At 37.9% G+C, this 144,179-nt stretch overlaps 1 protein-coding gene and 2 long non-coding RNA genes across 8 annotated transcripts; 1 reads left to right on the forward strand and 2 right to left on the reverse strand.

Moving 5' to 3' along the window:
* The first annotated feature begins 16,763 nt into the window (after positions 1-16,763).
* On the forward strand, positions 16,764-65,018 carry ppargc1a (peroxisome proliferator-activated receptor gamma, coactivator 1 alpha). 6 transcript variants are annotated; one of them, XM_051900017.1, is made up of 13 exons: positions 16,764-16,960; positions 19,938-20,117; positions 39,483-39,677; positions 40,700-40,822; positions 41,549-42,725; positions 43,539-43,584; positions 43,770-43,843; positions 46,800-47,832; positions 48,955-49,047; positions 50,105-50,225; positions 55,336-55,457; positions 55,814-55,965; positions 61,408-65,018. In XM_051900017.1, exons 1-13 carry the CDS (start codon positions 16,913-16,915, stop codon positions 61,509-61,511), a joined length of 3,468 nt encoding a protein of 1,155 aa, XP_051755977.1. In that variant the 5' UTR covers positions 16,764-16,912; the 3' UTR covers positions 61,512-65,018. The 6 variants fall into 6 exon arrangements, with proteins under 6 accessions (XP_051755977.1, XP_051755980.1, XP_051755979.1 ...); XM_051900020.1 differs by having other exon boundaries at positions 16,767-16,960; positions 39,486-39,677; positions 40,700-40,858; positions 41,549-41,894; XM_051900019.1 differs by having other exon boundaries at positions 16,768-16,960; positions 40,700-40,858; positions 41,549-41,894.
* Positions 65,019-110,902: 45,884 nt separating this feature from the next.
* LOC127516113 (uncharacterized) lies at positions 110,903-113,045 on the reverse strand. The gene is made up of 4 exons (XR_007930935.1): positions 112,679-113,045; positions 112,443-112,542; positions 111,440-111,510; positions 110,903-111,351 (listed from the first exon to the last, which is right to left on the reverse strand). It is a non-coding gene; the product is annotated as an uncharacterized LOC127516113 (long non-coding RNA).
* A 22,888-nt stretch (positions 113,046-135,933) lies between these two features.
* LOC127516426 (uncharacterized) lies at positions 135,934-138,118 on the reverse strand. Its single transcript, XR_007930985.1, has 3 exons — positions 138,083-138,118; positions 137,012-137,127; positions 135,934-136,919 (listed from the first exon to the last, which is right to left on the reverse strand). It is a non-coding gene; the product is annotated as an uncharacterized LOC127516426 (long non-coding RNA).
* Between the last annotated feature and the right edge of the window lie 6,061 nt (positions 138,119-144,179).

Consider the following 144,179-nt stretch of genomic DNA (forward strand, 5'->3'; position numbering starts at 1 on the left):
CAATCTGAAATGTGAAATATAACCTCAGTTTCACACATTTAAATCCATTCTGTAGAATACCATGTATTTGGCATTCCTCATTCCGGAACAAATCTGCAGATTCCGTCTGGACTTGCTTATGACATATTATTGACAGCCTTTTCCTCCAGAAGTTCTAACAAACACCTCCATCACTATCATACATGAAGCTGGAAAATGTGATTTTCCACTTTCTTTGCCTGGAAATGTTAGTAGCTGGTTTTTTGATGAACAGAAAACAACTGTGAACTGTGAAAACAAATTTCCTGAGAGTATTTTTGAAGAATTTTTCAAAAGCAGCTTTTCCAATACAGATAGAAAATACAGACATCCCCTGTGAAAAAATAACTGCACTTAATTGTATTAAATGTGCATTTGCAGTGTACTTTAAATCTTGAAAGTATATCTTAAAAAAAAAAAAAAAAAAAAAAACTTATGGATAATATTAATAAAATAGTCACTTCATTGTACTTAAAAAGCGTACAGTTTTATGACTGTTTATTAATTTTTACTTTAAATTGCATTTTAAATCATTATATTTTAATAAGAAGTTGATCCTCAGTTTAAATTGTTTAAAGTTCAAACGTGATTTTAATCAGTTTGCAATCTTAAAAGTTCCATTATTAATAAAGTTGTCTACACTGTAAAATGAATCTCTTTTTTACATTGTGTCTACACTTTGTTAAATGAGAGAATTCACAAACTTGTAGAACTCAGCGCTGAACAAAAACTCCAGCGTGTTGATCAGTGAGTGGATTCTGACTAACTTAAACACCCCTGATTGGCCACTGCGTTCAAGAGATCAAGAGGCTACATTGCTCACCACTGAAAAAAACATGTAAAATAGAAACATTTGACATTCTCGAGAGCTCAAACACCAATACGCACTGGAGCGTTTACCAAATCTGTTTAATTCAAGGGGGAAGCGGCAATCGATTTCAACCAAGGGGTAAATCCCCCAAATACGGTGGCATTTTAACCAAGGGGGCACTTTAACCATATTTGAAAGACAAAAGAATTATGAAATTACATATAAAGATGTACTTAAGTCCTACAAGGGTTAGTTCACCCAAAAAAAAAATGAAATTATCTCATGATTTACTCACCCTCAAGCCATCCTAGGTGTATATGACTATCTTCTTTCAGACGAACATGTATTTAAAAATATCCTGGCTCTTTCAAGCTTTATAATTGTAGTGAATGGGGGGTCCCGATTTTGAAGCCAAAAAAAAAAAAGTGCATCCATCCATCGTAAAAGTACTCCACGCGGCTTCGGGGGGTTAATAAAGGCCTTCTGAAGTGAAGTGTTGGGTTTTTGTAAAAAAAAATAAATAAATAAATAATAAAAAAAAAATAAATAAAATCTATATTTAAAACTTTATTATGCATTGATATGCGGCGGAAGAGTAACCCCTGACATAATGATGAACGCGGAAACGCAGAAGATAGAGCAAAACAAAACACTGTTCACAAATTATAAGTCTAAAATGAGAAATTTTAAAGAGAAATGTCTGAGGATTTCAATATAGTAGAAGAGGAGCTTGAGTTTGTTGCACAGCTCTATTTAAATCACGACAAGCTTACGATAACTTCTACATCCTGCGTCATACATCACGTCAAGGGTTACTCTTGTGGGGCAAGTCGACTTACACAGTATGCGTACGGTCGTCTGCTGGAAGCTAGTTATTTTAGATTATAAAGTTTACAATATGGATATATTTTTCTTACAAAAACCTATCTCTTCGCTCCAGAAGGTCTTTATTAACCCCCCCGAGCCGTGTGAAATACTTTTACGATGGATGGATGCAGTTTTTTTTGGCTTCAAAATCAGGTCCCCCATTCACTGCCATTATAAGAAAAAAAAAAAGCTTGAAAGAGCCAGGATATTTTTAAATATATCTCCGATTGTATTCGTCTGAAAGAAGAAAGTCATATACAGTATACCTTGGATGGCTTGAGGGTAAATCATGGCGTAATTTTCATTTTTGGGTGAACTATCCTTTTAAATGGTTCAAAAAACTTAAGCTAGTCTCATTTAATATAAATTTAAATACTAATACATTTTCATTTAATCACAATTAACATGCAATTAAGTGTCCAAAAACATTATACAGGTATACAGTGTACATTATTTATTAAGTAATAAGTACTTACTTTAAAAAAAAAAAAAAAAAAAAAAAAAAAAACCCAACATGTTAACGTCTACTTCTTTTTCATAAGGGATCCATTTAACATGTAAGAACTTTTACAGACCCAGTGGTTGCAAATGATTCACAGATAGCGAAAGGGAAAACTTTGGACATAGGCAGGGGTGATCACGAGAGTCTGTGATGCCATTGAAGAGGAACATGGCATGACAGATTCTCCCAAAGATATCAAGCGTCTGACCGCTAAAAATAGCAAGGAAAAATGCCCTCGTGTAAGGTATTTATTTTTCCACACTGTCAAGGAATGACGACACTGTTTCCATATGCACAGACAAAGAGATATAATGTCCCTTCCGGAGGATTTATGCGGTCCTTTTCACTTCACCTTTAAATTAGAGATCCTTGCCTGGAATCGGTAAGGTGGAATTCATTTATCGTGCCAGTTTAACATACTAATGCAAAATAAATTCGGAGAAATATAAAAGACAAGTGAAATGGGATGTTTTGCATGGCAATGCTTCCAGTAAATATCAAGAAGCCCTGACCTAGTTTGTCCCTCACCAGCACATATGCATACACACTTTTTTTTTCTAGGTTTCTCTCGCACTGACTCACGCACTCTCTATCTCTTTCCCCCTCACGCGCATAAACTGAACCACTGATGGGCTCTGACTAAAGAATTATTCCTTCTTTTCCCTTCCCCCCTCGCCTCCATCATCTTCTGCCTTCTCAGTTTCCCACCCAACTGTGCCGTACACACACTGCGAGGTTAAGAAAGCGGTCCTGAAACTAAGTATTCTTTTTCTCTTAATCCCCAAACCCCCTGGTCCCCATCTATCTCTCGACGGCCATGAAACTGACGTGATGAAAAAAACATCTGGCCTATCTCTGTGAGCCATTTTCCGCACCATCACGGCTACGTGGCCTGCGCCTCAGCACGTCCCCGGACCTCCGCTGTGATGGGGAACCCGGTGCAAATTACCCTGCCGCTATCATAGGTTATCAGCACCTCACAACGATGACCCCCTCCTCGAAGAATCAGCCCTCAGACCCCTAAGTTCTGTTGTCCAGGCTTTGCTGCTTTGACTTCAGTGAAGTAGGAACACTTTTTACCTTTTTTTCCTTAGACTCTCTGAGTATTTCTACATTTTGTCTCCCTGGAGAGAATAGGACAGGGCCTGGTAGTTTAGACCTAAAACAAAGTCATCCTAGTGATGTTATATTTCTATAAGGTGGCATTTGATTTTCTTTTTTCTATTTATCTACACTGTAAAAAAGAATTGTTGGTTTAACTTAAAAAAAGTAAGTTGGTTGCCTTAAAAATTTGAGTTCATTGAAATTAAAAATTTGATTGGTTTAATCAACAGAAACTGTTATCTCAACCACATTGATTATTGAAGTTGATTAGACAAAAGAAAAAATGTTGTTAACAAATCATGAAAATATTTTTTTACAGTGTATAAACTAAGTCAAAAACATGTTAAAGAAAGCAATTCATGAATACAATGACTTGAATGCACCTTGACATTTTGACTTCACAGTCTTCACTGCATAAATTATAAATTAAATATAGATTAATCCTTATTAAAGCTACAAAAGTTATTCAGTCAAGAGCAGTGAGTGTCTTTTGTTCCCTGATTAACATTAATGATCGACAGCTGGAGATTTATTAGGCTGCTGTCACTTTAAGATCTGACTAACACACATCTGATGTCCTCACAACTCTTTACAGTCATTTAAGACTTTAACTCATTTAAGACTGTGCTTACGAGGATACTCGACAAAGGGGGCATTTTGGCACAATTGTAAGTTTTTGTCCATTTAAGCGTGGAAGAGAACTCAATGAAAATGCAATCTGAAGCGGCTTTCTGTGTGCATGAATGAGTTGTGTGTGTCTGTCACACAGACAGGAGATTCACAGACAGTGCGCCAGTACAGATTTAAGTTCCTTTTTTTTTTTTTTTTGTATTTTATCGTGCTTGAATGGTTTAATAGCACTTGAAGGAATGAAAGTGTGATTATATAATGTAACGCTAGCTAAAGGATGATGTAAAAAAAAAAATGGTTAATTGCGTTAAATATTTTTCATGCGTTAAACTGAACAAAAAAATGAATAATTTTGACAGCCCTAATTTTTTTTTTTAAGATTATATATGTCTTTACTGTCACTTTTGAAATGAATGCATCCTTGCTGAATAAAAGTATGAATTTCTTTTTTTAACTTACCCCCAACTTTTGAATGGTAGTGTATCACGATTTTCACAAAAATTTTGCAGCACAACTGTCTTCAACATTGATAATAAGAAATATTTCTTGAGCAGCAACACAAGGGATTCTGTGCCCAAAAACTTGATATTTATGAATAATTCATAATAAATATATATATATATATACAGTCAAACCAAAAATTATTCATATATTTTTGATATATTTTTACTAGTGGGTGCAGGACACTATAGTTCATTTATGTAAGTGAGGTTAGCAAAATAAAGTAAACTGTGACATATTATACCCAAAAATTCTTCATACAGTGGACTACCAGTAAAATTGATAAAAATTTGGAACCAAAAATTATTCAGACACTTTAACCCTGACCAGTGTTATCTGACATGAAAAAAAAATAACACAGTTTAACTCTGAGATCTTTTTTTTTTTTACCATATTATTACCATTATTTTACCTGAGAAATTTTATTACCATTTCTTTAAACTATAGTGAATAAACTGTATTAATGAATGAAATGTTCAAGGTGTCAGAATACATTTCGGTTTGACTGTATATATATATATATATATATATATATATATATACTAAATCGGCCATATACGTCATTAAGGCTACTTCATTTCAGTAAATTCACCACTATATTCCAAAAAATCTTTGCTTCACTAGGAATAACAGTCAATTTTATGATGGTTACTTTTCTGATATATAATACATCCTTTATGACGTATATGCGGCTGACAAATGCAACCACCAAAGGACACAGCCTTCGAAACGAGACAGCTAATGTGTACACTCATGTAAGAAAATATATTTCTTTTTACACTCACATGTCATTGTCCCAGATGCTTTTAAATAAAATAAACAAGAAACACAACACTGTCACCTATTTCTTATAAAATCAAATATGACTATAATTGTCCAAAGCTGTATAACTGGTGCCCTACAGTCAGTTTTCCCTGATTAACACCATGCTCACAGACTGATTGAACCGCTTGTGGCTCTACTCTTATATGCAAATTCACTGTCGCACCCCTTGCCCTCAACTGGAGGCCATCCGAGGTTTGGTCTAATGAACTATTGTTTTAAGAGTTGTATAAGCCATGAGGCACGAGGGGATGAGGCTAACTAAGTGGGTAAATAACTAAGCTGCAATTAAGAATACCCAATGAGTTACTGCAAGGAAAAGTGTCATTTAGTACGCAAATTAGAACACAAGTAAGTGACCAGGAGCATAAGTGAATTAGAATGGAAATAGATGAAGAGATAAATGAATAAAACTGTTTTGTAAGTGAGTTTGTATGTAAATGGGTGCACAAGTGTGGAGGGGAAAGTAAATAAATAGCTTAGTATGTAAATAAATGAATAAATGTAAGACTTAAAGGAATGGGACAGAGCCGGGGAGCAAGCAAGTGAATGAGTAATAAGCAAGTGAATGAGTTATAAGATGAACTACTTATTGCATTTCAAAGGAGTGAGGGCTTACCGATTAGTTCTACCACCAGAGAACACCCATCAGCTTTGAACTGCATCAAGCAAACCGAACTAGATTTCACATTTTCGGAACAAAAATGTGCTCAGCCATGCAAAACTCACTGCTACGATGCTATGTGGTTGGCAGAGTGTTTTGAAAGGTTTTTAGGATGTTGCTGTGCAGTTGCTAAGTGGTTGCTGTGGTGTTGCTAGCTGAATCCTTCCAAGGTAGTTATTGTAAATGTCTTGAAAACATCTCCATCTGGAGCATTTCTGACCTCCACTTAAAAAAAAAAAAAAAAAAGTTTTGTTTGTTAACATGAGTTAGCTACATTAGTTAACATACTAACAATGAACAATACTTCTATAGCACCTTAAGGTGCAGTTACATTATTCAGGAGGATTTTTGCAGGCAGTTCATGCGATGAGGATGCAAATTTTTACATGCATATTTCACATCAGGTTCAGTTAGTAATGTGGTAATATGCTTCATACATATAGCTAAACTACTAACAATATACAATTGAGCTTTTTTTTGCCTGAAAGATTTCGGTAATGTGTCCTCACCTTTAGTGCTGTCAAATCGATTAATCATGATTAATTGCATCTAACATAAAAGTTTGTGTTTACATAATGTATGTGTTTGTATATATATTATTAAATGTATTTATACTACAAGGCTGTTGAATGCTCGAATCTGATTGGTTGACCAACGTGTGCAATTATTTTCAGGGAGACGCATGGCTAAAGTAGTTCTAGGCAGGTCTTGACCACATTACAGTTCCATATCACTTCGCCAAATGATTTCAATTGATCTCAATAGGTCCTACAGCCTACAACCGCAAAAGAAATAAAACCCACAGCGACACTGGCCAATCAAATAAATATAGTAAATAATAGGATGAAAACGACAAATTATTGTCATGGTTTTTGCCACAAAATACTTTTTATTGTGTCCTGAAAGCGCTTATTCTCTCGCGCTCTCTCTCTCTTTCAAACGTACACACATACTGTATAGTACGGACACACACTCGCACAGAAACATTTTGTCAGCGCTGCTCTGACGAATTAATCAGTAAAATAGTTTAGCAACTTAAAAGCTACATGACATTTATCATCAACGAGGTAATAACTGTGCGGTTCTTGAGGTAGATACACTTACAGTTTCGCTGTTAATAGAGACGCTGCTGCCATGAGAGACGCACAGACTCAGGTAGGCTAATTCACATATGCTTATTCTCTCTCTGTCTCTCTCTCTCTCTCACTGCGTTATAACTGTATCGACTGTATTAGTCTGCTATCAAGGCTCAAGCCTCCGTTACTAGTTCTGAAATTATGTTTTGGAATTAGCAATGGAGGCTTGGGATGAGATGCGTAAGAAATTAGTCCCACACACAAGAGTGTTTTAAGGACAAAAACCTGACAAATGTCTTATAATACAACATCAGAACAGTGTCTTGAGGTGTGGTAACCGTAGTATAAGCGGAATAATTGACTCCGGGCCATTGAATTCTTAGAAAATAATGCACACCCGAGGTGGTAATGTGGCCACGACGCGAAGCGGGTGTCCATTATTTTCTATGAATTCAACGACCCGGAGTCAATTATTCCTTACATATATTATGCTGTATATATGTCTATATTACTGTATGTAAACAAACTTTTATGTTAGATTCGATTAATCGCGATTAGACAGCACTACATAATATGTTTTAAGATCAAAAGTTGTTCTCTTGGTTAATGTAAACTAACATAAACATGAACATTTTTATTAACCAATGTTAACAACAGTTAATAAATGCTGTAAAAATATGTTGCTTATTGTTAGTTCATGTTAGTTAACATTAACTAAGGCTAAAAAAAGAGATCTTTTTGTAAAGTGTTACCATTGTCTCTGTGTTCGTTGGTCATTGTAACCGTTTTTGCATATCTCTGCTGAACGTATATCATCTTTCCTCGTGTCCAGATGATGTGCCAATTACTCTCTAATTACATGCGTCATCTGGCTGATAAATCCTGTTTACCGTACTGACAAGCCTCCCGGTGGTCACAGCCAGTCTCTGGAGAGACGGATGAAGGGATGGACCTCCACAAAGAGGACGGCGGGAACGATAGATCAGGCAGGCTGTTTCTGAATATAGCCCTTACAATGCCAATGACTGCATCTGAATGATTACTAACAAAGTTTGATATTGCGTTAAGGGCTGGGTAAACAATATTCACATGAACACATCTGTTCATTGGCACAAAGCTTTATCTGAAAAAGCGAAATGGCCTAAATAAGGATCATAGGCATTACTAGACTCTCTTTCATCAAAATCAGCCTTTAACTGAAATACACCATTTGAAATACAACATAACTTAGCTCATTTCACTCTGAATCCTCCCATACCAGTTGTTTAAAAAAAAAAGTCTGATACATTTCAGTATTAAGGCCACATTATTTTTCAAGCGAAATCGAAGACTGAATTGATGTGACAGCAAAATCAGGCCAAAATGAAGTTAATTTGAAGTTCGTTCGAAGTTCCTTCTGGAAGTATGAAACTTTCAGGTATGCTGGATTAGAAATATTCAAGGGAAACAGCTTCTCGAACAACAAAAAAATGTAGGACGGGACTTGATTGGATCGTTGGATTATTGTGGTTTGCTATTGCTGTGATCTCTTGTGAGTGACAGGTTGCCCCGCCCTCGCTCCTGTAAACGCATCATCAGAGAAGATTATGAGGGCACATATTATTAATAATAATAATAGGCAATAATAGACTAAACTCCTTGAATCGCATCTAATGGACACTTTTAAAATAAAGCCTTGCTGCTCAAAGCATTGTTCCATACTGTTTGACTTGTGATATAAATCTGCATTTCAGAGCCATGATCATTTTGTGACCAGAATTAGTGTACAGCCAATCTGATTGCTTTGCTACTTTCAGACACTTTGAGGTAGATTACACATTTGGGTATCAAATGTCACTGTTATTGGATCACAGAAGTGCTGTATTAAGAACATTTCCTGGGTTTATCCATTCATTTAAGCTCCCTTCGTTTTGTCAGCTCAAAAAATTCACTGAAAACCACTACCATTGAATCACTCAACCATCTCTACCTTAATTACACAGGAATTGTGGAGCTGGCACTTTACTGCATGACTGCTTTTGAGGCCAACTGGACCTCCACTCTTTCCTCTACTGCTTTAATGTACCAAACTATCCTCCATAGACTTCATGTGTCACAACATTAGTGGCTTGCCAGAGAGATATTCGTTAACCAAGGCTTGGGAACTGCTGTGTAGAATGAAACTTAAGTCAAAGAAACCCCATCTCACCATGAAAATGGTTCTTGCGGTTAACCACTCGAGGAAAGATTTAACATTAACCACAGGCTAATGTAGTAATTCATACATGCAGTCTTCTAGAAAGTTTTTTTTGCCGTTACTTAAAAGCTCATCATTGATCTGTTTAAAATCACTAGCCATATATCTTCACAGGAAAATTAGTTATATGAATATGTGCAAGATGTGCATCAACAAGAATATTCTTACAGTATTACATTTTTCTCGATCTCAGTAAATGATTGTATCACTGAAAATGTGTGGAGTACAGAAAAAGTGACTACATTTTCTTCATGACCAGGACATTCTGGCCTTCATGTATTGTTTGGGTGAGTTTGAGTTGGGAGATGGAGGTAGCCATTTGTAATGCCCGATCATCCCCCACAAAACAACATATGTATAAGGCTAATGCAAATGAAGCTAGCATGCTAACTGGCTAACAGTATGCTATGCGGTGGTTAGCTTGCAAAAGGTACACTAACTAAAAACCAACACAAGAATAGTTTAATCTCACAATTGATTTCTTCAGTTATAATTATTAAATGTAAACATTTAAGAGACATTAATAACAAGGTTCAGGTGAAATGCCTCATCACCCCTGTGAAAAAGTGTGCTTAAATAGTATTGAATATGTATTTGTAGAGTACCTCAAATCTTTAGTTTACCTTTAAGTGTCAATTTAAAGGTTTTACTTTAAAGTACATTTTGTTGTGATAATATTTTGTTGTGCTTTAATTGCAGTTATGTAATTAAGAGTCCGATTTCTTTTGCGCATAAAGTATATTTTTAAAGTATATTATTTCCGTAATAAGCTACTCTTATGTATGCTTTGTTCATGACGTTGGCGCAGAACTAGTTTTTCCAGCCCAAAACTGTCTTTTCTGTGGTGAACACACATGGAACGGTTTGAGAATTGGCATCTTTTGAATCCTCCTAAACTCTATAATAGACTTTAACAGTTAATGGTTGGTTAACATCTTCCCATCAATCTCTCTCTTGTGTTATATGACCGTCTATGAATTCATGACATTTTCTGTCTTCATGATCTATCTATGTATATTAAGAAGCACTAAATCTGCATGTCTTCACTCTTAGCCCAGGTATGGCTATGGCAATTTGGGGGGTGGGGTGGCATATAGGAGAAATTCCCTCTGTAAGGGGAAAAATAAGATGATGATACACTACTTTTTTTTTTTTTCTTTTTTTTTTTTGATGCCGTAAGGGCTTTCGCCTGTATGCAAGCCAACATCTCACATGTTTTTCCCTCTCTCCTCACGTGTTCTAAGAGTAATTAGGCTGGTCATGAGCAGCGCACCACAACATTTCTAAAATTCTCTACCTGTGCACCTTCCCTCCCCCATCTTTCACCATTTCATGATACGGTTTTAACATGGAGTTTTCTTGCAGGCACACCACTCAAATAGTGACCTAATTCTTCCCAACCATGCCGACACTGCTGAGAGAGCAAGAGAGGCAAACTCATCTTCTCACACAAAGGGAGTTTGAGTTCTAATCATACCAGGACTACATAAGAACGCCCGCTAATGCGTTTCAATTCCTCCGTTTTAATGGCGTTAACAAGTATGACCGTTCTGATGTTGTGTCTTCAATCCATTTAATTCCACTCATTCTGGAACCGCCCTTCGCATTCTGTCGAATCACGAGAAAGTCATAAAAAATCTCGACTTGCATGCGAATGCATGTCACTCGGAGCTTGTAAACACGTCCCTGCTAGTGCTCGTCTTCTTGCCAGACTCATGTTTTTCTCCATGCATCTTTCATGACTGCATAGTGATTCTAACTTGCCGTAATAACAGCTTCAGATGGGGGAGCTTCTTCCATGTATGCTACTCTGAGAAAGAAACTGGAGCCAGTTTTTTCTCTCTCTCTCTGTTTGACCGTGGTATTTTTGTCCACGGGAGGCTTGAAGCTTTCTCTCCAAAAAATATCACAGGGCTTTCCCACTGAGCCCATACTTCTCTCTTGAGTTATGTCCTTGGTGTGGATATGCTGTTGTGTCCCACCATTGTTATTTCCAATTTCATAGCTGAGTCCTGGCTAGCACGCCCCAGCCTCGCTATGCCATTTACTGCAATAATACACACCGGGCCCTCCAAGGTAGCAATCGGCCACACTCCAAACCTCCTGTGAAATGGTTGAATTCGTCAATAGAAAGCCTTTTGTTCTGATAGACTAGGCTGAATAGCTTTCTTTGATTCCTCTCTCAAGATGACTTCCTTTCAGAGGAACTGTCTTCCATTTGCTGCTATTATTTTGGGTTTTATTGTGTCCGTGGTACGTTGTGCGGTGAGGTGATGCATCTTAAGTTAAGTGTATTTCAGAGGCCCTCATATTATGTCTCAGGTTGCTTTCATCTGGTTGTCTTATTCTGTAGAGGTGATCTAATGATAATACGTACAACTATAAAAAGCTGGAGTGAAAAAACTAATGTCACATGGTCATTTGTTGCTGATAGATATGCTTTCTTACCATATATGGAAATTACTGCAATGCATTGTGTTTCTATCATATGTCTGTGTCTACCTGCAGATATGAATACAACAGTATAATTTAAAAGAATCACAGTAAAACAAAAATAATATTATATATGAAGAAAACAGTAACATGCACACATTTGTTTTGTTTCTCCGATTTTAAATTAAATTTGAAACACTGGGGGAGTATATCCCACAAAATAGCTTTGCAAATATAAGCACAGATGCCTTCAAACTGCAAGGTAAGCTCCCAGGGCTTTGCCCCAAATCTGCCTCCAAGTCCATGTTAATAAATGTTTTACAGTGCTGGTGTGTCTTAGCTGTATCCAACATAGCTGCAATGTACATTCCAATACAAGATTGTATATATATCACAAGATTATTAAAACAGCGATTTCGAAGTAAAACTATTAATTTGACATTATAACAAAGTTCACTTTTTAAAAGTCTACTTAAAGATTTAGTTCACCCAAAAATGAAAATGATGTCATTAATTACTCACCCTCATGTTGTTCTACACCTGTAAGACCTTTATTCATCTTCGGAACACAAATTAAGATATTTTTTATGAAATCCGAGAGCTCTATGACTCCTTAATACACAGCAATTTTACCACCACTGTCAAGGTCCAGAAAGGTACTAAAGACATTGTTAAAATAGTCATTGTGACTGCAGTGGTTCAACCTTAATTTTATGAAGCGACGAGAATACTGTTTGTGCGCAAAAACGAAACAAAAATTAATGACTTCATTCAACAATATCTTGTCTTCTGTGACATTCTCTTTCGCTGTTTACATCCAGCGCTTCCAGGTTCTACATTATAACGCCGACTCTGTATTGGCCGGCTTGTGCGTCAGCATGACATGCATGAGTTGTGCTGCTCATGTGAACAGCGTCTACCAATAATGAGTCGGCGTGGAACCTGGACGCGCTGGACGCAAACAGCGTAAGAGAATGACACAGAAGAAAAGATATTGTTGAATAAAGTTATTTTTGTTTCGTTTTTGCACATAAAATGTATTCTGGTCACTTCATAAAATTAAGGTTGAACCACTGCAGTCATGTAGACTATTTTAACGATGTCTTTAGTACTTTTCTGGACCTTGACAGTAGTGGTTAAATTGCAGTCTATTGAGTTTATTTGGATTTCATCAAAAATATCTTAAATTGTGTTCTGAAGATGAATGAAGATGAATGGGTGTGGAACGACAAGGTGAGTAATTAATGACAGAATTTTCATTTTTGGGTGAACTAACCCTTTAAGTGTGTTAAGAAACATGAAAGTGTACTCTTTTTAAGTAAGTGACTTTTATTTCATTAAAGGGTTAGTTCACCCAAAAATTAAATTTCTGTCATTAATTACTCACCCTCATGTCGTTCTACACTCGTAAGACCTTCGTTCATCTTCGGAACACAAATTAAGATATTTTTGATGAAAACCGAGAGGTTTTTTTTATCCTCTATACACTGTAAACCCGAATAAGTTGGGCTAACTCAAAAAAATTGAGGTAATCAGTTACATCAATTTTTTTGAGTTATGATGTTCCCAATTTTAAGTAAGCAAAACTATTAAGTTTTGAGTTTGTAGTACTCATGCATGTTAATTGCTCCTAACTTGAAGTACTGCGTTAGCTAACTCATACATTTTGATAGAAATTAAAATAAAATTTTTAGTTAATTAACTTTTTATTTTGAGTTCTTGCCAATCAAATTAGTTATTTACTTCACTGTAAACTCAAAAAAAGTTGAATGTGATTTTTTTTTTTTTTTTTTTTTTTTTTTAAGTTAAGAAATTCAAAGTTTAAGTAACGTTTTTTGTTTTGTACTCATACATTTTTATTGTTCCTAACTTGACATATTTGAGTACACTAATTTATACATTCATTTATACATAACTTAAAAATTATCAGGTTATCTCAATGTAAATATTTTGCTAGCTATAACAAATTATCAGAAAATGCCAACTTGCTAATTTGCTAACATGTTAATAATATGATGGTAACTCTCCAAAACCCACATTAACAGAAACTCTTCTAAATTAGCACAAAAGATTAATCACTAGTAAATCTCCCTAACCATTAATCTTGCACAAACAAACAAACAAACAAAAAAACATTATATAACACTTAATTTTAGCATTTACTCCTCCTTTCGAGTGCCATGGGCAAAGCATGCTGGGAAATAGAAATCCCAGCCTAGTTTCAGTTAAACTTAAGTTTGTCTAAATGAAAAGAAATGAGTTCATACAACTCAAAACAATAAAACAGTGAAGTTTACTTGAAATATGTCAGTTCTGTGAACTCAAAAAGAAAGTTCTAAATACTAATAACAGTTAATTTAACTGAACTAATTTGTTTAATTTAAGTTTGTCCTACTCAAACCAATTAAGTATTTTGATTCCTGGGGTTTACAGTGTAGAAAGCAACGAAATTACCACATTCATTTACATTGCATATACATTTACGTTGCAGCGCTTCCAGGTTCTACATCAGAACACCGGCTCAGTATTGGCCGGCTCCTGCATCAGCATCACGCGCATGCATCGTGCTGCTCACGTGAATAGCATCGGCCAATACTGAGCCGTCATTCTGGCATAAAACCTGGAATCGCTGCAACGTAAATAGCGTAGGAGAATGACAGGGGGGAGACGAATTTGTTGAATAAAGTCGTTAGTTTTGTTTTTGCACACAAAAAACATTCTTGTCACTTCATAACATTAAGGTTGAACCACTGTAGTAATTTTGTTCTATGGAGGATAAAAAAAAAACCTCTTGGATTTCTTAAAAAATATCCTAATTTGTGTTCCAAAGAATGAAGGTCTTACGAGTTTGGAACGACATGAGGGTGAGTAATTCATGACAGAAATTTAATTTTTGGGTGAACTAATCCTTTATTATTATTTGCAAGTACACTTTTTAAAAATATACTTTCAAGACTCTAATTCATGTAATACAATTAACCACACTTCTTTTTCACAGGGGTATATTGGTTCCAGAATACATGTTTTAGATACTATTTATTTGAATGTGGTTGTTTGGCATTTGTTCATTGACAATTTGACAATTCATTTACATTCGAAACCTGCTGTTCATTTAGGCATTTCATGCCACCAAGAACTACAGACTCGTGACAGGTTGTACACTAGTTCTTTCTGGAAAAGAATATCTCCTCTTGGAAACGTTCAGCTGCCAGCACGAGGAAGAAAAAGAAAACAAATCAAAATCCATTTAAAAGGAAATCACAACAGAGTCATATTTTTAGCTCGCTATTTCTTAATTGCCATAAAGAGAACAATCAGATAAGGCTTGCAGCGTGTCTGTGTGAGTAGAGAGAGAGCAAAAAGCAAAGAAACAGAGAGGGAGTCACGTGCCTTTACTACCATACAATGAGCAACCAACTATTTTCATCCCTCTAGCTCCAGCCTTGATTACAATATGGCATCAGTGTGTCATCTCTGTGTTGCATTAGTATTGTGTTTACGCTACCATGTAAGAACCATCTGAGATAAGAGTGGTCGCCTGTGGATATATAGCACATGCCTTCATTACACTGACATGGGATCAGCTTCCTCAAATATATAGGATACACATAAAACAAACATATAGCCCTATATTTGCACTAGGGGTTCTGTTATTATATTAAAATAGGCTATACAAACTCTTGCAACCACTATTTGTTCATACCTCACCAACACTACATAATATAAATTATATTTCTCTGTGTTTTGGTCATGAAAACCGATGATGCAGCTGAAAAATAGTGGGCTTCCAGCTCTCAAAAGTGGGCGGTCATCAGTGGTCGAACTGCGTTTTGTTTTGACTGTCTACAAACCTCATGTTTTGGTTTTCTCTATCTGTGTTGCATATACATGAACTGTTGACACTGTATACCTCGTCACCTGCTTCTTCCTGGCGTTTGAGTGAGGAAGAAAATCCGTTGTGAGCGCATTACATTATCTTTCTCAGCCGTTATGACTCTCCAGAGCAGCCAAGCCGATGCTTAGTTTGCGACGCCGGATGGAAAGTATATCGCGTGAAGGGAGAGAGGTGGGGGTGCTAAATGTGACGCGACATCCATGAGCTCAAAATATAGTCAGTCCATATATATATATAGCATGAAACAATATTTGAGCACACAGCAACCCCCTCACACACTCCTGACTGTGAGTGTTCGAGTAAAGAAAATGCCCCGGGCTATATAGATTCAAAGTATTCTGTGAACCACCATAGTCCTCTTCACAACTTATCGAGCGTGTTCTCAAATAACAAACCCATTTATCCTGTCTTTATTTACACTATTTTCCGTTCGCATTGCTCGGAGATGAACGATACCGCCGCAGATTTGCTTAATAAAGAGGCCTAGAGCAAGTGTTTACTTCGGTGAACGAATGTAATTAGGATTAAAAGCTTTTCTTAAGCGGACCAATATAATTATGATATGGCGAATGAGGAAGCTGTTCACAAGAGAAAATAATAATAGCATATCTGATGGATGCACTGATGGGTAAAAAGTCCCGCCAGACTCGTAAATTATCCCTCTGACTGCACGGACCGATGTTAGCTTCTAAACAGACAGCATTTATGTATTTTTTTTATGTTCATGTTCAACGTCGAGCATAATCAGTAGCCGCTCCAAAAGGATTTTGATCCACTAAAAACAACCGGTGTCATTCATTCGGTGCTGGTCGCGCTGTAGGCTATTTGAATCACTGAAAAGAACCGGCTCATAAGAGTCATTCGTTCGGGAATCGAACTACATTGGTTCCGCGCTGTACATTCAGTAGCGGTGCTGTGGCGCTGAATAATCAGAGTATTTTAATACATATCGTGTCAGCCTCGGAGGAAGAACGCACGTTTGAAAGACGTTAATGCAATCGAAAGTCAAGAAAATCATTCAGTTTCAGTCATATTTATTAAACAGGACCGGTTCTTGGTTCCTAACCCTAGCTGTTACTAGAGGCATGTTGAGAGGGGCGAGTGGTTTTATAGTTGGGAAGATTTACTATGCGCGTGCCAGGCTCCGCCCTCCTTACAGTACGTCATTGGCGAGTAACAGCGAAGGGGAGTCACTCCCCTGCCTACTTTTAATAGCTTTGTCATGTGATGGAAAGCAGTTGTAAGACAGGTGCCCTCGGTTCATTGTCAGTGAGGGGCGCGAGGGAACGAGTGGATTTTCTCTTTTGTCCGTGATTTATTTTTTATTTTTTCGTACCGTCATTCAGGGGCTGGATGGCGTGGGACAGGTGTAATCAGGACTCGGTGTGGAGAGAACTAGAGGTGAGAACTGATGTGCAACTTATTTTTCCAGGGCTGGAACACTTTTTTTCTTTTTCTTTTGAGGAGACGGAAACGGAGCGCAGTAAACGTCCAAGACTGGCTTCGGTCGTAGTTCCCCGTTATATGAAGTCGACCGCTCTTGTAAGATGCACGGAAGACACGGACGCTCTGAATGCACGGGAATACACCGGGTTGTGAGAAAGTCTAATATGTTGGCAGAAATTGTGTGTGCTTTGATTTATCTGGTGGTAGCGTGTGGCTTTTCTCAAGCCGTGTCGGAGTTGAACAGTGACAGTCTATTTAGGATGTCTTGTCGTGGGAAATTGTTGACATGCCCGTGGATGGAGTGCGCTCGCTCGCTGTAACGCAGGTGATGATGAGACAGGTATCTGCTTCAGTGAGAGCCTAGTGCCACTGCCGATGTGCTGGAATTACTAAAATGTACTCGCGTCAGGTATTGTACATTGAAACTTTCTTATCAGAAAACAGATACAGTCTCGAAGAAGGCTATTTGCATGCATGCGGACGGAGCGCGTGCTGGATTTATTACTGGAGAATGTGCAGGAAATCGGCAAAAAAAGCTGCTGAACCTCGTTTACTTTGTATTTAGCAAGACCTCATCGCAAGGTTAAGTGTTGCTCCAGTGCAATACATTAATAACGATTGCATAGCTGTGTAACGAATCATTAAAACATGCTGTTCGGGACATTTTAGGTTTGTTTAAACATGTTTTATATGTTTCGCTCAGCGAAATGTAAGATAACGATAATAACGACGCACTTTCATGTAGGCTACGTTGGCTACGTATCAGTGCAGTCTATCTATCGCGTATTGGTTTATTCATAAAGCAGTGCTTTCAGCATGCTTAGCTGAAACTTTTTACTCACTATATAGAAATATATCGCTGCGCATAGGCACCTGTCTACGTTGCAGTGTATATGCACGTGCGCTATTATTATATTCGTTTTAAAAGGTTAGTTAAGTGTCTCAGTCGGAGCATAAATCCATCTAAACACAATCAGCAAATTGCTTCTCGTTTCCAATTGTAATCATATCAGTTCCAACGCAAGTAGATTCTCTCTCTCTCTCTCTCTCTCTCTCTCTCTCTCTCTCTCTCTCTCTCTCTCTGCGTGTGCTCGTGATTAAGCGTGTCCGTATTTTTGAGAGGAACGAGGGGATGTCGAGGCAGGAGCATTTGATGCATGCGATTTTATCTCATTTTTATCTCATTAACCGGTTTGCCTGGCGTCTATAAATCTGTGACAGCGGAAGGACATGATTTGTGTCATAAATAGATCTAAACTAAATCAGATACAGTGTGAGAATCATCTTTGATTTCTTTTGCTGCTTGGCACACAAACTATCGTGATGCTTTTGAGCAAAGTTTCGCTTTTCGTTTAGGCAGATTAGCTACATATTGTTATGTTACATTGTGTCAGTATTACCGAGAAAAGAGCAGAGTAATATGATTTGGGACGCAGTATCAGTAGTTAATGCGCGGTGATAGAATCATTTCGACAATTGTTCAAAATAAACATTTCGCTGTTCACTAAAAGCATCACTCTACAGCACCCTCCGCCGTCTGTCAAAACTCTACACACCTGTGCGCACAGGCTCTCCGCTGCTGCTGGTTTAGCTGTTACCTCGCCTCTATTTTACTCACAACGTACTCATTGATATGAAGTACAGTATTCTGACCAATCAGAGGGCGTGGCTGTGGCGCTCTTCCCTACGACGGTCCGCCCCTCCCCTCTCTCAACCAATCACAGAATTATTTGTTTTCTGGTTGGTTATGTTGTTGTTGTGGTTTCCTAAATGCAGCAAACGCGTCTGAATATGCTATTTGGTTAGATTTATGTTTGTATCATTCGTTTCTTTGTATATCTAACACCTCTAGTTCGTGATAATGAAACCCAAATGAGTACTGGTTATTCAATTGAGCAGTGAATAGAGGTTTTTTTTTTTTTTTTTTTTTTTTTTTTTTTTTTTTCATGCTAGTCACACAGGTCGCAATTACGTAGGCAAGTTACACTCCCTGTGAATCAAATAAAGGATGAGCTATTGGTGGTTACATCAGTCACACACTGTGCAAATAGACAGGTGCAGAGTTTTGAGATATTGTGGTGCATGCTGTGGCGCAAGTTTTGCCTATAAAGACTTCTAAATTGATAGAATTAAGTCAGTGTGTACAGTGATTCATTTTTTATGGCTGCTCAAATAGTTGTTTTATGGAAATGTAATGTTTTACTTTCAGTGTTTCACATAGTTCATTTTTTGCATTTAAATAATTCTGTTCAAGGAAAAAGATGGGTGCATTTTAAAACATTGTCTCATCTTGAATACTAAACTGGTTCAAATGCCATATTGCAAGAACATTTCTTTTTTATATTGTCAGATTTAGAGATACTGTAGAAATGCAAAAAAAAACAAAGATGCCTTATTCTGAAGAATCTAAGCATTATTATGCATGACGTCATGACAAAGCATCATTGCAAAAGTTTTACTTATTGGATTAAAAAATCAAAAGCAATACAAATATAGGTTTTAGTTTAAAAATAAATAAATAAATAAATGAAAACAATGAAAAAGAAATAGGTTTACAAGCTTAATCTAGGAATATATGCTGTCCATATACACTGTTTTGCAAAGCCTGACCAGTACTGAATGATTTAATATCTGTTAATCCCACCATCAGCAATTTGATGCTGTTTATAGTTTGTGATTTGAGCTCACACAGCTGCTGCAAAGTTAGAGAGTAAACACTAAATGTTAACCAATGGTAAAATTCCATTTGAACAATTATACTATCTTTATAACTAGTCCTGCAATTAGATTACATCATGACTGAATTGAATAGTGGTGTATGTCAAGCCAAGCCTTTTTTGGAAACTAAGCGCTCATTTCTACATAAGCGCTGAATGAAAATGTTTAACACATCTTGGCAAATATGTGCTCAACAATCTCTTCTCTTTTCCAGTGTGCTGCCTTGGTTGGTGAAGACCAGCCCCTTTGCCCTGACCTGCCTGAGCTTGACCTCTCTGAGCTGGATGTCAGTGACCTCGATGCAGATAGCTTTCTGGGAGGACTCAAGTGGTACAGCGACCAATCAGAAATCATTTCCAGTCAGTATGGCAATGAGGCATCAAACCTGTTTGAGGTAAAGAGGGTCATTGTGCTGTGATCTTTACTTATCTGATCATGCATGCTTGTCTTTTATAAAATTAGATATGATTCTAGCCTCATGCAGTTTATTGTGCGAGATTGTAACTGTGAGTGTGGAATTCTTCAAAGATGGCCTTTCCAATCAGTGCTGTTTATTAGTTAATAACAGAGCTTTACTCATTGGGAATGTGCATTCACCCATGCTGTCTGATAATTGGGGTGAGGTATCATGATAAGCACCCAACCTTTGCCCAGTACTTAAGGTCAGTGTTTGTACCTTTTACTACAATCTTGGGCCCAATGCACTGAAATTTATGGCTGTTTAAATGCGCATTCCTCTTGATGTTCCAGAGTAATGGTCAGTAATAATAGAGTGTGACAGTGTTTGCCCACTTTTTGAGCAACCTTGGTTCTGGAAGTATTTTTTCCATAGGGATGTTAAAAAAAAAGTTTGTTTAGGAGTTATAAACCATGAACCAAACCAACCAGCTACGATCATCACAAACTTTGATCAAAAGCAAAAAATATTTAAAAATCAGACAAAAACACAAGAACTTCATATGACGCATTGGGAATGACATAAATTAAAACGATAGTGAAATTTGAGAAATTGCAAATTGATGGAGAAATTGCAAATTATGCATAGTAATATTTAAGCAGTTTGAGAGTATGACTCATTTGCAGTGCTTCATGGGATTGGGTGGGCGCTAAAGTATTCTTATGGTGTGATTTGCTTGTTGCAATTCTCTGATTGGTGGAGATTTCTCTACAGAATCATGGGTAATGTAAAATTCCACTGTTAAACAAGATCATAAAAAAAAAAAAAAAAAAGGTTGACAGCTTTAACAAAAGCATATATGTTTTACCTTGTAGCTCACAGGTCTGTCTTTAAAGGTTTATAAGTTCAAAATCAATCCCCTTATCCCTATGGAGAAAATGAATGTTTTTTTTTGTTTTTTTTTGTGCAAATTGATGGAGAAAATGCAAATTATGCATATTATGCATACTAATATTTAAGCAGTTTGAGAGCTTAGGGAGTATTGAAAGCAGCGCTTCATTGGAGTGTGTGGGTGCTAAAGTATTCTTTTGGTGTGATTTGCTTGTTGCAATTTTCTGATGGAGATTTCTTTGCAGAATCATGGGTAATGTAGTTTTTCACCAGGAATTCCACTGTTGAACACAATCGTTTTAAAAAGAAGTTGACAGCTTCAACAAGCATATACCTTGTAAAAAATGTTGTTTCAACGTAAAAAAGTAAGTGTTCGTGCTGCCACAAAATTTTAAGTTTAGTCAACTTGAAATGTGAAGTTGTACTAAGTGACAACTTGGTTATTTGAGTTGACTAAACTTAAATTTTTAAGGCAGCACAAACACTTACTTTTTTAAGTTTAAAACAGCATTTATTTTTACAGTGTTGCTCATAAGTCTGTCTTTAAAGGTTTATAAGTTGCAGAACTTATAAATAAATGCAGAAAATGAATGGCATTTTTACTTATGGAACCTGACTGTTGCACTCTGGCGGTGATGGTGCCATCTCCCAGTGAACAAATCAGGCAAAATCTGACCCATTCAACTTAGTCACCATCACTATTGTGGTTCATTTTAATTATACAACTGATCTCATATCTGAATCATTACCTTAATCTAGATGGTCCACTTTTAACCGGCTTGTTCCTGCCCAAGGTTGTCATGTTGAAAAATGGAAGAGGTAAAACTTTAAACCTGTTACACTTGCGCTTCTTCGTCACTGACAAAGGAAGCAAAGTCCATAGGAAAAGAAATGAGGCGGCTAAAACAAAGCAGCACTGGCCCTGGCTAGTTCATTGTCTTATCTGGAAAGATAGAGAAGAGAAATGATAATGCCACATTGCTCTGAGTGCTGGCAAATATAGTGCAGGGTCTGTTGTGCGTTTTGAGGTTTTATGTCATTGTGTGATAGGGAATTCTTCCACATTCCTATCCTGGACCATGTGGTGAGAGAATGATTTTATGGGGCCCACATACAAGTGCCAGTGAACCAGATAAAAATAATACTGTGTGTAGGTGTATGTTAATTAAACATGTTAATAATTTACATGCATTACTGCTCCTGTTATAGAAGCATATTTAAAATTTGTGTAGATATAGAATATTTTTGAGTGTTTGCTCTTTTTTTTTGTAGATCCTCATTGTCTAATTTAAAATTTTAGTGGTGACAGAATAAGCACAAGGTGCTAAAGCAGCTGATCCTAGTTCAGTGAGATGGGACATGAGGTGTCAATAGTGATGAATGTGTGTATTGTATATGCATTTCCAATACTGGCCTATGTGGGTCAGTACAGTGCCCAAGAGCAGAGTGAAGACAGGTTAATGAATGGCCAGCTCTTGTGTAAAGCTAGTTGGCAGAACTTTTCCTCTTCCTCCCCCTGCACTCATTCAAAATCCCTGGCAATGTTTTCTTAACCTGTCTGACTGCAGTATAGTTAATGGGTGGCCTGGTGAGTCCTCTGATGTCACACAACAAGCAGGCCACACACGGATATAGAGGCTCAGTGCGCATGTGCTGTTTAGGGTCTGAGAGAACACAAGGCCGTTTTAATAATCTAAAAAAATTTATTTGCGCATTAAAGTTACATTAAAGGCCCACTGAAGTGCCTTGGGATGCGCAGCATTATTCAATGTGTTGATGTAATTTCCTATGAAACAAGAAGACAGTTAAGGCGGGACAGATCGAACAGCTCCTCCCCTTTTTTAAAATAGCCAATTGCTTTTTGTTTATATCACAGCTCGGTCAGAGCCGTTGAGCTCAGTAAAGCCGCATTTTCCTCCTAATCTTTAACCGTTTCTCCTTCTAATCTCCTCCATATCGTTTTAAAGTAATGCATTCTGTGCAGAATACAAATGGGTCCGATAGTTTTTCTGGGATGACTCGCGCATATGATCTGCTCTGTGCTATCGTGTCTCTAGACTGGAGCAGACTGCGTGTGCTGCAGTGGTTCGCATGACACTAACGCGAAACCAGACTTAATTCGCCCCGATGGAAAGCATATTTACACTGTCTGAATAGTTCCCTGTCCCATTCGCCATTTAGAAAATAGTAAATGTGTGAACAAGAGACCGATTTTAGCCGCAGATTCAGCATCTATTTATAATGTTGGGGGTGGGATTTTAGATTCTAGAGAGCATTTGATTGAACAGAAGATCTGATGAGAAGTTGATGTGCAGAGTGATGTCATCAAAATCATTGATTCTTATTGGCGGAAGTGAGTGTTGCAAGTTTTGAATGCTTATACCTTCTAAATGCGAATTTAGACATTGTTTTGGAGCACACTAGCTTATACATAACAGTAAGGCTAACATGTTCATACTAGAAGCCAAACAACTTTAATTTTGATTTCATGGGAAGTCTTCCACCCTGCTCCTGAAGAGCTACTTTCCTGCAGACTTCAGTTCCAGCCCTGCTCCAACACACCTGCCTGTAATTTTCAAGTAACCCTGAACACCTTGATCAGCTGGTTCATGTGTATTTGATTGGGGCTGGAGCTGAACTCTGCAGAATGGTAACTCCCCAGGAGCAGACCCCTGCATTAAAGCATATGGCTGTGTCCGAAAGCTTAAAAATGCTGCCTTCGGAGGATGCATTCCAAGGTAGGAAGGCATCAAGGCATGCCTGAATCTAATGTTAGCTTCACTTCCTGTCTCCTGAGATACCTTCATCTGATCGATTTTTGATGTATCTTTCACTGCCTTTGATATCCCACAATCCCGTTCTTTCCATTCTGTGGCAGTTGAGCTAAAAATAAAGATGGCGTCTGAATGTTGCGGTTGGTGGTCAGTTTGTGTGTAAATGTACATTTTTGACCAACGTTTTCCACTTCTGATGTCATTTCAAGTGAAAAATTACTACTGTAGTAATTAAATATTTGCTTAGTTCTCACCAAAGCTTGCGCTATTTTGCTGTAGATCATTGAACCGTTACACTGCCTCAGAAGTCTGTCCGAAATCAGTTTCGAGAGGTACCTTCATGCGCAAAGTCATTGCCTGATAACGGCAGCGAGGCAACAAGTTAGCTGCCTGTGTTTTTGAACTCAGCCTATGTGTCTTTTGTTGAATATCATATTTGTTATGTCAGGCATATGACTCCTAAAGTATGATATAGGACATGGAGCTCATACTCGAAGAGGAAAAAATCTCACTTTTAGACCCAAACTGAGCAAAATATGCAGTTTTAATATTTTTATTTATATGGCTGAAAAGTAAGATGAAATTCAGACTACTTACATAAAATGCGTATAAATATCAGTCTCAGTAAGATGATAATAAAAAAATGCTTAGTTTTATGATCAAAGCTCTCTAGTTTTTATTGTGGGGGGGGCGGCAAGTGCAATACATTGATGATTGAGAGATAAACAAATAAATGTTTCTCAGAGTTGCTTCAATCCAGTCAGTGTTCATCTTGGAATATTACTAAGAATATAAAAGTTATTTTTGCATTTGCTTAAAAATTTCACAGCAAAAAGACACATGTACCATGACCTGAAGAGGGATGTTTTTACAATTATACTAAAAGGCCTTTTAGTTGCTAAAAATGCATAAACTATTGTAAGGGAAATATGATTACACACTATCAATCAGACAATAGAAGGCCTGTAGTAGATTGTGTAAACAGGTTTTTCTTATGTTTTGATTATGGTGATAATTTAGAGGATTTAGAAATTTGCATATCAGTAGGCTTTATAGGGTTGATGCAAAAACAGACAATTACAGCTGCATATACATAAAAGCACGACAAATATGCTTATGTATATTCGGATATGCACAACAGACACATGGCATGTACATTTAAACACGCTCGCATTCGACACAAAGCTTTTCTCACTATTATTATTCATTATTTCATGTCTTACGCTTTCCTGACATTTTGTACATGATGTTCCATTATTGCAGGGCCGTGTGGGGCAAGCCGGCAGGCAGATGAGAGTGAGCGATAGCAGCGGGCAGGGAAACGCAGCCTAGAGATTTTGTGTGACGTGACGGCTTATGCCTTTCAGTGGCAGTTCAGCCCTAGTTATCAAGCGCATCTCGGGGGCTAAAATGGATCTCTGGAGGTGGGGGCCGACAGGCAGCTCGCTTTGCCCCAGGGAGAGGGCCTGACAGCACGGTCAGCCTGTCACCGGCAGCCCCTCTCTTGGGAACAGGGCCGTAGGGAGGTTAGAAGTACTCAGACATGTAAAACCATGTTTTGAGTCCAATAGATTTGCTCTTTTAGGCATTGGTTAAAAGTGTATGGCTGCTACATTTGTATTAAGCCACTAAATGTAACATTTAGTTCTCATGCATAGTGATAAATGTGAAGCTGTGCACAAGTTTATCATACAGGATGTTATCTTACCCTTTTTTCAGGAATTTCAAAAGCAAAACCACTTTAGATAGCACTTTTTAGGATATTTACAGACTATTAAATGCATTCCATGGCAAATTCTTTAGTATCAGGCTGCTGTGACATATATTGTAGCTTTTGTGCTTACAAAAAAGGTAACATCATTATACGCAAACACCATGGTACTGATTACCATGTTTACATACTGTACAATGTAATTTATTTTTATTCAACTTAGGCTCATTTGAAAAAACATGTCTGTGGTGATTTTTTTTTTACAAAATAAGATATGATGTTGCTGCTTGCATGTTTCGTGGAACTTTCAAAGTGAAATATCCAAGTGAGTGGCACTAAAAGCACATTCAGTTCTATCCGAAATAGATCAACATGAATCTGACAACATATTTATTATGCTGGTTGTTGTACGTATCACACCAGTTCAGAAAAGAAATGTCAGGTGAGTGACGCTAAAAGGTTATAATCAGTGTTGGGGGTAACACATTACAACTTGAGTTACATAATCAGATTACTTTTTTCAAGTAACTAGTAAGGTAACGCATTATTTTTTTTAAATTTACCACTAAATATCTAAGTTAATTTTTCAAATAAGTAACACAAGTTAATTTGTTTTCCCATGTATTGACTGACAGCGCTCCCATTTTGAGAGAAATCGAGAGTAAGTGCAGAGGTGTTGTGTGTAAACATGACAGTTATTGTAGTTCTAGACTAAATGTGAGCATTTACTCATCTCACTTGCAAAAAAAGAGTGTCAGTATTCCTCAAAATGAAACAGTGAAATGCAATCTCAGAATATTGCACAAACCTGCAATAATTAAATGTATTAAATGAAACAAATATACTTTATGTATTTAATCTTACTTTATTAACCATTGTCTTTGCTTATGGCCTTCGATGATCCAGTTCAACCATACTAAGAAGCAAAAATGACTTTAGATAAACATCACATTTCTGATCAGCCTGAAGCTTATTTCACTTTTGGTGTGAAAGGGCCTTTACATTTGCCAAAAATAGAACTTTTTTGTTGTTATTAAAAAAACAAAAAACAAGCAAGCTCAGCCCAGGTGAGAAAAAATGTACCGCAAAAGTAATGTAATGCATTACTTTCCATAAAAAGTAACGCAAGTAGTTACTTTTTTAGGGAGTAACGCAATATTGTAATGCATTACTTTTAAAAGTAACTTTCCCAAACACTGATTATAATGCTTTATTGCATTTGAAAATAATGTACCACCTAAACCTAACCGATAGTGTTAACGAAAGCAAAAAAAAAAAAGCCATTTCAGCTTGCTTCTACAAGTCTTTGTTGTCTTAGATCATAACTCGTGTTTCACGGGACTGCAAGGAAGCAGTCAAGTGCAATGCTGTACCAGGTGAGCAACAGAGCAAGTTTACTACGTCAGAAAAAAAAAATGTACATATGTATTAGTTTACATTAGTTTAATCATGCACAATGATAAGTGTTTTGAGGTGCAATGTACCACTCAAAAAAAAAAAAAAAAAAAAAAAAAAGAAAAATTCTTTATTAATCGATAATCTGCCCCGTAATCATAATTTGTGTAAAAAGTTAAAAAGTTGTTGCTGTTTTACTACCGCTAGTGTTCATTTCAGCTGGAAACTGCAGTGAATTGTATGTATAGCTACATTTTTGGAGTTTTGCAAAAATGTAGATATGAGCCTGTGTTATTTTTATTACTTGTAATCCATATGAAAAATAAATAAATATTATTTATATTAATTTATACAAGACACATCAAAGTACACCATGGTCAATATGTCCAAACATGATATTCCTTGTACTATATCCAAACCACTGGTAAATAATCAAACAAAATATAAGAATTTGCATTAAGTTGTCTTGATGAGTAAGTAAAAATATGTAAAATATGAGTAAAATATGTTGGTATATAAAGAGTGCATTTTTTTTTAAAGCCTTTGTCAATAAAACGTGTAGTCAAGTTTCAGAATAACTGATCAATTTTCAGCCATTAGTTCAATGTAATTCTGCCCTCAACTCCAGCAGTCCTGTGACTAAAACACGTTATAGGTTTGATAGTGTCGCCTTGATCCCTCTCTGATTTGATGAACAGGTGACTGGAGTGTAACATGCTGTCTTTTTGGATGGCCTTTAGCTCTATATCCTGGTAAGAGTTCTCACTGTTCTCTCCACTGCATGGACAATGTGTGGAATGGAACACTCCCTGACTCCAAGTGATTGCCGCAGACTTTTATTTTAAGGACACTTGACACCTAGTCAAAATAACTCCCTATTTAAGACTGTACTGTATTAGGTCATCCAAAAAGGGCTGTGCGGTCGGGTCGTGTGATGTTTATATCCAAACACGAAACTATGCTGCCAGCGAGTGTTTGGAATTACAACTTGGTTGTGGGGTGAAAGCACTGGCTGTGCTTTGTAAGGTGAGTGCAGTTACTGATGACCGGACAAAATTTTGACCAGACTTTGACCTAGCTACAAGTGGTGAGCCAAAGTATGTGGGGGGGGTTCGGATGTCCAAGTGTGAAAGCGACTCCGCAGATTAATTGCTGAAATAAATCACACTCACACTCAAGTACACACATTCACTTACACATAAACACATCCATGTAAACAAGTCCTATTTGCTTCTTGCTTGTCTAGCAATTTGTAAATCTATCAAACAGAAAACTAGAGCAACAGCAAGGAACCGTGATTGATAAAATCGGCCAAATGTACAGTAGGCCTACATCTCTCAGAAGACAGAAAAATGCTCACAAGACACACACGCCCATGGTGTTAACGGTGACTGCTGATGGCTTCGCATTTTTAATTTGCAAATTTATGCTGACATTTGAAAACACACCATCAGTTTAGCTGCACAAGTTCAGCTGGGCCAAGCATATTATCATTTTGTGCTGTATAATGTGATTTCCTCAAGTGAACACTTACATGCATACGCATTCACTCACACGCACTACACTTTAACTTATCTCCCTATCGAAACCAAGACAGTTTGCATGTTGTTTGGTGTCGGCCTCCTCAAAAGCACCACCAAAGCTTCTTTCATCATGTTTGGTCCAGTGCTATTTTAGAATTATTTATATACTATTATAGTATTTATGAATATTTTTAATTAGCTTTTATTTTTCATTTTTTTTAGTTGAAGTCTTAGTTATTTTGTAATGTGCTTTTGTCTTTTTTTTTATTTTTTTTTTTTATCATTCATATTGCTTTAATTTATTTATATTTTATTTTAGTACTTCAACTTATTTATATCAATTAGTTGCCAACATGGTAACATTTCAAATTTTTGTTTAAGTTGTTTTTTGTTACCGTTTTCACAGATCCACGTTTTTGTTGTTTACAACAAAATGGTACTCATTTTCAAAAACTTGCACTTTGAAACCCGATTTCAAAAGTTTGCGTTTTCAGGCCCCCAAAACGGCGTTGTCATGTAAATGAACGGCCAAAACACATAAAACGTTTTTCCGTTTTTAGTTGAAAACGTCATGTAAAAAGTCCCTAAGGCCACATCCACACGAAGCCAGAGCTTCGTTCTAAAAAAAAAAAAAAAAAAATTCCGTAAACACGGCATCGTCTCAAGAAATATTTGCGTACACTTGAAACCACTGAAACTGACTCAAAACGATGTAGTATACATGCCAGACCAGTAGCGCTGTTATTCTGCCATAGAGATACACTAAAAACGGAGTAGAAGACTTGGAGAATGCGAGTCGAGGGGTCGAGACGTGGGGTGATGACATCGTTTCACAAAATATACAGATTGTACACGAAAACGCAAGGGTGTCATTTTCAGATTTATTTTATTTAAAAAAATAGCGGTTTCAGGCTCCTAAAACGCCGGATCCGTCTGGACGAATAGCCAATACGATACAATTTTTTTACGTATACAGCTAAACGCGTCTCTGTGTGGACGGGCTCTAAGATGTCTCCCTAATCAAACATACCTGATTCAACTCAGCAGCTCATTAATAGTGACTCCCAAGGCCCCAAATATGTGTGTTAGATAAGCGAGACAGCAAAAATATGCACTGTTGGGAGTACTCCAGGACCAGAATTTAGAACCACTGGTTTAATGAATTTCAATGGTAATATCTCTCATTTTGCATGAGCTGCAGTTATATTTAGGTATATGTCATGGCTCCATCTTGCTCCCAGAGGGCCACCTTCCTCCAACACACCTGCCTAGAGGTTTATAGTAATCCTGAAGACCTTGATTAGCTGGTTAAGGTGTGTTTAATTAGGGTTGGAGTTGAGCTCCGCAGGATGCCAGATTGGACATCCCTAGTATATGTAATATTTTCCTGGAATGATAATGTCTGTGAGAGCAGTGGCACTAGTGCCATGCACCATTGGGCAGATAATTGGTTAGGGCTGTTTCGTCACACTTTTGGAGTGTTTGACTTTTGGTGTTTCTCATATGCAGTGAATCAAAAAAAAAGAGTCGTACCAGGGTGACCACTTAGTTGCAATGGTTGCGAAATGCAACAGAGCCCTGTCATCAGTAAGAAACCTCTGAAGTTTTGGCAGAAGCTTGTCAAACAACCGTAGAGAGAGTCTGAATTCCAGTGGGCATAAGCAAATTTATTCACTTTGCAGTGAAGGGAGGGGAAAAAGCAAGGGAGTGCAAGGCAAGGAGGAGGGAAAGAAGAGGGAGGGTAACATCACTTGCAGCTGGAAAATAGTCCCCGCAGGGCATGTTTGGAGTAGCACAAGTTAACATAAAGCTTGTTGCTCGGCTTGCTTGCGTACTTCTGCTTCTTTCTCAGGATCTGGTTTCCTGTCCTGTATTCATTTCCATGCTTCTGTCATCTTTCTCTGTCCATACACCCATCTTTTATTCTTTCATTCTTGCTTTTCCATCCACTGCTCTATAAAGTGGTGGTTGTATGTGAGAGCTTTCTTCAGAGGCCAGTAGCATCAGCTGATCTTCATTCTTAGCCACCTGATGCTCATCACAGAGCCAATTTAACACCCCACACACACCTGTGAAGGAGAGAGAATGGGGGGAATTTGTTACCAAGGGAAATTGAAGTATGTGTGTGCATTATTAACACATTTTCATATATAATATATAAAAAAATAAAATAAATAAATATATATATATATAATTTATTTATTTATTTTTTCTAAATTAAAACATTAATTTCAGTTTAGGATAAAAAACAAATAGCTGCTGAAATTTTGGTGCATCACTAGCTGAAATGTGTTTCCTGTTTGAGGGGAGGAAAGTCTTAATTATTAATTCCAAACATCACTTACTGCATCTGTATATTGCTGCACATTGATAAAGTGCAAAAAGGCACAGAAAGCTCAGCACATACTTTGTCCCTAAATATATCTTGACACAGACTTGCAGAGTTATTTTAGTCGAGTATGAAATGAACCTTGTTTTAGCGCAATGCTTGATTGGCAGGTGAGTAGGCGGTCTTTTCTGGAGCATATGAGGATGGATTTCCATTTACACTACTATTGCAATGTGGCTGCAAGTGTTTCAGACTACCTCTGAGCGGACCGATTCCATGATATTCTTTGAAGTACTTTGGAGTACCATGTAAATACCTTGGTAAATGAAGTACCATGGCATGTGCTGCATCAAAGTATTACCGTGCTACAGCCACAATACTTCTGGCTGTCATCTTTACGTTGTAGACACATCTGGTTACAAATATAGGTAACACTTTATTTTACAGTGCATTTGTTACACATATTACATGTAGTTACTATAGTAATTACTATAGATTGCAACTAACCTAAACCACATCCTAATCCTAACCCTAAGTACATGTAGTTAATTATTGTTACTCAGTACTTAAATGTATAATTACACTGTAACACTAAAGTGTAACCCAAATTAATCTAATTCCTTTAAACCACCGATATGAATTTAAGCTTTGATCTTAACACATATCTCCTGTGTTTGTTTGTGTACAGCATTTCAAATTACTGTTACAAGGTTTGGCTTCCTTTGCTCTGGGACACATTATGTCCTGCCAGTTAAGTGTCAGCTGATGACCGCTGCCCAGAACTGAAGCACCACAGGTGGTGTCACACATGAGACCGTTTTTCCATGTCTGGGGACAAGTTATACATGGGGTTTTCCTTGGACATGGTGTTCAGCCCCTTAACTCCGTTTTATGAGTCTGGCTTAGACAGCTTGTGGTGGAAGTTGCACTGATCTGGTGCCAAAATTCATCATGGAAGTGATAAATATCCTACATTGACAGTACAACCAGTACTATCTGAGGATTTAATGGTGGCTTATATTATGCTGATTAATGTAACAGTATTTCATGTCACAATATATCACAATACAAATATTCAACAGTATTGATTATAGTTCACCAAAATAAATGTTCAGACAGATTTAACTTTGCATCGAATATGGTAATGGAACGTCAAATATGGCAAGAGTCAATGAATTAAAAATAAAATACATTGTTGAATAACATGCAATATTTAAAATGTTTTAAATGTATCTGCATGTGTCTAATGTAATTCTGTATTTTTAGCTAAGCAGAATCATGAATATTTCTATTGTGGTAATACCATTTCCTTGTACATGGAGAAGAAGGACCAAGTCCAAACCTATTCAAGTCTATTCCTGATTTAATCATTTTAAATAATACTTTTGTTAACTGTTTATCATATGTTTTAGAATTAATCATAAAAAAAAATAAAGAAAGAAAATAACTTTGTTTAAAGGTTAGTGAGAGCATCATATCACGTTTCGTCTATCAAAGCGACATGAGTGTATTGTTACACCCATACTGATACTTTTTAATGGCTTGGTATGTACGTGCTACGAACATAATCCTCACAGTGTTGTGTGCATTGATGTGCACAAACGTCCAAACACACACAGGCAGTTGCCCTGTACAGTAATATTCACATTTTGTAACGTGTCACCAATCATAAGTGCGGGATAGCCATTGTGGGCTATTTTTAGTCTGGGACGGTAATCTCTTCTAAGAGCCTTTCAGGGCATGTCTCTTTCTAACCTGGCCGGAAATGCTAAGCCAATAAGCCCCAGGCGTCTGGCTCAACTCTAGGCCGGGAGAGAAAGTGAGTCCCGGTACAGGCGTTTCCTGGATTATTTAATACTTCAGCATTGCAGGGAGGGGGAGTTTGAATCTCTGAATTCCAGGAATGCTGGTTCTTTTAGGGCTTATGCACTGCAGGGTACAGAGTGTTTTGGACATAGCTTAGTGGTGTCACACTGCACAATTTTATGGAGTGGGTAAATTAACAAACAAATGCTAAATTTCTGCAATGAGGAATGAGCTGATTGAGTGCATTGCAGTAGATAAATTTGATACATGCTCAGACTTGCATGGGCACATTTTTAATAGCTCTGTTTGCAAAGTAAAATGAACCACTGTAACATATATTCACAAAGTTTTCATTGAGGATTCATTTTCCAGTTGCCACGAGACTCTAATTTCCAGTCTCACTCCTCCGTCCATCTGTATTTCATCCTTTCATTCCCATGATATTCATCAACGATATAAAGTGTGAACATACATTTTGAGCAGCTGTAACTGTGAGTGATGCATCCTTGTCACTTTTTGATAGTTAGAAGATGTATTTTGGTGCTGTACAAAAATATCATTCTTTTAAAGAAGTACAAACAAGAGCAAATTTCATTTTGGTTGGTTTTAATTTGTGGCCCAGGTGAAGCCAGACCTTTAAAATGTTTACATGTATGCTTACACATTGCCTCCAAAAGTGTAGAAATGCTCTAGGCAATGTGAGCGTTAGTCCTTATCTCTTGGCGTAGATATATTTTGAAGTAATTTGTAATTATCATTGAAGACCACCAGATGATTACATAATAATGGCAATATAGACACGTCACAGTCAGACGTGCCCCTTTGGCAGCTGTGATGCCTGATTATTGGATTAAACTTGCCAGATTTCTTTTTTAAAGAGAATCGGGTCAAGCACACCTTTTAGCTTTACTGATTGATTGCCATTTAAGCTTAGCATCCAATAGACTAATCAGAACACAGTGTAGAGATTTACATTTATTAATTTAGCAGACACTTTTATCCAAAGTGTCTTACAAATTAGGAATACAAGAAGCAATTCATCTTAAAGGGATAGTTCATCCAAAAATGAAAATGTTGTCATCATTTACTCACCCTTATTTTGTTCCATGAGTTTCTTCCTCTGTTGAACACAAAAGAAGATATTTTAAAGCTGCAGTCCGTAACTTTTTTTGGTTAAAAATTACCCGAAATCAGTTTTTGAGCATGTACATAACCAGCCAGTGTTCAAAACTATCTCCTTACCTTAGCCCGATTCACAACGGTATGCTTGTAATAATGTTTTCTAATTTGAGTGGTACTGGTTGGTTTCTGCGGGAAATTCAAGTATGTCGCCGTTTGTCTTTGCGTCATTACAGACATGTTACTTGTTCAGTTGACATTTTCCGGTGAAAATTCTTATTTCGGTCATACTTCCAAGACTACAATCTGTGATTCCGAAGTACAGTATCCACAGGTGTGGTGACTGACAGCCAAAGCATCCTCAAAGCACCGAGGAGCCGTGCCGATGCACAACCCACATAAAAATGATAATTCTGCAAATAACTACAATTGCAGGTTTCGAACAGAGATGGTGACAAAGAGGCAAAACTTACAGACTGCAGTTTAAAGAATGTTAGTAACCAGACAGTTGACGGTATCCATTGAATTTTATAGTATAGATTTTTTCCATATTGTGGAAGTCAATGGGGCCAACTGTTTGGTTTATCCATATTCTTCAAAATGTCCTATTTTGTGTTCAGGAGAAGAAAGAAATTTGTACAGGTTTGGAACAACTTGAGTGTAGGTAAATGATATATATATAAATAGCTCTAGTATATATGTATATAAATAGCTCTAATGTGTGTGTGTGTGTGTGTGTGTGTGTGTGTATATATATATATATATATATATATATATGTGTATGTGTGTGTATATATGTGATCAGGATTTATGCTGATATTGTCCAAAATTTGCATGGTACATACATACAAACAGAGAGAGAGGGGAAAAGGGGGAAGCATGTTTGATGTGTAATGGGAATAAAAGTCAAGGTCTGGTAGATCTTCCCTCACCTACAGGAGATGGAAGTCAAGGTAAAAGATAATGCATTTATTTAGTAATCAGCAAATAGCTTTTATCCAGTGGGGTGAGAGTGATGTGGTGGGTTCTGATAAGATCATTTGCTTTCAGGTGTTTTGCTGGCTACTGTACTCAGCATTGAGTGTAAATTGAATAGCATGACCTTTTGCAGCCGAATCAAATTGACTGCATTTCCACACACATTTGGTGGTTTCAATTACCATACATTTTTTGATATTGGAGTCTGTAACCCCACTCGTTTCTCATGGATACTCGAATGAGAGCAGGTGTTCATGATAAAACACGCACACATGGAGGCATGCAATCTCTGCTTTCATACAGATATATTCAGGCAATTGACTCTTGTGCAGTTAACACATATGCTTTATTATAGAAAGAGAACTATAGTCCCGTCTTTCTCCTTTGTTGTCGCTCCTCCGCGCGCTTGGTGCAGTGCCGGTGATGATGTGCCCTGCTGCTGATATCAGGGTGACAAATGACGGGCCGCCCTGCGATTTGCTGCTCATAAGCCTGCCAACAGCCGAAAGGTCAGAGGGGGATTCGGAGGGTAACAAAGCACTTTTAACAAGAGGAAGAGGGTGACTTTACATGCTTAAATACCAGCTTTATATGTCCACATTTCCACATGCATGGCTGTTCCTCTGCCCTGCTGCATTGGAATAAAACAGGACTCTGTTTCCTTTTATCCTCCCCTTTCCTCCTTGCTTGCATTTTCTTCGACTGTCTAGCACATCATAGCATGATCACCATCCTGTATATGTTTATTCTCACAAAAAGATTGCCTACCTCTGCAGATTTGCCACGTCAGACTTAAGCAAAGTTCTGTTCACATGTACGTTTCAAAAAGGAATAACGATGTGTGTTTTTTTTCTTTTCTTCACTGCATTAAAATATTTAGACTCCAGCCCTTTAGGAATCCAAGCACCCTAGTGTCAGCATTATTGGGCAAGCTTCTAAAATAAGTAGTGCATCAATATGTCTGAGCACCGAAAACTAAGTTTATTCTAATTGCATTAGAAACAGAGCTGTGGACCATCTGTTGCACCACAGCTAAGAAACAGCATGCAAACTACTCTTTCTCTCTTCATGCTCAGTGCATCCATTTAGATTATGTCAGTTTGTTGTAGTCCCTTTCATCTCTTTCACTTTGTGTCTTTCTATTTTAGAGCGATTATCTCTCAGTAGAAATCGTTTGTTTGTGGTTCTGAATATCAGGTCATGGGCACTTGCAACCACATATAAATTGGCAATATTATATTTTAATGTCCCTCTTCCCTAGTATGCATTATTCTGATTGTTTACATGCTAAAATAAGCAATGGTTCTTGTTGCTGATGAGTTTGATTGGTACCAAACTTCTCGTGGTGTTCAGACAGAGTAGTCAGGGGGGTGGTAATGTTGGTGAGGGTTATGAAAAGTTAATCTTTGCCATACTCCGTCTCTCTGTGATCATTGCCTCTGGAGCAGGCATGCCTCGGTGCCCAGCTTGCAGGATCATTTGCGGGGGAAATGAGGTTTGAAATAGTTCTAGTGATTCCACTGGCAGAATCCTATTTTTGAGTATGACATATGACTGCTGTGCCATTTACGTATACTGTGACACAATCTGGTTAGGCTTATTGAAGGAGGCTTACATTGGAATGTTTTTGATAATGTCAATATGATGTGTGACTTATAAAAGGTATGGTGGTCTTTTTTTTTTTATTGCAGTTGTAGATTTTTGTCAAAAAATGCCTTTGCAGACCATGAATTAAATTAGTGTCATATTCAGTGCTCTGTACAATAATTCTCTCTCTTTTCCTACACACAATGATATGACCAGGCCCATCTCATAGTGCAGGATGTTACTTGGATTTATTGGATTTATTTACCTCTGATATTTATTATCAGAGGTAAACTAATACCATTGTCTATACTCTAGACAATGAGAAGCCCTTATACACCATCTAATAATCCTTCTCTCTTTCCATAAGGCTTATAATCCTTCAAAGTTTCTAAATCTTTTTCAAAACTTTCAGATGAGGCTTTGTTTAACCAGCATTCAAAGTTATAATGTACAGTTATAAGAATTACCAATTCTGCAGTCTCCATCCTTGTTACCACCTCTATTCAAACAGTTATAAGAATTTCTTATTACCAATTCTGCAATTCTCCATCCTGCTTACCCACCTCTATTCTAATTCAGAATTTGAACTGAAATTTACAAGGCATTCTTAATCCAGTTCTGAATGGCATACAAGCTTGTTTGTGTCACAAAAAGTAATTATAGACACATATTGAATGGCGCAAAAAATTTTCAGAGATGTGAAAAATTATTTTTTTCAAACTGTTTTGGTTTCAGAGAGAATACAAAGAGAAAGAAAATGCCATCAATCTTCACTTTAAACTTTTCCCACATATTCTAGGTCATTTAATGTCTTCCTTGTAATGGTGCAAGGCTTTGGTTGTAAAACCCACTCTGAGTAATTGACTTTCTAGGTTTTATTACCTGCAGAGTTTTCCTTCTCTGTCATGGCGGAGATGCAAGGCCGCAGACATACGGGAAAATACGAACCTCATATTTTACTATCTTTGTTATTCTTTCGTTACCTGTGGGGTATTCGCTTAGATCCGCGAATCATATTGGATGGATTTTTTTCAGTTTGCAGTGAAGTTGAAATTAAGGGGTAAAAGAAAACCTACTTGTTATCAGTGGCATAAGTTATATCTTAGGAATACAATGGTTTAGGTGGAACTCGATAAAAGAGTTAAAGCAAGGACAATTTCAAAGACAGCCTGTCTGATAACAAAAGAGCGCACCTGATAATGAATGAATGGTGAATGCTGGCATGCCTCTGAAGTACTGGGAAAAGGAGGGGAGCTAGATGGAGTGTGACTACCGAGCGCTTGCCAGTGTGTTTTATGGCTAATTGAAGCATTTGTGGTAAAACAGCAATGAATGGCACCCTTTAGAATTAGAGCAGGTTAATATATTGTGATCCCACAATTAGCCCACGATTGTTAAGATCTGTTTAATTCGGTGGGGTCCATTAAGCGGAATGGGAAAGGTCCTTTCTATTTTTCTTCCCTTCTTACTCAAGGCCATTTCTCTTTGGAGCTGCCAGAGGCAATCGATGGCTGCGGACACAACTCCAGAGGTTGCTAGGCAAATCCGACCACTCTGGCACTGGGCTGGATGTACTTTGCAAGTGTTGGTTACACTTTGAATTATGTGTCTGAATGGAGGACAAAGGTTATTGAGCCTGTTTTATAGAATACTGAGAGATAACCAATGTTGTAAGAGGGGTGCAGGTTTTGGCAGGACTTTTGATTGCTGTATAAACCCTGGAGCACCCTCTGTCATTCTAGATAAAGTCCGACCTAGAGTTCACACTTAACAAGAAGTTTTACTAACCACTAGTCCGTATTTGCATGCATGCTGCTATTGAGAAATCTTTTTCCGAAAAGAAAATGCTCAATTGAATAAAACCTTTTCTCTGTAAATCAAATGAGCATCTAGGGGAAGTCATCCTGAATAACCAGGATTATAATTAGCTGGAAGGAAATATTTATTGTTATTGCCCTCTGTTTTAGTGGCTGCCTGGGTTTTTATGAAGTTGCAGAAGACAAATTGCGGGAGACAGCAAAAGCGTAACTCAAAGAAAGGACATTATTAGCCAACCATTAAACAGCAGCAGGCTAAGTCACAGTCTGTGAATTTCTTTTTAGCTGTTTTACGTCAGAACTCAGGTGTCCCCGTGAATGTTTTGTTATCTCTAGAAAATATGCGCTGATATCAAATCCAATACAGAATTAGGAAACATGTCCCAAGGAGGGCATTATGAACTCTTTTCCTCCCTGTCAGTGCACTAATCAAACGTTAGCTCTATCAGTACTGAAATCTCTTAAATAGAGTGAGATAAGTAAAACTGCCTTGTTTTGATGTCTCAAAAGCTGCTCCCATGTGCATAGGGACATGCTGGTGTGTAATCGTGGGAAACTATTAATAGAAAAAGGATCAAACGGGGAGATCGTTGCACATGGGACTGGAGGCTAAGCAATGCAATACTTCTATCTAAAGAGGACAGTCCCCCTGCAGCCACCACGATTGTGCCCGAATGCTATCAGCAAGCGATGCTAATCCGGTGGTGTGCATAAAAGGATTTGTTCTTGTTGGCCTGCATACGCCACGTCCCCCAGCAATTTTGGTGTTTATCTTTTGCAATTGCTAAGTCTCGTGGGTTTTGGTGCTGGAACTTCCAGTGCCTGTGACTTTTCCACAGCCACCGCTCTGCAGATACTGCCCCTTCTGCGTTACCATCTGCAGAAGAGACAGAGACGGGAACATCAAAGACTGGAAGCAGCGTTTAGCGTTTAGCATTTGATTCTGTAATCACACTTCATATGCTCAAAAAATATTGCATCTATTTCAGTTCACAATAAGGCTCCTTATCTATGGATTGCCAGCTTGAATTTTGTTGATGAGCTGTTTGAGACATCTGAGTTAGGGATTGGAGGAACTTAACTTCCCTCTTATTGTTTCATACCTCTTTCTCGCTACTTCCCTGGGTAGTTGCTGTGTGTCAGCTCAGTTAATGGGTTTCTTAGGGGAGATATTATTTTGGTCCAGTAAGCTGCATGTTTAATGTATGATTGACAGTGCTGACTCATGTGGCTTAGGCAATTTGTAGTTGAAAGAGATTTTGTAGTAAAAAAAAAAAAGTGTATGCAGCAAGAAAAAAATCTCCATCCTCTATTAGTGATTATAGAGCACTGCTCCACCCAGTCTGAAAACAAAATCCACTTCTCCAGACTAAAATGTCCTATTTTCTTTCACTGTTCTTTCTCTTTCCCCTTTTCTTTTCGCCCCCTTAAGAAGATAGATGAGGAAAATGAGGCCAACTTGCTGGCAGTGCTCACAGAAACCCTGGACAGTATCCCAGTGGACGAAGACGGTTTGCCTTCGTTCGAGGCCCTGGCAGATGGGGACGTGACCAATGCCAGTGATCAGAGCTGTCCTTCCACCCCCGATGGCTCGCCACGGACCCCAGAGCCAGAGGAGCCTTCCCTGGTAAGAGACGCTCCTCCCGTGCTTCCCGTGTGCCCAATCCTATTTCGCCATGAAGCATGGCCCTCTCATTCTGTTTCCTTCCCTAGCTCTTTCTTGGTCCCACAGTGTTTCACTTTCCCTGACTCCCTCTGTCTGGTCTTCACTAGACCCAGATAAGGAGATGCTGCAGGCCTGTCACCAAAAATGGGTACAGACTCGCCAGACAGCAACACTGGCAGCCTCCTATTGATGTCTGTGCACAGAACATAACCACAGCCTGTTGAAAAAGCAGATCAAAGTAGATCAGTGTTTCTGAGGTGTTAATTGCATTGTTCATTACTCCAAAAAGGAACATGCACAACACTGTCAAGCTGAAACAATGGAAAATGTGCTGAAAGAATCGAATTTAATCAAGTAGACTATTTTAATCTGCATTTTCTCTAATGAACCAGCAGTAAACAGCAAAAGTTGAAATCCACATAGCTTTTGTTTTGTTGTGTATTAGCACATTAATGCTCATAACATCAGAATCCATAGTTACATTCTGAGTATCACAGAAAAAGCATCGCACCTGCTGTACCTGACATACTGCCACAATATTAGTGTGATATATCTGACTCATATCCTACAAAATTAAATCCTTAAAGTTTAAGTTTGCAGCACACATATAAAGTAATGCATAAATGATTTTTTCCCCCCAAAATATGAACATGATACTGCTGTCATCAAATGAATTATTTTGTCAACTTACAAGATGCTTACAGAGAGAATCTTATGAAAATATGCATGTAAATGGCTTGCAAGAGACAATATTCTCAAACGTCAGAGCATGGTGCATGGTAACAACGCCACGGTCATGGGTTTGATTCTCAGGAAATGCATGAACCGATAAACTGTATAGCTTGGATGCAATGTAGATCGCTTTGGATGAAAGCGTCTGCAAAATTCATAAATGTAATGTAAATATTGTTTGGAGTTCTTTGCATTTTGTATTAAATTCATAGCTGTAATCCTTATGATCTGTTTCTCTGCTCTGTTTGTAGCTGAAGAAGCTCCTCCTGGCGCCTGCTAACTCCCAGCTCAGCTATAATCAATACCCAGGTGGCAAGGCACAGAACCATGCAGCCAGCAACCAACGGATCAGACCAACACCTGCTGTTGCCAAGGTAGCTGCTCGCTGCACTTCTTGCATCAAAGGCCTGGTGTGTGAGCTCATCTGCTAGTTTCATGTAATTTTTCCTTTCTGATAAATTATACAAATAGTCTGCTCCCTCCAGGGAGCTAAAGCTTGATTAAGTTGTGTCTGTGACGGAGGTGTTATGGCTGTCTCATCTAAAATTTCGTTACCCTTAATGACGTTCAGGACTTCTGAATGGCACCATCTCATTTCCATGAAAAAAGAAAATGTTGAGTTGTCTTGATAGAATTAGCATTGTTGGTCTCATTGTCACAAAAACAATGATTTATTACCACAGGCCTAGTCATGTTGTAAACTAGAAAAATTAGTATTTATTTGAGGTCAACGTCATGCATAATTCTCTCCCCTTCACACAAACATGCTCACACACATGCGCAACTCTCTTTGAGGAGTTAATTTTCCATAATGACTTTGACTCCTCTGTTTCTGGAGCTCTGCACATGGCAGTATCCCAGAGGACACCGCTGTCTCCTCCTGCTGCCTGTGTGTAGATCTTCCTGGAGCCATCCCAAGACCTCGTAATTAAGATGATGGGCAAAGCACACTCACGTTGCCTTTTGGGAGACTAAACAACCTCTGTGCTAACCCCCTGTTCTAATCTCCCTATGTTACCAGTGTCCCCTGTTACATGCCATACTCATTCTGCCCCCCTTCTCTCTCTCTGTCTCTGTCTCTCTGATTCCTGTTTTTTTAGACAGAAAACCCTTGGAACAGCAAACCACGAGGGGCCTGTCCCAACCGGTCCATGAGACGCCCTTGCACTGAGCTGCTCAAGTACCTCACCTCTAGTGACGAGGCCTTCCAGACCAAAGCCAGGGAAGCCAAGAGCACCTGGACAGGTTGCGGCAAGGACAGGGGAGGGGCTTGCACCTCTTCCTGCTCATCTTCTTCCTCTCCATCCTCCTCGTCCACCTCCTCTTTCTCATCCCTGTCGTCCTGCTCCTCTTCCACCGCCTCCAAAAAGAAGACATCCTCTGCCTCCCCATCATCACAACAGCAGCAGCAGCAGCAGCAGCAGCTGGCATTGCAGGCCCAGCGAGGTGAGAGCCAGGCAGCCAGCACGTGTAGTGTGGCTGGTGAGGGGGCGGGAAAGTGGCGGCGGTGTACTCAAGGGGAGCAATCCGCCCCCGTTGTGCTGTCCCGTGGAGGCGGCTGTGGCCATGCTTGCTCCGGCGAAGAGGGGAGGCTGCCAGGCCTGCAGCCAGCTGTTGACCCAGGCAGCCTGGCCGCTGCCCGCTTTATTAGGTACATGCACTCTTACTCTCTCCCGCCTAGAGAGACGGGTCATGCAGGCAGCTGTGGTCATTGCCTTGAGGCAGGCGGCTTGGCTGAGGCTGGCCGTGCTAATAGGCACATCACGGTGACCATTAGGAAAAGGAGGCAAGAGCTAGAGCACCCCATGCTCAGTCAGCTGCTCACCTCCAGGCCCAGACCGGCCCGTTACCGGGCTCACCTGCAATTGCCCAGTGTCCCCCAGAATAAAAGGCGAGACCTACCTTACTTGGCTCCTAAAGACCAAGAGAGCCACGGACACTTAGAGCAAGCTAGTCGTGAGCACCCTAGAAAAACACCTAGCTTACACAAACAAACAATTAGTGTTGCCGACACTATTGAGTGTTCAACAGATCTTAAATTAGACCTAGAGAGCTGGTTAAGCATGCCAGAACAGGTGACAGGAGACAGCTTGCATGATCTGGTGGGCCAAGCCGGGGAGGATGTTTTTGAATATGTCATAGGCAGCCCCATGTCATTCTCACAGGGCCTGCCAAGCCCATTGTTCCCAGACTCTTTAGTTCCAGAGCACACGCCCTCCGACTCACAAAAACAGGCACTCTGCAGGCACCTTGATGACCAAGTCCCACCAATGTTAGGTAATCATTGCTGCATCCCTGCCCTCTCTCCTTTGCCTCTCCTCCTTTAACTGCTTCCCAGTTTGACCACACACTAACCCCAGCGCTAACACAAACCTAACATTTACTTGAGAGCAAAAACAGAAGCAGCCAGCCACACCATTCACTCCAAAGGGTAAACCTCTGAATTGGCACAAACCTTTGTCTGTAGATTAATTATAAATGAAAGACGAGGTACGCCTGTAACTATCACGTGCCCAATTTCAAACTCAGATCTGTGCTGAAAAGCTTCTTTGTCAGGCTGCCGTAATATAGCTGTCTAACTGAGAGATACTCCCTAGCTGCAGTTGGAGACGGTCGCCGCCTCAGGCAACTGCACACGCTTCCTTGACTCTTCTTTCTTCTTCTGCTTTGGTTTCAATTGCATGCAAAATATCTTCTTGTTAGACATAATTTTAGCAGTATGAAACATTTGTGCCATTCTTTTTCATGTCATAGTCTGTTTTACGTTTTCTACTCATTCTGACTGTTGGAATGTGGTGGACCTTGTATGATGGGCTGGGAAACTGAACACATGCCATCACTCCATCCTGCCTCACAAAGTATGCAGTCAGATAAAGACAAAAACTATGGGGTCAAGTTAATCCAACTATTGGTTTTTCTCAAAATTTCTGGCTGGAGAGTCATCTAGCCTTTCAGTGCAGGGTTGGATTTGCAACATCATTGCTGTCACTGATTGAGTCTAAGATATTTAGTTGTAGATGTGGACCTGAAATATCTTGGGCACAGTGTGAACTAGTAAATTAATTACCCATGCTCCTTTGTGTTCTGCAGCCAAACCAACCATCTTGCCACTTCCTTTGACCCCAGAGTCTCCAAAGTAAGTGAGAGAGTTTTTACACAACTTTTGTAGAGCAGACAAAATCTGAAACTAAAAAAAAGAAAAGAAAAGAAAAAAAAAAAATGAGGCATTTTTGTTAACTTCATTTCCATTTGTAAGCTCACACAAACATTTTCAGCACTCCATTCCTGTTCTCATATATATTTTTCCCCTTTGTGTTGCAGTGACCACAAGGGATCTCCGTTTGAGAACAAAACCATTGAACGCACATTGAGTGTGGAGATCTGTGGAACCCCAGGTAAACAAACACAGGGTCTTTGCTCATAACCAAGAAAAGAAAATGAAAATTGTACCAAAGACAAAAATCATATCTTTTCAAAACAGACAAATAAATGGAAAAAAAGCTCCCTCTTTCCTACATTTGTCTGATTGTTAACCTGAAATATCTTGCTGGTTTTTTTATCATTCAGTAGTAAAGATAAGACTTCTTTGGCAAAGGGCAAACTCTCCAACAAACCTACTTTGATAGTTTAATTAAACCAAAGGGTTCAAGGTGAAATGATGGAACATGGTCAGAATTTTACACAGTCCTCCATTGATTACTTTTTCCATTCTTTGTGTGATTTATTGGAAAGTTTCACTCTTCCCTTTTGAAGAGTTAATATTCTCTCTTTTTCATTTAGACTCTAATGCTTTTTGACTGGGCAGCTCACTGCTTCAATACATCAGAGATAAACTGTTGTGGCATTATTATTGTTTTAATTGGTTTTGCCATGCAATTTGGTTTTGCCGATATTATCAGCATCATTTTTTTTTTTTTTCAGAGAGTCTAGCAATTTGATTAGGGACATTAAAGTAATTTCCTCTGTTAATTCTGTTATTTATGAAAAGGGCCCATTTGTGAAATTGAGCCAAAGCATTTTTTTTTTTTTTATGTAATGTAAAGAATACATTTCCTCTATATTTCCTCTTTGTCTTTTCATATATTTATTTTAAAATTTTAAAGTAAATTATACCCACTAAGTTTATGTCAGCTAGGGCTGAAACACAACTCTTCAGCAGTTCTCCCCTTTCTCACTTTCTTTCTCTCAGCATAAATCATGCAGGTAATTATTTCTGTATCCCCCATACAGAGATTAATCATTCCAGGTCAATAAAAACAAAATGGCTGCCCTTTCCCTCTCACAATGTGCCATGGTGAATGGGCAATTTGGTATTTACTTACTACAAGGTAATGGCCCTCAGTGTGCAGATTTGACCTAGCTGGGGGGTAAAATGTAGCTCTATGTTTGGTGTATTTGCTCAAACGTGGATTATGTCATAAATGTTTAGAGAAACTACACATTTTAAGGAATTTTGTCACTTCTGCAAGCCATTCGTGTTCTTGATTCCCTGTATTAAATATGTGTGTTAGCTTTAAGACTGAAAAGTCATGTGAGGTCACCTTTACAGCATTTTTTGCAAGGCTAAAGGGTTAATTTATCTCTGTATTTAATGCACAGGCTTGTGCCTACTAACCTGAGGCCAATTACAGCACTGTTTAATAAAAAAAATAAAATAAAAAAAAATTTTTTAGCCGAGACACTCTTAAACAATTCAGATTTAGTATTCGGAACTATTTTGAAACAGCTATGTTGAGGGAAAGTGATTTGAAGTTGAAGTTCTCTGATGAGGATATGTTTACATTTTCCTATAGACTACCCTAAGCCCTTCATACTCATATGTGTTTACTGATGATAATACCAGATTAACTGATTACAAGTCAGCGTAAAGCCAGATGAGACTCTGAAGCCATAAAATAAATTTCCGTTTGTATGATCATGACAGCAGTGTGAGAAGCCATATTTATGGAGCTGTTGAATTAGAAACTGGCCAGGTGTTTCACTGCAGAGCGAAACACCTTGACACCTGCGGAATAGCCAGCGCTATGAAAGTGCCAGATTTAATACCATTCCCTAATCCCCATCCCTCTAATAGATTAACTTGAGCGGGGGTTCCTTTAATTATGGTATCATATGACACCTAGGTCAGTCTGTGTTACACTCCTTGTGTGGCATTTTAAGATTACCACGGGGATCAGTTCTGTAAGCTTTAAGTAATAATTCGTTCAGAGGTCCCTGCGTAATTCACACCCTGCCAGAAACAGACGAGAGAACCCAGCAGTATATGATTAGTGTTTGTATCTGTGTGCATTCATCATGGCTGCCTTGAACTGAACGGCACATATTTATGTAATGCTATGTAATGTAATTTATGTAATGTAATGTAAAGGCGATAATGGTCCTTGGTTTATGACCCTGCGTGCATTGTTTTGCCCAGATGGTGTTTGATTGGTGCAGCAGAAGTTCCTTTGGCAGTGCATGCTTTCTTTTCATAGCTCATTGCATTGGCATAATGATAAATTTAGTCAAGGCCACTGTTGTTTTGTATGCCGAATCAGGCTCGTGACGGCTGCAGTACTGTATCCATTTAGTTTAGTGACTGACATAGACAGATGAAGAAAGAAAAGAAGAAGTGAGGGTTTTTTTTTTTTTTTGAAATACCTGTTTCAGGAAATGGTCGTAAAAGGATGTGATCCTGAAAATATTCTGAAAATGGCTGCAGTTTGATGCGCTGAAAGCTGTTTTTAATCAAAAGAAATAATTTATAGTAAGGTCATAATATGTGTATGAATCAGGATAACAGAAATCAAGAGAGATCTTGAAATAGAAAGAGAGAGGGAGAAGTAGAGAAAAATAAAGAGGAACTTCCTCCGGTTGTTTGTGCAAGTGCATTATCCATGCCATAAAGCAGCACATCTCAAGACTTCCCATATAAATGCCATCTGTTGGCACATAAATCTGTCAAGATGGCTGGGGTTCATGAGGAGAAAAGGTGGCAAAGATGAAGAGAATGATAACTGCTCCTGCATCACTGTGCTTTCATCAGAGTCCCAGGAGTGAGGCATTCATGCATCTGTCGAAAGCACCAGTATTATTATAAGATCTGACTGTTTACTTTCTAATGAATTGGGATTGTTTACGGTCTGGAGGAAGTTTAATTGAGTAACTCTGTCTGTATCACAGTGCAATCTGAGGTCACATTAATCTGTCAGGGTTGCAATAAAATGCGGATAAGGATTAGGTCTAAATGAAAGGGAATATTTTAATCAGGCTCAAGAGTGTGCACGTTCAATCACTTAGAGACAGACCAAGCACTGTTAAGGAACTTGAGGGATCTCATTTGATAAATCTTCTGTCTCTTCTTCCCTCCAGGTCTGACACCACCTACCACGCCTCCTCACAAAGCCAGTCAAGAGAACCCTTTCAAAGTATCACTCAAAAACAAGCTTTCTTCATGCTCTCCCTCTGCCCTGACAAGCAAAAGGCCCAGGCTGAGCAATGGGGGCTCTTGCCCTCAGCCAAACAGCGGTTCTATTCGGAAGGGCCCAGAGCAGACTGAGCTCTATGCCCAGCTGAGCAAGGCATCCTCCACAATGCCCCTAGGGGGCTTGGAGGAGCGTCGGGGCAAGCGGCCCATGCCCCGCGTCTTTGGCGATCACGACTATTGTCAGTATACAAGCACAAAACGAGACAGCACCACCACAGCTACAGCGGTAACTGGGCCAACGGAGGGCCGGCATGTGGAATGTAAAGACTCGAACATGCTGACCTCCTCTACTTCTACATCATCATTGTCTTCCGCCTCCCCTTTGTCTTCCTCTCTGGCCAGGCAGCTTCAGGGCCTTTCCCCCACAGCTCAGGAGGCTTGTCCGGACATGGATGCTCACGGACAGGACCATATGTCGACTTCGGACTCCAAAACGTCAGTGGATTGCAGTTCTGCTGGCAGGAAACTACTAAGGGACCAGGAGATCCGGGAAGAGCTCAACAAGCACTTTGGAAAGCCTCAGCAAGCCTTCTATAGCGGGGTAGTGGGAGAGCAGAGGGGCAACCAGCCACTAGAGGACAGTGACTCTGGGGATGAGTACCCCGGTCTTTTCGGTGACTACATGCACCCGGGTCTGCCTGACTTTGAGGACCTGGAGGTAGGCCGGGAGCGCCTGCTCTACTTGGGGGAAGGTTCTCCACTCGAGCTGCTCCTCGAAGGGTCGCCCTCCAGCTCCCCTTCTAGCAGTTCATTCTCATGGAGCTCTGTCTCACCTCCTTCCACTCAGCTCTCCCCACAGCACCTCCGCTGGCCACGCTCCATCACCCGCTTCCGTTCCTCATCTCACTACAGATGCAGATCCCTCTCCAGGTCTCCATACTCCCGCTCCGAGTCTCCCGACAGCCGTTCTCCCTCTCGGTAAGTTCTTTTGTGAGCCTACACCGCCTGTCTCAGAAACACGTTTACCTAGCAATCTTTTTGGACACAAATCCACATGTCTCAGCAGGAGGGGCTGTAAAGAAGGTAAACATCTTTCTGTGGCTGTCATTGCGATAAAGCACCAGTCTGGGTCTCACAGCATGGACACTAAAGTCATTACGGCTGATTTTGCACAACCAGAGAAAAATTACGTACAGTAGACAATAAGCGTTGGCTTTGAGAGACACAAGATAAAATGAGCTTGGAAGATAAACAGTGTCTTAGATGGTAAATTGCTCATCTACACACTTGCAACATTCTTGCTGTTACACGACATGAGCCATTCCAATCCTGAGTTCAGACATTCACTCACCATTATAGCGATACACTGACTTTTCATCAATTGCACAAAAAACTTTCAGAGGAGTTTTAAATTTTCATTTAGAACTTTTTTATCACTCATCATTCGCAAGCGGTGCGGATGACAAATAGAGTCCAGCAGAGTAATTTCTTGGGCAAACAAGCGTGTGTCACTTGAGGAACTTATGGAAGTCTCACATTGTTTCCTCAATGGGCCTTCATCCCTTTAGCTTGAATTTTAGATTAATTTCTCTTCAGCACTCTTTGATGAGGCTCTGTTGTTTTTAGTAGCAGCTGTTGTTTTGCTCGACAGCGTTGCCCGCTCCATCCCCGTGAGATGAAAGAAACACCCAGTAAGTGAAGTCCTGGACACTTTAAAGTGGGTTACATCCAGATAGCATGCAAGCAAGACAATATTTACAGTGCATATATATATATATATATATATATATAGTAACACATGATAAAGTGATTGTACTGATAAAGGAGAATCCAAAACCTCTATCCAGAAGACTTCTCAGATTATTTTTTACCCCCTTTTTAATATAGTGACATTGCCATTGTTCGTGTTTACATGCTCCCGGAACTTCTAATGGGCTACATATCTAAACTTTGTCCCATCAGCATCGTTTTCCCCTTTTTTATTCTTTTTGTCTGTTATTAAAAGTTATATATAGATTTCAGTTGCTGATCATCCTTTATAAGTCTTAAAGTGGTGTTACAATCTTATTATTATATTTTTTTTTTTCTGCTTAAACACAGGTCTCCTCACAATATGGACGATAGCACTTTTATTCCCAGGATTTATAGAAGCCCTCGGCCCCAGTCTCATTCTATTTTTGGTCGGAGACCCAGGTAAGTGCTTGTGCATAGCAAATGCTTTTCTATTTTTTACTCTTTAATATACTGTGTATAAATGTATGATGAGACACTTATAAAAATGCATATATGCTGATATTATAGACCTGTACATGAGACGGACTTAAATAAGTGCTGCAAGATAATGTACTGTGTCTGCAATACTTTCAGAGTCTGTCCTTATGCAAAGGAAGCAAGTCACTTGCTGACTCTGTCTAATTGATATGATGAGTTATGATGATACATCATTTCAAGGGCCTTAACTTTTAAAACTTTTACAATAAAGCTTTCGTTGGCAAGAGCAGCTTGCATTAGGGACCCACTACCTCCCAACTACACCTTTTCCCTGATGGTGCTTTAGTCCGCTCATATTGTGCTTTTACACCATGTTGCCTCTGTTGCAAATGGCTGTAGAAAAAAGTTGCACTTTTTGGACGTAAAGTTCAAACTAAGCAAAAAGTAATGGCATGTGAAGTTGTGCTGACAGACACAGCTGCCAAATTTCTGCCATATTCCCTTAAGAGTCCCGCCATTGGGAGCTGTAACCTTTTGCGATGTAATGAGACATCTTATTAATGTGTTTGTTTGTCTTCCACGCTAAGAAGAATGGAAAGCAGTCTGCTCTGAGCTAGCTGATTCCCAAGGCCACTTGAGCAAAACAGCAAACAATACATCTATGTACTCAGAGAAAAATTTTATTGCTCAGGGGTTGCTCTTTCACAGATCAGAAGGCTTAATTGAGTTCTCAGTTATATTTCATTTAAGTTTCTTCAACAGTTCCTTTAAAAAAATTAAAACAGAAGACCTAAAAATACTTTTTGGATCACTTAGCCAAGATAATTTGGTCCTTAAAAGAGTACTTTTGTATTCTCTTTTATTTGCAGAATTGGTGTTTGTGACATTTTTGAGATCTTTTCTGAACTCTAGAGAAGACACTTGATATCACTGGGGACTTTTTGTCAAACAATTCAGATACTTAAGATTTTTTATAGTTGCGTGTTTAGAGAGTGTGTTTATTTTTTATGGAATGTTTTGTCCTTCTTTTTAACTTCAGGTATGACAGCTACGAGGAATACCAGCATGAGCGTCTGAAGCAGGAAGAGTTCCGACGCGACTATGAGAAACGGGAATGTGAGAGGGCCGAGCAGAGGGAGAGACAACGGCAAAAAGCAATAGTAAGTACACCTACTTCAGTATTTTATTAAATTATTGTTTTGTTTTGTTTTTCAACTATGGACACATTTATATCCCTGGGGTTGTTTTTTATTAAAACCTACAGATTTAAAATACTTTCTTTTTGTTATATAAAGGGCATATAAAACATTCTTGGAAACATTTACTCTGCCTTTTATAACTTTTCAAATGCCTTTTATGCATAGATTTTATGACCCATACTTTCAATCAAAATTCATCATACAAATATTAATTTAAAAACATTGATAAGACTGTTTAGATTGAAACGTGATCATCTACACAGCCTGGCAAAAAAAAAAAAAGTTGCTATTTGGATTTAAAAGGCAAATACTTAAAAGTCTATGACTGACTTGGATCATTATTGCTGCAATAATTATGATGATTATGGCATGCTATATGTTTGGAAACAGTTATTTTAACCGTAAATGATGGAGTGTGTAGCTTTTCATTTCTTAAACAACCATGTAGGAAGACACATCATGGCCATATTCCATGATGACCAAGCCAATATTCATTAGGCTCAAATTGAGAAAGAACAGTTGGGAAGGAGCATAAAGAATCATTTTCACACATGAATTGGCACCTCAGAGTCCAGACCTTAAATTCATTGAAAGTCTTTGGGATGTGCTGGAGGAGACTTTACAGAGTGCTCACCTCTTGCATTGTCAATACAAGATCTTGACCAAAAACTGATGCACCTCTTGATGGGAATAGCATCACAACGTTTATTTCCATCAAGAGGTACATCAATTTTTGATATGAAATAGGGCTGGGCGATAAAACGATAACGATATGTATCGCGATAGACACGTGATCGATATCAATAAAAAATGTGTTCGATAAAACGTTCGATATTTTTTATTCTTCGTCGGAAGAAAACAGAGGTTGCGAAGCAAGTTTAGTTGCATTAACAAAGGCACTCGCTCTCTGGTAACCTAGCAACAGCCAATAACAGCCAATCATGTAACAGTAGCAAGTTTGGTTGCGCCATATCGTTGTCTCGTGCTGGTCTGCTGGATTCCTCTTCAGTAACCGGCGACAGATAAGCAGAAAATGAGTGCCGCAGCGAGCGAGGAAATTGTAAATAAAAGAGGAAAAGTCGGCTCGCCAGTATGGCAGTTTTTTGGATATTATAAGTCTGACCGTAGTCAGACCAATGTCGTCTGCAAATTATGCAAGACCGTCGTCCCCGCCAAGACTGGTAATACCACAAACTTGATGTACCACCTTAGCCGCACTCACCCTTTGGAGCACAGCCGTATTCAACCAACAACATCTGTAGCTGTAGTTTTCCATGGATGTTGACATTTCTGTCTTAATAACTGAGGGGATTATGATCAGAGGAAGGTTAAGTTTAAAATAAAAATATTTAAATGTAATATATTTTTCTCCTGGTCCTTATTTTAAATGGGTCATAAAAAAATATCAATAATTATCGATATCATCCGATATGAAACACTGATATCGTGATACAGTTTTCAGCCATATCGCCCAGCCCTAATATGAAATAATAATAAATAACAATGAAAATAATTTTAAATGTGATGGTAATGGCTCTGGGATTAAAATGTTTCAGAAAACATGCCAAAATTATTTTGTTTTAAATGTCTGTCCACTGTTGTACATTATTAGTGGACAATTTAAACGAAATACTGAGTGTGTGTGTTAAGAGTGTTGATTTTCTAAAAGTCCACAGGGCCAAACATGCCCATAGTTGACGAAAACCCTATTATGCTTGGAGGTGTTTTTAAGTTGTGGTCTCTGTCCTGCTGGCAGGAATCATACATTACCACAGACGTTATCCTTCTCTCAGGCTTTCTCTGCCTCCATCACTGTGTATGCCTACAGAAAGCTCGAAGCACACAGCCATCCCAACGCACTCTCTCTCTCTCTCTCTCTCACTCAAAAAGTGAACTCATGCAAAGACGGCACTCTGAATCATTCAGGCTACACGCGTTTCCTCTTTATCTCCCAGTTGTGTATTTTTAACATCTCCGAGGCGTTTCCAAATGGTGCCAGATTCTATTAATCACACCATAGACTAAATGCTTTCGACCAGACAATCGAAGGAAAAGTTGAAATAAGATCGCCCAAAATCAAAGGTATGTTAATATGTGGGCTCAAAATGAGCAGTTTAATTTCGAACACTTACATATTTGAAATTCAGTTCTCTGAGATGAAATATCAGTTTTGTTCTCTCTCGCTGTGCCTGACCAGACTGTGAAATGAGACGGCTTTCCAACTCAGTTCACTGATAAATGCACACGTCAAATAATGCACGCATGACTCGGCCCTGGCGTATTTTTTTTTTCTTTTTCTCTTTTTCCTTCGTGTTCCGCGGCAGCGAGACAATTACTAGCTGCGGCGGCTGAGCTGTCAGAAGAGGTTTTGGGGGGGCAAAGGATGTGAGAGCTTCATATGAAGCGCTAGTCTCAGGGTGTCATCTTTAAAACCTCACCGCATTTATCAGCTGTCAGCAACAAAACCACCAATTCAGCAAACACTTTTGTCTCCTATTGTACATGATGGAAGCGTGAGGGGAGGAAATGCAAAAAAGAAACACCCCTCCCAGGTGTTCTAGCTAATTTGTAGGTTTTTGTTGTAGCTGTCGTTGTTGTTGTGACACGGTGACATCATGTACACAGGTGAATTATGACTCTGTTGTGGGGCAATAGATATGAATCATAATTTTATGTATGACTTACAAGAGACCTCTGGTTATTGTTGAGGATCATAAGTATATTTTGTCACACATAATGGCAGGTACATGAACATATGAATAAGTAATGCCACGAAATAAGGCCTGAGGCTTGTGCTTTGTCTCAAGATTAGCAAGCTAAATTAAATACCACCATTTTATATATTCAGCCTGGTGGGGTCTTTACGTTTTCTCAATCTATGTGTTCTTTTGCTTCAATGAATAATGGAACAAAGTGATATTAGCCTGTAGCTAAAATTGATGATAAACTTGACTGTACGTCACTTGCTTTCTAATTTAATGCGACGAGTTGCTTGGCAACTGTAAACACCCTACATTTAGGCATCTTATTTGGATAAAAGAACTGATTATTATTAAATGTTTGGTTCATCACAATGCTGTAGCTTAGTGACAATCTTAGTATTATCACATAATTCATCTGTGAGTAGGGCTGGGCAATATATCAAATATTCACAATGTATTTATGATAATTTTGTTGGTGGTGTAAATAAAGTAACATCATAATCCAGACAAAAGAACATTGTGCCACATTAAATTCCGCAAATCAGTCAAATCATGTAACGTGACTTTTGTAAAATGCAGTGTGTGTGTATATATATATATATATATATATATATATATATATATATATATATATATATATATATGTATATGTATATATATATGACTCGGCCCTCGGTGGTAATGCTTCGCTTCGTGGCCGTTACACCTCGGGTGTGCATTATTTTCTAAGAATTCAATGGCCTGGAGTCAATTATTTCATTTATACTATTTATAATGGTGGCACACAAAATATTGACACTTTGGGCCCAATTTGGACATTTTCACTTAGGGGTGTACTCACTTTTGTGGCCAGCGGTTTAGACATTAATGGCTGTGTGTTGAGTTATTTTGAGGGGACAGCAAATTTACACTGTTATACAAGCTGTACACTCACTACTTTACGTTGTAGCAAAGTGTCATTTCTTCAGTGTTGTCACATGATATTTACAAAAATGTGAGGGGTGTACTCACTTCTGTGAGATACTGTAAATGTATAAGGGCTCCTCCTGGTACCCTTTAAACCATTTCACAGCAAAAACATAAATATATATATATATATATATATATATATATATATATATATATATATATATAGAATATATATCAAAAAAGACTGAAAGATATTGAGAGAGATTTTTTTTAGCTGTATCACCCAGCTCTAGCCGTAAACACAGTAGAAGGTAAAAGATTGATGAAAGTCATCAACCTGCAAGTATTACAAATTCTGCACATACTGTATAAGAGATTTGGACTCCACTTCTCAGTCCAAAACACATTTGCAACATTTATAAAGCTCGAAACAACCAAGTAATTTTTTTTAGTTGATAAAAATGTACTATAAAATCAACAGAGATTAAAGTTGTATGTATTGCAGCTCTAATAATATGATGCCCTAATCTTGTTTGGATAGTCCACAGTGATTTGCTAGACCGTTCTGTATATGAGCCGCTCAAAGTTGATCTGCACATTAAAGGGTTAGTTCACCCAAAAATGAAAATTCTGTGACCATTTACTCACCCTCATGTCGTTCCAAACCCGTAAGTCGATTGTTCAATTTCGAAACACAAATGAAGGTATATTTTTAATATAATCTGAGAGATTTCTGTATTGTATGATGAACCGATTTAATTTAAGCTTTTATTCACATTTAAACATTCAACAATGCACAAATCAGTTATGGTAAATGAGGTTCATTCTCGTGTTACGCAGCACGTTTGAGCTTCCAAAAGGTTTGTTTTTGCATGTTAAAGCAAGAGCTTCTGTTTATGTTCACTGATCAATGTTTATATGTGAATAAAAGCCTAAATTCAATCTGTTCATCATATAAAGTGATTGAGTCTCTTCAGAAAACTTGGACTAAACTGCTCAATTCATATGGATTAGTTTTACGATTTCTTTATGAACTTTTTGAAGCGTCATAGTGATAGTTATATGGACTGTCAATGGGGGGACCGAAATCTCTCCGATTTCATTAAAAATATCTTCATTTGTGTTGATTAACGAGGGTCTTGCGGGTTTGGAATGGCATGAGGGTTAGTAAATAATGACATGATTTTCATTTTTGGGTGAACTAACCCTTTAAGGGAAAGACCAGCTCTTTCAGTTTAAATTGTTCACACACACACACACACACAAATCAGAGTGAAAAAGATAAAGGAGAGTCCTCCAGCTATTTTCTCCAGACGGTTCTTGGCTTTCCCACAGTGGTGGATGTTAATTACAGTCATGGGGTGAGGTTGAGAAAAGTCAAGGAGAGGGGGAAGAGGAAAAAAGAAAGCAGAAGCACCATGTTAGACTAATCTCTTCTCTCTCGTTCCCTTTATGACCAGGAGGAGAGGCGAGTGGTGTATGTGGGACGTCTCCGTGCCGACAGCACACGCACGGAGCTCAAACGCCGCTTTGAAGTCTTCGGCGAGATTGAGGAGTGCACAGTCAACTTGAGACATGACGGGTAAGACCGTGGGCCTGCGTCTGTGTGTTTTTCTGGATTGTGTGTGTGTCAAATGGTTAAAAGGAGTCAATATTTTCCTTCAGCATAAAAGGAATCTTCTAAATCTAGTTAATGATGTACTCGTGGCCATTGGACGGTGATTAGCAGAGCAGACTTAACTGCTTCTCATTGCACGCGCAACATCTGTCACAGACAGCGCAGGCGTGTTTGAATACAAATAGGATTATACTGCAACAAAGAGCGAGAAGTCACATATTTACTGATTCCAATTTTGCATTTTGAATGGGGAATGAAAGACGCATCGTATTTGCTGTGCTCTCATCGACTGATGCTTCACTTTCTATTTTTCAACCCAGAGACAACTTTGGCTTCATCAACTACCGCTACACTTGTGATGCGCTCGCTGCCCTTGAGAATGGACACACCTTGCGCAGGTCGAACGAGCCTCACTTTGAGCTCTGCCTTGGTGGACAAAAGCAGTACAGTAAATCAAATTACACAGACTTAGGTAAGTACACAGCCTGGCTGCATTTGTGTACAGCTGACTAGAGATGCAACTAATAAAAACTGCTGCATTAATACATAAAGAAAAGAAAGAATCAACAACAGTAATTATATTATATTATATTATATTATATTATATTATATTATATTATATATGTTATGACTGCGGTTATGCCCACTGAGTGGCAGCATTGGTTTTCAGCATGAATGCCGCGAAAAAAACACAAAACACATCCAAAACGGGAAAGAGCTTTGCGACTGACTGTACAAATAGCTTTGACACAAAATCTGAGGTATATTTTTAATACTGCCGAAAGCTACAGAAAAAGAAGCAAATGGATCACTGCAATTCGCAGAAACAACTGGACTCCAGGCAGAGAAATGTGGATTTGCAGTTATCATTTTATGTCAAAATGTTGGATTTTGGGGTAAAATTATACCCTGTATTTTGTATTGTTATTTATTGTGTTGACAACTCATCAGTTAAATATTTACCATCTTATATTCTGCATAATTGGGTGTTTTTAAATAAACACTGAGAAAAACTATACAAGTTTTAGGGCTGCACGATATGACAATATTTATAACATTGATATGAAGTGATCACTCCGATTTAGACCTTTTGTAGTTATATAAAGCGTTCACAGGCACATTTGCTTTATGTATTTCCCTGGCGTCGAAATCAGGCACATATAAATGTCAGGAAACACAGTTCTTGGCTGCATGTCAATATCCATGGATTAGGATTCTTTGACTTGTTATAAGGAACACTTTTGAGCCCAACCTTTAGTGTAATCATTTGTTTTACTCACAGTTTCCCCTATTAAATCCAGTAATGCAGCAGGCTCTTTTGCCACTCAGTCCAGCTGAGGGAGCGTGTTCTGGTGGGAAAGTGACGTCAATGCATACCCTCTATTGTACTCTTGCATACTTATTGTTATTCCACACAAAACTTTGGCACGCTACTCCTCCCGCAGCGTTTGTCATAGACCCGTGAATGAGGCTGGCTCAATAAGGAGAGGTGTGCTATGACTTTTCTAAGCGATCAGACCTACAAAGTTTGCACAGCGGACAAAAAAGCGGACAAAAAAATCCCATAGACTTAACATTGATGTTAACATGAATTTGAATCCCAACTGCCATTTTCATTCTTACACACATGCAGGACCTTAGAACCTCTCTCTCTCTCTCTCTCTCTCTCTCTCTCTTCTCTCTCTCTCTCTCTCTCTCTCTCTCATTTGAGTTATCTTATCAAGCAGAAAATAAGTAATGACCCTAGCAACCACCCCATAGACTTCTATTGAAAAATAGATGAGAGGGATATAAATGAATCAGAACATCATAGAGACACATGAGTTTGGCTCTTTTGATTTGGGCAGACATGCAGTTTGTTAGTTTAACCTGCTAACTGTCTAGCCACGCCCTAGCAACCATATTTCAGAACCAGAACATAATACAAACTTATTGATTTGCCTCTCTTGCAGTTATATGCATATCTGTAACATCTGCCCAGTGACGAGTTTTGCCACTGCAAGCACCATTCACATTTTCTTCAGGAAATGTACATTCTAGTTGCATCTTTAATTAGACTGTTGAAACTTCGTTTATATCTTAACCCACCCTTAAACCTACCCATACCACCAAACCTGTAACCTTAACCCTATCCCACCTCAATACAGCAAGTGTTTTGCAATACAACATTAACACAATAAGTACATTGGACCTAACAGGTTTTTTATTTTTTTATTTTTATGTAAGTAGACAGTAGTTTAAGACACCTAATATAAAGTGTGACTTTATATTATATATCATGCTGGTTGACTGGCATTTTTTGCTAGATGCACCGGTTAGACCCACTTAAACCAACAATGGGAATTTATGCAATTTTGTTGTACACTATTTTTATCATGTCTTTTTCTGTTGTCTCCAGTGTTGTTATTGTTAACTAAAACTAAATCTATTTCCATTAATTGAAATAAATCTGAAATAAAGTATAAATACTGTTTTTGTTAACTGAAATACAATTAAATATATTAGATTAGATGAAAAACTTTAAATGAAAATTAGAAATGTTTCCTTCGCTACTAACTTTTTAGTTTGAGCTGAAGTACAAAATGACCAAAACTAAAACTGAAATAAAAAAAAATAATGCTAAATAGAAATATTTAAGCTAATAAAAGCAACTGACCAGGACTTTCTAGGAGAAAATATTGTATTATCACAAGCTTCTGTGACTAAATAAAGGATGAGGGCAAAATTAAGGAAAATTTAAATAAAAATGAAAAAAGCTAATTCAAAATATTAATAAAATATTATAATAGTCTGTAAATAATACTAAAATAACACTGGTCATCTCTGTCCGATCCCAATGCATTTCTTTCTTTCACTCTCATCCTATCACTCTTGTCCTCACAAAATACCCAGCATGCCTTCTTTTCATATGCACCATGCCCTCTGTCCAGCATTACCAAGGTGACAATCTAGATCAGATTGATGGATCTGTGAGTGACAAATTCCTTTGTAAAATGTTATGGGGCTTTTTTTCTACCCATGATGCCTAAGATATGATTGTGGCTATAATAGGCAATCATCTCCACCCAAAGGGGAAAGTGTCTTTTGGGGGAAGGGACAAGATACAGTGGGAGGCAAAGGAATTGAATCTTAAGGGCAGCGCCTTTACATGTTGGTGAAGGGGGAATTCTGCTCTGTGCAGCCATGCAACATGAGATCATTACTTCCTGTTATAACAGGAAAAATGGGAGGCTGGAGAACCGCATGCACTTCAATATTTAGTCAATGCTCCACTCTACATTTATTTTCTGCAAAATGTGAGGTCAGGGACGTGTAATGGTCGGGACGTTGGGATGATCCGTCTCAGTGGCGTTGATGGTGCTGCAGGTCAATGGAAAGGAACAAGAACACTTTCCCTCAAATAATGAGGACATTACCTTGTATTTCAAAGGCTCAGGGTAAGGCCAAAGGTATTCAGATTGTGGACATAATACACTCTCCAAAGGTGAGCGTGGAAGCTTTGGATAAGGGCCATATAGCAGAGTCATTGTATTTGGGAATCTACCCCCGCCTCAGGGCAGATGGATGAGTTGACCTTCATTTTCTTGAGGCCTTTCGCTAGACACAGGGTTTTACGGTGAGTGCAGGCTGAAGCGCAGCGACAGGTTCAGATGAAGAGGGAATGGGGGAAAAAGAGGCAAGTAAATAGAATAATGCCATGCCACAATTGCCTGAGAACCTTCCTCTCAATCTTCTGCCTTTCTCTTCCTCTTTCCTCCTTGTTTTCCGAGACACCGTCCATTAGTTCAAAGTAGAGCGCAGAGGCATTTTTCATCTTTCAAGGTGCGCGGCGTGACACCATTCTCCCCTTAGCCATAGTATTAGATCACGACTGGCATCTCTTGCATGCCACGGTCATTCCCATTTCTCACGTGCTTCGACTTTGCCGCTGTGCATGTGAGGGCACCATTTGTGAAGCTGTCTGCCACTAAAGATAAGACAGCCGTATTTGTTATCCTGGCTGCAAATCAAACTGTATGTCTGATGGCCGTTCGGCTCTTGTCTTCGGGAAGTTGCTCCTGACTGTTTAATAATTAAACTAGGCTGTTCAAGACAACGGACAAGTATATTACAGGAGAGGTTGAGACGGAGGCTTAGAAGACTGATTTGCTGTGTTTTAAATAGACGACCCCTGCATTTTAGCGCAAAATATATAATATTGAATAATATTGACCCACAGTCACACATAAGTGTCCACGATAAAGAAAAGGACAAACTATTTTAAAGTTTAAAACAAATGTGCCAAGTACTCAGAGATGTATTCTTTGTGTTCATGTTTCAAATGGTTTTGAACTTTTATACTATTTTCTAGAAAAGAAACCTTTTTATCATAGAACAGGAAACAGGAACATTCAGAAATTTTAATTAAAAAAAAAAAAAAAAATCATGATTTGGTCAGTAATAATTATGACATAGTCATAATTATGATATAAGTTGAAACAGTGAGATAAAAATTCATAATTTACACTCAAGATTGACAGTTATAATTTTTTACATTAAAAAATTGTCAAAAATTGTCAAAAATCATGTTAATTGTGTCAAAAATTAGGTCAAAAATCATGTCAAAAATCACCCTGACTCCAAATATCAAAATTATTTTTAATTCAGAAATTAAAAACCTTTTTATCATAGAACAGGAAACAGGAACATTAAGAAATTATTTGTCTGACTTTGTATTTTTGGTATGACCAAATAATTGTGAAGCACTATTAAAGCCCATTTCTGCCACATAATAATGCAAAAAAAAAAAAAAAAACATGATTTGGTCAGTAATAATTATGACATACTTAGTCATAATTATGAGAAAAGTTGAAATTATGGCATGCTAATCAATTATGAGAGAAAATGTTGAAATTCTGACGAGATGGGAATGCACAATTGTGACAAAGTCAAAATTATGACAAATGTTCTCTGAGATAAAAGCCAAAAATATGACAAAAAAAAAATCAAAATTATGTGACATTTCATAATTGACATAAAAAGTAAAAAATTATGACAGTCAACATTGAGATAAAAATTCATAATTATGACACTCGAGATTGACAGTCATAATTTTTGACATTAAAAAATGTCCAAAAATTATGTCAAAAATCACCCTGACTCCAAATATCAAAATGAATTTTAATTCAGAAATAAAAATCTTTTTATCATAGAGCAGGAAACAGGAACATTATTTGTCTTGCTTTGTATGGGATGACCAAACAATCGCAAAGCGCTATGGAAGCCTATTTTTGCCACATAATAATGCAAAAAAATCATGAGTTGGTCAGTAATAATTATGACATGCTAAAAGATAAGTAAAAGAAAATGACATGCTAATTAATTATGAGATAAAATGTTGAAATTCTGACATTTGATGAGATGGAAATGCACAATTGTGAAATAAAAAGTTAAAATTATTAAAGAAAGGCATAATTATGAGATAAAAAGCCGAAAATATGACAAAAAGTCAAAATTATGTGAAAACATTTCATAATTGACATAAAAAGTAAAAAAAATATGACAGTCAACATTGAGATTAAAAATTTATAATTATGACAGCCTGAATAATTTTTGACATAAAAAGTCTAAATTGACATAAAATGTCATAATTATGAAATAAAAAGTCCAGATTATGCCATAGTTATAATTAGAAGATAAAAAGTCAAAATTATGACCTTCGGATAAAATTCATAATTGACGTTAAAATTCATAATTATGACAAAAAGACAAAATTATCACACAAGTCATATTTATGTCATAATTATGATTTACCAAAGCACTTTATGTACATGGCGGAATCCGGCTCCTATACAAAGGAGCTCTTGCAAAACGAGCAACACAAAGTAGCATCCTGATTTCCACAGATGTTCAATGTGCCATTTTCTCCTTTCAGATTCCCATTCTGACGACTTTGATCCAGCCTCCACTAAAAGCAAGTACGACTCCATGGATTTTGACAGCTTGTTGCGAGAGGCCCAGTATAGCCTGAGAAGGTAATGAGCACCACTGCACCGGCTGGCTGCAAAGAGAGGGATTTGCAATACCTCACTGTTGTTTCTGTTCTTTGAATACAAGACTACAGACGTTTTACACTTTATGTAAGTGGAAAGAGTATATGTGGATGATAAAGTTCTACGTATATGAAGGGATATATATGTGTATATCTGCAAGCAAAGTTTACATGAACCTAGCTGCTGCAAAGCCGAGGAGAGACATTACCTGTGGGGATAACCAGTGAAGTAGCGCACACTACTTTAGTGGACAACACAGATCCGTGCGCTGCGTGAGGCTCTGTAAGAGACACGAATCTTCATCAGAGTTCGCTCCACACACCGCATCACCCTCGGCACTTTGAGAGGGGAAAAGTGCAGCTCGTTCAGTCTGTTTTTATTGTTTGGAGTTTATTTTTGTGGGCTTTTTCTGTTCCTTTTTTAATCTGGTGTTTGGATGTGGTGTTACATTATCGAGAAGGGTTTGGGGGAAATCTCTTGGATGTTCAAGGTAACATTGTCTACATTTAAAAATGTAGTCGCCTATTTACAAAAGGAATATTTTTATTTGATGTGCATATCAGCGTTCTTTGTTTGTTACAGCTATGCACTGTAAAATGCAGCCTTTTTAAGATGAAATTTTCTTAATCGAGAATGTTGATCTGTAGTCATTACGATGATGTATAACCTACATGGCGTTTAGATGACGTGTTTTGATTGTAAAAATATGTATGGAGATTTATTGCTCTTTTTGGGGGAGCATGCAACAAATTTTTGTCTCTGTTTTTCTTTCTGGTTTTTCTTGTTTTGTTTTGCTTTTTTTTATTATTATTATTTCATTGAAAAACTCCATGTGCAGTTTTATCCGATTTTGAAGTTAATAACTCAGTGTTTTCCGTATATACATGCAGTGTAAGATAGATTTTCAAGAGTTTATGTTCACTACTGTGTAAAAAAAAAAAAAAAAAAAAAAAAAAAAGATAAACCCCAAGATATTTTTTTATCCTTTAATGTCTGAAGGAATCAAGAGCTTTTATTTAATTTCTCTGTGCACACTAATCATTGTTATTGTTCCTGTTTGATAACACACTTTCACAGAGATGATTACTCTTCTAACACAGAATTACTCATGCTTATTTATGTATTTATCTCAGTATTCTAATCAAAATATTTATGGCAGCCATCTCACGTGATGCGCCTTACAAATTTTGCTATTTATATTATTTGTTATTCAACAATCACTGGAAAGGATGTAAATTTACAAGTTCTAAAGAAATATCGTTTTTATATGCCTTCAGAGATGGAACAAAAAATATATTGTATGATCATATTCTAGGCTCATGATGAACTTTGCTGCTCCAAACTCAAGTGATTTATTTGTTTTTCTAGCTCTAAAACACTTTCATCCACCTTTTTCATCTCTTTTTTTATTACATGAAGCAATAAAATAATTTTGCAGGTATTTTGTTGTACCACAGAAAATCTGTCTTTGCTCCACACTTTTGATTATGTGAATGCCAAACTAAAGTTTACAATTTTCTTTCCTGAATTTTTTAAAAAGAAGAAAAAAAAAAGATGTATTTGATGTAAAAAAAAAATAATAATAATAATATATATGATGATACTAATCTTGTCATTACTCACAATAACTCAAAATAATGAAAAGTAATAATGGAATATGAAAATGTGAATAAAAAAATAAATAAAAAAGCAATAAATTATTTTTCAAAGCTGTATTTTAGCTCATGTTGTTGTATGGTTTTAGACGTGACAATTACCCAGACTCTGTTCAAAAACGGGGGATCCGTTCCAGTGCCTCAACACAGATCGCAAGACCACCGTTGGAAAGAAAAATTGGTTGTGAATGCAGCTTGTGTGTGTGTGTGTGTGTGTGTGAGTGAGAGCGAATTTAAGAATTCAGTACAAGCAATGACTTACAGGATTGAAAAGCCAAAAATTGCATCTATGAGATCGAGTCTCTTTCCAAAGCAAGAGCTATTTTTGTCTTTGCTGTGGTTTGAAGGCACCTGAGAGGAACTGCTAATATTTTGAATCGCCCAAACACTACAGGCACTTGTCATGGACACTTAAAGGGATAGTTCACCCAAAAATGAAAATTATACCATGATTTACTCACCTTCAAACCAACCTAGGTGTATATGGCTATCTTCTTTCAGATGAACACAATCGGAGATATATTTAAAAATATCCTGGCTCTTCCAAGCTTTATAATGGTAGTGAATGGGGGGCGTGTTTTGAAGCCAAAATAAATGCATCCATCCATCATAAATATAATCCATACAGCTCCAGGGAGTTAATAAAGGCCTTCTGAAGCGAAGCAATGGGTTTTTGTAAGAAAAATATCCGTATTTAAAACGTTATGAAATAAACTAACTAGCATCCGCCAGACGACCGTACGCATACTGCGCAAATGAGTAACCCCTGACGCGATGTATGATGTAGAATGTAGGAGTATCGTAAGCTTAGATGACTCTCGCGGTTCAAACAAATATGGCTAGGCAACAAACTCAAGCTCCTCTTGTCTTATATTAAAATCCTCCAACGTTTCTCTTTAAAAATTTTCGTCATTACGTCATGCAACGGGTCAGTGTTTACTCTTCCGCCGCAAATCGGTGCGTATTTTTCTTACAAAAACCCATCACTTTGTTTCAGAAGGCCTTTATTAACCCCCTGGAGCCGTATGGATTACTTTTATTATGGATGAATGCATTTTTTGAGGGGGCTTTAAAACACGCCCCCCGTTCACTACCATTATAAAGCTTGGAAGAGCTAGGATATTTTTAAATATATCTCCGATTGTGTTTGTCTAAAAGTAGATAGTCATATACACCTAGGATGGCTTGAGGGTGAGTAAATCATAGGATAATTTACCCCATTCATTTTTGGGTGAACTATCCCTTTAAGGTAACCTTTTTATGTCAGTTAATAGCAGGTTTTGTTGTAGCCCATTTTAAAAGATTCCCAACCCATTACTGTCAATGTAAATGTCTGGTTTCAGAAATGTTTTGTACATTATTTTCTGCACAGAGCTTGGGTATGGAGTCATGTCACGTTCGATATGTGTGGCTTTAATAATGCAACATGTATGTTGCAAATCTGCTTTGTAAATTGCTGTAGCAATATGTTACAACACCTGATGGGGTGTATCTTTTGGAGTGGCAGACTTTTTACCATAGTAAAAACTACTACTGAAGGATTTGCCACTGCTCTGGACGATTTTTTTTGTGTTTCCATAAAGAAGCAGATATATCTAAATGAGGCTGTGTGTGATTTTGTGTGTGGATTTGATAGAGTGTGTGTGTATTTCGGGTCAAGGGGACTGTGTTTGGCTGTGTTATCTTCTATTTGTCTCCTATCCATGTTGCCTTCTGCTGAGTCCTAACCAATGCCTTTGTAGTTGTACGTATTGTACAATCTTTGTTGTGAATTTTCTTTTTTATGTGTAGTTCTCATCAGCCTCACCATGCCAATAAAGGGAATTGTGTCTAATTTATTCCTTTCCTCCTTTTTCTTGTACATTCAAACTGAATACATTTAGAAGCAAATGATTTCAAGATTGTTGTGACGTTCGTATTGACTAAAGCGTGCATATTAGCATCATACGAACCCTGCCGGGTGATGCTGTTTTCTGCGTATCCTCACTGTAAGCTGTAGAGCACATTGTTTTGGATGACTCACTTGCAGAGTCAGTTATTTTTGGCGGATGCTCGTGTTTTCGCCAACTCTGCACGACCCTGGAAAATGACTGATGATAATCCCGGGGAGCTTGTTTCTTAATTCTCATAAACTCTTTTTGACAGCTTTTGCATGTACATGCGAGCGAAAGTGTTCCTATAAAGGGGCCAACAGAATTTGATGGCACATCTGTCCAGCTGAAACGTAATACTGTATCATTATTATTCAGCCTGTGAGTATAGGGAAGGTGAATAACCTCTTCTCTTCTTTGAGAGATGTGGCAGGAGTGGACATTAAATTTTAAAAGAAGAGGATCCAATTGTGGATTTATTTATTTTATTTTTATTTTTCATTAATGCTTCAGTTTAGCCTCGGAGAAAAGAGAGACTTCTTTCATTTTGCTGTCACAATCATGCAGGCAGGAGGTCTTTTGCAGTTTGCCCTTTTCCACACAATGAAGCTGGAAGCTCGAGAGCTTCACTTCACCTCTGTCTTTTTGTGCGATACAGGTACTTACTCTGGCAATCCATATATTTCATTTCACACAGCCATTGGTGAAAATGGCCATGTCTGCAGATTTTGAGGGTCTTCTACCTGCCATCCTAAAATATATGACTGTACTTGATATATAGTGTATTCATACACTACCAGTCAAACGTCTGGAGCACAGTCATTGAAATGGAATCAAACGACATAAACTGCATTGTGAAAAATATGTTTTGTGTGTGTGTATATATATATATATATATATATATAATATACATTTTTTTTAGCACACCAGGGTGATCATGAACATGAAATTGTCCAGCCATGACTTCCTGTTTCACAGGAATATAAACATAAGGAAACACAAAGGCCAAATTCCCTTAATCATTCATCACAATGAGTAAAACCAAAGAATATAGTTCTGATGTGCAGCAAAAGATTGTTGAGCTTCACAAAATAGAAAATGGCTGTAAGAAAATAGCTAAAGCATTGAAAATCCCCGTTTCCACTATCAGGGCAATAATTAAGAAGTTCCAATCAACTAAAGATGTTACAAATCTGCCTGGAAGAGGACGTGTGTCTAAATCGTCCTAATGCGCAGTGAGGAGGAGAATTTGAGTGGCCAAAGACTCTCCAAGGATCACAGCTGGAGAATTGCAGAGATTATTTGAGTCTTGAGTCTCAGAAAGCTTAAAAAAAATTATCAAACAGCACCTACATCCCCACAAGTTGTTCGGGAGGGTTTCAAGAAAAATCCTCTGCTCTCATCCAGAAACAATCTCCAGCATATTCAGTTTCTATCGTCGGATGAAATTAAAAAAAGAGCTTTTTGGCAGCAAACCCACCAGATGGGTTTGGTGCACACATGGATAAAAAGTACCCCATGCCCACGGTTAAATATACTGCTGGATCTTTAATGTTGTGGGTCTATTTTTCTGCTGGAGGTCCTGGACATCTTGTTCAGACACATGATATCACGGATTCTATCAAACACCAACAGATAAAAATCAAAACCTGACCGCTTCTGCTAGAAATCCAATAATGGGTCTTCCATCAGGACAATGATCCAAAACAAACATCAAAACCAACACAAAAATGTGTCACTGAGCACAAAATGAAGCTTCTGCCATAGCCATCCCAGTCCCCTGACCTGAACCCTAAAGAAAATGAACTGAAGAGAAGAAGCATCAACATGGAGCTGGGAATCTGAAGGATCTGTAGAGATTCTGCATGAAGGAATGGTCTCTGATCTCTTGTCAGGTGTTCTCCAAACTCATCAGGCATTATAGGTGAAGACTCAGAGCTGTTATCTTGGCAAAAGGAGGTTGCAAAAAGTATTGAATAAAAGGGTGCCAATAATTGTGGTCAACATGGTTTGGAGAAAAACATTTATTTCATAATGTGATTTCCCCCCCCACTTTCAATTATTTTCCTTCATTGAAAGGTTAGATTTTTGCTAATTTTATGAATTAAAGATCAAAAGGATAAACAATGCAGATTTATTTTTACAGTCATCTTTGATCATATTTATCAAGGGTACCAACAATTTTGTCCACGTCTGTAGGGTTAGAAGAACTGTTGCCAAACATATAACGTGTTAGAAACATGATAATCACTGCGATAATGATCCAGACATAGACTCTTGAGCATTTGCCTATTTAAATCCAAACAGCGACTTTTTTTTTTTTCTCTTTTTTTGGTCGGGCAATGTATATACAGTATATATTTAAAAATGCAAAAGTCTGTTCTGACACTTTTAATGCATCCTTGATGAATAAAAGTATTAATTTATATGAAACAAAAATAACATTACTGTCCCCAAACTTTCTGAACGCTATGTTGTTTGAAAATACATGTTCTCCTTTCAGCTGCATTAAAAGCAAATAATGGCAGCAGAAATAAGGCAACAGGAACTGAATTCACCATGAGATTTATTAGGATGGAGTTCAGAAGCTGTTATGATGATGATGATGAAACTACATCAAAGGAGCAGTGGCGAGCTGATACTCCAGGATTCCAGTGAGCTCGCCAGTGTGTTATTTTGAGGCGTCATCGACACTGATCCCCAGCCTCATGCTCCATCTCTTTCTGTTTATTTTTAGAGTGCTTTATGAGAGCCACGCAATTCCATTGTCTCGAGGTCTATCAGATTTACTTTCTCATGTAGGACAACAGCTGCAAGTCCCCAGAAATTCAGACAATCACCACCTTTAGAAATGAGTATATGAGAAACATGTAGGGTGTTTACTCAATATTAACTTTGAAAACTTTTAAATATCACTGTGGGTAGCAAATATTATGTTATGCGGTCTAATGCATCAGATATAAACAGCAGTAAGGTGGGCAAGGGACCAGATTAATGTCAATGTTTTTATAAGGGTTTGATATGGAGTGGAAAAACATAAAACTTGTTTAATACGTTTGAAGTTAACACTGTCAGAAGTTATAAAGTAATAAAAAGTGGTTGTGTCTAGATGGTAAACCTGTGAGATTCACATTTGCTGCTACCAAGGTTAAAGGTGCCATTAGCAGTCCTCATTTGCATATTTCCTTTAGTTAACTGAAGGCTCAATGCAGAAAGCGCAATTCATTTTTTTTGACAGTGTTGTTATTGTTAACTATTACAAATCATTTTTGTGAATTTAAATGGAGTTAAAATAATATATAAAAATTTTATTAAAAACTTAAGCTTAATTTTTTGTTCATGAAAAAATAGAAATTAAATAAGTAAAAAAAAAAAAATAATAGTATACTTCAACTTATTAATTTACTAAAATACTAAAAATAAAACTGAATTGAAAATAAATTAAAGCTAAATAAAGCTAAGTGTGTTGTGGTGCTGACACGGAGCAATCCGCGGCAACAGTGTAAAAGTAGTTTAATTCTGTGTGGAAACCGCAGACTTGGCAACACGTAATCATGTAATAAACTCGTAAATACGAGTTTCCTAGGTAAATACTGCACTTGAATGCCCTCCCATTTCGAAACGTGAATGCGATTAGCTCGTAATCATGACTTCAGAAGTGGGAACTATAAAATTTCCGATAGCACGTGAAGGCAGCATTAATACAGAGGAGCACATGACTATCACAACCAATGAAAAAAACAGAATTAATGAAACAAGAACCAATGAGAACTTGACACATAAAACAAAAGAACAAATGAAAACATAGGTGTGTTCACACCATGTTGTAATTACCGTAATGCTTCTGAACTGTAAAAAGCCGCTGTACCACCTGACCACTGCAGATTTAGGGTGTGTTCGACTTGAAGTGGCGCTGTGTAGACCAATCGATGTACTGAGGAAGCACTTGACAGGAACACATGAGGGGAACAAGAAACATGACTATGATAAATTTCAACAGCAGCAACAACAAAAAAAATACATATAACCAAACCAAAAACAGATGTGACAAAGTGAAGCTGAAAGAAAAAAAAAAAAAAAAAACGTTAGATAACTTTATTTTTATGAAAACTAAAAATGAAAGAAGTAAGTAATAAGTAATGCTGAATTACTAAAATTACTAAAACTGAAATAAATATAAATAGAAATAATAAAAAACTAATAAAACTAACAAAATGTAAAAAATAATAATAATAATAATAAAAGCTAATTACAAATAATAAAACAATAGTATAAATAATAGATATCACTTTACAATATGGTCTCATTTGTTAACATTAGTTATTATGAACATTTATTAAAGTCTCCCTGTGGTGAAAATCAAGTTTTTAATGTTGTTTATATGTCAATATGGTGTTTTTAATATGCTTTAAGACATGTGCAAATTCATAAGTCAACACCATTGCTGAGTATTTTCTCTTAAAAATCCCATTGATCTAAAGACAGTTTCAAAAACGCGGTTTGAAATCACTGGTATTTCTGACATCACAAACTTGTAACCAATCACGTCAACATGCTGGCGGGCTTTAGCATGCCGTTTCTATGCCGTGAAGCAAGGGAGTCTCAAGACAAGGTTATCCCAGTATGTGTTTCTGTTGATATGAAAAATTGGGTAGATTTAGCAATATAGTGGGAGTATGATGTATATTACGATGTTATGATGAATATGCCTTTTCCCACTGACAATTTAATGTGTTCAAAGAGTTTTGGATAATGATTTTTAGAAGACAGCTGACTCGAGAACGGGAACATGGTTTGTGTAACATTGGCGACACATTATTAGCTGTTTGATAATGTAGCAAAAGCAAAAGGCTAATCATATTAATTACCGCTATGTGTCTGACATTGTAAAAAGCGATACCAGTGTGCAGAGTTTACCTCAGGAAGTTGACCGAGTGGATCAGGGTGACCAGGTTTTCACAACAAAACCCATCCAGTTGCTACTCAAAACTAGCCTAAAACTAGCCCAATCACATTTCAGTGGAGTCCCTTGGTAAAATCTGCATTCCGCATTTTGGATGGGGTTCCCCTGGTAAAATTCACATTACAGGGGCTAAATATCATGTTATTTGGCGTCGCTTCAACCTGCAGACATGAAAAACAACTCGTGACAACAGTGTTAAAGTAGCCCAATTCTGTGGTAAAACCGCGGATTTGGCAACACTAGAGTGGATCTCTGTGCTCGAGTGAGTGGAGGCGGAGCTAATTAGCATATTCATAGGTCCGTGTATACTAAATGAAGCAATGGTGTAGAGTTACATTCAAGCTATTTTATGGCATAAATAAAAAAATTTTCACAGGAAAAAAAAAACTTTTAAATATGTCATTTTGGTGATCAAAGTTGAGTTTTAAGGGATAAAATTACTGGGGGACTTTAACATTTGTTAATGTTAGTTAATAAAATTAAACTGTTCATTGTGCAAGCTGGTTCACAGTGCATCAACTAATATTAACATTTGATTTTAAAATGTATTATTAAATGTGGAAATTAACATTAACTAAGATGAATAAATGCTATAGAATTATTGTTCATTTTTAGTTCATGTTAACTAATGTAAGTAATGATAACAAATGGAACCTTATTGTAAAGTGTTACAGTACCAAATAATACTAAATTAACACCGCTTTGACAAAACTTGCTGTGTTTATTTTAAGTCTACATCAAATATTTTACAGAGTGTGTTAAATAAGCTAATAAAGCAATATGTAAAACCAAACAATTAGTCAAGTAATGAGCAAAAAGCTGAGTGTGGGATTTCTGGTGCTTTCTGCCAGCTGCTCAACAATAGCCCTCCCTCCATCTCCATCCTCACGCTGCCATTTTAAGCTTTAAAGAGTAATGAGCGACAGAAGGGATGGTATTCTTCTTCTCCCAAAGTATCAACTTTGGGGACCAAACGTAAACTTCGCTTGATAATTAATGACACCAGACAAATGGCGGCTGATTGAGCAACTTGCCTTTATTGTCAATCACCATCTGGTCCACAGCGCCGACGCAACACAACGCTAATTGCCTCGAGTGCGCTTAAGATGCCTTTATTAATTAAAAGTGAAAATAAAAACAATTTTGGGGACGGTTCCGAAGCACGAGCATCAAACCCTTTGATGTGTGGGTTGGAGTGAAATGCTGTGGAATGGATTTGGTGGGTCGTCTGAGGGGAGGTACCCATCATGCCCCGAGGCCAGCGCAGGCCTTTCAGAATGCTGCGGCTGGCAAGTCTCACCGCGCGCTGGGGACATCAGCAGAAAGTCGCGTGACCGAGGGGACCACTGCTGACAGAGCCGGTTAGGACAGCGACAGGTAGATGGGATGTTCTTTTTGTCAGTGCTTTACCTTGGAGGCCGGTCGGGAATGGATGGATGGATGGGTCGAGAGAGAAAGATTGGAACAATGGGATGGGAAATGAGAGATTGACACAAAGGTAGGGGAGTGAGAGAAGGGATTTAACGTAGCTGACATAGCTATCTAGTGTTTTACGAAGGACTGAATAGGGCTGCACGATTAGGGGAAAAATCGAATCCGCTTGTTAAGTCTTGACGTAAGGAATAGCTATTGTTTCCAGGTTTCACTTGAGAATTTTATCTCAACAGCTATTTATTCACAATACACATTTAAGCTATGCTTTTAAAAACTTACAGACACCAATATTTTAACAATTTATCAAAGATTAATCACTTTTATTTGGAGATAAAGGTTAGGATCATGATTTTTTTTTTTTTTTTGGTAGTATTACATCACATTGTGACGGTTTTATATGGATAATGTTTCTGGATACTTCGCATACTCTCTTGAGTAGGTAGGTACTTACTTTGAATAAGTAATTACTTTACAACTGCTAAATAAGTATGTTCTATATAGAATGAATATGTGTAGTATGAATGGAATCTGGACATTCTCCTTGCTACATTTGCCTTGCTGTCATTATCATGTGACCTACCAGCGTCAGTTGTGTCACGTCAGAGCCATTCACAAGTCCTCTCCCATGGCCTCATGGGATAGTAAAGTGTCCATCGTATGCACACTTCAGAATCTCGCCGGAAGAAGTAGGTCATTCGGGTATACTAGAAAAAAAAAACTTGTAGGATTTACATGATAAAATCCTCGTAACACTTTGCAACAACACACTTTGCAACAACAACAACACATATTACTGCTACTGCTCTGTACAACTTACCTGTTATTATCAAGTAAAAATATTTCTTAATTATATTTAATTTATGCAATTTCACATGAAGTTTTATTTAACAAAATTCGGGAGGCGCACGTTCAGGTAATCAACCAATCAGTGCAAGAGGAAGCCGGTATATAAAGCCGTCTCTCACCTCTATCCCGCGACAAGTTTCACAGCATTTGGACCCGCCCACTTGCTGTCATGTCTGAGTTAGAGCTCTTCCCTTCGGATGATGATTCATTGGTCACCGCTGAGTCTCCATCTCAACCCGCCGTTCCAAGAAATGATCCCTCTCCAACCGTCAACATCATCGAGCCCCCGTTCTCAAATAGGGGACGCCGGCTAACACGATCAACTCCACGCACACCAAGACGCCGAGGACTCCCCTCGCCCCCGCCGGTGAGACCACAACCATCTTTATCTGCGTCTACCTCCACTCCGGTCCATCCAAACTTCCCTGCCATAAGGAAATGGACTGTTAAAGGGCTGAGACAAGCCTTGATGAATTTGGATGTAAACTTCTCACAAAGATTAAATAAAGCAGAACTATACAATTTGCAAAATAGTCTCTCTGCAATCTACTCACCCTTCTCTTACAGCTTCCACTTCATCTGTTCGAGCGTGCAAGGCCCGCCGGGCCCCGACCTCGCGTCCAGCAGCTTCTCCACCTTCCTCCCACGCAGTGCCGGGTCTTCCCGCTGTGTCACGCCGTCGCAGGCCTTCAGCGGGCCTGAGCCGTGCCCCAGAGCCCGTCGCGGACGAGCTCCAAACTCTCCCTGCTCAACTCTTCCCCACAGCTCCTCCCACCACCGCACGCTTCAACCACCTACAATGCAAGTTACACAACTTCTCAAACCTATCCTTTTCCTCCTACCCTTTTCCCTATCAGTATTTTTCAGCGCCAAGCGCTCACCCTAGTGTGAAGATGCCTCCGCTAGTGGCACAAGCCCTGACGTTATTTCTTCCCCTTCCCGTCCCCACCTCTTCACCTTTTCTTGCTCCTCCACCTGTCCCGGGAGCTGATTTTTGCGTGAGGATGCCTCCGTAAATGGCCGCAGCCCCGGCCCCCCTCCCTAATACCTTCTCTCCCTTCTCAGCAACACCACAACCAGCTCCTCCGAACGCTGTCGCCTCAGAGCCTCCTCCAGTGGCGAACAATATCAGAGCACAAATCCTCGCAGGTGCGGACATGGATTTAAGCTCTTTATTGTCCTTATTTCCTCCAACAGAGTCCAATCGCCAGATGGACTGCGGCGATATTTCCGTAACTTTAAAAAACAATACACAGACTTCCTCACGCATACTGTCTTTGGCGGAATTTTGTATTGCTTTCAGCCGCTATACCGAAATAATATGCTCTGCTTTTCCCCATAGATGGCACAAGCTGAATGATTATCTCTCCATCACAGCTCGTGCTGTCCTATGGGGGTAGCCATTTCTATACATATCATAAACTCTTTTCTGCTAAATGCTTTGTTCATGTTTCACAATAGAATCAGTGTGCTTATTGGGGAGCATTGGACACTGATCTCCATGACAGAGTTTTCCTCAGATGCCGAAACAATTCATGCCCTCCCGTTCGAATAGCAGTGAGAGCCTGCCTGATTTAGATGTTGTCGAACGCTCACGTTTGTGTCGCAGTGTGGGTTCCCCGTTCATGGGCGGCAAAGGGTCTATTCCCATGTCCCAGCCCCTTCGAAGTGCTGGTTGAACCCTCCCGACTGAATGCTGTGGCCGTCCGATGCTGCGAGCAATTTCATCCAAAGCTCCCGTTGGACGCTTGTACTATCTCGCGCCGTACGCAAGAGCTTACCATTCAACTGCTGGCGGGGCTTACCCGTCCGATGCCGTGAGCATTAAACCCACGAACTCTCCCGAACGGTCAAGCTTGATTTTGCAAATACCTTCTCGTGGCCTTTACTTTTTTGGGGGGTTAATTTCACTTCGTTTAATCATTACTATCCTGTGCTTACTTGGCTTTTTTGGGGGAGTACTCTAGGTTTGGGCCAAATTCTGAGCTCGGAGCCTTCCCCCAGCACGCCATTCGGGAGGCACACGTTCAGGTAATCAACCAATCGGTATATAAAGCCGTCTCTCACCTCTATCCCACGACAAGTTTCACAGCACCCCTCCACCACCCCATCACTTTTGAAATCACGCTGAGTGCTTGTTGCCGCTGTCAGTGGCGCAAGTGTTCTCTTGGTGCTTGTGCACAGGCTTCACACAGACGAGTGCTTAAATCTCTGCAGATGCGGAGACAATCTATTTGTTCCGGTGAAATCACAAAACAAAATGCACACAAACGTGTCCATGCTCTTGATATACAATCAATGATGAACACCTTTGTTTAAAAAAAAAAAAAAAAAAAAAAAAAAAAAAAAACTATAATAGGGCGGATTAGAACCCAAACCTCTCAGACTAGCTTAATAAAAATTCTACCACGAGACCACTAAGGCACACAAGCATCCATGCGAATCTAAGTATTAAGAATCTCAGGACTAAATATATTACATTATAGTAGATGTAAGGATGAACTCTCACGTTAAACATGACTTGTGTCGATTAAATAAACTCAATGTACCATTTAAATTGATTTCTGGACATTGTAATGTTATTTTTTTCTGTTATTGTAATACTGGCTGGTTTCTCCCAAGGTATTTTTACCTCTATTTTTGTCACCTGATGGAGTTACGGTTCCTTGCCACTGTTGCCTCTGGCTTGCTTAGTTGGAGACACTTGATATTCAACAATGTTTTTGATCTGCCTGCATTGACACCATTGTATTCAAACTGAACTGAGCTGGACAATGATATCACTTTTTCATGATATCGTTTTCTCCAGAGCTGATGTATAGATAAATGAACTAAATTAATAACTAATGATTTTTACAACAGAATGAATCCATACTGAACTTACTTAAGCTGGACAATGACACTGTTTTCTTCTAGAGCTGCTGAGCAGCCAAAATTATTTTCCAGTTATCACTGTAAAGCTGCTTTGACACAATCTGCATTGTAAAAGGTGCTATATAAATAAAGGTGACTTGACTTGACTGAACAGTCAGTTGAGCAACAAGATCACACAGCACATCTTAATTCTCACAAAGATGCGTTCTTTGCATTATTAGAGTTGAGAAACAGTCACAACCATGCAGTGCCAGTAGCCAATCATAACAGTGGCTGTTTACTGACAAGCCTTAAAGGAGCCGCCCCTTAAAAACGGATCATTTCAGACAGAGGGTTAGAATGAGGGTTAAAATAATTGTTTTTCCATATATATATGGAAAAGCTATTATTTTCAACCCTCATTCTGACCCTCTGTCTGAAATGATCTGTTTTTATATTGATTGATTGATTGATTGATCTTGTGCAAAAAACTTTATTAACAAGTGAACTTCAAAAAACATTCATGTCATGACACCTTTAACACCGTGGACACTTTAACAAGTGGATTATTATTATAATATATATATATATATATATATATATGAATTATGATTTTGATTTAAAATGCTATTTAAAAACAGTACAGGTTTGCTGTGCTTGTTTGTGGGGCTTCACAATTTGGCCACAATTTTGTGATTATCAATAATAATAATAATTAATGTTGTTGTCATTGTTGTTATTAATAATTATTATCATAATTAATAATAAATATTCAAATTAGTAAATTAAAAGAACAACAACAACAACAATAATAATAAAAATAATAATATATTGTTATTATAATTATAAAAAAAAATACTAAATAGAAACAAAATAAATATTACTATTTTAATATTTCACTGTAAAACAAACACGTATTTGAGAAAAAAAAAATGTTATACCCATTTTAGTTTACATTACAATTATAAAATTACAATACTAAGAATTTTGGCTGTCTACTGCAATTTTTCACTGTAAAATAAAAAAATATATATTTTACAATAAAACTAAAATTACAATACTAATAATTTTGTCTGTACTGATTTCTCCATTTTCAAGCATTAAACCATCAAACTTTTATTTTGGCGGATCATGATCTACTGCCGTGTAAATGAACACAGTGTTGCCATTCACTCTGAATCACATGGAGCATATATATTTATTTATATTTATATATTTAATTAAATCGCAGCCTTTGCAATTTGAGAATCTCACTAAGCCAAATTGTTTTTTTGATTTTGGTTTTATTTTGATTAATTGTGCAGCCCTAGGACAACGTAACATTTTATGTTGGTGCCAGATCCACTCGTGTTGAATAAAACATGCAAATCTAATGATGTGCAATTATTTTCCATATCATCAGTAATTTGGTTTAATTTGGTAATTATCAACTGTCATCAGTTCTCATTAATGTAATAGCCAAGAGTCACATTGCTTGAAATGACAAGCAGCGACAGGCTAAATGTCTTCACTTCCACTGTGGGATGAAAGTTTGCTTCAAACCGAAACGATCCCTCCATCCAGCTACACAACAAAATGCTGCCGATCTTAGAAAAAAGTGAATATTTCCAGGCTGTCATAACTTGAACATTTTGACATGAATAATTCTTTGACATGGTTATGTCCTTAGCTTTCTGTCAATATGATTTGACATGCAAGGACGAGAGAAAATATCACACTGACTGCCTGTGCACGCGGTGTCAGCCACTTCTGTGGACACTTTTTAAATGCATCTCGTCAACGAGGTGTTATTTCATTGTAATTTTAGGAAGATATCAGAAACATCCAAAAGTTAAAAAAAGCATTACATTCCAGATTATGCTAGCTAAGCCCAATGTTTAGCATGACAAAACAGCAGACAGAAAAGCATATGTATATAAACAGCTGTGAGTGCATAGACAGTGAGACCATAATTGCTTGTTAAAAATATTGGTGACCTTAATCCACATGCTAATAGCATAATTAAAGTGGTGTTTCATGGACTTCGTAATCTTCAGTGACAAGGCTTAAAATTCAATTAACCCCATTTTAACACTTTTGTTTCAACTGTGTTTAGAAGGCTAATTTGCTTCAGATTTAACTCCACTAAATGTAATTAAGATTTGAAAATAATTTGGTCTCTAAGTATACAATCATAGGATGTTTATGTCTTAAGCGCACTGATTCGCTTTGCTTTCTAATATAGAGGATGGCAAAATATGTATATTGTAGAATAAATTATTGGAATTAAATTCAAATTAAACCCCCTTACACTATGTAATAATAATAATAATAATAATAATAATAAAGTAAGTGCTTAATTAGATGCAGGTCACTATAAAATATCTTATTAAATTTACAGTAAAATAGGCAGCTATGGTTGTCAGAAATTTAACACAAAATAAATAAAGAAAGAAATACAGTAAATAAATAATTAAGCAATATGATGATGTAATCTACTACCAAAGTCTGCATTTTACCTTTAAAATTACAAAAAATAATTCAAATGAAATATAATCTTATATGTGATGTGTCACGCAGGGCTTCTGGGAATGTCCTTTTACTGTTTTTCACTGTAGATTATAATTTTTTCTTAGATTTTACTTGCAGAAAACATTGATTTGACAGTATTTTACAGTAAAAAACTACAGTGACAATATTTCAGGGATAACCGTATATTAAGTGATATAATAATAATAATATACCAATCTACTTAAACTACCAAAATCTGCTTTTATCTTTAAAGCTGCAGTCCGTAAGTTTTGCCTCTTTGTCGCCATCTCTTTATGAAACCTGCAATTGCAGTTTTTTGCGCAATTATCATCTTTACATGGGTTGTGCCTGGCGCGGATGAATCTAATGTTTACTGTCAGTCACTACATCGGTGTGGATACTGTACTTCGTAATCACAGATTCTACGTCTTGGAAGTATAACCAAAATAAGAATTTTTACAAGAAAATGTCATCTGAACAAGTAACACGTCTGCCACTTTTGTTCTGACCAACTGAGAAAAAAAGCATTACAATAAATTATATATGATAAATTATCCACTACCAGCAGCATCCTCACATGCCATATATATGCCATATAGCCTACTAGCTGGGCTATATGCTTCTTTATGTAAACAGACGTGATGTAATGATGCAAAGACGAATGTCTGCATGCTCGAATTTCCTGCGGAAACCCACCAGTTCTGATTTTATTATAAAACATTATTACAAGCTTACCGTTGTGAATCGGGCTAAGGTAAGGAGATAGTTTTGAACAATGTTCCTCAGAGTCAGATTGCAAATCTCATCATCTACAGTGCAAAACATCATCAAAAGATTCAGAGAAACTGGAGGAATCTCTGTGCGTAAGGGACAAGGCCGAAGACCTTTATTGGATGCCCGTGGTCTTCGGGCTCTCAGACGACACTGCATCACTCTTTGGCATTATTGTGTCAACAACATTACTAAATCGGCCCAGGAATACTTCCAGAAACCACTGTTGGTAAACACAATCCGCCGTGCCATCTGCAGATGCCAACTAAAGCTCTATCATGCAAAAAGGAAGCCATATGTGAACATGGTCCAGAAGCGCCATCGTGTCCTGTGGGCCAAGGCTCGTTTAAAATGGACTGTTTCAAAGTGGAAGTATTCTATGGTCAGACGAGTCCAAATTTAGCATTCTTGTTGGAAATCACGGACGCCATGTTCCCCGGGCTAAAGAGGAGGGAGACCTTCCAGCGTGTTATCAGCGTTCAGTTCAAAAGCCAGCATCTCTAATGGTATGAGGGTGCATAATCTCCTTTATGTACTTGCTCAAAAATTGATTTTGGATCGTTTTTAATCCAAAAAAGTTACGGACTACAGCTTTAAAATAACCAAAAAGGAGAAGAAACAAAGGTCAAAAGTATAGTTTAATAAAAGATAATAATATTTGATGTGTCACACAGGCCCTTTTACTGTTTTTCGCTGTACTTTTTTTTTAGATTTTACTTGCAAAAAAACATTAATTTGACAGTATTTTACAGTAAAATTACATATAATGAGATGTTATCCCATTTGCAGTTTTTCACTCTGTTACTTAATTACAGTTAACCATTAACATGTTTTTACTGCTGCATTTTTACAGTTACAAACATTTTTCTACAGTGTTCTAGATAATTATTTGAGGATATACTTTTATATCTCATTTTACATCTGTCAAGCGAATGCTGTATCATCTCACATTTTCTTTAGTTTTGCCCAACTGTCCTGCTGCAGTTTTAAAATGATCCTGGCATCGTTCTTGTCTTCCTCTATTACAGCCGCTGTGACATATTGAGCAAAGACGTTTTCCATGTTCTTGTGGAGAAGGTCGTCGGGCCAGCCCAAATCTAGTCCCTTGAAAGTGAGCCAAGATTTCCATCGGTGTCATTCAAATTAGCATTAGACTTGAATGCGGTTTGCGAGCAGATCAGACAGTGTGAAGGACAGAGCCGTCTCCCGTTCGCTCGCTCCACTCCCCCACTGTCACAGCACGAGGCGCAGGCCTTGCCGTTTCTACGCTATCAGGGAAATTAATTGTCCTCAAACCACTTTTATCACACCCTCAGGTCCGTGGCTCGATTGAATAAAGAGTTTTATTAATGCTACCGCTTGGGACTTGCTATTGACATGTTGGATCGATACTGTGGACTGCGAAAGTGAGTGTGTTACTAATCAGTATTGATAGACAAGAATACAGGAGTGTCTTTTTTGAAGCTTTCTTGAGCAGTTCGTCTGTAGATGTGATTATATTACAGCATATTATATTAATTTAATTCACATATTGTTTCAAAGCAGCTTTACAGAAAATGCATGTCAACATTACAATTTAGATTAATCTGTTATCAAATTATGTAATTTCAGAAATGTACATATATCATATATTAAATCATCGTATTTTAAAAGAGATTCTGTGTACAGGTTTTTTAGTCCAATAAGTAATACCTCAGTTTTATCTGAATTTAATAGAAGATAATTAGGCCTACTGGTCATCCAATATTTCACATCTTTAACACACTCTGTCAACTTGGATAATTTAGAGATTTCACCTGGTCATGATGAAATATATAACTGAGTATCATCTGCATAGCAGTGGAAACTAATTCCATGTTTTCTTATAATATTAACAAGTGGCAGCATACAGTATATATTGAAAATAGCAGACGGCCTAACACAGGTCCTTGCGGCACTCCATAATTTACTGATGTTATCTTAGATTTATTACCATTACACTACGCATCAAGTAAAACCAAAAACAGCAAAATCTTTAATGTACGTAAATGATCAGGCATTTATGACTTATATATGATAAACGATATTGTAAGAATATAGAGCTCATACTCGAGGAGGAAAAATAACACCTTAATTTTATTCAGAGGCCCAAACTGAGCAAAAATATGCAATTTGGTGCAGATGCTATTTACAACCCGAATTCAGGAAAAGTTGGGATGTTTTTTAAATTTGAATAAAATGAAAACCAAAAGACTTTCAAATCACATGAGCCAATATTTTATTCACAATAGAACATAGATAACATAACAAATGTTTAAACTGAGAAATTTTACACTTTCATCCACTAAATGAGCTCATTTCAAATTTGATGCCTGCTGCAGGTCTCAAAAAGTTGGCACAGGGGCAACAAATGGCTGAAAAAGAAATTTTGAAAAGATTCAGCTGGGAGAACATCTAGCAACTAATTAAGTTAACTGATATCAGGTCTGTAACATGATTAGCTATAAAAGGGATGTCTTAGAGAGGCAGAGTCTCTCAGAAGTAAATATGAGCAGAGGCTCTCCAATCTGTGAAAGAGTGCGTAAAAAAATTGTGGAATACTTTAAAAACAATGTCCTGTGGGCCAAGGCTCATTTCAAAGTGGAAGTGTTCTATGGTCAGACGAGTCCAAATTTAACATTCTTGTTGGAAATCACGGATGCCGTGTCCTCCGGGCTAAAGAGGAGGGAGACCTTCCAGCGTGTTATCAGCGTTCAGTTCAAAAGCCAGCATCTCTGATGGTATGAGGGTGCATAAGTGCATACGGTATGGGCAGCTTACAAGCTTTGGAAGGCACTATGAATGCTGAAAGGTATATAAAGTTTTCCAGACGACGTCTATTTCAGGGAAGGCCTTGTGCATTTCAGCAGGACAATGCAAATCCACATACTGCAGCTATTTCAACAGCATGACTTCGTCTTAGAAGAGTCCGGGTGCTGAATTGGCCTGCCTGCAGTCCAGATCTTTCACCTATAGAGAACATTTGACGCATCATTAAACGAAAAATACGTCAAAGACGACCACAAACTCTTCAGCCGCTGGAAACCTATATCAGGCAAGAATGGGACCAAATTCCAACACCAAAACTCCAGAAACTCAACTGCCCAGATGTTTTGAAAAGAACAGGAGATGCTACACCATGGTAAACATGCCCCTGTCCCAACTATTTTGAGACCTGTAGCAGGCATCAAATTTGAAATGAGCTCATTATGTGCATAAAATTGTAAAATTTCTCCATTTAAACATTTGTTATGTTATCTATGTTCTGTTGTGAATAAAATATTGGCTCATGTGATCATTTTATCCAAATTTAAAAAAACATCCCAACTTTTCCAGAATTCAGGTTGTATACGGCCAAAAAGACGTACAGTAATTCTGATAGCTTGTAATGTAAATCAATGAGGTTTGTAACAGTATAGCAGATTGCTTACATAAAATGCATATAAATATCAGTTGTCACATATCTCCAATATTATGTCTTAGTAAGATGATATTTAGAAGCTTAGTTTTATGAACAAAGCTCTGTTGTTTTTATTGTGGGGGGCAAAACATGTAATGCAATGTTACACAATGATGACTGGGAGATAAATAAACATTCCTCAAAAGCCTGATGGATCATATTTGATTTTAACAGGATTTTTCTAAAAAATTATGTATGGATAATCAAGTAAACTGAAGTTGTTTCAGTCCAGTAAGTGACTGTCTTGAAATTTTATTGAATGTTGTCTTGAAATATTACAAACAATATAAATGTTTATAAGAATCAGTAAAGATTTCATAGGAAAAAGACACATGAATCTCAACCTGACAGGGGATGTTTTTACAGTTATACACCCTTAAGAAAAATAGTTCTAAACAGTACCAAATTAGGGTTCTTTGGCTTGTAACAATAGCAGAACCCTTTATGATGCTAAATAGAACCTTTATAACCCTTTATAAGGTTTCATGAAGAACCATGCTTTGAAAGTGCTATATAGGACCTTATTAATGGTGTTATAAATAAGTTTATTTTCACCAATATTATTATATTAATATCTTAATATTATTAGTATAGTATTATTAATATTATTTTTATATATAATTTATGAATATTGTTTTTTTATTACTCCTCTATCTGCCTGGTCTTATAATATGATTGTTGCCTCTATTTAAATTTTATAAACATTTTAAGAAAGAAATCATTTACCTGTTGAGAGTGTGCTGACAGTCTGTGTAATTGAATGGCTGACCTACAGAGAATCAGTAATGAGGTGACTTTGACAGTTACAGATTTGACAAAAAAGCGGGAATAAAGAACCCTAAACTCTAACACAAAGAACCATTTCAGCATATAAAGGGTTCTTCAGGATGATACGGTTCTAAATAAAACTGTTATACGTGTAAAAAACCTTTAAAGAATCATCTTTTTTTTAGAGTGTAAAAGGCCTTTTACTATAATCTATCAGTTAGATGACAGAAGGCATGTAATAGATTGTGTACAAGTTTTTCAGCAAAGTTTTGATCATGTCAATCATTTAGAGACCTTTGAAATTTGTGTATCAGATATAATACAGTAGGCTTTATAGGGTTAAAATCAATTTTTTATATTTTTAAGCTGAATACCATATCTGAAAATTTACTTCAGAGGGCAGAATGCTAAAATAATGTATAAGATACTTGCGTATAAAATCTAATATATATGTTATTTAATATAAAATCAGCTACATTGTCTTGTCTTATTATTTGTCCATCATACTTGTATATCCTAACATTCTATAAGAACAGCCTGTATGTTCCTGCCTAAAAAGCTGAACAAAAGGCACCTCACATATTCGATAGGTCTATTTTTACCAAGGCCATGAGTGCAGCAGGCAGAGCAGGTGAGGTGAGGTGGGACGAAGTTTTTGGGGCCCATACGGGAGAGTGAAACGGCCCACGTTAATCATCCAGACAGCAGAGACATTAACTGTGCATGAAGCCGAGTCTCTGGACATCACACCAGAGAACACACTCCGCGTATGGGGGGGAGACCAGGGCAACAACTCTGGGATTCACACACTGCTGCTGTTAGACTGAGTGCTATTGTAACTTGCCGCTTCCAACTTTCTTGGCCACTTTCGCCTTTGTGCTTTGAAAAAAAAGAAAGAAAAAAAATCCTTATAGTCATACTGTATTAAAAGTGAAAGTTACAAAAAAGCCTCCACTGCTGACATCTGAAGCTAAATGGACATCTCTTTCATAAAAAGAAGAAATCTTACTATATATATATATATATATATATATATATATATATATACAGTATATATATATATATATATATATACAGTATATACAGTTGTTTTAAATATAAACCTGACTACAGCTGGGTCAGTCTCTATTATTATTTCAAGAGTGGCTGATTCTCCATGACCTACTTGGAGAGCTGAAGGAGCCTCTGTGTGCACGGATGCATTGAGTACTGTCACTTTTTGAGGATTACACATCAGCCACGCTGACGAGTGTCGGCAATAGTGTTCCACTGCCACAGTGCTCCAACATATGAAAATGACTAAATGTCTTTTCTTCTGTGGTAAATTAACATTACAGTTCTTTAGGACAAAACATAATCATTTGTAATCATGAAGCATAATCAAGACCATTAAACGTTTTAAACACATCAGTGTCTGTTGCATTTCTCTGTTTTATCTCCAGCTGTATTCGTGAGGTGCTTTAACGTGGATGGCAGGTGGCTGTCAGGCTAATGGCAAGTTTATAATAAGCAAATGTTTCCTGATTGATGGCTCGCATGTCACTGCTCTGCTCTCGGTAGACATATTACAGACCTTTCTGTTTGAATGTTCTGAAGGCTCTAATGTTAACACAGGAATGCAGATGAAGATCTCTTTGTGGGGATGAGCTGTAGTTTAACATTTAAAAGAATTGAGACAAAAATAAAACTTCTGACATCTTTTACTCACCCTCACTCTCACACCAGTGATTTTTTTTTTTTTTAATTGTTGTATTTTTTAATATTATGAACTAGCTTTTATTTTTATATTTTCAGTTTTCACTTTAAAGGGATAGTTCACCCAAAAATGAAAATTATCCCATGATTTACTCACCCTCAAGCCATCCTAGGTGTATATCTTCTTTCAGACGAACACAATTAGAGATATATTTAAAAATATCCTTAGTCCTTCAAGGTTTATAATGGTTGTGAATGGCAGCCCAAATTTTGAAAACAAAAAAATGCATCCATCCATAAAAAAAATGAATCCATACGACTCCAGGGGGTTAATAAAGGCATTCTGAGGCGAATCGATGGGTTTGTTTAAGACAAATATCCTTTTTTAAATCTTTATAAAGTAAAATAACGAGCTTCCGACGGGACAGCCATACGCATTCGACATACGTCCAAAAAGCGTTAACTTCCACAACGTAGTACACAATGACATGACATACTAGTGTAGTAAGTCATGGCGCAGTGTAGAACGTCATATAATTGTGTACTACGTTGCGGAAGTTTATTGGACGTACGTCGTATGTCGAATGTGTATGGCTGTCCCACCGAAAGCTCACTATTTTACTTTATAAAGTTTTAAATAAGGATATTTGTCTTAAACAAACTCATCGATTTCCATTTTAATTTTTTTTTTTTTTTTTTCATTTTAGTTTATCATTTTAGTTTTTTAAGATGGGCTGGTCTGAGTATTTCAGAAACTGTTGATCTACTAGGACAGTGGTGTCCTGCTCCTGGAGGACCACTGTCCTGCAGAGTTTAGCTCCAACCCCAATTAAACAAACCTGAACCAGCTAATTAAGCTGAGAATACAAGAAACTTCCAGACCAGTGTGTCGAGGCAAGTTTGAGCTAAACTCAGGACAGTTGCCCTCCAGGATCGAGGACACCCCTGTACTAGGAATTTCACTCACCACCATCTCTATGGTTTACAGAGAATGGTCCAAAAAAGAGAAAATATCCAGTGAGTGGCAGTTCTGTGAGTAAAAATGCCTTGTTGATATCAGAAATCAGAGGAGAATGGCTAGACTGGTTCAAGCTGATAGAAAGGCAACAGTAACTCAAATAACCACCCGTTACAACCGAGGTCTGCAGAAGAGCATCTCTGAACACACACGTCAAACCTTGAAGCAAACGCACTACAGCAGCAGAAGATGCCACTCCTGTCAGATAATTACAGGAAACTGAGGCTGCAATTTGCATGGGCTCACCAAAATTGAACAATAGAAGACTGGGAAAAATGTACATTCAGATGGTAGGATAAGAATTTGGAATCAGAATTCAACCTGAAAGCAAGGATCCATCCTGCCTTGAATCAACAGTTCAGGCTGCTGGTGGTGGTGTAATGGTGTGGAGGATATTTTCTTGGCACACTTTGGGCCCCTTAATACCAATTGATCATCGTTTAAATGCCACAGCCTACCTGTAGTATTGTTGCTGATCATGTCCATCCCTTTATGACCACAGTGTACTCATCTTCTGATAGCTACTTCCAGCAGGATAACGCGCCGTCACAAAGCTCAAATCATCTCAAACTGCTTTCTTGAACATGACAATGAATTCACAATACTCAAATGGCCTCCACAGTCACCAGATCTCAATCCATTAGAGCACCTTTGGGATATGGTGGAACGGGAGATTCGAATCATGGATGAGCAGCCGACAAATCTGCAGCAACTGTGTGATGCTATCGTCAATATCAAACATCAAAATCACTGAGGAATGATTCCAGCACCTTGTTGAATCTATGCCATGAAGAATTAAGAAGGTTCTGAAGGCAGAAGGGGGTCCAACCTGGTGCTAATATCCGTGTACCTAATCAAGAGGCTATTGAGTGCATATACGTATATACAGTATGTATATATGCTCGAAAATGCTAGTGTGGGCAGAGAACGTATTGCAATGATAACACAATTTTTTTTAAATGTATCCAGATTAATGTAGACATAGCCTAAGTAGCTGTGTTGGAAAGGCAAAAACAGGTTCTGTTGTAGTAATCAATGTAGTTAAGCTTTGGTTAATAAGAAATCCAAAAGGTGTGTGTTGAGATTTTTTTTTGTTGTTGTTAAAATGACAGATTTGACTTTACCGATTCTCCTCAACTCTTAAAGCTTTCAGTCAATTGGACATTTAGAGCTCCATCCATTCATCATCAATACATGAATCCCATCAATCCTTTTTGCATCTTCAGGTCTTATTTATTATCTTGCTGTTCTCTATTCTTCCATGGCTGGGAATTAGAGGTATAATCTTGATGCCACATTCGTCTTGTTCCTTAAATAATGGGCTTTCAGCAATCATCTTCGGTAGAGAGCCTAAATCCTGTAATAGTTTCCTGCTCTGCCTGAGCTATGGAGAAATTCATGTGTTGAACTTTTCACACAGCGGAAAATGAATAATTCTCAGCAATACTTTCCTTCTCTGAGGCTATGAAATATTAGAATGTGGAGAGGCTTTTATGATAACAGAGCTGTCTTAGCACAGACATTACCTTTGGAAATTTTGGGATGGATGTGTGTACATGTGTGCACATGACTATGATTTACAAGAACAATAGCACTGAATTTGTATATGGTTGTCAAATTCTCATTTCACAGTACTTTGACATCACACAAGCTTCACCACATGACAGAATCAAAGCAGAATCTGTTCTGCTTGAAAGCCTATTTGCAAATAAAACATGAGTTATGAATACTAAACCATCCTCATTTTTCTCAATGCTGGTGTTAGACAAGAAATAAAGTGAGAGTGGGAGAGAGCAAGAGAGCCAGAAGAACATACAGCGGTGAAAAAGAACAGAAATACAGGTAGTTTGCAGCTTTTATAGTTCCTAATAAGCCCCTCAAGGCGCTACAACATTACAACCTTCCGCTTTACAACCGAGGATGGGCTGAACGCAAAGGCTCCAGAGGGGATTTTAGCCACAGAATATTTCCTGTCACGTTAAGATTTGCCTGTATATTTGATGCCGAGTTGTTCTTCCCGATTCTTCTCCATGATCATTTGCGTAATAAAAAGGGGGAACATTCCTCTCACGGAGAGAGTAATATCTGACTGGCATCCTAATGAGGGACTGGAGACGTTGACAGTGTTGTCCCTGAGTGTACATCCTCTGCGCTGATGTCTAAATCACATCATGTCAGGCGAGTGTCAGAGTTTTGTTCTTCTTATACTGGGTGACGTGGGAATGAAGGGCTCCTTGTACATCATCCTCGCCCTAAAATCTGTCCATGAAACTGATCTCTAAAAACACTTGTTTGGCTTAAAACATATCAACACAACAGTTTGCTTTAATTTTTTTGAGTTATGACAACTTCTAATGAAATTATGTTGTTCATGAGTTAAAGGAACTTAATAATTTATAGCATAAATACACATTTTTAAGTTGATTACTCAAAAAGAAATAGTGTTGTTCCAATTAATTTCAACATAATCGAATGGCGACCCTGGAACCAAATAATCTGGGGCCGTATTCACAAAACATTTTATTTTACACACTAAGAGTTCTCCTAAATGGCAGTAAAAGTTCTTAGTTAAGAGTTTTTTTTCTTAAAACATATTCACAAAGCTGATGAGACAATTTTACTAAGGAATAGAAAGAAGTCTTAAGCTAAGAGAAATGGCGCGGTTGACCTTGTTGCTATGGATGATGTCAACACGCATACTGACTGTGCTCACAGTGATTGGCTGATAGGGAATGGGTCAGTGATCAGAGAAATATTGTAGAACGAGGTATCATGTTGCCATATTCAAATAAAGATTTTAAAATACAGGCTAAGTGTAACTAATTAAACAAGTATAGGGCCTATGTTCAGCTAATTGTCAGCCTCTTACATGTCTGCATCTCTGGAGATTGCAGAATTCAAGCAACAAATGATATTTTATAAACAAATTTTGGGAGGAACATATTCAAATGGTCTATCTAATCAGTTAAAGAGGAGGCATAGGCCTATATATAGTATATTATACACAGCCAACTCACCTAGTTACATTGACAGCTTTCTGCATCCCTCTGCTACACCGATTCCTCATTCTCTGCTGGTTCCTATTCCCAGGATATGGGTTAGTATTCTGGGTTTGGGCTAAATTCCAAGCTCGAAGCCTCTCCTCGGACAGCACGGAATCAGGAAAGGTCCACGAGCCGGAATTCGAACTCGGGTTGCGCGAGCTGCCCACAAGGCTATCAGCGTCGACAATAGGATATTATTTTCAAATTGACCGCAATGTTTTATTCTCCATTCAATACATTTTGTCTGTACATAAATGAACCTTTATGGAGGGACTTAACAGAGGCCAGCTAGTAAGAGATGTGCATGTAAATCTCACTACCCTGGCCTCATGAGGTGCGCTAGTGACTGACGCTAGAGATGCTGTGTCCTTGATAGCGCACCCGCACCCATGCCGGAGACGCCGGTTTAAATTGAGGACCGGTTAAAATTGGTGCCGTGACCCGGATAGGAGTGAAGTTTAGGGGGGTGAGTGTAATGTAGGCAAGCTAGTAAGAACTATGCATGTAAATCTCACTCCCCTGGCCTCAAGATGTGCGCTAGAAGCTGTAGTCCTTAGCGTCCTTGTTAGCATGCCCACCTCCCATGCTGGAGACGCCGTTTCGAATCATGTAAATTTAATGAACAAATTAGATACTATTTGTCACTGGCATTAGCACAGTCTGTCACGTCTGTTTTAAGTTTTGTTTATCTTCAAGTTTTCATGTCTTGTATTTTATAGGTCCAGGTTCCTGTCCTAGCCTCATGTGTAACCCCTTCTTCCCCTCATGTGATCCAGTCATGTGATCTCTGGTTCCCGCTTGTTTATGTGTCATGTTCTCATTGGTTCATTGTCTTGTCATGTGGTTATGAGTTCTGTTTGTTCATTGATTGCCATATGGTGTGTTTGACTTCATGCGGTCCTGCGCAAACCGATTGGCATCTGATTTGAAGCGGTGCATGCTGATTAGAAATTCTGTCTGAATTGAGACAGCGCTGACGCCAAATCACAGTGCGAAGTATGGCATCAAAGTACAGTAAGAGCGATTCAAGAGCAGATGGATGACTCAGCCAGCACAGCTTCTCCAGAGCAGCTGCACGAGCTTTGATGAACAACTGTTTCACGATTGGCCGAATTCACCAATGACAAAGATGACGTGTGTTTTGTGTTTATTCTGACACCTTTAGTTCTGCTAATACTCACAAATCCATGTTTTTATAATAATAAAAACTCTTTTCATGTAACCATAATGTTATTTTGTGTCATGTTTATCAAAATTACAAATGTATAGACCCATTTAAATACCATTTTTAAATACCACTTTATTGGTATTTAAATAATATGTTGAACTTTATTCTTGTACAGATGGCACTGTATTAAGCAGTGCATGAAAAGTGCTTCTGCTTCTTTATGAAAACATCTGACGTGTTTTCACATCTGTGTATGTGACAAATATTGCATCTAATCCACTTCGTCTGTGATAAAGTTTTGTGATATCAGATTGAAGACCAAGTTAACAGTTTATGTTAAGTTTACGTTACGTTTTAAGAGTTAGGTGCTTCTACCTCAGTGTTATTCACATATCATTTCCCTCTGATTTTAGGAATAAGTTATGGGTAGGGTTACGGTATAGGGGTAGGGATAAGGTTAGGAGTAAATTTTCTGAGAGGAATTTTATTTCAGGATCAACTAAATATGTCGATCCAAGAACATGTCTTACTTGGGAAAATCACGGTGACCAAGCAGAAAGTGTCCAACCTGACGGCTGTATTTTTAATTCCACCCCCGACTGCAAGCTGCAAATCTCACCAGTCAGTCTGCGCAGCGCTGCATGAAGTCGAACACACCTATAGTCATGTGTTCCCCTGAATCATGTATTTAACACATTAATGTTTGCCTTCTGTACAGTGTTGCTAATTTAGGGATTTCGTCACTAGATTTAGTGACTTCCCTGCCCCTTTTGAGACTTTTTTTAAAAGTTTAGGGACAAATCTAGCAACTACTTGGACAAACCTTATCTAGATTCTTATTTTGCCCACTGATCTATATTCATATTTATATAGATCAGTGAATTCGCCATTATGATGTCATCTAGTGACATTTAGCTACCGGTTTTAGCTACTTTCAATTGAAAGCAGTTGGCAACACTGCTCGTGTAGTTGTCGTATATTGAGGTACGTATTGCTCTTTCCATGTTCCACGTGCCAGGTTATTGCTCATGTTTAGGTTTTTGTTTTGTGTAAAGCTCAAGTTTGTAGTTCAACTGCACCTGGGTCCTCTATACTATACTGTCTACGTCTCATATAGTCTTTGTCTGCTTCCATGTAAGCTAGCGTTACATATAAAAGACTAACTTGAAACTTGAAGAGAAGTGACAGTCATTGCTTTTATGGTCAATGTAGTTTAAACTCTACTCTACTCTTCAGCACAATGGTAACCACAAAAACTTTAACATAACAGAAACATAACAGTCTTTCCCTTTGATTTAGCACTAACAGGTCTTTCCCTTTACTAAAAACACATAAAGTAACACTTAATTTCAACATTTATTCTCCTTATCCAGTCCTATGCAAAGCATGCTGGGAGCTAGAAATTCACTCCTCAATTTTCAAAGTTATCAAGACAAAAAGGTAACGGAGAAATTTCTGTTTAAATGACACAATATTTAATTTGACGTAATGATAAACATGTTAACAGAACCCATCAAAATAATGATTGCATCTTAAAACATTTAATTAAATCAATGAATTAGAATTTTTAACTTGCAGTGATCCATTTATTTAAGTTGTGATACTAAATCCCCTGAATTTCTTTTTAGAGTGCATCAGTGTCAGGCATTTTTGGTCAGACCATTTGGAGACCACAATGAACTTTATCAGATGAGGTTGCAAACCTTCACCGTGGTTTTGTAGTGGCTATATTTGTACAAATGAAGAGTTGAACCTCTCTGCAAATACAATTTCTGTCTTACCTGACAGTCAACTTTGATGCGGCCCCCTCCCAAGCCACTCGGTGCATTACTGTGACCTAAGGCGATCTTTTGGTCCAGGTGAACCCAAGTGAACTCGCAGTGTCTTAACTTTCTATTTGTGTTTCTACTCACAGTGTGCGGTGTCAAGGGTTCAGCTAAATGCATGTTGGGGAGAGAGCAAGGCCATGTTTCTGAACATATCTAGTCAAGTGTAACCATTGATTTGATGCTCATTGTTGTGGCTGGAAGCTGCCCTTTAAGCTGATAAGAGGCATGTTGTTTGATGGTGTGGGAGGAAGTGGCTTCCATACTCTGTTAGTCGCAGCTGCTTTCTTCCAAAGAGGATGAGTGAGTTTTTGGGTCCATTCGTTAATCCAAGCTAATCCTAATTTCTCGATGTGATTTTATTGATCTTCCTAAATGTGTACATGTGCACTGATTTATTTATGAACCCAAAGAAAAGAAATCATAACTAATATACAGTACTACAAAAGCCCAATTCTACATTTTGAGCAGTTCACATTTCCACCACAGAATGCTATTAAACACATTTGAGATGTTGTTAAAATAACACAGTAGTGGTAGTTTTCATTAATTTCAGAGAAAAATCATTGTTAATGGGAAAATGAAATTAAATAAACTACTGAGAATTTATTTTGAGACTTTATTAGACTATAGTAAGTATCATTTTATATAATTCTCGGTGCATTCCTGACACATTCTTGCATAAATCTTGTGCAATTATGTTTGATAACTCTAATAAGATTTTCTGTTAAATCTCTGCTTCATGTTTGAGTGTTCAAAAACTCATAAAATTATTCTGAAGAAATGCCTCACCTCACCTGTGCAGTTTTAGTGGAATTATTTTCAGTTTTATATGGCAAATAAGAGGCAATCCATGTATGAAGAGAGGATTTGCTTTTGATTAAAGGATTATCATCTTGTCTATCTCTAATAATGTAGCACACGTTGTTCTTCAAAGTTGTTCTGTCATCATATCCATCCAACACAGACATATACATAAAAAATACTTTTTTAGCACATCTTTTGCTGACAGCATTAATATGTGTTCAGGTGCAAACCAACAAAACAACATTATCAGCAGTATGAGCATCAGTGATTTTGGGAGAGATTGCAATACACACACAGCACTCTAATTTCAATGGCTTGTGTGCAGTATTTGCCATGCAGTCATGTTGAATTTGAGAAATGTATCCATTTTAATGCATATTAATGTGAGAGCACTAATTCCCCATATCTAATTAAAGAGCACCCACAGATGAACTCGTATTCAGAAATCATTTTCTCAATTACCCATACACAGACATTGAAATGAGTCTGACGGTTAACAGGACGAATGCACAGTGTTTGTGGGGTTTGGGAGATTTAAAGATTGTTTAGAAGTTGTCGTGTGATTAAGCATTACAAAAACCTTTTTTTACATTTCTAAATCATCAAATAATCCTTAAAAAACACCTTTAGTTAGAGAAAATGTGTATTTTTTATGTACGTCTGATCTAGAATATGATATTGCATATGCAAATGATTTACCTATGCAATGATTTTTTTTTTTTTTTTTTTTTAATTCATGTGCCCTCATAATCTTTAACCAAAATAACCCATCCCTCTTTCAGCAACATCGCTTCTCTTCTCTGATTATGAGTTTACTGGCAAGAGGGCGGGACAACCTGTCACTCTTATGAGATTGACCAATAGCAAACCACAACCATCCAATCAATTCCCCATGGACAAAATCAAGTCCCTTCCTATATTTTGTCTCGTACGAGAAGCCGTTTCACTCAGATATACATCACAATAGGGAAGAAAAGACTATTGCAACTTCCGTGTCATGCCAACTTTATTATACATATGAGTCTTATTACAAAATACTTCAATTCCTTTTAAAAAGGAATATTTTCAAGTTTTCTGGGTACATTCCATAGACATAATGATTTTTATACTGTGCAAACTGTATATTCTATCCCCTAACCCTAAACCTACCCCTATACCTTCCCATCACAGAAAACTTTATGCTATTTTAGATTTCCAAAAAAGATTCTGTTTGATTTATAAGCTTATTTTCTCATGGTGGCCAAAAAAAAAAAAAAAAAAAAAGGATCCCCACAAGGTCAAAATTTACTGGTATTACTATACTTATGGTCCCCATAATGTGAGGAATACCAGAACACACACACACACACACACACACACACAGAGGTTTGTTTTGTTATCACAGTGAGGACATTCCATAGGCGTAATGGTTTTTATACTGTACAAACTGTACATTCTATCCCCCTACACCTAAACCTACCCATCACAGAAAACATTCTGTATTTGTACATTTTTAATAAAACATTGTTTAGAATGTTTTTAGCTATTTTAAATATGAGGACTCATATTTCATGTTTACGTTGTAATACCAGTGTAATACCCATGTCATTATACAAACTTGTGTCCTCATAAATCACAAACACACACGCAAGCACACACACACACACACACACACACACACACACACACACACACACACACACACACACACAAACACACACACACACACACACACACACACACACACACACACACACACACACACACACACACACACACTTCTGTTTTAGAGCTTCCTGGAATGCACATGACCATAAAATCAATGGGTCTAAAAATATTTAGACCTTCTGGATCAATGAGAAAGATCATTCTCATGCCTTTGTGCATAGTATATATAAAAAAAGCCTTTTTATTTTATTGAGTATGGAACCTTTTTCAGCCTTGTGCTGCTGCGTATGGGATGTTGTGGCCTTAGACACTCTTCTTTGATATAGCCTTCTGTGTCCATTTCATAACAGCTAAGTATAGACACAAAGAGGATTGTAGTGAACAAAGTCTTACAGGCCCTTTAAGAACATGATGCAGTAGTATAAGCAAATTTACAAACACATTAGGTTGGATTTTCTTGCTTTGGAGACATTTAGTGCATGCATTTATGTCCCTTCTTTTCCTTTAGCAGGTGAAACATGTTGTTCAATACAAGATTGTAATTAAAGTCAGAATTATTCAAATCACTGCTGTTGACATCTATGATTATAAAATGTATTTGAAAGCTCTATTCATTTTTCAACCATCAAAACAGCAGATGACCGTATCTTTGAGATTTTGTCTGTCATTGTATCCATATATTAATGCTGCAGTGTATCAAACACAAAAACACATCTTGCAGAGTAGTTTGTCATGATTCCACCTGAAATCGATGAGTGTCCACCATTCCAAATTTAAGCTGTTTGTGTTGTGGTCTTTGAAATCTTGAAACCAGTGAGTTTTACATTGGTCACCGTTGAGCCACTTGAAGTTTTGACCTCTCCTCACCTCTCTCGGGTGTCCATTACTGCTTAACACAGCAATTCGGCATCAAAGGCCAACATATCTGGGGAGAGGGATTGGAAACATGGAGGTAATGTGTTTGGGATTAGCAGACCCAGAGTTAACAGTTACGGTACTGAGAGCCAAGATGTGTTATAGACCTGCGCTGTGGATGTTTGCACCTACTGAAAGGGATACACTTGTGAAAAAGAAGTGTGCTTAATTCTATTTAAATGTGCACTTGTAGTGTATACTTCAAATCTTAAAAGAACAGTGCAAGATAATATAATATTAATGAAATAAAAGGCCAGTCAAGTGTACAGGTGCTTAAAGAGAGTACACTTTCATTTTAAATGTTGTCAAGCTTTAAAGAATTACACTTGTTTTGATGTGCTGACTAACATACTAAAGCACGTTTAACACAAATTTTAGTCAACAATACGGTGACTGAGAGAACTCAGTGATCTGCAACTGAAGAAAACACATTCAAATAGAAAAAACACCAGCAAATTAAGAAAACATCATCAACATTGACATGTGTGCTGCAAATATTCACAACGCAACCAAATACAGAAACGCATTGCAAATACTCACAATGTAAAAACGCACTGAAAATACTCACAATGCAACCAAATACAGAAACGCATTGCAAATACCCACAACGCAAAAATGCACTGCAAATACTCATAACACAACTAAATACAGAAATGCATTGCAAATACTCACAACACAACTAAATACAGAAACACTCTGCAAATGCTCACAATGCAACCAAATACAGAAACACATTGCAAATACTCACAATGCAACTAAATACAGAAACTCTGCAAATACTCACAATGCAACCAAATACAGAAATGCATTGCAAATACTCACAACACAACTAAATACAGAAACACTCTGCAAATACTCACAATGCAACCAAATACAGAAATGCATCGCAAATACTCACAACACAAAAATGCACTGCAAATACTCACAACGCAACCAAATACAGAAATACACTGCAAATACTCACAACGCAAAAATGCGCTGCAAATACTCACAATGCAACCAAATACAGAAACATGCTCCAAATACTCACAACGCAACCGAATACAGAAATGCACTGCAAATACTCACAACACAAAAACGCGCTTCAAATACTCACAACGTAACCAAATACAGAAACACTCTGCAAATACTCACAATGCAACCAAATACAGAAATGCATTGCAAATACTCACAACACAACTAAATACAGAAACACTCTGCAAATACTCACAATGCAACCAAATACAGAAATGCATCGCAAATACTCACAACACAAAAACGCACTGCAAATACTTACACTGCAACTAAATACAGAAACACTCTGCAAATACTCACAACACAAAAATGCACTGCAAATACTCACAACGCAACCAAATACAGAAACACACTGCAAATACTCACAACGCAAAAATGCGCTGCAAATACTCACAATGCAACCAAATACAGAAACATGCTCCAAATACTCACAACGCAACCAAATACAGAAATGCACTGCAAATACTCACAACGCAAAAACGCGCTTCAAATACTCACAACATAACCAAATACAGAAACACTCTGCAAATTCTCACAATGCAAGCAAATACAGAAACGTGCTGCAAATACTCACAATGCACATACGATCAGGATGTTAAAATAAACAACAACAACAACAAAAAACACACCTTTCAGGTCATCGACAACATCACTGACGAGTAGACATTAAACAATAAGCAGTCCCAGCCAGGTTCGTCACTTGTTGGTGTTTCCCTTTGAAACAGCGCATTGAGCTTTGTGCTATTTGCTGTGTGCTTCTGCATTTGGTTGCGTTGTGAGTATTTGCAGTGCGTTTCTGTATTTGGTTGCATTGTGAGTATTTGCAGGACGTGTTGTCAAACTGATGGAGATGTTTTCTTAATTTGCATGTGCTTTCTTCAGTTGCAGCGCACTGAGCTTTGAGCTATTTGCAGCACATTTCTGTATTTGGTTGTGTTGTATTTGCAGCATGTGTTGTCAAACTGATGAAGATATTTTCTTATTTTGCTGGTGTTTTTTCTATGTGCATGTGTTTTCTTCAGTTGCAGCATGTTGAGCTCTCTCGGCCACCGTACAACAAACAATATCAAAGAGACGAAAAATGTGTATCATGGAGATTAATAAACAGTTTAAAATAAAAGATACTACTGATGTAAATACTGTATATTGGGGGAAATCACTGCAAGACACCAGTGCTGTTAAAATGTTTTCATGTTTTATAATTTTTTATTTTTTTTTTGAAAAGGAGAAACTAGAACATTATAGGATTATTTGAAACTATTCATAATAATAAGGTGAAAGGGGAAATGGAAAAAAAAGGTTCATGCTGCTCCTTTCCATACATCAGCAGTTCATAAAGTGCAGCTTCTACAAAAATGTTTTTATTTATTTATTTTTTTTTTTTATTTATAGATGAATGAAAGTCATACAGGTTTGTAACGGCATGAGGGCAAGTAAGTGATGCCAAAACATTTATTTTTAGGTGACCTAGCCCTTTAACACTCAAACTCACTGCTTGTAAAGACTTCTGGTGTCAGCAATAGATTCAGCGAGATAACACAGATAACCCTACAGCTGAGAGAGATAAGCAGTGAAGGAACAGACAGGAAAGAGCAGCAGCAAATGAAAAAAGAAAGGGAGAAAGAAAATAGAGAGAAACAGACAGAGGGCAACAGGAGGCCTTGGCCTCCACTGATCCTCCTCAAATGATAAACAGACAATTAACTGGTCAATTCTACCCGCGTGTGTGCGGCAAGGACCAATGAGCCATACGCCCTGCCTGAGGACGGTCATTCCCATCACACACACACTCGTCCATCCACCCCCAGGGGCCCATTCTATAGTCAACGCGCGACTGCTTCTTGGCACCCTCCATTATTTAGAAGCCTCTCAAACGAGGCAGCTCATTGGCAGTCCACTTACATGAAAAGGTGAGGAGCCACACCAGACCTGCTTGACTCCCCTTTGGACAAACGTGTGTGTCTGTGTGTGGGTGGAGTGGAGGCTTGAACGCTTAAATAGATTGTTTGGTGCCCATCCAATGTCTTCTATGGCTATCCTTGGTTTGGTTCAAGTGCATTGAGGGTCCTTTGGTGTCTGTGTATAGGTAAACGCAAGCAACGATGCTAAACTGCAAGGACATGCTGAGGATAAAGACAGCAACAGGTGTGAAGACAGGTGTGATATGCAGGGACATCTATAACACATCCCTTTTGAAAAAGAAGTACCTTTTATTATATTTTTGAAATGCAGAACTTTTATACTTAATTGCATGTTTCTTGCATTAAATGATTGTTTATGTATTATAGTTTACATTTATATTAAATACTTTAAATGTAATATCAAATAAAACACTACAGTTATCAGTAATCCTGACACATTCAATACAATTAAGCGCACTTCTTTTTCACAAAGGTAACTCTGACAGTAAACAGATACCCCATGCTATTTCTCACATACACCATATACTTCTTCTACTTCCGAAAACAGGACAAATGGATGCTTTTATGTGGCCAGCGTACGAGGCCTCAAACCATTGTAGCACATCACATTGCAACAAACCCCAGGGTTCACAGGGTTTAAGTAAACAATTCGAAAGTCACAAACTGTGGCCCAGCAGTTTTTAGATTAATTTTAGATTTTAGCTCCAGAAAGCTGTTTAGACTGAAAACTAGTTTGGCCAAACAATAACAGACAGAAGAAAGAGTTTTCTGTAAATCAATTCTAACAAAACAGTGTCCAAGCCCACAGTTAGTGTTGCTTTCATGGTCACCAAATCAATTCCCAGCTATTAGCTATCATATCAATCCCATCAATTAGTCAATCCTATCCTATGAATTTCCAATGGAACAAAAACAAGTTCTGCCCTACATTTTTTTTCTCATTTGAGAAGCCGTTTCACTCAGATATGCCATAATAATGAAAAAGAGACCATTGCAATTTCCATTTCATGCCACCTTTAAGAGAAGATCAATGTCCGAGAAAAAACATATTGTTTTCACACATGCTTGATCTGAATTAATCCATGTTATCAAGTGTTGGTTGAGAGCTCTACTGCTGGTAGGGGTTCCAGGATGAGACCTGCTCTGTTGGGAGCCAGTAGAGGATGGTGCCGCTTCAGCAGTTGATAAGATGTTCTGCTTTATGCATATTCACAGAAGAACTGAAGATTCAACCTGGGAATTAATGAGATCAACTGTATTCCAGCAAGTTACCACCATCCACTGACACAGAACAAGCTGTGAGGAATTTTTGACATTGTGTATCCCTTTGTAGCCATTGCAATCCCGAATTATGAAACCTAAAAAAAAAAAAAGAAAGATATTTAAAATGTTTGCAATTGCAAATTTCTTTTGATAAATATCAAGTTCAGTCATGAAACTCTAGAGGGTGCAGGCTGATCGGCCCTTTACATCACATTATCTGCAAGCAATCACATTTTTGAGTTAGTTTTGCACTGTTCTCAGTTCAGTTTTCTGTGTTTTCTTTGTTCATGCTCTTTTGTTGCCATGGTTTTTGATTTGCCCTCATGTGTCTCACCAGTGTCTTGTTAATTAGTGTTTCCTTGTGTATATATAGTCCTCATTTTTATTTAGTCCTGGTCTTATCTCATCTCACAACAGGTGTTGTTCTGTTTTCCCTCAAGGAATGTTCCACGAATTCATTGAGCAGGTATTACATCAGTGCGAACCCTTTAACTATATCGGAGAGAGTGAGGAGGATCTTTACCCACCCGCAGTCCCACCCACCTAGCCTATCAATGAGCCCACCGCAGTGATGAAACTAGAGCCCACCGAAAAAAGAAAAAAAAAAGCCACAAAAAAAAAGACACAAAAAAAAGCCGAAGCTCTGCGGGGAGAGGAAGCCTGATCCCACCGTGGACCCAGAGCCAAAAGAAGCCTAGCGTGACCAGGTGTGTGAGCTGGCCATCACTTCCATCAAGGAGCATCCCCTGAGGCCAAGTTCGTCCCGAGGCCCGAGCCAGAAGAGGAATCTGACCATGTGTGTGAGCCCGTCCCTGTGTCCGTTCCTGTGGTGGTTCTCATAGAGTACGAGGGCATGTCATTGCCCCACCCAGAGTGGCAATGCTGATGTGAGGGTGCTGACTTCGAACCCCATTAATGAGGAGTGTGTGAGGATCGTCACCATCCCTGTTTCATCACCTAGTACCAAGTCTGTTTCGTCACCCAGTACCAAGTCTGTTTCGTCACCCAGCACCATGTCAGTGTGGTTTATGATGCTCCCACCTTGCCTCCCACTCCCACCTCCTCTGCCTATCCCATGTCAGCCAATGAGGTCTTTTTTTTAACTCTCTGCCTGTCCCATACCGACCAAGAAAGTCATGTTTGAACTCTCTGCTCGTCCCGCAGCAGCCAAGGAGGCCATTTTTTTAAAATCTCTGCCTAATCTGTATCAGCCAAGATGGTCGCTTCATAACCCAGTGAATATGCTATCCAGTTCTTTGTCCCTGACTCCACTGGCTCCCTTCAGTCCTTTGGCTCCTCCTTTGCTAGCTCCTCTCAGCAGCTTGGATCCCCCTTGGGTTCACCAGCTCAGCCCTGGTATGTCAACCCTCTGGCTCCTCCTCGAACACTCAAGCCTGTCACTCCACCTCAGCCTGTCAACCAGTCGTCTCCACCTTGGCTCCTCCCTCCCTCCGGCTCTGCCTTGGACAGTTATTGCCCTGCCTACGCTACAGACTTCCGGTCCTTCAGCTGTGCCTCATCCCTCTACCCCTTCAGCTTCGCCGGGCTACTCCTTCCCTTCGGCTCCACCTCAGTCTCAGTCACTCTGGCACCCTGGCTTCACCTCTGACTGTCGTCCTCCTGTTTCCGCCTGGCCTCTACATCAAGGCTTCACCATGGCTCCTTCCGCCGTCGTCTCCTCCCTGGCTCCTTCCATCATCTCCTCCCTAGCTCCTCCTTCGTCCTGGGTTGTCCCATCTGACAGCTTAATGGAATTTTTAGCTGGTGGGTAAATGGTGAAAAACACAATTGAAGGAGTGACCTGGGTCTTGGTGGTAAGTTTTGCATAGCCACTCATTTTCCAAAGAAAATGTTAAAATCTGATCATACACTAGGTACTTGACCTCCAATATTTATTTGATTTTAAGGTGTCATTGTTTTTCAGATCAACGGAAATCACATCTGAAAGAACTGTGTATGACAAACAGACAAGTCACTAAAAGCCAATAGGATTTTTTTTTTTTTCTTTTTTTTAGAGTTATCTTTGTCACTGCCAGCAAGAAAATGTTCGTTTATCATCTCCAATTTATAAAGACATGCAGGCAAACATATTCTCCTCTTCAAGATGAAAAGCAAGTGTAGATAACAGAACTGATGTAGTCGTGGTTTGTTTTTCCTCAAATCTGACAAAATCCATTGTGTATATAAGATAATTCAGACGTGAAAATGTGTGTATAAAAGATAGAAAGAGACACTGAGAACAGATTATTTCTAAAATAGTCTATTCTTGCTTGAAAAAAAAAAAAAAAAAAACATCCTAAAGGCTAACTAAACAGTGTGCTGGGTGGGTACACTCAATTGCTTCCTCCACTCTTCCCCATCAAAATCACTCAGATTCGCTCATGTAAAACATGATTTCTAATTGCTATATTTAATATGTTAATGATTTAATTATTCTTTTAATTAATTTGTTACGACTAAATGACTGACTTAATTCAAGGGCTCTCGGCTTATCTGGAAGAGATGAACGAGTGAGTGGCAGTTGTTTGCTGATGAGTTACGCACAACGCTGGGTTTAGAAAGACAAACTAGAGTTGTATTTAGAAAGACAAACTTGTGCACTGGGAGACTGTCTACAGAAGGGTCAGTGGAGCATGTAAAATACTATTTAGTGAATCATTTAGAGCCTCAAACTACCAGCCCATTTTAAATAGTTTATCCTTAATCTGGTTGTAGATAAATTTTCACTTTTCTTATCCCATAGTCCTCTTGAAAAGAATCTTGAAGAGAGAGAGAGAACACCTTATATAGTGTTAATTTCAACATTTACTAATACATTGTTAAAATAAAATAAAAAAATCTGTAAGTATTATTTAAAAAACATGAATTAGCAATGAGCAGTTGTTGTTTTTTTTCAACTAGCATTAACACAGATTAATAAATACTGTAACAAATGTATTGCTTATTGTTAGTTCATGTTAATGCAATAACTAACATTAATGGGATCTTATTGTATAGTGTTACCATATATAGACCAAAAACAAATGCACTGGAAACTTTCAAAAACTAGAAACCTTGAGTTTCAGAGTAGGTTTAGAGATGACAAAATGATATAAATCCAACCTGGTTTAGATCAGGTTCAGCAGGCTCGATCAGGTTCAACACTCCATATAAACGTTCTCTGTCAACTCAGGGTTTGATCCAGAGTTTGTGATTAACTCTGGAGCCTGAAAGTGTGACATGTACAGCAAACAGCCAATCACACGTTTGATTCATTTCCTGGGTAGCAACTGAAACCGCCTACTATGTAGTAAATTTGTACATAGTCCTCTGATATAATAGATACAGCTCCAATATGTAGTTACAGCTGAAATACAACATGGCATTAGCTTGTCTCTCTACAAGCAAATCCTTTCAATAAAAATCTCAAAGAGCCTGCAGTGTCTGATGTAGCCGATCATCAATGGGACCACGTTTTGTCTTTAATTGCTACTGCTGTAATGTATTATGCAGATCATTTATTCCATTTGGAGTCAGTAGCCAGTGAAAAACTCAATATTTGGACTTTAAAGGTCAAGCATTAGTATTCCAAAGTGTGTTTGTGCTGTTTATTCTTTAGCAATTGCCTCACCACATAAAACAATTGGTGAGCACATGTGTAGAGTTTTTAAAAGGACAGAAAAAAAACTGTCCTTGATTGAAAGCACCGGTTTATTTTCAAAATAAGCCTGTTATTACCTAATGATTAAAAAAAATGCATGCGTCTTATTAATGATTCATTTATAATATGTCATATATGTATTTCACATGGGTTTACAGACAGGGAAACCGTATCATGGACAGTTTACATATGGGATTGCAGAGGGGGAATCACAACATATGGGCATTTAGCCCAGTACAAGGGCAGTCCGGCCGGGCATGCACATCAGTACTGGGCCTGGCGTCCGGATGGAGGAACATGATTCAGGGTTCGCCAAGTGGGGAACTCACCTGAAAAGCATGTATTCCCCCTGTCAGAGGGAAATGGCACTGCAAGGCGTGACACAGAGCCAGATATTCCCGCACATTACCTGTTTGTACCCAACACGGGATGAAACCAACTCCACTCAGAGATTGTAGAATCTTGCGAATGTGTTAGGTGTCACCCAGCCCGCAGCTCTGCAGATGTCCACTAGAGAGGCACTGTGCACCAACGCCCAGGAGGAGGCAACACCCTGAGTGGAGTGAGCTCTCACCTCGAGGGGGACTGGTACGCCAAGGCAATGGCGTCCACTATCCAGTGGGGCAACCTCTACTTAGAGACAGCCTTTCCCTGAACTTCCTTTGCCCGAACTCAAAACACGATTCACTGACCAAAAATGCCTGCAGGTCCCCCATCCTCTTGAAGGAAATGAGCACAGTCAGGAGCACTGTCTTTAGAGACAGGATCTTGAGCCAGACTGTCTAGAAAGGACAACAGAGTGGTCACAGGAGGGGATGTAGCCAGTGCTGTAGCGGTCTCATATCATCAATCCAAGTGGCGTTACTGTGGCTGAGGATGCCATATGCCCCAGGAACCTCTGAAGTTGATTCAGTGGAACTGCTATCTTCCACCTGAATGTATTCAGGCAGTTTAGCACTGACTGTGAGCACTCTTTGATGAGACGCACCATCATACTGACCGAGTCCAACTCCATACCAAGAAAAGAGATACTCTGCGCGGGGGAGAGCTTGCTCTTTTCCCAGTTGACCTGAAGCCCCAGATGGCAAAGGTGCCTGAGCACCAGGTCTTTGTGTTTACATAACTGATCCCAAGAGTGAGCTAGAATGAGCCAATCATTCAAGATGTGAATGCCCACCTCCCTAGCCTAAGGGTGAGGGCAGCCTCCGCAACTTTGGTAAAACAGGTACAGCCCAAAGGGGGGACCTTGTACTGATATGCTCGACTCTTGAAAGCAAAGCGTAGGAATGGTCTGTCAAGGTAAAATCAAGACATGAAAGCACACATCCTTCAGGTCGATTGCTGAAAGAAAAAGAAACTGCACTGTGAAATTGTTTTTTTTTCAAAGTTGTAAATTAAACCAAGATTATTGGAGTATGTTTTACAAGAAAATACCATTTCAGGTAAGATTTCATGTTTAATTCAATGTGTTACTTGCCATTTCTTTGTAATTGTTTGTGAAATTTACTAGCAATTTCTGAGTGACCACATTTTTTTTTCAGTGTGAAAGGAAATGTTTTACATAATCTTTACATTAATGTAAAGATTGATGTGTATCCAATGTGGCCACTGTAAACCCGAGATATATGCATTACACTCTTGTAGGGCAGACTCCTAGTTGGCGTATATCGCAGCTTGCGTAAATACCTGCACAAAGATGGCATTTTAGCATGATTACCTGCGTGATAGAGAGTCGAGGAGAGTAATAGGAGATTAATTATGGGACTTCAGCACGGCTGGTTCAGCGAGCGTGCCCTAGCATCTGTTGCTGAGAAGAGCTAATCTAGAATGAGGGTGGATTTGGTAGAGAGGTTTGTTCTCATCTGTCACTTTGCCATTTCCAAGAGCTTGAGCAAGTGCAGAAACCACAGTGCTTTGTTGACAGTTCCTGGAATTAGACACAGCAACCAGAGGTCACGAGTTTGGAAAAGCCAGATCTATTAACCTAAAACCAAAACCAATATGGCCCAAAGCTGCTTAGTTTTTGTCAAAGTGAGATTTAGCTGGAAGTGTCTCTGCCATCTGAGCTTTTTTTAAAGAACTCAGTCACATGGAATAAACAGAGACAAAACAAACTGCTGGAGATTTCTGTTTACCATGAAAATATTTGTCATTTCTCCAGATCTGAAGCCTGAGGGATTGTGGTAAACCAACATCATTGTAGCTTTCTTTAACATATGAGCTCATGCAATCACTGATAATATCACAAAAAACTTTATTTTGATTCTCTGTTGCTAATATATATAATTACAAAAGCCACATATAGAGGATTTTTTGTACATTTAAATGTCAAAAATAAAATGTGCTCACCCAAATGTAATTCCAAATAATTTCAAAACCAATACTTAATATGGAAATGATATTCTTCAAAAGAATAGACTTGACTTGGACACTTAATTGCATTTACAAATGCAATTAGCTGAACTTTATAGTGCTTTTTTGACCCACTTAAGTAGGACTTAAGTACATCTTTATATGTAATTTCATAAGCACTTCTATTGTCATTGAAATATTGCTAAAGTGCACAGCTGAATATATGACAAGCATTTATGGTGAACTAAAATATACTTTAATAAATGTACTGTCATTTCTAAACTTGTTTGTCATGTTTTGAAATATAAAATAAAATATATTTTATTTAAACATTTAAAATATATTATCTTTAAACATTTAAAATATATTATCTTTAAATATATTATCGAATAACACACTACAGTTAAAACTGTATTCAAGTAGTTTATCCCCTGTTTCACAGACAAGGCTTAAGCCCAGACTAAAATGCATGTTTGAGCTGTAGTAACTGAAAGTAACTTGCATCTTAAAAATATGTCGTGCCATTGTTTGGCATATGACTCATCCATAGACAGCAATTTAACCATCACTTTCAAGTTCCCTGCTATTGATGGAAATTTCTGGCAATCCACGTTTTCACTGTTATGTGGTAGGGGGCGCTATTACGCCTCTTCTGAAAAAGTACAGAATCTCCAGATCAAAACACAGCCGGAAAAGAAGCAGAAGCAAGCAATGGCTATGTCCAAAAACTTAGTCAGCTGACTTGTTGCGTCACTTGCCTTATCAGGCAATGATTTTGTAGGCAGCATTTGCACACAAAGGTACATCACAGAACAGATTTCGGACAGACTTCTGAGGCACCGTAATGGTTTAAAGATCTACAGCAAAATAGAGTGAGCTTTGGTGATAACTATGCATAACTACGCACTATGTTCAGATATTCATAAAACAAAATATTCTGGGGGCCATGAAAGTTTTGTGAAAATGATCAAAAATACTGGAGAAAATATGGACCCTCACATAAAAGTATTGCATAGCTGTGCAGTTTTGCCTGTGAACAAGATTCTTGATATTTTTGTGTAAACTGTTCTTTTAATAAACTGATTATTTATAGCATACATATCACACAGTGTTAGCCACATGATGTGACCTCAACCAATCAAACATCCCACAGAGCATGTAAATAATATGTCACTGTCATACGGTCATCAAATCAATGTTACAATGCCACTGTTGCATATCACTTGATTGGCCATATAGCTAATGGATTAGGCTTATATATATATATATATATATATATATATATATATATATATATATATAAAGGCATTTCTGGCTAGATTTTATCAGGTGGCTGACTCCTGTGTTCCCATGGCAATGGCTCACGGTGTTATTGGGGGAGGGGCAGTGCCTCTCTGGAAGTGCTAGTCCAAGCCAATGAGCCCCTCCTGGGCCCAGCGATGAGCTAAATTATTTTTAATGGATCTTCATAAAACCATCTGTAACAGCACACCTGCACACTGGAAGGGCTATCGACAGAGTGATTAGGACCACAGGACCAGCAGATTGCTCTGAAATGTGTAATCATTTTGTTGTATGCCACATAGGAAGGCATTCATTTTCTCTAGTGTATGTTTTTCACAGGGTGTGATCAGAAAAACATACATTTTACTGGGATCGTCAGAAGCTGTAAGACCGTAAGGTGATAGAGTTGCCTTTCCATTTTTGAAAATATTGCAGTCAGACCAAACTAAAATTATGAACCTGATGTTTTTGATTACTGATGATATTTGATAACAGCTAATATATTTTTCAGTATAGGGGAAGCAGAGGACGGTTGTAACACTACCTTCTGTATTCACTTCTAGTGAAATCACTACAAAATTGAACAGTTACATAGCTGACATCTGACCATTTTGAAAGTGACTGATATAGACTAATAACACACTGTTGTTTTTTAAGCCAATGTTTTCAACGTGTTTGATCTTTTAAACTGAAATATTTCACAATTCCCTGGTGAAACATAAGTGTGTTTATTTGTATTGAATGTGTACTTAGTGTACTTAAAATCTTAAAAGTATATTTTTAAAAAACTACTTGTCTTGCAGATATTAATGAAATAAAGGGCCAAGTGTACTTTAAAAGAATAGGCCTACATACCGTACGTTCCAAAAGTGCACTTTGTAATAATGTCAAATTATCACATATCGCATACTTCCCTATACTATATACGTGAAAAACAGTATGTAACAAAAGAAATATGTCCGAATTCACAGTACTAATCAAAAAGTGACCTACTGCTTCCAGCGAGATTCTGAATTGTGCATACGATGGACACTTTACAATCCCTTGAGGACATGGGAAAGGATTTGTGAATGGCAGTGAACCGACCCAACTGACGCTGGTAGGTCACATGATAATGACAGTATGGCAAATGTAGTATGTCCAAATTATATTCATACTACGCACATTTATACTATATAAAGTACTTTTTTAGTGGTTGTGAAGTAATTACTTATTCAAAGTAAGCACCTACTCAAGAGAGTATATTCTGATGTGTTGACTAACATATACTAAAGCACATGTAAAGTACTCCATTATCTTTTTAACTGTCGTTATTTGATATTAAATTTAAAGTTAATATATTTTAAATGTACTAAATTGCAGTACATTAAAAATTTAATTAAAAATATAATAATAATAATTCACAATAGAACATAACATAACAAATGTTTAAACTGAGAATTTTTCCAATTTTATGCACAAAATGAGCTCATTTCAAATTTGATGCCTGCTACAGGTCTCAAAATAGTTGGGACGGGGGCATGTTTACCATGGTGTAGCATCTCCTCTTCTTTTCAAAACAGTTTGAATCTGGACATTGAGGTAATGTGTTTCTGGAGTTTTGGTGTTGGAATTTGGTCCCATTCTTGACTGATATTGGTTTCCAGCTGTTGAAGAGTTTGTGGTCGTCTTTGACGTATTTTTCACTTAATGATGCGCCAAATGTTCTCTATAGGTGAAAGATCTGGACTGCAGGCAGGCCAGTTCAGCACCCGGACTCTACTATGATGAAGCCATGCTATTGTAATAGCTGCAGTATGTGGTTTTGCATTGTCCTGCTGAAATACCCAAGGCCTTCCCTGAAATAGACGTCATCTGGAAACCTTTATATACCTTTCAGCATTCATAGTGCCTTCCAAAACATGCAAGCTGCTCATACCGTGCACCCCCATACCATCAGAGATCGTCACAGCATCCGTGATTTCCAACAAGAATGTCAAATTTGGACTCGTCTGACCATATAACACTTTTCCACTTTGAAACAGTCCATTTTAAATGAGCCTTGGCCCACAGGACACGACAGCGCTTCTGGACCATGTTCACATATGGCTTCCTTTTTGCATGATAAAGCTTTAGTTGGCATCTGCAGATGGCACAGCGGATTGTGTTTTCCGCAGTTGTTTCTGGAAGTATTCCTGGGCCCATTTAGTAATGTCATTGACACAATCATGTCGATGAGTGATGCAGTGTCGTCTGAGGGCCCGAAGACCACAGGCATCCAATAAAGGTCTCCGGCCTTGTCCCTTACGCACAGAGATTTCTCCAGTTTCTCTGAATCTTTTGATGATGTTATGTACTGTAAATGATGAGATTTTTAAAGCCTTTGCAATTTGATGTTGAGAAACATTGTTTTCCACAATCTTTTTACGTACTCTTTCACAGCTCTGCCCATCTTTACTTCTGAGAGACTCTGTCTCTCTTAAGCCCTGGATACACTGCACGATTTTATCAATCCTATAAGATCATTACTTTATCACACTGTGCGATATGGATCTACTAAACTTGGGTACAACATGCATGTAGACTGTACGATCATGACACGTAGGCTACGATGCAAGTTTCTATAGAAGAATAAAACATCATCAGCATGCGCTAGTGGAAAACAAAACACCACGTTGAATCACACTTTGGCAGTTGTAGTTTTTATGTGTGCTGAAAATAAAAAGGAAGCGGCGAAAGAAGAAGGGAAAAGAGCTTGAGGTAAGCAGTTTTAAGTTTTAGCGCCATGTCGCTTTGATTTCATGTCGTATTTTTATTGGCTGGTCAGTAGACGTAGGTCGTAGCAGCAAACACACTGTGTGTTGATCAAGCTGAATTTCTGACACTGTCAGAAAATTATTGTAGGCTATCTTTGGTCACAAGACCGGGAAAACGGCCGTCTTTGAACCTCTCTCACTGTACGACATAGGACCACCGATTAAGAGCCACGATCACAGAAATCGCCACGATTGTTTCACAATGGCAATCTTTCGTCTGGGACAGCCAAAAATCGTGCAGTGTATCCTGGGCTTAAGACATCCCTTTTATAGCTAATCATGTTACAGACCTGATATCAATTAACTTAATTAGTTGCTAGATGTTCTTCCAGCTGAATCTTTTCAAAAATTTCTTGCTTTTTCAGCCATTTGTTCCCCCCCGTGCCAACTTTTTTGAGACCTGCAGCAGGCATCAAATTTGAAATGAGCTCATTTAGTGGATAAAAGTGTAAAATTTCTCCCTTTAAACATTTGTTATATCTATGTTCTATTGTGAATAAAATTTTGTCTTTTAGCTTTCATTTTAAAGCAAATTTAAAAAACGTCCCAACTTTCAGATTGTATTTAAATACATGACAAGTTTCAATAGGAATGACATTAAAGTATATTAAATGCTTGTCAGTACATTAAGCAGTACACATTCAACACTTTAAGCATATTTCAAAGACAACCAAATAATGAATCTATATATAAGGATATACTTAGAGGGTCTTAAGTAAATGTACCTAAGTGGGTCAAAAAAAAAAAAAAAAAAAAAACCTCTAAAGTTCAGCTAATTGCATATAACATATATTTAAACTATAAAACATTTTCATTTAATTGTAAACATGCAATTAAGTGTCTGAAAACATTACATTTAGTTTGCAGTTAAGTATATTAATAAAAAAAAAAAATCATGTACAACATTTAAACTGATATCCATGTGTTAAGCCCAGAACACACCAAGCCGACGGTCGGCTGTCGGGCAGTTTTTGTTCGTCAGCCACTGCAAAATTTACTGTGTAAATGTGTCTATAAGAGTCAAATTTAACACTCGGCCCGAGTGTATTTGGTCCCACTCAGAATTGGTGATAAATTGACTCTCGTCAAAGTGTTAAATTTTCAGAGTTAAATTAACTCTATTTTGAGTAAAAATTTAACACTGCTCAACACTGAAGAGTGTTACTAGAGTTTAACACTAGAAATTAACTCTGTTTGGTGTTACCACAACTTAACACTACAGGAAAATTAACTCCGATTAGTGTTAATATTTCACTTATGTAGAGTTTATTTACATTTGTAATAGTGAAAAATTGTCTCAAATTTTAAAACCCAATTGGTGTTTTCAAAACAGAAAAGAAAACAAGTTCAACGACATCACATTTAAAACATTTATTTAAACGCTGTCAGTCTCAAGAAACATACACGTATATGCACAAAAATATCACATCTGCATGAAATGACAATACATCACTATATGCAGTACAGTCAACATCTTTGTTGTACACTGTGGTCTGAATGAAAGTGTACATCTTGTGTAGAATAGTGTTAAGTGGTGCCTAAAAACAAAGTGTGCCTTACAAAGTTAGTTCACCAAAAAATGAAAATTCTCTCCTTAATTACTCACCCTCATGTCGTTCAAAACCTATAAGGCTTTTGTTCATTTTCAGAACACAAATGAAGATATTTTTGATGAAATCTGGGAGACTTCTGTCACTTCATTGACAGCCTACACAACTACCACTTTCAAGGCCCAGAAAGGCAGTAAAGACATCAAGGTAACCCATGTGACTCTGGTGATTTAACTTCAGTTTTATGAAGCAACGCAAAACGGGACGAGCGTACATGAGAGCACCACGACGCATGAGTGATTTGTTGAAATTAAAACAGTCGTTGTTGTGTGAATGCGTGTATAAAGTTGAGGTTAAACCAACAGAGTCACATGGATTACTTTAATGTCTCATTACTACCTTTCTGGGCCTTGAATGTGCTAGTTGTGTAAACTGTCAACAGAGGGACAGAAATCTCTCAGATTTCATTAAAATATCTTCATTGGTGTTTCGAAGATGAACGAAGGTCTTACGGGTTTGGAACGGCATGAGGGAGAGTTAATGACAGAATTTTCATTTTTGGGTAAATTAATCCCATTAAAAATGTCATCAAAGGCATCAAGAGAAGAGGCTTACTTGCATGGAATGACATGTTGATCAAGAATGAAGAACTGGTGAACTGAATTCTTCTTCCCACAGCATAGGGCTGAGCACTTCCAGCGATATCTTGAAGATGCTCCTCAATGCTTGTTTCACTCTGAGAAAACCAAGCAAATTGCAGAGTTAATATGTTAAAGAAAACTACAAGAAAATAATAATAAAAATAATAATAAATAAAAACAAACCTTCTAGAAGACAAGATATCCCTATTTGAGACGTAGATGCCTTTTCTGGCCTTGACAAGACAATCCTTTTCCTGATGAACAACAAAGCATTTTAAGATCAACACTGCTTAAAGAATGCTATATGAAGTTAATCCTTAGTCACATTTAAAGGGTTAGTTCACCCCCAAAATGAAAATTCTGACCCTCATGTCGTTCCAAACCCATAAGACTCTTGTTCTTCTTTGGACACAAATTATGATATTTTTGATGACAGAATGCCGTCAGATTTCCTTCCATAGACTGCCTTTGCAACTGACACTTCATAAAATTAAAACTTCATAAAGAAAAGTTCATAAAGACATCAGAAAACTAATCCATATGAATCGAGGTGTTTAGTTCAAATTTTCTGAAGAGACTTGATCGCTTGTTATGATGAATAGATTTAATTTAGGCTTTTACTCGCATGTAAACATTGATCAGTGAACATAAGCAGAAGCTCAACTGAACCTGAATAACGCACAAAAACAAACCTCATCCGGAAGCTCAAACGTACCACGTAACACACGAGAATGAACCTCACTGGTTATGCAGCACGTAACCAGCACGGTTCTTGTGCGTTATTCAGGTTCGGTTGAGCTTCTGCTTATGTTCGCTGATCAATGTTTACATGTGAGTAAAAGCATAAATTAAATCCGTTCATCATAACAAGCGATCGATTCTCTTCAGAAAATTTGGACTAAACCACTCGATTCATATGGATTAGTTTTACAATCTCTTTATGAATTTTTTGAAGCATCAAAGTGTCAGTTGCAAAGACTGTCTATGGAAGGAAATCTGACAGCATTCTGTCATCAAAAAGATCTTCATTTGTGATCTGAAGATGAACGAAAGTCTTGAACGACATGAGGGTGAGTAATTAATGACAGAATTTTTCATTTTGGGTGAACTAACCCTTTAATGCAACACCATGGCAACAAAACTGCCATGAAAGATGACACAATGAAATTCTCATTTCATTTTGTACCTTCAAATGATACTCCTTGTTCTTTAGCAATGCCTCTCTGTATAGTTTTGATTCTCCATGGCAAATATCTGGTGGCACTCTCACCAACATAGCAATGCTCCTTAGAAAGACAAAAGTACAGAAAAAGGAGGGGGAAAAAATGTTTTAAAATCCAAGAGCAAAATACACCATTTAAAACTTGTCAAATAATTAAAACTAAAAAAAAAAAAAAAAAAAAAAAAAAGTGTGATACTTACCTAGCCATTTTTGAAGAAGGGGTCACTGAGGTACAGGAACAACACCACAATTACTCTGGCATATTTCTCATTCACCTTCCTTGGTTGTGATGTACTGCAAAATAAATTAAAAAATGTTTAAGAATTATGTATTAAAATATGTATTAAAACATGTATTAAAATGTATTAAAAATGTAAAATTATAAGCTCCCCACCAGATTTCTGCAGTGGATTCCACAAGCTTAACGATTAAAAAAAAGAATCAAAACAAAAACATAAATATGGTATGTAAAAATACTACTTCAAACAAGATTTATTTATACATATTCTTCTAAATGTTTAATCATATAAAGATCAAATTAATGTTGGATTTTTAAATTGATTTATTAGTTTCAACAGTCAGTTTTTTTTTCTTTCCCCCTTAAATGCATAATAAAAACGTGTTGAGTCAAAGGATGAAGACAGGGACTTGTTTGAGTGCACAGGAGAAGCTTGTTAATTAAAAAAAAAGTTCAGCAATATGTGCTATGCCATGCCAATAACAGTCACTCCTAACAAAGAGTCTGAATTTCAAAATGCGTTACTTGTACTAACACTAACATGTGCCGCTCTGCTCAAGTCAACTGATTGTGTATGTCTAACAACAATAACGTAAAATAGTTGTTCGTGCTACCGTAACCATTGCAGAAGGTTAAAGTGACGAGAAACAAAAAAGCGGGTATTTTAAAATGAGACTTTCCGCCTTCCCCATCACCTTCTTCGTTGCGCAGTGTTGGGCCATGTTAACGCTATCCCACAGCGCCATCTAATTTACGTGGCTTCAATAAAAATGCAACGGTGGCATTCGACAAATCGAATTTATAATTAACTTAACTGGACACATTTAATCTGTCGGGAGCTGAACAGTAGCAAATATATAGTTTATATAACATTCGAACGGTTTACATAACATAATAATTTATTCTGACATGTTTATGTTCTGTATGTAACGTCGTAAGACATGCTAAAACATTTCAATCCACAACGACATTACGTGCTACACGTTACGTTTACATTATAAAATGTTGAAAACACCAGCCACAGCCCTACCTGCAAGATTTCGACCATCCAATACATAAAAATGTGTCAGATTACCCCCTATTGTGACGTTAGATAATTAAACGTTTTAAAAAAAACCATAAACACATTAAACGGATACACCCAACTACAGCTGAAAGTCAAATTAAGTAAGATTACTGACATAATTTAAACTTTATCATTACCACATTGTGACGAAAAAAAACACATTTCTCCAACATAGGCCTACTGACTTGCAACGAAGTTACCTATTCGATATTTCTGAGTTTAAACCAAATTACACCAGATCAAAAAACTACAACTTATGCATTATCACAATTGTTAACATCAAATATTGAACTTACGTTTTAATAAGTTAATTAAAAGAGCTTACCTTTTAGTGCGAGGCAAAAGAAAATGGCGACGACAGAACTTCTGCTCAGGTCTTCGGCGTTGGCTTAAGGGGCGGAGCTTAACAGAGTAAATTTAACGAGGCAGAATTCAACTCTGATTATTTTCACCAACACTAGGGGGTATTTTTCACTATTTGTTGTTAAGTTAACTCTTTAAGAGTAAATGCAGATTAACACTGTTGATTTTACTGTGTAAGTTTTCTCAGTGTGTTCCGCACCGTCAACTGAAGTTGGTCCTCGTCGGCTTTTTTTCGGCCGATTTGACATGTTGAATCGGCGTCGGAGCTCATCGGTCAGTCGGGCCATCAGATCATTCTGATTGGCTGTTCAGCTACTGCCACCTGGAATTTCTTCTTACGAAAGGAATTTCTTCTTACGCAGGCGCAGAACGGACGTGATACTTGGCCGCCGGGTGTCATCGGTGTGGTGTGTCAGGGCAACTTTGGACCCAGACGCTGCCGACGTGAGCCAACCCCGCAGTCCGCTTTCGTCACCACTAGTTTGTTGGTGTCGGCTTGGTGTGTTTCTGGGCTTTACAATCCAGACTAATGTTACAGCTCACCAGGTATTAGTTTGTAACAACAGGCTGTAACTTTTTGCAGTTGACATTAATTCGCACACTTTAGGGAAGAGCTGTAGACTTCAAAACAACAAATTTTAAGTTTAAGGTAAATGGTTAAATAGGTTTTTTAAAGCTAAAAACTTACAACCATACCCAGTCTGCCCAACAGTGTTTTGCTAGTAGGTGAATGATGCTTTATCCAGATAGCTCTATTCTCCTATTAAAATATGCTCTGTTATACTGCTTTTAAATGGACCATTTGACCTGGCTGTAGGTGTGTGTCTGTGATAAATAAAGGTTAATTGTAAAAGTTAATCTTTGCGGCTTTCCAAAGTAATGACGTTTAGGGGCAATCCAAGCTTTATAATGACCCTCCACCTCACACGGATCCATAGCCTGCAGTCAGTACTCAGCACTAGTAATCTCCATTTAAAATTCTGTTCACATGATATGTCATCTTATTAGTATAAGGTGGATTATCACAGTGGAGAGCAGTGCATAGGACAGGAGTGAGTCTGTGGAGAATATTGAGTGTAGTGGAATTGATTAACCTGCTATGCTAACCATCAAAACAACATAACCCACTACGAGCGGAGACATATGTCAGTCAATAAAAGTCAAATCACACAGCTGTACAGTATCAATCAGGTGCATCATAAATATTCTGATCATCCCGAAGCATCTCTTGAATACAGAGTCCGAAGTTTAGACCTCATCAAGTCATCATAACCCAGCACGACCTGTCCTCATTGGCTATTCTAAGGCCGTGTAGGTTTTGTTGTTATTTGCCTGGCGTTATTTATTTATTTATTTATTTATTTTTACCCCAGGGACAACCCCCAAGTGCCCTTTAATGCTATGATTTATACAAGACAGACACTGTCCTTGCAAGCCTGGCAGATAGTTTAACAAAATTGAATGAGATCAAATTTAACGCAACCTCCATTGGGGTTGGCCACATTATTTTGAAGTGCTTCATTACAATGGAAGAGAAGGCTGGGTATCTTCATTTGGGACACTGGAGACCTCAATTCATCACATTCAATAAAGAACTGGAGCAGTGCCACAACACAAGGAGCACCTGTAACAAGTGCAAAAAGAAGCACTCGCTTGCGTATAAATTGCTTTTACTTAAGAAACAATGCAGAAGGCTAAACCACAGATGTAAGGAACCGTCTCATTTAAATATGCCTGAGACGGAATGAAAAATGTTTCTTGAGGCTTTTAGTTGACTAAAATACTTTCAAGTAAAGAATTCAAATCCATTCCACGAACAGTTCTCTGATCATCTGTGCACACAAAACTAGCAGGGTCAGGCTGAATTCATCAGTCTCCATCAGTGATACATTTCTCGAAAGCATTCCCTGTTGAAAAAAAACAGCATATGCTGGATAGATACGTTTTGAAGCATGTTTTGAAGCATGTTTTGAAGCTGGTTTAAGCTGGTTTATGCTGGTCTTTAGCTATTCATGAACTGGTTTAAGCTGGTCAAGTGCTGGTCCTAAGCTGGTCCTAAGCAACTAGCTCCGGCTCAGGACTAGCTTAGGACCAGCATAAACCAGCTCAAACTAGCTTCCATGCTTCAAAACATATCTAACCAGCATATGCTGTTTTTTTTTCGGTAACACTTTAGTATAGGGAACACATATTCACTGACTTTTCCCTCAATAAATTCCTAATTTACTGCTCATTAATAGTAAGTAAGGTAGTTGTTAAGTTTAGATATTGGGTAGGATTAAGAATGTAGAATAAGGTCATGTAGAATTAGGCATTAATATGTGCCTAATAAGTACTAATAAACAGCCAATATTCTAGTAATATGCAAGCTAATAAGCAACTAGTTTAAAGACCCTAAAATAAAGTGTTACAGTTTTTTTCAACAGGGTTGGTAGCCAGCTATGGTTGCAAGTTCTGTCTTTACCAACATAAGCCAGTCTGAAAAGGTTCTAAGAATGGTAAGGAACTGTTCAAGTTATAGTTCCACTGGAGCTTGGTTTGACACGGCACAATCAAAAACGGTTACCACTCAGAATTGGTCACTTGTCTGTCGCCTGGCTGGCAGTTTCTCTGTAGCTGACCAAGCTCGTTATTTGAGCAAGGTTAAAATAATAAGAAATATCTGATCATCCTCCATAACGTCTGTAAACTCCAAGGCAATGACTCATTTGTATTACATTCTAAAGAGCTCTGTTATCAGTCCCACAGTTGAAAATGAAACCTTATCTGCACCGGCTGGGCCGGATCGCCACGGAAAAACTTGCACTTTGGATCCCTTTTTCAAAAGTTTGCATTTTCAGGCCCCCAAAACGCTGTTGTCATGTAAATGAATGGCCAAAACACATAAAAAGTTTTCCGTTTTCAGTTGTAAACAGTGTTGTGTAAACAGCCCCTTAAATAGATCATGGTCTTGGGCACAATAAGCAAGCAATATTGAAATGTGTGTGTGTTTATATATATATATATATATATGGGCGACATTGGGGGCGATCATGGAGTTTCCCGATGTGGGCTACAATTTGGAGTGGTTAAGGCCTTCATTTTCCGTGTTCCGCTTCGTCTCGCGGAGTTGAGAGGCAAGCCTTTCAAAGTATACTTCTTTGGCCGTGAGTGCAGAAAGACGCGTTTGGCGCATGTAAACGTTGGCAACCTACGCAACTGAGAAACACCATGAGACGAGAGACTCTCGGACATTGCAACAGTAGGCTACATTGAATGGTCCATGCATGTGGAATTGGATAAAACAGCTAATCGCTTTTATGCCGTGTCTGGTCGACGCCGTTTAGCCATTCACAGTGGCGTATACTGGACAGGCACAGAGGGCATATTAAATTATTATTATTTGGCTACTTTTATTATTAAATTAATATTACAATTCATTTGCCCCGCAATAATTTCATAGCACATTGACGCACTGCGAGGATAATAAAAGATTAGTTAGATAAGCCTACTCCTCATTTCAAAACCCACTTGTTACACACTTAATACTTCTCGATTCAGTCTATAGGCACGTAGGGCCCTGTTTTAACGATCTAAGTGCATGGTCTAAAGCACACAGCGCAAGTGCGCTTAGGGCGTGTCTGAAACCACTTTTGCTAGTTTAAAGACGGGAAAAAATTGTCGGAGTGCCTGGTGTATGGTCTAAAAGGGTTGTCCCTATTCTCTTAATGAGTCATGTGTGTGTTTTGGGCATAATGTGCAATAAACCAATCAGAGTCTCATCTCCCATTCCCTTTAAAGCCAGTTGCGCTCGCACCATGGCGAATTCGCTATTTACGTGGTGGAACTTGCAAGCGGAAAAACTGAACGCTTCTCCAGCGAGGAAACAGATCTGCTTGTGTACAAGCTTATAAGCGTGCGAGCAGACCATCTATGGGAAATGCTTCTTTTTTGCACATAATAGTAATCTTTTACACTGATATCCTTTTATTTTGTAATATTTGGCATGTTAATGTGCTGCTGTGTGTCCCTGTGTATATAATAAGCAGAGTGTATGCACATTGTGTACCCGCCTATAGGCGCATATCACTAACGCACTCTTTAAGTAACAAAACAAATACATGGGCGTGCTGGTCTGAAAACGAGGTGTGTCAGGCGCATTGTTGGTGCATTGCTATTTTGAGGCAACTAAAATAGACTGCGCCATTGACCAACAAAAATCTGGTCTAAAGTCAATGGCGCAGTCTATTTTAGTTGCAATGTACTACGATGGTTAAGTAACGAGTTACACTGTTTTACACGGCTTGCTGTGATGCAATTTCAAAGAGTCAGGCTCCACGAGTTAACATCGGTTCAGCAGGAAGTAAAATTAGGATGATTTAATGAATACAAAATGCTGGACAAACTAGATGCTGGATTTGCCAAAGTTTGCAAAGTTCATGCAATCATTTTTTATATTCAGAGCTTTGTTTGAGATGCTTTGTAAGTGAAATATATTTGAGAACCTGTGTGTTCAACCTCATCTATCAATTTCATGCTTCTATTTGGTATGTTATTTATTTATATATTTTTGCATGCATATTATATGCCAAAATTCACTTCTTTACTGTTATTGATCAAAAATGTACATGTAGAGCACACCAGCAGTTTCAAATAAGTACAAATTGGCAACTGTTAGTTAATGCAATGTTAACAAATGAGACCTTACTGTAAAGTGTTACTGGTTTTTCTAGTATGCTTGGTTCCTGGGAACTGATTTAGGTTGCAACTGTTGGTTAGCTTTAAACGTTTTTCACAAAATATTTTTAATTTTCACTGCTAAACTAAACTCAGTTGAAGCGCTGTGACAGTCTAGGTTAAAAAACCCAGAGGAGCTTGATGAAGCAACTGGTCTGGCCACATGTGTCCCTCAATGAGAAGCCATCTTGTTCCTGAGCCAGATGTGACTGTTATATGGAGTCTGGGACACACTGTTTCTTTGTAAAAAACCTTTCTTGTTCTTCTTTAAAAAGACTGTTTTTGTTGCCTCACCTCTTCATAACCTCACTTTTTTTCTTTTGGTATTTTTCAAAGTAAAGCTCTCTCTTTGTTTTCTCTCTTTTATCGTGTCCTATTAGCTATCTCTCTAACTCGCGCTCCCCTCAATCTAGTATCGCAGGCAGATGCTTGGAGCCCCGAGAGAGTTTCTGTAAAATAAAAGCCTTAATGAATCGTCCTGACTGCTTCCATGCTTAGCGCCAACTACATCTGTAATCTCTCTCTCAGTGACTCTCATTTCTAACAGGTAACACTTATTATCCAGAGGACAAAAAAAGGCTAAACTATTTCATTCCACAATGTTTATGAGAGCAATTCTATTATTAGGCACTGAAGCAACCATTCAACCTGAACATGGGACACGTCACCTCTAAAAGGATGCTAAATGAAACTAAAAAAAGAGAAAGAAAAAAAGATGTTTGTCTAAAACACTGTGACTGAAAATTCCACATTCACGTCTAAATATAGTCAAATCAATTGTCACACTTTCCGCAGATCATTTGCTTTAAATTAAAAACCCATCCTGTTGCTTGATTTTGTTTTCTCCCTTGTGGAATCAAACTGCTATTGTTAATAAAATTATACATTCCTAGTGATCACTGCCAATAACTTATTGATGTAATTAAACCTTTTAAGTTGCAAACATACAAAGTTCTGTCATGAAACTCTAGATGGCGCAGGCTGGTCCTTAACTCAATAACTCAGTCATTCTCTATAGGGCACAGCTGATTGGTTCCTGCTGTATCAGTAGCCAATGTGCTTGCTGCTCAGCCTTCAAATACTTGGTCAGCATTTGCTGTAGCAGTTGCAGCATGCTTTCAGAAACCCTTCACCTTCCCTAGCTCCACCTGTATAGATCTGCTACAGGTAATTCATGTATGCTATGTTGTACAGCAGCAGCATGTCTTACTTGCTCATACGTGTGTCATGTATGTATTGACAGTAGCAAGTCCCGTACATGCTCTGCAGCAGCAGCATAGCAGATCTATTCTGCCAAGACCAAACATATCAACATTGTCATATCCAACACCATGCCAAACACTCAGAGTTGTCAAATTATTTTAATGAGTTATGTTGACATAATAATGTAAGCTTAATATTATGAGTAATTTAAACTCAAATTTCTGTTGATTTCTTTTCTCTTAGTTGAAATCGGGCAGTGGATTTCTAGTTCCCAGCATGCTTTGCATAGGACTGGATAAGAAGAATAAAAGTTGAAATTATACACTTTTTTAGTCCTTTTTTTTAGACTTGTTATTGTTTAATGCTGTTTTGTTTGACATTTAAAAGAGTTTCTGTTATGTTGAAGTTTTTGTAGTTACCATTGTGCAGAAGAGTAGAGCTCATATTTAGGTTGTGTTTGGGTACATGAAAGTATAAACTACACTGACCATATGAGCAATCAATGAGTTGAATTTAGTATGTACTATAGCTGTTGATTTAAATTTAAATATGTACAATTAAATGGTTCCAATTATTTGGAATAACTTCATTTTTTTTTTTTTTTTTTAGCAATTAACATAAGTGAAGTGACGTGTGGCCAAGTATGGTGTCCCATACTCTGAATTTGTGCGCTGCATTTCTCCCATCCAAGTACACACACACAGCAGTGAGTATTGAATACACACCCGGAGCAGTGGGCAGCCATTGTTGCTGCGGCGGCCAGGGAGTGATTGGGGGTTAGGTGCCTTGCTCAAGGGCACCTCAGTTGTGGGTAATGAGAGTGAAAGAGAGGGCTGTTCATTCACTACCCCACCTACATTTCCTGCCAGTACTGAGACTCGAACCCACAACCTACAGTTTACAAATCTGACTGTCTAACTATTAGGCCACAGTTGCCTAAATCATAAAAATCTGTTTATGTTACAAATTAAGTTCTGTAACTCACAGTTTATTGGTTGAAAATAATTTCATTAGAAGTTGTCATAACATTTGTTTTTAGAGTGTATGCCACATCTCCTAAACAGTACTAGGCCATTCAGCCATCCATACCTACAAAAATAGTTTAAGTACTGGTTTAAATTTAAACAATTTAAACGTTTAAGTAGTTTAATTTTTATGGTTATCATTGTCCTAAGCCAAAAAATGAGCTACTGTACGGGTGGCCCCTAAAAGAAATAAATTAATTAATTAATCAGAGGATTTATTTATTTATTTATAATTTGCTCTTCAGCGCATCTTTGATTGACAGTGGATAGACTTTAGCTTTATTTCTGAAAAAGAAATCCAATTATCGGATTATTTATTAATGCAGTAAATAAGTCAAAGAACCTATGATATGAGCACTGTTATTTAACAGCTAATTACTTAGTTGCTGAGTTGGTAATTCTGCAGGGGTCATGGCTCCGAGTCGAGCGTTTTGCTCTTTGCCCCTTGCGAGGAAGCAATCACAAACTAATTAGCAATTAATGTGTATCCTTACCGTCCTCTAGCCCAATGAGGGGTGGCTTTCACACGAGAAGACAACTACGTTCCCTATTATAAATTACCATCATGTTGATTGATGTGTTCTTAAAAGTTTTGTCATTGATGGTTGTTTTTTTTTTTCTTTTTGTTTATTTCATTATGCACAGTTATGGGTTTAATGGAAGTTTGGAGGAACAGGTGATGGGGCTAATTAGTCATTAGTATAGAGTCTCAGGTCCCAAATGACAAGTGCATGCTTTACAAGGTCATAATTTGATTAAAGTGCCTGCAAATGATAGGAGAGACAACCGCAGCATGATTAACTTGTCTCTGGGTGCGGTGTGGACCAAGCACAGGGTAACTTCATCATGCGTGTTGACACACATGTGCCTGTCTGCTTATAGCACTTAGAAGTGACTGAATTACTTCACCACAAACTACAGGCAAATTCATCAGATGTAAAGTGTAATTTCTCCAAAAAATTTTAATTCTGCAATCATTTATTCGGTCTAATGTCATTCCAAACCCATATTTTTTCCCCTTCCGTGGAACACAGAAGACATTTCCCTTGTGAGGAAAAAGAAGTACACTTTAGCATACTTTTAGAGTACTTATTATGGAAATAACATACTTTACAAGGATATACTTAAGTGCAAACTGAATGTAATGTTTTCAGACACTTAACTGCATGTTAAATGCAATTAAATGAAAATGTATAATAGTTTAAATCTATATTGAATGCAATTAGCTGAATTTTATTTTGACCAACTTAAGAACTAAAAACTTCAGTATGTCTTTAAATGTAATTTCATAATTAATTTTATTGTCTTTGAAATATGGTAAATGTGTGTCGCCGAATGTACTGACAAGCATTTATAATCACTAATTAATTAATATACTTCAATGTCATTTCTATTAAAACTTGTATTTCATGTATTTATGAAATGATGAAGTTGCAGTGTATTACTGTGACGAGTCAGAAGGGTATTGATCCATCTGCAGTTTATAGACAACAGCAGTAACAAATCCAGGAATCGGGCAGAGAGTCAGGCAGGCAGCAAGCAAAACACAAACAATAAACAGGCAAAGGGTCGGGGCAGGCAGCAGAAATCAGAATCCAGATAAACAGTCCAAGTCAATACACAGGCAGGTAGAAAGGTAGTAAACGCTCAGAAATGACAACCGGGGCTAATCAAGACTTCACACAGAAGTGCAAGTGAGAGTGTCTTTTATGTGAGAGTGAGTGGATGTGTAATTGACGGCAGGTGGAATCAGTCCCAGGTATGAGGGTTGATGGGAAATTGAGTCCAAATGAAATTAATACTCGGGTGAAGGCTCCCTCTGGCAGTGCGAGAGATCTGGTGCGGGAGACTCGTTTGTAACAATTACATTTAAAATATATTACATTTAAATGTAATATTGAATAACACACTACAGTTAAAATTATAATCATGTAACAAATTAGCTCAAAAGGGAAATATGAATAATCAATCATAACTCATTATAATTCATTATAAATCTTTGAATCAGTTAAAATCGAATTAACTTGATGTGGCTGAATTGATATTACAATCAATTAATCTGTTCAGCCAGTGAACACTCAGTATTGATCGTCTATCAACTCTTCAGAAAGGATCTTTTCTGTGGCCACAGAAAAATAACTCTTTCTTAGCATGTAGCTGTGTTCATAATCGTTATCAGTGACATTGGTTTATAAGCAGATTAGAATCAACTCACAAGAATGTGCACACAAGTTTTATTTAACTAAATCACGAACACATAGCTAGACTAAACTCACACAGACATACAAATCATGCATACGTAGGAAATGAGAGAGTGGAAATGTATTAAATTGTAGCATAACAGGGGAATGGAGCTATGAAAAGAGTCATTTAACAAGCTGGAAGAACCATCAGTTTCTCACTATGAAGCACCTTTGTTAACAAAGGGGGTTCACAACTTAATACTAAATCGCCGTTTATTGTTTAAATGTACGATACTTGCAAAAGCTGTTGAGAAGCGTCCGGATATGCAGTCTTAGGAGAAATTCTTGATGGTTCGGTCCGAGGGTGTTAAAGTTGTAATCAGAATCTTCTGCGTTGAATGAAGAAATGACGGCGAACTTGCGCTGCGGTGGGAGAGTTTCTTTGTTTGAAAGTGAACTAATTTGCATTCAATGCAACATACAATGCATTCTAAGAGATGGTGATGTCCACCAAAGTGTATGTCATTAAACGATGAGTATTTTGATATGAAACACCACCTAGATGGGCTACATTATCTAGTAGTTCTGTCATCATGCATGCATAACATTATACAATAAACAAAAGAACAATATACACACAGTAATAATACACAAAATGTACTGGGGAAATGCATGTTCATTTATTTAGACAGATTGGTCAATGAATTAGTGGCAAGGATTCCATTTCTATGAACTGAATGTCTGATTCTTGTGTTGAGAACAATCAATGTCCCAAGTGTCTTTGAAGTGTGTAAATGAAGCCAGACATTACAGAATCTGCATGGGTGAAGGGTTGGAAGAGTAACTTTTACAATTGTGTGTTTGATCGATTCAGTCATTACAATCAAGTATTTTACGTGTGCTTTAGTATGATAGTCAACACATCAATGTGAGTGTACTTCTTTAAAGTACGACAAAGAAAAACTTTACAAAGTGCATTTTTTTAAATTGTACTTAAGTGTGTTGAGAAACAGTCATGAAATTGTACTCTCTTTAAGTGCACTTAAGTGGACTTTTATTTCATGAAGATTAGAATCTGCACAGTTTTTTTAAATACTTTAAATACCTAAAAATACTTATTAAAGTACTTTTAAGATTCAAAGTACACTCCAAGTGCACATTCAACAACTAAACACATTTCTTTTGTCACAAGGGCATGTTGTTAAAGTCATTATGAAATCAAAATAGACCCTATTTACTTTGTTAGTGCACATTACTAGTCTTGTGGTGAACAATTAATCTGTGCAAGCTGATGCACAGAAAAAAAAAATGTTTGTCGTGGTAATCTTTAATCAAAATCTGAAAAATTTGCTTCTGCTCTGGAATGGCGGTGCTCTACAGTAAAACCCCACCCTCTATTCAATATTCCGTTTCACTTGGATATACGTCACAACATTGAAGTAAAGTTGGTTGCAACTTCTGGTTCACGGGGACTTTAATATGACTAGATGAGCTTTGCATTTAACCTTCTGTTATTTCAGAGATGCATGCTTAGCTTCACGAGTACTATACATTTTTCTTTGGTGTCAGGTGAAGTAGCCTTGAGGCCCCAACACTAATCACTGTCAATGTCTTCCCTTCATCTGCTGAAGTGCTGCGGCTCTGTTATATGCAGGTTGCCAAAACACTGAAGAAAGTTTCTCTCACTGAGGGACTGGGAGTGAATGCTGGCAGACTGGTGAATATGAGAAGGCCCTGATGTATGACTCCCGTCTGATCGATAAACAGTTGAAGCCCGCCTTCTCTCTTCTGACCTCCCTTGTTCCTCTCTCTCAACCATCCCTTTCATGCCAAACTTTTCGACTTAAACTGTCAAAGCACTTGGATGAAATTTACTCGCCGGCTTTTGGACAGAAACGAATGCTAAATGTGCAGACATGGAAGATACTACTGAAGCCATTTCTGCGCTTTGAGAAGCAGCTCTACGGCTGAAGCTGAATTCCTTTCGTAGTATGTATTATATTCAAACTTACTTTTCTCAACTGTTGATGAAGTGCATTCTGGGGATGCAGGTACTATATATTACTTACACTTTAAAACACAAATTCACATTCTGTAATCTGTATCATGAATGCTTAGTATTTAGACATAATCATGTGAGACGCTTTTTTGCATACCGTGTTTAAAGTGCACATATTCGGACGACATATTTGAATGAGTTTGTGCATTATGAATGAGTGTACAATGAAAAAATGATTTTTCTAAAAAAATATTGCAGTGTTTTACAAGAAAATACTTGAAAATGTCATGTTTGATTCAATGTGGTACTTGCTGTTTCTTTATAATTATTTGTGAAATTTACTTGCAATTACTGAGTGAAAATTATTTCAAATTAAATCCTACAGGATTTTTTCAGTGTATTTGTGTACTGTAAAAAACAAAAAAAATAAAAAATAAAAAATGTATTTTCAAAGGAAAAAGAATGTAAAAATGCTACAAAAATGTAACAAGTTATAATAAAATTGTATATTTAAAAGATGATATAGCCTATATATGGTAAAAATCGAAAACCTTACTGTACATTTTTGTAACATTGTGTTTTTTTTTTTTTTGTTTTTTTTTTTTACAAACAAAAAGTATGAATTGCATGTGTTATGACCCTATAATTTGTATTTGTGTTCTGTTTACTCAAAAAGTTATGCTGGACATTTAAAAGAGTTTCTATGTTGAAGCCTCACTCTTCACCACAATGGCAACCACATCAACTTGATGAATTTAAGTTCATACAACAAGATTACAGTAAATCAGTCCAAACTAATTATTTTTTTGTTGGAAAAATATAATTCAATTTCTACGGAGCCCCGCACATGATATGCAAGAAAAAAAATTAAATCGTGCACACGATTTACTATTTCGTTCCTTCGATTTACTAAATCGTGCGCACGATTTACTAATCCGTTCCCTCGATTTACTAAATTATGCGCATGATTTATAAATCGAGGGAACGAAATAGTAAATCGTGCGCACATTTTAGTAAATCGAGGGAACGAATTAGTAAATCGTGTTTTCCTAATTGTAAATTGTTCACAAAATGCTCAACTTTCAGATTTTTAGGTTTCAGCATCACAAACCATGAGACACCAAAGCGGTGAACTCTGGCGACAGGTGAAAGAAAATGTCTCATATGTATATGCTGAGAGACACAGCCTCTGTGCCGAACTCACTTTACCCTGGGTGAGTGATGAGCCGTACAGAAACGTCCTCATGCATTTTTAATCGATTCAGTGTGGTCACAACTGAGACGTGAGGTCAGGTAAGACAGGTCACGGCGCTTTCACATACGCAGACGCACTAGTTCTCGTGCTCAGATACCACAGGCAACCTGCATTTTGTTAGCTCTCCAAAAAAAAAAAAAAAAAAAACTTCCCCTTGTGCGGCATGTAAATTTAGGATCCTCAAATTTGCAAATCACCTCTCTCCAAGTGATTGTGGGTAATTTAAGGAAATGTGCCAATCGATCTAAGAGGAGGTATTTTTAGGTGGCAGTCCCACTGAAGAACAGGGGGTCTCTCTCTCTTTTTGTCTATCTCTCTCTTCTCTGGCAGCTTCTCATTTATATTCACGCTTCTCTGTAGGATGCAATGGCTCCTTGTGGATGTCACTCGGTGCCACTTTAACAGATGAATATATCTGGAATGAGCTATGGTGCTAAAGCACTCAAACAGATGTAGAGCCGGCATTTTAATTTCCTCACACACACATACAGACGTGCACACCTCGCACACATACATCACACGAGGACGCTGAGGCAGAAATACGTGCCGTACACATAAAAGATATGGACGCAAACAGACTTACTGCTGTAAAGCATAAATCTGAGGCTCGTCATACATGGACAAACCAGTTTTCCTCTTATTTTATGAACGCCACCAAATATATTTCCAGCTTTTCTGGATCTGATTTTTATGTGGAAATGTGTCATGTTTGTGATGGTCTTTTCGTAATGGCTGTGCTATTGGTCTAAATAGAGCCTCCTATCATATTCGCAGCTTAAAATATCTAATATAGGGGAGACTGGGGTTAGATGTCACACTTTGTACCCCAAAATAAACCTACCCTGAGAAATTTTAGTCAATCCATGTAAAGTCTTGGCTACGCAACAAAGCAAAAAGATTTTTTTTTTTTTTTTTTTTTTTTTGTGTAATATTGTTCTATTAAAATAAACCTTTTGTTTAAAATATGTGTTATATAGCTGACTCATGTCTGAATGTATGTCAGTGTGGTTTTGCTGTGTTTACTTGTTACCCAACAGTGATAACAAAATGTGATGATATTAGAATTTAGTTTAGATGATACAATTGTGTCTCTGCAGTGTCTCTGCAAATACTGCAAATACTGGAGTCAATGTGAGAGCTCAGAAATCACCAAAACACTCTCAATAATCCTTTCTCCAAAGCCTTTTCTTTAAAATGCATTATAATGGAAGTATAATACATTTAATGTTTTAATATGTTACATCATCTCATGAGTAATAATAACAACAGTTCTAATACATTATAATATTTATCTATTTGTGGTTATAAGTATGATCATTGACCTCATATTAATCAAAATATGACTTGTGCTTGAAAAGGTGTCCGTTTAGTGTAATGATGAAAAAAAATAAATAAATAAATAAAAAAAAAAAAATATATATATATATATATATATATATATATATATATATGAAGTCCGAATTGCAATATATAGACTCGCAATTGCGTGTTATAAAGTCAAATAAAGTCAGTATTTGTTTTCTCCTCAGAATTGGACTTTATAACTAGCAATTGTGAGTTTATATCTCACAATTCTGAGAAAAAAAGTCAGAAATGCAAGATAAAAATGTATAATTCATTTTTTTTTTTTTTTTTTTTTGATGAATATTTGATTTGTGCAATAGAATTACAGTAAAATAGAGGTACATATCTTGATTATGTATTATAACAGAGCCAAATAGTTTCTCATCAAGACAGTAATTTCCTTTTTTGTTTAAAGTTATAATATTTTGTTCAGTGCTTTATTTCTGATCAGTTTGCAAAACTAACAAGCACCAAACTTTATATGGATAAAACTGATAATAATCAAAATATGACTTGCTCAAAAAGGTGTCAGTTTAGTGTCTAAATGGTTAAAAAAATAATCGGGGAATGTTGTGATATTGTACATTGATGTTCAAAGGGGGGAGTTTAAGAACCACTGACTTAGTTTAAAATGAGCTTGAGTGTAACAGAGACCCTTTCCTTGATGGACACCTCTAATATTGAGGCAAAAATCTCTATTCAGCACTCTGGACTATGTATTCTATGAAACATCTTAATGGCCGGGGTCACTCATGAGAGACGACTGGAGAGCTTAACTTAATCCTGGAAATGCAATTAATATTCTACATACCTGTGTAATTATCAGAGCACTAGAATGCAAATATAACAGACAGGCAAACCACACTCCTCCAATACAACCCACTTCACAAAATTAAAAAAAAAAAAAAAGATCATCCAGGGAGCTTGCAAAAGACTTACTTGGAGTTTAAGAAAAAGCATAGAAATAGACAAGCACAAGTCGTTTCTCATAGAACGCTCTCAATGGGGTTGTAAAAGAAATATGGAGCACAAAGAAAAAAGAAAGAAAGAAAAAAGAAGCACTCAACAACCTCTCTCTGTCCATTGACCAGCCAAAGGCACACAACTATTTTTCCCTCTCCCTGAACGCAATCATTTCAGAATTGATTTTCATGGCTGAGGGAGAAATAATGGGAATTCTTCTAATGTAGAAAATGTATGTGTTCCTTTTGGTTAACCAGTACAAACCATATTTCAGTCTTGTCAGAGAGGCCTGAGAAGAAATCTCTCATCCCAAGCCAGGCTTTTTCCCCTTTGGTATGAGACAACTCATCATTTTCTCAAATCAATCATATCAACTCTTCGAGCAGGAAAAGGGCCAGTGCTTTTACAGGTGCTCCACCTTTATATGTAGGTCATCATATCACCGCAACGGTAACAGATGATAATACCGTGGTATTCTGATTCATACCATGGAATGGACACAGTAGCCTACTTTAACCATGTAAAGCCTGACCTATTAAATAATAGTCAGAAATCAAGATAATCAAGTAAACCAAACTTGTTTCAGTCCAGTATCTTGAAATATTGCTAACAATAAAAAGTTATTCTTACATTTACTTTATAAAAATCAGTAAAGATTTCACAGTAAAAAGACAAGGCCTTTTATTTGTTAAAAAAATAATAACATATCAATCAGACGACAGAAGGCATGTAGTAGATTGTTTACATCAGGTTTTGACAACCCGATCTCACAGCAATTTGTACGTATTTTACGAGGTGGCTAATTCGTACGAATTCGTACGGCCTCACTCGTATGAATTCGTACGTGTTTTGCTAAAGAATAAGTATTTTACGAGTTGCCAAATTCGTATGAATTCATACGAATTACCTGCCCCTAAACCTACCCGTCACTGGGGTTTAGACAAATCGTATGAATTCGTACGACCTCACTCGCCACCTCGTAAAATACGTATATGAATTGGACATGGGATAGCGTTGGGTTTCGATCATGTTATTAATTTATAGGCCTTAGAAATTTGCATATAAAATATGATACAGTAGGCTTTATAGGGTTAAAGAATGCCATGGAACTACTATAGTGCATATCCAAATAAACATTGTCTATTACTAAAAAAAAAAGGCCAAGTTTCTTCAAAGTATACTCTTTGTAGTGGAGGTACAGGATGCTTTAAATGCCCTCATGTGTTATGCCAAAACCTACAGACCTCAACAGTGTTGCAAAAATGTCACTGCATCTCTGAAATAAAAGTGTATTTGTGTAAATTTGCTTCATAGAGATGTGTTGCAGAAATGGGTACGTTTTAGTCTGTTTAGCTGAGCTTATTGATCAAATGGTGTCTACTGTGAACACAGTCTAGGTTTCATTATTGAACTATCCATTCACTGGTCTATTATCAATGGATAGGTGTCATAGGTTATTAATGATCAATCTTTTGAGTGAATGAGACTATTGATTGGTGTTCGAAACTGGTACTTTTGGATTGTCCTGGTTCCTGTATTACTTTGCTTCAGCCTAAATCAGAAAAGAGTCCCAACTTTTATTCATTTTCACAGAGACAGTAATATATCTTTTGTTCTTTCCTTTTTTTCCCCTATGGAATAGAATGTCAGTGAGATCCAAAACAACATTGGGCCTCTCAATGTATGAACAAACTGAGTAATTTTTTTTTTTTTTCCCCAAAATATCTTCATTTGTGTTCCACAGAAGAAAGAAAGTCATACAATGACCTGTAAAGAGAACTACTAATTAACTATGACATTAAGTTGCTCTTTAAATTTACTCAGCATCCACTGCCATTGCCGCAGGCTGTTTGTCAAAGAAAATCTAGGCCCAGAAGCAGCATGTCTTGTGTTGATCAAACTTCAAAACGTAGCCACTTTGCTACCTCAGCTTTCGACTCATGATCTCAAAATGATATTATCCCTGCGGCAATATAGGATGACATAAAAGTATGCCATAATTTGCACATGATTAACAATTAAAATGCAAAGTTTTAATCAGTAGAACGTGTTACTGTGTTTATTGATTCCAGGGACTTCGGTATTCCTTTAGCAACCCAATTAGCATTCAGTTTGTTTTTCTAGGTACAAGTACACACTAGAACCTTTTTCATTTGCTGGACCTTTCATGGAGCAATAGAAAACTCCAACCCAGGGCCACTGGAAAAAAAAGTTTCTGTAAAAAGTTTCTTCTTGCATGTTTCGTGACACTTTGAAAAGTTAAAAAAAAAAAAACGCATTCAGTTTTTTTCTGAAACAAAACCTGCCGACTTCCCATTACGTTGGTTGTTGTTCGTATCATGGCAGTTCAGAAATGACATGAAACCCTACTCTAAACCTGACTGATATGATTTTGTAGAAGCAGCCATGCCATTTGAGCTTGCTTCTACAAGTGTTTGAGATCTTTTATCGTGACTGGTGTTGAGCAGGATTCATACTCAAGCACTCCACGTCGCAAGTGCACTGCTGTACCAGTTGAGCTTCCAAGCAAGTTTACTACACCAGAAAAGCCAGACATATTGAGCTTTTTATGTGATGTCAACATGTATTTATTTACAAATCATGCATTATGGTAAAAGCTTTTGAGGCCATAATATAGTATTGTGCAAGAAACCACATGAAAATAAGTCTTTATTAATCTGCTTTTGTAATCACAATTTGTGTGAAAAGAAATAAAAGTTGTTAGTGTTTTACTGCCACTAGTGTTCACTTCAACTGGAAACTGCAGTGAATTGTGTGTATAGGTACGTTTATGGAGTTTTGCAAAAATGTAGGTAGAAGCATGTTTTTTCCAATGAGTCTGGGTTGACTCAGTGTTGGCCACATAAATGGATAAAACAAAAAGGTACAGCAGAGAAAATGCTAAAGAGCCCTTTCCAGCAGCCCAATGACAGATTGAGGGAAGCAGTGACTGAATCTGAGAGGGAGGGGAAATGAGACGTTGTTGGCATCAGGGCGCCAAGTTGGATGACAACTGCGCCCTTTATCTGACAAGCGCCCCAAAAATCCCTTTTGGATTCAAAATGGGAGCCGTTATCAAATTGTGAAAAGCTGTAGTCTGGAAATATATCATATACAAGCAGCAAGCTGCTAAAAGGACACAGATGCTAGGCCCTGTCTGCTTCTCTCTCCATCCACTTATTTTTACTTCATCTTGAGTGTTAGAAATATATCACAACAGTTCACAAGTACAACCCCAAAAGGTTACTGCCACAGTTATTCTTTCTTAAAGTATTCTGCAAAACTTCTGAAATGTATGTGCTCAGCTGCCAAGCTTCGCAGCCAATACTGACAAGTGACAGCTGCCATAATTGTTCAGCTCCTCTGAGATAGTTCTTTAAGCTAGCATATTTGGGTAACAGTCTTATCTTCACCATGTCTTGAAGTCTAATAACCTCTTGCATTTGCTTTTCCTTATTGAGAGGCTGGAAGCTTACAGCCTTTGAGCTGTCAGAGTTGTCCTCCTTTCAGAAGTTCAAAAGTTCAGTGAGTTGTTGGAAATCAATACAGTGCTTCAAGCATTCTCTCAGTTAGTAAATAAACACAGACTACGGTTATTACATAGTCACCGTCAGATGATATTCAAAAGTGCAAAGCCATTCAGATGCCCCAAATAGATGTCTTTGTTGTTGGGTTAAAAAAATTATTTGCTACACAAAAGCTGAATTTTGCTTAACACAATGGCAAGCGGCATTTGCCGCCGGTACTAAAACATTTATTTTCTTGCGACAGGCTTTTTGTTGTTCAGTGGCTCATGAGGCACAGCGTGGAAACTGAATGCTGCCTCATCTAAATTTCAAATTGAGATCAATTATTCATTTATGACTAATGCTGACTAATTATGGCCTCTTTTCTTGCCAAGGTTTAAAAATAAGGAATCTGAAAATAATGCTGTTGACTCTTAAATGTATATACAGTGGGTACGGAAAGTATTTAGAACCCCTTAAATTTTTCACTCTTTGTTATATTGCAGCCATTTGCTAAAATCATTTAAGTTCATTTTTTTTCCTCATTAATGTACACACAGCACCCCATATTGACAGAAAAACACAGAATTGTTGACATTTTTGCAGATTTATTAAAAAAGAAAAACTGAAATATCACATGGTCCAAGTATTCAGACCCTTTGCTGTGACACTTATATATTTAACTCAGGTGCTGTCCATTTCTTCTGATCATCCTTGAGATGGTTCTACACCTTCATTTGAGTCCAGCTGTGTTTGATTATACTGATTGGACTTGATTAGAAAAGCCACACACCTGTCTATATAAGACCTTACAGCTCACAGTGCATGTCAGAGCAAATGAGAGTCATGAGGTCAAAGGAACTGCCTGAAGAGCTCAGAGACAGAATTGTGGCAAGGCACAGATCTGGCCAAGGTTACAAAAAAATTTCTGCTGCACTTAAGGTTCCTAAGAGCACAGTGGCCTCCATAATCCTTAAATGGAAGACGTTTGGGACGACCAGAACCCTTCCTAGAGCTGGCCGTCCGGCCAAACTGAGCTATCGGGGGAGAAGAGCCTTGGTGAGAGAGGTAAAGAAGAACCCAAAGATCACTGTGGCTGAGCTCCAGAGATGCAGTCAGGAGATGGGAGAAAGTTGTAGAAAGTCAACCATCACTGCAGCCCTCCACCAGTCGGGGCTTTATGGCAGACCTGCCAGCCATCAATCATGCCCACCGTAGAAATGCCAGGGCCCACCGCTGACTCTGAGCCTGAGCCTGCCATGAGAACAGAACTGGAGCGATTGCTAGAGGCTGAATTTATCCCGGAGCCCGAGCCCAACACAGAGTTTGTCGAGGTGTGTGAGCCGGCAACAGCATCTGTTGTCAAAGGCATATTGGTGGAGTCATCCGGATGGATTGGAGCCCCGCCCTCCTGCTCAGGTTAGTGCTATGAGCTGGGTTACGGAGGATTTGTTATATTATGAACTAGATGAAGAAGGGCCCTGTACACTACAGTCACCGCTGGTCCCATCCAGTTCCAAGTCATCTAAGTCACCGCTGGTTAAGCCCAGCTCCATCATCTTCATCATCCAGCCCCATGTGTCCTTCGTCGGTCCCGCACAGCCTCCCTCTCCCCCCTCCACTGCCAAAGCCATTAACTTCATTGGCCTTGTCTCTGCTGTCTCCCTTTAGCCCCTCAGCTCCTCCAGTGGCTCTACTCAGCTGCACAGATCCGCCATGGGCTTCCAAGTCATCAGCTCTGCCTTGGCTCATGGATCCCTCAGCTCCACCTCAAGCTTCCAAGCCCCGGACTCCACTTCGGCCCTCCGACCCATCGGCTCCACTTTGGCTCAATGCTCCCTTGGCTTCACCATGGACTTTCATCCCTCAGACTCCGCTGGGCTCCCTTGTCCCTCTGGCTCCACCTTGCTCTGGCTCCACCTCAGACTTCTGAGTTAGCAGCTTCACCTCGACCCTTCACCCCTCTGGCTTTGCCAGACTCTTCCGTCCCTCCGATTCTACCATTGCCTTCACTCCCACCATCTCCGTCCTGGTCTGCCAAGCCTGTGCTTCCACCTCATGCCTGCCTGCAACTCCACCTTGTCCCTTGGCATCACCCTGGTTCTTCAGCTCTCCCTTGGTCTCCACATCTCCATCTCAGTCAGTTGTCTCCCTGGTTCTGCCAGGTCTCTCCACCAAGGCCCCACCATGGCTCCTCCCTCCTTCAGCTCCACCGTGGACCTTCCTGTCATGGCTCTAGGTCATCCTCTTGCTCCTCCTGTCTCTGGTCTGGTTCCTCCTGTATCCGCCCTGGCTTCTCCCACCTTCATCTCCTCCCTGATCATCATCTCCTTGGTGTCTTACTCGCCCTTTGGGTGTCTTCCTGTCTGCCTTCATGTATTTAAGCCTTTAGTTCTCCTCTGTCCAATGTTCATCAACACTCTGGAGTCTGAGGTATCGCCGACAATACCACCTCAGTTTTTTTCTTACCAGTGTGAAAGAGACTCAAAATACTCTGTCAATGTTGCACATACAATTAAGAGTGATACACCATTTTAATCTGTTGAATATCTTCTTTTATTTGTGTACACTCAGAGTAAAAACAAAATGTTGTGCTTTTTGTAAAATAAAGAAAACAAACATGATGCGTGATCTGTCGTCTCCCTCTGAACGAAGTCCAATCTGATAGTTCTCAGAAAATGAACTGTAACTTAGTGAATACTAATCACAAAAAAATTAGACTTATGTCTAAGGAAACGTTGAAATGTCAGGTTTTAAATCGTGTAAGTCAAATCGAATGTAATCTGTATGAAAAGAGACACATGTCAAAAGCCCGTGATTCAGCTCATTATCCGCCAATGCGGCCCCGCCCATGGAGCGAGCGCTATTCAGATGCAAATTCTGAGGCAATACATGTATACATCGTCGCAATCGTGTATTTATTATCTTCAAAAGTGTTTATCTGTATGTTAAAGCGATCTCTGGAAGCCTGTTAGTTCCTGGAATGTCACATGATATGCCTCTTCTTTTACTGAGATATTTGTGGACTAAATGTGCACAGAGCGTCCTCCGGCTGCAAGTATGAATTGAAAACACAGTATCCAGCGCTCATAGTGATGACAATAAATATTGAATAAATATTACTCCTCAGTATAGAAAATTGATATAAACATATGAGAATCCATCAAAATTTCTCCAAATGTGCATGCTTTTAAGCATATTAAGAAATTACGGTCAATATAAGATTTTAAGAGTCAAAATGTGAAGCTTGAGTCTTAGATCTTTTTAATGATGTATAGTTTGTCAACTGCACATTAACATTTAGGCTATATAATATAACAAATATAGTAGCCTATATGAAATGCCATAGAGGTAGGAATGTTCAGACGCTTTGCATCACAGAAATACATTATATTTTATAGTATATTAAAATAGAAAACCATTATTTGGTTAGAGACGTAAGACTTAAAAAAAAAAAAAAAAAATGTGTCCAATCTTTTGACTGGTACTGTAATTTAACATAGGCCTATACAAAAATTTCTTCACATCATGTGCAATAATACGTGCATGCATGAGATCACAAAAATCATGTTTTGTTTTTGTTTTTTTTTGTCAAGAGTGGACATTAATCCTGTTATCAGCATGATCACAGAGGGTTTTTTCACAGCCTACCTGACTGAAAGAGCTCATTAATATGCAGGTCATTAGAGGTCATTATGCAGATCTTTTGTCATCTCAGGTGTGAATTACAGCATTATTCATGATGATTCACGCCTTCACGCATACTGTGTTTCTTGACAAAAAGTGTCTTAGAAAATTTAAATCTCTCTATTGTTTTATATGAATGAGTAGGCAGGATAATTTTTTACATCATTTTGAAGGAAAAACTCTAGTTTACGACCTACAGTACCAAGAAGTCGTGTGAACACAGATTAATTTTTTTTTTTTTTTTTTTTTGTCCTTATTTCAGTGACTTAAGTTTTTTTGTTTTTTCAATAACCACGCATAAACGTTATTCCTTCAAAAAATACAAACATGTACATACATGTTCTTCACATATTATTGTAGCCTAGTTTGTGCTGAATACAGTGTAATGACACTTTTGTCATTAATATGTTTATGAACAACTGAAAAAAGCACAAATGTCAGGGCATGTCAAAACTTCTCTAGGGCCCCAAAAATCCTCAGACCCCAGAGGGTTAAATAGTCTCTAATCCTTCATTCTGCCTCACACATCTCTGTATTGTATTTAAGACAAGCAACCCCTGACGGTTGTACATAATATCAAAATTTTGATTGATATTCCCCTTAATCTAACCGAATGCTAATCGTATCATGGTATGTTTTGTGTTATCGGCAAATATTGTATCACTGGCTAAGGGAATCTATGTCGGATCACATCATGAAAAAGTTTCCAATTTACTCCCCTACTATCTTGCATACATAATGTATTACATTCTTTAAAAAGTTTTTTTATGTGATCTATATATGGACTTTCAGCAAAACACAATATGATGAAGTATGCAGGTAGGCAGATGGCAGAAGTGATCTGGAATGACGTACTGCTGTCAAATGGGCAGGGCCCTGGAGTCTAACTCCATCTGTAAGAGAAAAAAGAACAAAAAAATGAACTATGTACAACAGGAGCTTGAAAAACGAGTCGTCTGGACAACGTGCTCCCCTGCCCGCTCACTTAATTGCTCTCTTCTCTCTCTGGACTGAAATTCATCCTCCCATTCCTCTGCTGGAGGAAGTATAGCAGTGAGTGCCCCGAAGGCCCTTTCTCTTGTCCTCTTTACGTCACAGTACCTTCAAAGAGAAAGGAAGTGAGTTTCCTGATGAAAGACTAAATGTGGCCCTGTGCCCACTTCACTAAATGCCAACTTCTACAAACTGCCAGTAGAATGATAGAAGGTCTATGGATATGCCTGCACCAACCTTCCAGACATGCTGTTACTGACTAAAAACTAGGATTGACTAATCAACATGTTAATTTAGTGTTATTAATTAAAAAAAAAAATCATTATAGCTTGTAATGCAAAATGTGAGCTACTTAAAATGCATATAAATACCAGTTGTCACTGATATTTATCAGTGATATTTAGATGACAGAAGGCCTGTAGTTGATTGTGTACAACTATTTTTCAGCAAGTTTAGATCATGTGAAGTCAGAGGCCTTAGAAATTTACATATCAAATATGATAAAGTATAAGCTTTATAGGGTTGAAATAATTGACTTTTAAAGCCAGATTTTGTCTTTCATCTTCAAAGCCACATTTTGTCTTTCACATTTGATTCTTTCATCTGCCACCATAATGTTACATCTGTGAACTATCTCTATTTCGGGCCTTTTTTCTGCAAATGTTGGTGTATGTGATTCATTTAATTTATTAACCTACTGTCATCTTCTGTTGAGGTAAATACAAGAAACAGCAGGATCTAATCACACCAGTTATGATTTTATTAACTCAAAAAACTCAAAACAAAATACTCAAGATACTTATGCCCGGTACACATTGTACGATTTTGGGCTGTCCCAGGCGAAAGATGACCAATCGTGGTGATTTCTGTAGTCGTGGTACAGTGAGAGAGTTTCAAAGATGGCCATTGTCACAGTCTTGCACCCAAAGATAGCCTGCTATAATTTTCTGACAGTGTCAGAAATTTAGCATGATCATCTCACAGTTTGATGCTACGCCCTACATCTAACATGAAATGGCATATTGATCAATGCGACATGGCGCTAAAACCTAAAACTACTTACCTCAAGCTCCATTTTCAAAATTGACATGCAAAGTTGGCCTCTTTTCCCTAGCCATGACCGCATCCATATTCTCCTCTTTCGCTTCCTACTCTTTTCTTGTGTGATTCATCTTGCTTTATTTGTTTACCACTAGCGCATATTGTTGACATTTTATTTTTTATACTAACTTGCATCGTAGCCTACGATTCTATTTGTGTTATCATCGTACAGTCTACATATGTCATACCCAAGTTTATTAGATCCATGTCATACAGCGTGATTTGTAGTGATCTTATAGGATTGCCAAAATCTGTAGCAGGCATTAGATTACAGTCAACTAGAATAGAACAACCAGTAAATCAGACAAGAACAGACAATGAACTGAAATAAACACAGAGCTTAAATACCCAAACAAACCAATCAACGAAATGAACAACAGGTGTGACTGATAATCAAATCAATGAAAAACCATATAAAAACGACGTGAAAACTAGGAAACAGAGCTAAAACCCACCCAAAACAGACACAACATATGATCATCCGTTACACCTACATAATATGTCATTAATTCAGTTTTAATCCATTTACAGCCTTGCAAACAACAACCAGTTTTAGCTTAAAATATATTCCTTCCTGAGCTCTAAGTCAGCCTAAAACTGACCAAAATCTAACTGGATCGTGTACACAGTTTGTATGCGTGTGCATTGAGCTCCATTGGAGGTGGCAGGCACAGGTGTATGTGCTATGTGAGGTGCTCCAGCAGGTTACGGGCAGACAGATGGTGCGGGTGGTGGAGAGCAGTTGTATGTGTATGTGCCAGCCGTGGCCACTCTGGCCCTGAGAGCTGCTTTAGCGAAGCTGCTGCTCCACAGCTCATTGTGCTTTAGCTCCTGGAGTGCTGAATGCAAGTAGAGATTGCCAATTCAAGCAATTCTAGAATCAACCATGTATCAAGACCAAGTAACTGAAAACATAGCAGAGAAATTACAGATCAGCGTAAAGCTGGGGTCAGCAACGTATGGCACTGGGTAATCACTGGCACATAAGCAAGAGAAAGAGAGGTGTATCCCCTTGTGAAAAAGAAGTGCAATTAATTGTATTAAATGTGCACTTGTAGTGTCCTTCAAATCCTAAAAGTATGTTTTTAAAAAACATACTTGCAAATAATGTAATATTTTAAAGAGGGGAGGGGGGGAAACACACAGTTTCTGCCAATCTCATGTTAATCTTGAGTACCTATAGTATCGCCGAAAAGTCTTTAATTTTATCATATTTATAAAAGATACATACGCTGTGCCGAGTCTTTCCGAAAACAGCCGAGTGCCTGGAGGCGTGTCATGTGAGCGGAGCTAAAGAGTGATGAGCACGCACAGCTTTTGCGTAGTGATCGTCTACAAGCTATCCATGGTCAGCTAAACAACTGTATTTAAACACACACAATACACCATCGCATTATCCATGGATAACTTTTGAATCACTATAATGAATATAGCATATAGTGAATGATGAATAATGAATTTATGAATTCACTACGTTCGTGTGGTTTACATTATATGCACTTACGCGCCGATTGCCAACAAAACAGTCATCTGATGCAGTTTTAATCACCACCTGCAGTTCCGATCATTACCGCTGTGACTGCTCCATCTTTCAGTTTCAAACGATCTGTAAATCCAGCGTAGAACTGGGCCTTGTTTATGAAACCATAAGCGCTGATCCTGAGGGCTCGAGCAGCCACGGAAAAACACAAGATATTCTCCATTCATTTTAACCAATAAAAAAGTGATTGCAACTATCAGTTTCTATGGTTATTATAACAAATATCGAGAGCGCATCAATATAATGCGTGAGTACAAAACTCTCAGCTCCACCTAACACTGGGTTCTTTGGGAAGCAAGGTTATCTTTCCCTCACAACCAAAAACACACTTCTTTGGTGACGTTGATTTCGTGGTCTAAAAACAAAGTGACAAATCTTTCTCGAGCAAGTCCTGTGCAGGGCTGCCGATGACTTCCTTAAACCCGAACGAAGCACGTTGATGGGTGTGCTCCTGCTTTCTCGCCCTGGTCAACGTGTGTGCGCGCTCTTCCAGGAGAAGTGCCTGTACAAGGAATTCCGAGCTTTCTGATGTCACACAGGCACATACTCGAAAAAAAGATCACGAAATTTAAGAGGATTTGGAGAGTATTTTTGGCACAGAAATACTCCGTCATACGTCCAGCTCGTGTTTTGAAACTTTGGCCATGTTTAGCATGAGAATCCAACTCTTTAACAGTGTAAATAAAAGATTGAGTGTACTTAAAGAGAGTATATACTTGCATGACTGTGTTTTACTTTTTGATTGTCAAATTATCCCCCAGTTTCACAGACAAGGCTTAAGCTAGTCCTGGACTAAAATGTGTGTTTGAGCTGTTTTAACTGAAAGCAACTTGTACTGACATATCTTAAAATATATTTTTTTGTTTTGTTTTGTTTTTTAAGTTTATAAAAGCTATACTTAAATGTCCTAACTGAACTAAGGCCTAATCCTGGCTTAGTCTAAGCCCTGTCTGTGAAACCGGGCCTATAAGTTTTACTTTAAAGTACATTGTAAATCATTGTTTTAATAATGTTATGTCATGCTTTAAAGCTGACTAACATACTAAAGCACATGTGAAGTACTTGATTATAATTTTTAACTGTAGTGTGTTCTTCGATATTACATTTAAGGTTTATATATTTTGAATTAATAAACTGCAGCTTAATCATTGCAAATGTTTAAATATATTTAAAACCATGACATACTTTTCAATAGAAATGACATTAAAGTGTATTGTAGTTTACCATTAATGCTACACTTTAACCATGTTTCAAAGACAATAGAAGTAATTATAAAATTACATATAAAGATGTACTTAAGTCCTACTTAAGTGGGTCAAAAATCACTCAGAAGTTCAGCTAATTGCATTTAATATAAATTTAAACTATAATACATTTTCATTTAATTGCAATTAAGTGTCCGGAAATATTGTATTATAAATTTATACATTTTTTCCATATTTACTAGGAAAATAGATAATGGAGGTTCATGACAAAAAGATTGTTGCTGACCCCTGACATAAAGCAAACTAAAAACACAACAAATCACCATTTGCTGCCACAGACATGTCACAACACATTTCATGTTTAAAACTGAGATGAAGGTGACTTGGTGAGATAATCGATGTTGAAATTCTCAGCTAGAACCAGAAGCTGAGGCGTAACAAAGTTAGGCATGTTTTAGCACATTACTTTTAACCACAACAGTTGTGTTAAAGAGCTTTTTGACAGTGGTTTTTATAAACAGTCCAGGGCCCATTAATATTAATTGCAGGCCAGAACAGAGAAGTGGAGATACTGCATCCTAAGGCAGAAAATTTCAGCACTCGCTGAGTTTAATCTATCTGTTTTCTATTAATTCCCGCCACATGAATACTAATCGCTCAGTGGGCTTAATGGCCTCCAAAATCACATATTAGATTTCCACCTTCCAAAGTGACCTTTTCCATTCTGATAGCATCACCTGTGCTACATCACAAGGTAACAGTTTTATCTTAATAGGATAGGATTTGTGCAGGATGGCATCCCCTTTCACAAACTGCTCACATTTACATTTTGACACACAATGAATTGTTACCCAGGGGAGCTGTTTTCAATCTTGGTTAGCAAACAGAGTCGGCATCCAAATAAATGCCAACATGGCACTTAGACCTATGAATGGGGAGGCTCAACTGGCTCTTCAGCAGCAAGGTTTTACAAACCCGATTCCAAAAAAGTTGGGACACTGTACAAATTGTGAATAAAAAAGGAATGCAATAATTTACAAATCTCATAAACTTATATTTTATTCACAATAGAATATAGATAACATATCAAATGTTGAAAGTGAGACATTTTGAAATGTCATGCCAAATATTGGCTCATTTTGGATTTCATGAGAGCTACACATTCCAAAAAAGTTGGGACAGGTAGCAATAAGAGGCCGGAAAAGTTAAATGTACATATAAGGAACAGCTGGAGGACCAATTTGCAACTTATTAGGTCAATTGGCAACATGATTGGGTGTAAGAAGAGCCTCTCAGAGTGGCAGTGTCTCTCAGAAGTCAAGATGGGCAGAGGATCACCAATTCCCCCAATGCTGCGGCGAAAAATAGTGGCGCAATATCAGAAAGGAGTTTCTCAGAGAAAAAATTGTAAAGAGTTTAAAGTTATCATCATCTACAGTGCATAATATCATCCAAAGATTCAGAGAATCTGGAACAATCTCTGTGCGTAAGGGTCAAGGCCGGAAACTATACTGGATGCCCGTGATCTTCGGGCCCTTAGACGGCACTGCATCACATACAGGAATGCTACTGTAATGGAAATCACAACATGGGCTCAGGAATACTTCCAGAAAACATTGTCGGTGAACACAATCCACCGTGCCATTCGCCGTTGCCGGCTAAAACTCTATAGGTCAAAAAAGAAGCCATATCTAAACATGATCCAGAAGCACAGGCGTTTTCTCTGGGCCAAGGCTCATTTAAAATGGACTGTGGCAAAGTGGAAAACTCAAAATTTGAAGTTCTTTTTGGCAAACTGGGATGCCGTGTCATCCAGACTAAAGAGGACAAGGACAACCCAAGTTGTTATCAGCGCTCAGTTCAGAAGCCTGCATCTCTGATGGTATGGGGTTGCATGAGTGCATGTGGCATGGGCAGCTTACACATCTGGAAAGGCACCATCAATGCTGAAAGGTATATCCAAGTTCTAGAACAACATATGCTCCCATCCAGACGTCGTCTCTTTCAGGGAAGACCTTGCATTTTTCAACATGACAATGCCAAACCACATACTGCATCAATTACAACATCATGGCTGCGTAGAAGAAGGATCCGGGTACTGAAATGGCCAGCCTGCAGTCCAGATCTTTCACCCATAGAAAACATTTGGTGCATCATAAAGAGGAAGATGCGACAAAGAAGACCTAAGACAGTTGAGCAACTAGAAGCCTGTATAAGACAAGAATGGGACAACATTCCTATTCCTAAACTTGAGCAACTTGTCTCCTCAGTCCCCAGACGTTTGCAGACTGTTATAAAAAGAAGAGGGGATGCCACACAGTGGTAAACATGGCCTTGTGCCAACTTTTTTGAGATGTGTTGATGCCATGAAATTTAAAATCAACTTATTTTTCCCTTAAAATGATACATTTTCTCAGTTTAAACATTTGATATGTCATCTATGTTGTATTCTGAATAAAATATTGAAATTTGAAACTTCCACATCATTGCATTCCTTTTTTATTCACAATTTGTACAGTGTCCCAACTTTTTTGGAATCGGGTTTATATTTGTATTTGTTTGTTTGTGTGGTTGGTTGGTTGGTTGGTTGGTTGTTTGTTTGTTTGTTGTTTGTTGTTGTTTCTCAAGCAGAGTGAGATTAATTAGTTTTTAAGGCTGATAAATAAGTACTAGCTCAGGAGCCCTTTACTGTATAACTTTCAAAATATAGTCATCTCACTGTACAGTCATAATATGTCAGTTCTACAAAAATGTATGGTGCCTACAGTGAAACGTGGTGGTGGCAGTGTCCTTATGTGGGGCTGCATGAGTGCTGCTGGGGTCAGGGAGCTGCATTTCATTGATGGCATCATGAATTCACAGATGTACTGCTCTATACTGAAAGAGAAGATGCTACCATCACTCCGTGCTCTTGGTCGTCGTGTACTTTTCCAACATGACAATGATCCTAAACACATTTCTGAAGAAGAACAGGGTGAAAGTGATTCAGTGGCTCCTGATCTGAACCCAATCGAACACCTATGGGGAATTCTGAAGAGACAAGTTGAGCATCACTCTCCATCCAGCATCCAGTCTCTAAAAGAGGTCATTCTTGAAGAATGGAAAAAGATAGATGTTGCAAAATGTCGCCAACTTGTTCATTCCATGCCTAGAAGACATGGTGCTGTCATTAAAAATCATGGAGGCCATACAAAGTACTAGATGTAATAGTTTTTGTTGTGGGGTGTACTCATTTTTGCATCACCCTAATTTGAGTAAAACTGAAAAATGTGTAATCTAAGTTATATTATTAACCTTACTTTCATGTTATAAGT

Source organism: Ctenopharyngodon idella, chromosome 7 (genome assembly GCF_019924925.1).
Source record: "Ctenopharyngodon idella isolate HZGC_01 chromosome 7, HZGC01, whole genome shotgun sequence".
Taxonomy (NCBI): Eukaryota; Metazoa; Chordata; class Actinopteri; order Cypriniformes; family Xenocyprididae; genus Ctenopharyngodon; species Ctenopharyngodon idella.

Coding starts and splice junctions, on each gene's coding strand:
- ppargc1a (XM_051900017.1), top strand. CDS start 16,913: ATGGCGTGGGACAGGTGTAATCAGGACTCGGTGTGGAGAGAACTAGAG. Junction 16,961..19,937: donor CGGTGTGGAGAGAACTAGAG/GTGAGAACTGAT, acceptor TCTCTTTTCCAG/TGTGCTGCCTTGGTTGGTGA. Junction 42,726..43,538: donor CCAAGTCCCACCAATGTTAG/GTAATCATTGCT, acceptor TGTGTTCTGCAG/CCAAACCAACCATCTTGCCA.